The sequence below is a fragment of the Melozone crissalis genome, unplaced genomic scaffold (genome assembly GCF_028551555.1).
Source record: "Melozone crissalis strain CALT ecotype California unplaced genomic scaffold, PUWL_Pcris_2 ptg000027l_1, whole genome shotgun sequence".
Classification (NCBI taxonomy): domain Eukaryota; kingdom Metazoa; phylum Chordata; class Aves; order Passeriformes; family Passerellidae; genus Melozone; species Melozone crissalis.
Window position 1 is genome coordinate 72,649,449 of NW_026535805.1, and position 144,179 is coordinate 72,793,627.

Sequence of the window (144,179 nt, forward strand, 5' to 3'; positions counted from 1 at the left end):
CTCTTAGATATGTGCTCAGGCATTGTTTTAACGGTTTGCATGAGTACAGCTCCTTAGTTCTTTCACAAGCATTTTCTTACAAATTCTTAACATCCATCTTGACATTCCCTCATTCCTCTCTGATCAGCTTACATTTTTCAAAGAATTTGGGTTTTCCAGATCTTTCCTTTGCACATACAGCCAATTTACCAACTTCACTAAATACTTAAGGTGCATATCCAAAAACCTGTTTTTTTTCTCAGGTGAATGAAGATAAAATTTTTATGGAGTACAACTTTGCCAAATATCACTCTAAATCATAATTATAATTTATTTTAACAATTTTCCAGTGTCACCCGTATACATTTAGTTCTCCTCTTTTTTGTACATATTCCTACAGGCCTCTATTTCTTATTGTGTTGTAGTCAATTTCTACACCTTGCAACTTACTGCTCTATTTTCTTTTTTTTTAATGTCCCATAAATAGTAGTTTACCGCCAAACAAATTATTTTCATCTCTAATATCTAAATTCTCTCCAGTGTCTTGTCTGTGAGAGAATTTCTTCATAAAATTCCTTTCTATGTTAAACAAGTTGAAGAAAACAACTCTATACACCAGTCTGTCTCTGAATCTTTTTGCTTTCTCCTTGAGAGTTTCAAGTTCTTCAAGGCAAAACTGACTCTAGTACATTGCCTGTTTTTTGTTTTGGCTTTCTTTCTTCTTCCCAGTGGACCTTGTCCCAGTGAAATTCTAACACACTCAGTGCTCAGCACCCCCCTGGTATGCAGAGCATTGTTCCAGTCTCCTTGTCTTTCTTTTTTTTTGCACTGCAAGTCTTTATTCTGCCTGCTATTTTTAGTCCTAACACAGCTTAGTAAGTAATTTCAGGTTTTCTAACAGAACTGTATTTTACATTCTCTTTAAAAAAAAAAAGATTAATTTTTAATGGTATGTTATAATTGAAACTTCTTAGCCTTTCCCCTTAATTTCAATTGCTTTCTAAATCTGCTTCTAAACAAACAACACAACCTGTCTCTGTCATTCCCTGCAAGTGTGGAGACCAGTGATCTTTTACAAAATATTTCACACATCTTTTCTTAAACCATTTCTCCCTCCCACCTGCCATTTTGCTCCTTACTGCAGCAGGTGAATTCTCCCATTTGTCTAGAAGAAAACTTGTGAGAGATTTTATCCAGGAACCCAAAGTCCCTGTTGCTGTATTGAGCAGGTGCTTCTGGGCCCAGGTTATCACTTTCTCATCCAGTTTGCTTTAATCTGGTCATACTGAGGGTCAGCATGTGATCCAGGAAGCAAATACAAGACCCTACAACTACAGGCAGCACACATTTCCATGCAGCTGGCAAGCCTGGGTCAGTGTGGATATTGGATATGACTTCCAAATGCCATAAATCTAGACTATGAACAGTTTGTTAACTCATTAACAGACAAATGAATATAACTGTATTTATAACAATAAAGCTAATTTTGTTTTTCAAAGTGCTGGTAATTATTCTACCGAAACCAGAAATGTGCAGCAAATGGTCAGCCATCACTTCCCTGGAGTTTCAGTGTTCTTTTAAAGCCCAGAAAGTAGTGCTAAAGGGCAGTTTTCACCTTACATTTGTGGCATACTCCTGGATCATCTCAGGTGGAAACCAGTAACTGTTGGTGGATGTTCTTTAAGTTTTGAATCTGAAAAAGTCAAGTACAAAGAGCCTACTAATGCTTGTCTTTCTTGGAATCTGATGGGCCAACTTCAGATTCACTTCTTTACTTAAGCTTAGCTATTTGCTGAATATTAAAAATAAGTGTTCTCTAGAGTTTTCTGCTAAATGTTTGTAGTTAAAGGTTAATATGAAGCCTTCTTTTTAAGTTTCTTGGAAAGGGCCCACAAAATGAACAGGGATTTGTGAGGAATAATTATAACAATCATTACTTTTGAGTAAATATGAAGGATTAGATATTGTAAATTAGCCTTGACAACTGTATCCTTGAAAGAGAGAACTATGTAAGGCCTTGAAAAGAGCAAAAGCAGACTTGCAGAATAAATTAAATGCAATTAACTGGTGAGAATCTGTTTATTACAATTTGCTGTCTGGCTTATTTTAAAAAAGCATTTTTAAGGTAAAAAAAGAAGCACTTTGGTAAATACAATCTCAGCCTAATAACTGATGTTACTTAGCCAAGAATTGAAGTTTTATATTTCAGGTTGTTGAAAATCTGCTCTAATATACTTCTTAAATGCCAGAATAGGCAAGCTTCTCCTGCCATCAAAGAAAACACACCCTAAACCCCAAAACAGGGAGAACTGACTCCACAAGATGACTTTAGGATCAGTGAAATATCCTTTTACATTTTAAATACTAAAATAAAATCTATCCAGAATAACCCAATCCTGGCCACATTACTTCAGAGCCTTGATATTCAAATCTTTCTCTTTCCAGGGAATGGATAAAGTTCTTATTTCTCAAAGAATTTTGAAAACCTTGATGTTTTCAGCAGTTCCCTTTTGTTCTTCTATAGTTTTATTTTGTTGAAAAACAAACAAACATCTGCTTAGTCTGTCAGTGTACCAGAACAAGCTAGGGGTCTGTCTGTAGTGACAGAGGGTGATGGCAATGCCAACACTGCTGTCTCCAGCAGAGCAGGATGGGGTAAAGCAGTTTGTTGTGTCTGCCCAGCAGATGTAAAGTCTGTGAAGGAAATTGCACAGTTTCTAAGATAATGAGGTACAATTAGTGCCAGATGTGAATGTGGCAACTTTACAGTAAATAAACACAATTGTGAACAATGAAGCTATAAACTGAAGAAACTTTACCTGAAGGAGAGAATGCAAATGGAAGCAGAAGTTTGACTTAAGTTGGTTTGCTGTGCAAGTCACTTCCTGTGTCACAGATATGCTATGCTGTGGCATCCTCATGAAATATTGTAAGAATTAAAGATTTTTACAAGTTACTCCTTATTAAAAGCATTTCAAGATAAGTGACTAAAACTCACCAGCAGTAAAGCTGAGGATAAAGTAAGCTGATAACAAAGAAATGCATCTTAGGAAAATTGATTTCCTCTGAATAGGCCGTACGGAGATTTGCTGTATGAATGCACCTTGGTTTTTTCTTCTAGAAAACGTGGACTGACATGAAATAATACTGTGCAGAGACTCTTAAAGAAATTCAAGCTGACCCTGGACTTTTGCCAAGCACTCTGAGAAAGGTCAACATACTGAAGTTGAGCTGCAGCGTTTCACCTACTCGAGAGGTCAAGGGAAGTGTTGCATAAACTGACAAAGCATCCGAGCAAAGATTCTGAGAGCTGTTTTCGGATTTCGATTTCTAGATGCTGACTCACCCTCCAAATACCAGTATTTTCTTAACAGCGTAGTTGCAGAGGACCTCAGTGAAGATTTGTAAACATGGCTCATCTGAACAGATGTATTTCAGTATTTCATGTGCCCTCGCTTTTTCAGTGTGCTGAATGTGCCTGCGCGGGGCTCGTGCAAATGGACATACAAGGCAACAGCAACTTCTCAAAACAACTAAAAGCGGGCATCTCTTTCTGAGCAGGCTTCTTTCATACTTGCACTTAGAATCCCCTCTATGGATACGAGCTCCCAGAAGTTGTTTCATTTTGCCCATTGAACTGATACACCCACAAGCAGCCGTGTCTTATTAGCAGAGCCTTGAGTCTCGTAAGGCTGTGCAACTACAGAGCTGCTGAAAGCACTCCAGCGGTTTGAAAGCTTGTGGCTTACACTGTAACTGAAGGTGTTATTCGTGTGAAGTTGGCTTTAAATTCTTCTCGCTGGCAATAAACTACATTCTAGCATTCCTCTCTTTTCAATTTCTTACTCTTAGATACTTACTGATGTTAAGGTGGGATCTTATTACATTTCCTACCCTGTTCCTTTTCTTTACAGCCAATATACGAAGCTTTGAGTGGTGTTTATAGGATTTTAGTGTTCCAGTCACTGAATGGTTTAGTTCAGTCATCATCCAAATATAGAGCATTTAATCAGACGTAGCACTTTTTGGCCGCTTGGCGCTGGGAACCCCTCGTTGTCCAGAACCCAAGTATTTATAACGAGGTAAGCTTGCTGTCATCAGAGCCCTTCTATTTGCAGTGCTTAGCACGCTACGTGACACGGCGCAGCTCCAAATGCCACGGCGCTGCTGCACGCACGCCGCTCCCGGCTCCGCGGGCACCGCTCCGCCCCCGCCGCCGTCCCCGCCCCGGCGGCCCCTGAGGCGGGCCCGTCGCGGCCTCTCCGCCATCAGCGGGCGCCGGCAGCGGAAGCGGCCCCGCCTCCGGCCCGGCCGGCGCGGCAGCGGCCGCCATGGGGGGGGTGCGGGCGGCCGGGCGGCGGCTGCTGCGGCGGCTGCGGGGCGCCGAGGGGCTGCGGGAGACCTGCCGGCAGTACCCGCTCTCCTGCTGCCTCCTCCTGGGGCTGGGCGCCGCCACCCTCCTCCTGAACCGGTAACCGGGCGGGCGGGGAGCCGGGCGCGGGCGGCGCTGCGCCTTCTCACCAGCGGCTTTTCCTTCCTGTGTGTCTGTAAGGTATCTTCATGTTCTGATGGTCTTCTGGTCCTTCGTGGCTGGGGTCGTCACCTTCTACTGTTCCTTGGGACCGGACTCCCTCCTGCCCAATTTTCTGTTCACAATAAAATATAAACCCAAGGTAAATATGCCTGTAAAGAGTCTTGCGCTTTTTAAAAATACGATAAGAATCTATATGGAGTAGTAATTATTGTCTAAGCCTAGCTGCTTTCAGAAATATTGTGCGTCAGTACAGCTCACGCAGTCCTGCTGACAGGTGTTTTGTGGCAAGTAGATGATGGTTAGGACTTTGAATTCTTTGCGTATTTCTGCATAGTCCCATCAAATCCACGTATGGCTGCAAGGCCGGTTGTTGGGCTGTCCAAGGATGTTGCTTCTTGCTTCTCTCATTGCACATTTTGAGCATTTGAGTAGCAGGCAGTGGAGAAACTATGTTGTTGTTTGCCCCTTTAAGGGGGCTTTTTCTTTTCTGAAGATACCCTCCTTTTGGCAGGCCAGTGGTGACGCTTTGCTCACTGTAATCAAAATTCTGTAAGCAGTACTGCATTTCAAAAAGAAAAATATTCCCAAAGCAAATTGCTCTTTTCTAACTTAATTCAATGTAGAATTTCATAGGGCTAAAAGGGTATAGTTGCAATAGTTCAAGGCTATGAGTAAGGCAGAGAAACCATCTGGTCTGTTACTAGACTGATTAATATACAGGGAGGTGAGTGGAGGTGTGAAAGGATATCTGTGTCCTCTCACTTTGTTTCAGTGGAAGCGATTTTTCTTTTAAGATTCTGTTGTTTTTCATGCTATGCTTTGTTATCTTGTTTTCCTGCTGGAAGAATAAGTTTGTCTTTATTCAGTTCTCTGTAGTAGTATGCTCTGAAAGGAGATTTACAAATGTTTGGCTATGTTACTAGAGTCATCATTTTGGAGAATGTAAGCTTGTCCAAATCTTTTAGCAGTTGGAATTGCCGGAGCTGTTTCCCCATGGTCACAGTTGTGCTGTGTGTGGCAAGGTCAAATGCAAGAGGCACAGGTAAATTACATGTGTGGCACTCCTAAGCTTGGCACTGCTGCCCTTTGACACTTCACAGTAGGAACCTGTCAATTGTACATTGTTACATAAACTTCTCCATGCTCTCCTACAGACCTACTTTGCTTCTGGAAAACTATCAGCCATGGCTGGATCTGAAAGTGCCTTCCAAGGTTGATGCATCACTTTCAGAGGTAATTGGTGCATTGTTTCTTCAGTACATTAAAATTCTGTGGGTTTTTATTATGTGTCTTTGAAACCTTTTGCTTCTGGTTCACTAGATGGTTCAGATGTACCTTGCAGGTGTTTTAACTTGTTCAAATACAAGTCAAGTCAAAGGAGTGTTTGCTGGGAGCAGGGAGCCAAGATGGCCTGCTTTTAAACATGGACTGCTTGTGTAGCAGTGCACCTAAAACACAGAAAAAATGTCTGCGTAAATTGGGAAGAATAATGGAAAGATCAGTTAAAATTGAGCATGTCTGTGTCGTAGAAATAAAGGATTTCAGCCTGCTTAGTTTCTTGGAGTTGAGGGTAAAAGATGATTTGATCCAATTACAAAAGTTCTGAAGATGAGAATTTGATGGTAGGGACCCTACAAGAAAGATGGAGAAAATTACAAGAGCATAGGGGAATGGATTCAAACTGACAGAGTAGGTTTAGATTAGATATTAAGAAGAAATTCTTTACTGTGAGCATGGTGAGGTGCTGGAACAGGTTTCCTAGAGAACTTTTGGTTGCCCTGTCCCTGGAAGTGTTTGAGGCCAGGTGGGATGGAGCAACCTGGCCAAGTGGAAGGTGTCCCTGCCCGTGGCAGGGTCTGGGAACTGGAGGATCTTTCAGGTCCCTTACAACCCAAATCATTCCATGAATCTATTTAAAGTCATCAGATAAAGCTGTAACAAAACCTTTCTTTAAAAAGAAATTGCTGAATTTACTCAGAGAAGAACAGCATATTTACTTTTTGTAGCAAGACTGTAAATCAGAAATTTTAATTCGTTCTAATCTCTTTAAAAAAGAGCTGTTTGAAGAGCAGTTTTTTGTTGGGCTTGGTTTTTTATTTCCTTGATTAGTAATTGATGCAATGTATTGGGAGCTAAACAGATAAGCTTTGTGTTTTTTGAAGCTAGGAAGGTACACAAGCACATATGTAGATTAATATCCATTTATTTAGAATTCCAACTTTGGAGTTCTGGGGGAGGAGGATGAACAACTGGCATAGCAGAAGTGAGTCAGTTTTTGTGTGTCAGTTCTTGCAGTTAGCAGCATGGTGTGTGAAGTCAGAGCCATGTGTGTCTGTGGCATAAGCTGACACTTCAGTTCAGCTCTGACAGACATTGTCCCAAGCATGGCCCACTGAAGGAGTGGGAGGAGAATGAATACCTTGAGGAAGGCATGGACAGTTGAAAAATGTTTTTTAAAAAGAACAGGTAACAACTTGTTGACTTCCTCTAGTTGAATGAAATGACTTCTTCTGTGATTTCAGAAATAAACATTTATTCTTTTAAAGCTACTTAATTTATTTTTAAAATAAGTTTAACTGTATTAAGACGACAATATTGCTGAATAGAATTTCAATACACTCTTGCTTTAATAATAGAATGTAAAATAAATGCGTCCATGCATTTAATATTTTTAGGATTTGTGGTACCAAATAGCTGGGGCAGTCTAATGAAGGATGTTGTAGATGCTGAAGAATTGGAAATTTTCTTGTTTGGCTTAAATGGAAATTTGATGCTGAGAAGGTTCTTTGTAGTATCTCTTTGCAAGTGATATGAGTAGATAACATAGTTACCTTCTTGGCATTTTCCATGTGATTGCTGTAGTTCTGCTTTTACCAAAATAGTGACCTTTTCTTTGCTGTTACTTTTCACTTCAGTGGCATGTCCCAGGCCCTGCTTTATTTAGCACTGCAGGTGTGGGTCATGTGTATCCATGGCCATGCTTCTCATTCCTTTACCTCCTTTGTGTGCTTACCTGGAGGGAAGAACCAGCCCTGGGTTCTGGACCATTCCAGGGCATTGAGCCATGGTCACCCTCCTCAATGGACCCAAACAAGTAGTGTGAGTCACCTTTTTCACCTGTGTTGGACAGATACTGTTTGGGGTGAGAAATCTCATTGCATGGTTCCTCACTGCAGCTCTTCTCTACTGGTTAAAAGGGTAGCAAGGGGTTCTGCCTGCACCGTATTCCTCTTCACCACCTGTTCTGAGGATGCAGAATGTAATGCTGGTCTGGAATTGGATAGCCTGCTTCAGGTTGGAAGGAGAGACTGCTCTTATTTTCTTTTGTGGGTTAGTCATACATTAGAGAGAAGCTGATACAGTGTGAATTGAATTAAGGTTAATTAGATTCTAAAGGAGTGCAGAGTGCAGTCTGTTTCTAAAAAGCAGTTTCTTCAAATACTTGGAATAATTTAGGAATTTTTTTATTATGTTTTAATTTTTCTAGTTATTTTTTTGCAGCTTGAAGAATTTTGGCAATATCCTCATTTCCAAACGTTTCTAATTTGAGCCAGGTGCAGAACCTTCAAGCTTGTGTTTTTCAAGTGCTTTCAGAATAATTTAATACACACTCAAATCAGAAGAAATCCAAGTTTTCCTCACAAGTATGGATTTTTCTGTCTTGGATTGTGATGATAGTTTGTCTCACTTTGCAAATTCTTAATCGTTTGCAGTCTTGTTTTAGTCTATTCAGCTGCTGTGTGTGGTTTAGAAGAATAACCAAGCCTGTGCCTGAACATTCCTCCCTCCACGTTCATGTTTGTTTTTACAGATGAATGCTAAACTGTCTCAACCATGCATCCATCAGTATTTTATAATTTGGGCTGCATCTTGCACAAAAATAATGCAGTGACCTAATTTTAATTTTGTTTCCAGTTTCTAATCCATTTTGCATTATGCTTGTTTCTTCAATGTTTTCTTTCTTTTTGAATTAGGACATGATATCAGTTGGTTAGTTTTACATTGTGTATTATCAAGGTGCTACAGATTGTAGAGAAAAAGATGAATTCATTACCAGAACAACAGGATTCAATTCTCTTTTATGCAATCTCATTTTTGCTATGCGAGAGACGGTTGCAAGTCAAACCTGTGGAAAGCTGCTCAACTACTCTTTGTCAGCATGGTGAAAAAAAGTCTCACTGGATCAAGATGCTGCTGTCTTTTGATCTCATTTAATTCTTCTCAGGTTTTTGACTCCATTATGGGACTGAGTTTTGTTTTTTTCTGTTTTCTAAAAGCAAGAAATAGACAAATGCCTGACAAGAAATCAGTTGTTGCTTGAATGTGCTCTTTGCAAGTCCTGAACTCTTGCAGTAGCACGATAGACTGTATGCTTTCTTATTGGAGTGGCTTGTTCTACTCCCAGAAAGTGGCCTCAGCTGTCAGGTTGTGCTCTCTTTTAAGGCTTTAGAATTGTTATTGTGGTTTATGTATCAAATCCTTGCTCCTTTCTGTTGTGATTGAGCCTGGTAGTTCTGACCTGCCACTGATTCAGCATCATTCGTCTGCGCAGTTCCTCCTCCTGACAATTGGGGTCAGTTGTGTGGCAGTCCCCAAAAAGCTTGTCTCAGCAGCAAAGACTGACTAGCTTGCAGTGTTGCAGTGCATGCTAGAAAATAATTTCTCTTTTTTTTTTTCATTCAGCTGCTCCTTATATTGCTGCCTGCTGTATTTGGTTTTACACTTGTAATCTTTTTCCAATTCAAAGCTGCCCACGCATAGTAGAACCAGTCATTTTGCAAAATGCTTGAAAAATAGGTAGGCTTTGAATGAAATGACTCATCATTTGTATTTAAAACTGGAGGATAATACTTTACAGACAAGGAAGTGGCTTATCATTAGCTGTCATTTTTTGAGGTGTCCCATCTACTTCATTGGTGTGTGTGCAATGTGAGCAATTGAGCCTGAATAATATTTTTGTTGTTGATAGAATGGAAGTGGGTGCACATGTCCTGCTTCCCCAGTGCTTCATGAAAGTGTAGTGGATGATGTGGCCAATTTTTTTCTGTCAAGCACAATTGCACTTATACAGTCTGGAATGCTGATAGGGTTGAAGGAAAACCGGTATGGACTACATGCCTTGAAAAAGTTAGTGGCAGTAATAATGGCTTATTACTTCTTGAGCACTTCCATTTTTGCAGTAGGGATGATTTCACACAGTAGCTCTGCTTTAACTTCTGTTCAACACCTTGGTGGAATGGAGCATCATACTTAACTGCCTCTGCCATGTGTTTAATTAATTTGCAAGTAGGGGCTGCTTTCTGTGCCCACACATGTTTTATTAGGGCCATATAGGTAACCTGAGTCGTAGCAGGTTGTGTCTTGCCTTCTGATATCTTATCAGCAATAAGTGGACTCCAGTGAAAAGTGCATTTTGAGTTAGCTGTCTGTCTCTGTGCATGCTGTCTCTGTGTCTTTGTCTGGTGGGATTGTCTGCAGTGTTCTGTGGAAGCAGTACCATAAAGCTTGCACTTAGTGTGGCTGTGGAAGAGAAACACTGGCAAGTCTGTAAGATGGTTCAGCTTGGGCTCAGTTACTACAACATGGGATGAATCTGAAGGAGACTTTGTCTTCCACTTTTGAGTGGGAAGGATCATCAGGTTTTGCACCTTTTTTTACTTTCCTTGCTTATTTAATAACTATGGGAAGATGAATCTCAGAACTGTGTTTTGCTCAGGCAGCAATAAGTATCAGATCTCTCTCTGTTGGAAACAATTCTTCAAGTGCCTTCAGAGGCCTCCATAGGACTATAGAGGAAGAGAGGGCCAATAAGTTATGTTAGCATCTAATGAACTGAATTTGTAGTGGCACATTGATGGAAAACTTGATAGACAGGCTCTCAGTTCAAAAATAGTAGTCATAAATGAAGAAAGCTGTTTCAAGAGGAGTTCATTGTATACCTTTGAATGCACTGTTCTGTGCTTGAAGGCTCTGCAAGTGCACTTTCCACTCCAAACAGAAGTTGCTCTGCTGCTGTTGCTCCTGATGGGGAAGCACAGAGGAAAAGTGGAGGAAGAAGGAAAAGGGCTCCTTTAATAGACAGATTGATTTTTTTGCAAGTTTTCTGTAAGGCATTTCTTTTGAAGAGTGCACTTTGAGCCTTGAAAGAGGTTTATTTTGTTAGAAACTCTGCATGAAGAAAAATAGTGTCGCCATACCTGTGAGACTGAGATTTCTGTGGAGCAAATTGTGGCTCATGTAGTGGCAGTGCTATGGAAGGCATCAGGGAAATTGGTTTAAGTAGTTTAATATACTGCTTTTATGGCTAATGGCCTGTGATTGCTGACTGGAGCTGGATGAGGTCTCCTTTTTATTGTCCGAAGATTGATTTCCATAGAAGGTTCCCTGGGATTTCTTAATTTCTTCTAGACTGGGAATTGAAGCATCTGTTGTCATTTCCCTTACCCTTCCACCTGCTTTTAAATGGAAATACGAGATGGGGGATGGGGATGTCACACGACAACATGATAAAACATTTAGTTTACCCATCCATCATTAACATATGATGGTATTACAGTTTTGAGATCTATTACTGCTGTAGCACATAAGGGTAGGAGAAAAGACACTGATGACTTTGTGTGGTCCATAACACAGACATCTAATGTTATCCCAAGCTGCAAGACATCTCTTCAGAGAGAGGGGAAGAAAATCACTGAAATGGAACAGCTGGAAAAGAGAAAGTATCTTATCCAATCTGAGTAGGTGATATTCTTACTAGTGAAGACAGAAGAAGAGTGTTCTTGAGCTGCTCAGGTCTGAAGAGTTGAGAAGAATTAAAAAGGCCATGTGTGTTTTTTATTGAGTATGCTTTTATAATCATGAGAGGAGCAGAGGCATGTAGTACCCTAAAGATAATATAAATTTAGTAAGTCTTGAATTCTTGCAGTGTGAATGAGTGCAGCAGCACATCTTGTGAGAAGAGTAGCACTTATTCTCATGAATGACACTTGTGTATCAGCTGGTACATTCAGCTTTCCTTTCAAACAGACTTCACAGTTTTCTTTGTACACAGTGGCTTTGAAAAACCTTTCCTTCAGCAGAACATGGCTGAGGAGCCTCACGTAGCAACATGTATTCTCTCTTACTCCCCTCATCAGCATTGATGCTGTTGGGGATGAACTGATCTCTAAAACCCTGATTCAAATTGGGGGATAAGTTGCAGTGGGAGAAGGTAGTGTGGGTGATATCTTGGGGTTATACTGAAGGAAGAGGAATCTTAAGAATACTGCATCCTTCTGTCTCTTTCCTTGTTATGGATGGCTTTCATAGGAATTGCTATTTATGACTATTCTTTTGCTTTCTTTGAGAGTGGTGAGCATGCAGGAATGACTGTCCCATCTTGAAGGTGGAGGTTGGGTGAGAAAGGATGGAGGTGTGTGTAAGGGTAGTATGTAACTGTGCCTGTGGGACACTACATGCTACGCCAGAAAAGAACAGGGACTGATCTGAAAATTTAGGGATGGGCTGTTTAAGGTAAGATTACAGTTTCTGTAGCTTTTGCCTGACAGTGGCCATGACACTGTGCTTCATGTTACTGATAGTACTTGTGGCAGATGTTTTGTTGATATCTGATGAAAGCATCACTTTGATGTTAGTTGCCCAAAGTACTGATCACGATGCAAAATGGTTGATCTAGCAACAGGATCACAACTTACACATTTTTATGTTTTATCATGTATAAATTATGTCCTATGAGTTTTGGAAGGTGTTTGTGATGTTAACTCTTCTAACAAAGATTTGTAGTAAACTGTTTATTTTGTAACATGGTTGTCTTTGTTCTGCACAGGTGCTTGAGTTGGTGCTGGAAAACTTTATTTATCCATGGTACAGGTACGAGCTTTACCTAAAAGTTACTATTTTTAATATCATAAATATTTATCAACCTGTTTGAGAAGTTTACACCTGAAAATAAACATTTCTCTTTCCTTAGTGAAAGATAAAGGACCCTTTTGAGTGCTAGGAATCATTGTTTTATTGTCTCTTAGCAGAGTAGAACAGATCTTTTGATAGTTTAGTTATAATAGAGGTGGTTCTGAAATTCAGATTTCATCCTAAAACCACTTTTAGATTGTCTATTTTTTTATTTTGAGATAACTCTTACTTGGAGCTAAATACAGATTGATGAAAATCTGTGTGAAAATTCAACCTGTCACTACCTTTGAAGTTTACTTTCAGATTAGAAGCATACTGATCTATCACATTGCTTAAAAAAAAAAAAAAACAACCAAAAAACAAACTTTGCAGGGTTTTGGAGAAAAGATATTTAAACTACCTATGGCCAACTTCTTGGGCATCATCTCATTAATTTTTAACTTTTCCAGCTTTTAAGACTATCAGTGATTATGTTGTGCTGAATAGACTAGTGCTGTGTAAATAACTATTAAATAGCGAATAAAGAAAAGACTATGGCTGATTATTTTTTCTGTGTTGTTTTTTTTTTTCTTTCAGGTTTTCTTCCTTGTACTTTTATATATATATTATAGTGCTTTGCAATGCTTTGTAAGAAGATATTAAAATATTTGATATTAAAATATTATAACTGATAATGCTGGTATTAATGTGTTAAAACAACATCTTGCCTTAATTCTGAATTTGACTTTTTCATTAAATGGAAAGTTCAATTTGTCCTAAAAAAAGTACGCTTTCTTTTATTTTTACTCCGTGTCGTTTGGATTTTTTTCTGTCTCTGGGATCCAAAATTTACTGTTCAGACTTCTTTGCCTCTTGGGTTTTGATTGTGGCCAATACCTGCACATCTCACCTCTAACTTTGTGTGTTGAATATGCTGAAGTGTAAAACTTCACTGCTAATGCAAACAGCAGAGGGAGCTTTAGCACCATGTCTTGTGAATGCAAGTTGGAAACCTCGAGGTTTTAAATTTTCAAATACAGAAAACTAGAGCATGTTCTGTTGGGTTGTTGATAAAGTAACAAATGTAAGGCAACCATCTCCTGTATTTCATGACTGGAAAACAGTTTTTTCTTGGCTGGTGGAAAGTGTCTTTAATGTCTTTGTTATGGAGTGACAAGAAAACTTGGTTTCCACCAATTACTTACCCCTCTGACACTCAGGGCAGTGGAAGTCTGGAATACATCATCTGGTGGGGATAATAATTCACTATATCTGTAATGTACAGTTAGAAATGCAGTGTAAAGTGCACCTTGTCTGAAGCCAACCAGCCTACATTGTGCTCCATCTTGCCCTCTTCTGAGCAGTGTAGGTGTTCCTGCCCTGTCTTAAATTCTGCATGGTGGTACCTCTGGATTTTGAGCTAGTTCCATAAATTCACACGGTGCTGTTGAAATCTAACAGCCTGAAGGTTGTTAAATTTCAGGTTCATGTGAACCTGAAATACCAGGACTTGAGTGATCTACAGTGAGTGCTGTGATGTCCAAGCAATTCTACAGGAAGCATCTTGGTCCTGAAAGGCTTACTGGTTTCAGTTTAACAGTAGTAATGTCAGATGTGACCCTGTTTAATCTTGACATTCAGGTGTTTCCAGCAGGGTTTGTGCAGGGAGACCTGAACTGTGTCTGTGTGCCATAGTTTGAGGGCTGGCTTGTAGAGCATGTCAGCTTTGATTTTTCCTACTCTAGTTGTACCTGCACTGTTGGCAAAGCTCACATCACTTGAGAAATAGAATTCATGCATCCAGGGCATGTTTGTTTTCTGAGCAAATAAACCTAACTCAGTTAATTCTTCCCAGAGCCTTTGCTCCACGCTCTCCTTATTTAGCAGCGTGGCTGGGTGAGCACTAGCAGGCAATTCATGCTTGACAGATAGGCTGCTAAAACACTTGGCTGTGTTCCTTTGCATAGAAAAGTTTGGGCATAATTCCTTGGGCTAGCTGCTCTGCCTTTCATGTGAATGGATTTTGCATAGAAGCTACCTTTTTTTTTAAATTTTTATTTATTTATTTTTCCAACGACCTTCGTTTTTGTTTTATGTGCTGTGCCAACTGATGCTGTCTTGGACATTAGTGTTACCAGGATGTATCTCAGTCAGAAGCCAGGGAGGTGTTGTGTTTCCAGGGTGTGTTGCAAGATAAAATCATAGATTTTTTGCTTAGGAATAAAAGTGCTGTAAGCATATAAAAACTGGTTTATCTTTGTTTCATTAATAAATGGTGTAAGAATTTCTAATTTTTTATTAGCAGGTTAAAATTTAAGCGGGTCCTAAATTTGGACCACTTTAGGGGAATGAGGGTTAGTGCTTAAAATCCATTGAATTCTACTGAAATAGGTCATTATACCTATGTGCATTTTTGTTTTTTATTTTTCAAAGTATTTATACTGGTTATATTAAGATTTTTTTTCAACTGTAGGAGAAGAATCAAACATAGCTATAAGTAATGCCAAGTTTGTAGAGCTACAAAACACAGGTCTAAGTCTATTGCTTATGCTGTACAGCAAGACTATATAATATCTCACTTATACTGACCTTATTTTAAATAGAGTTTAAAGTCTGAATGGGTCACTCTTGCTTACTAAATATTTTTGGTCATTGATGGTACTGCAACTCCAGTTCTCTCAGATTAGGACAGAATTCAGTAATTACCACATTTTTGTGATACGTTACTATGAAAACATTTCTCTTTGATGGTGACTAAACACAGTGTTTTCACATATGGAGCTGCTTCTATTTTAAATGAAAGTTCTTTTTAAATGCAAGTAATGCAAGAAAAATTTAGAATTTTTGTTGAGTTACAAACCATAGCTGTACATTTTTATTAGCTTGTGACTTATTTTCTACATCTTTTTGAAAGGAGTTAGCCAAGTTTTGTGAGAATAATTGACACACAGAGGAAAAATATCACTTTGTTATTTGTATATGATTTTCATTTATCAGTGGATCCCATAAGGCTTTGCATGCAATAGCAGTTGGATGTATCTCTCTTGAGACATTAGACTCTGTAACTGTTTACAATTAATATTTCTAAAGTTCTGGGAAAACACAGCCAGCTTTTAAAATGTTTCCAAGAGGGTTATTTGGACTTTCCCCTGAGTCACTGGAGATTTGACATTTTACAGGTTCATGATGGTTTTTTTGCCAGTCTTCAGTCTGCTGGTGATTAAAACAATGTCTTTGCAAATCTGTTGTGAGAATATGTGGCATAAAGTTGTGTCCAAGTTGAGCTAGCCAAGATACCGGTTATCCAACTGTCAATAAAATAACAACTTCTTGGTCCAAATTACTTCATGTATCTTCCTGTCTGTCAAATGCTAGTAATACCATAATACAGTTGGTTTGCCAGCCCCTTGGCAATGCTAATCCCTTTGACAGTGTGGGTATTTTCTAACCATATTGCATATAAAATATCAGCTGCTGATCTTAAACCAAACTTTCCCCTACAGTGTTCTTATCTGCATGTGATTAGCAGTTGGAGGATAATTGTGTTTCTTGTGCCAGGCTGCTTTCTTTGAGGTGTTTTCTCATGCAATTAGTTACATACTTTGACTCTCAGGTCACTGGAATCTCTAGTATATTTACCTGGTTGCTCATCATCAACATGCCTTTGAAAGTTCTGTAACCCAGGCTAAAAGTGCTTTAAAAGTTGGATACTGAATAATATAAAATGTTTTATGCATAATTTTAAAAGTTATTTTTAAATGTCCTGTTCTTGCTTGCAGTGTTCTTTTATAACACAAGTAATATTTCTACTTACTACACTAATTTATCACCAAAAGTGTGATGGTTCTTGCATATGACCATTAGTTAAAACTGGATGCAACTTCCTTTGTTTTGTCATTATTCAGCTGTTATAGTTCAGTTTTACCAATATATTAGTCATGCTCTGAAGTTCATATTAATAATGGATAGATTTTTGGTTTTCCCTTGCATTTTGTGGAATGCTGGCATCGTGATCTTTTTCCACTCAGTTTAGATGCAGTTTCTTCATCTAAGACTTAGTATATTTCCTGTTTTCATTCAATTTTCAAAAAAAGTAATGGATTTAGGTACTTTTCTTCCTGAATCACATTTAATTCTTTTTACCGTGAGTTTTCACTGAACATATTTTATTGCAGTGGATGGAAACTGGCAAGCCAGATTAAAAGTTTGGATGATATTTTGGCATAGCGATTTGGAAATCTGTTTAAATTCTTCTTTGCTTCCAAGCAGAAGCCACTTTAAATAATTTCAATTTCCTTTATACTGTTGAGTTTGGATGTGTTTCCATATGTAGAAACTGGTTCGATTTTACTCAGTCAAAATTGTGCAGATACTATATGATAGCAGGAATTGGTATAACATTGCAATTTCCTGACATTTTACTTAAGCTGTTGTGTGCACAGACATTGTGGGAAAGCTGTGTATTTTCCTCAGACAGAAGACTGCTGACTCTCTGGTAGCATTCATTTCAGTTCATTCCAGCTGAAGTATCACTGTTGAATGTTCTTGTTCTTATGCTTTTAATAGTGCCAAATGTATTGTGGTTGGATTAATAGAAATTTATTTTATTCTGTTTTCTCATATGCCATGCTTTGAAACACTGCAGAAATATTACTGATGATGAGTCCTCAGTGGATGAACTGAGAGGGACACTACGGTTTTTTGCATCTGTCTTAGTTCGGAGAATTCACAAGGTAAGGTGACTTAAAGGTATTAGTCTTGGTTTTCCATCAGAATTAATTGATATCCCTCTCTTGTGAGTTCTTTATTTTTTTTAATTGTGATTCCAATGTCAGCCCTATGTTGTAGGTTGTTTCTAACCATCCAGGTTACTTCTTTGTGGTCTCTGCCCCATCTTTCTGGAACTTATCCCCTTCCTAGTTGTAAACCATCTCTGAAGATTCATCATTTGAAGTGTTCAGCATTGTGTTGAATATGAGCAATCTGTTCAGTGAAAGATGTCCCTGCCATGGCAGGGGATTGGAATAAGTGATCTGTGAAGGTCCCTTGTGACTCAAACCTTTCCCCAGTTCTTGCAAATGGATATATTTATTACACCAGTGCAAGGCATTATTAAAACCTTGTGATCTTTTAGCTGTCTTTTGGTGACTTAATCCAAGTGGAAACCATTTTGAGAATTACTGAAAAAAACCTACTGGGAAATGGTGAGCTGTGTTATAGCTTCTGCTTGCTTGTCTTCTTAAAATGCAAACAAGGCCCTTACATTGTCTATAAAGAATAGACTGTCATTATGTGACCAGGTTACTGTAAGAATTAAAACAGATGTGGTTCTTACATTAATGCAGTTCTTCAGGAGCATTTTGAGTGCTAAAGATTACAAGTTTTTATTTGATGTGTTTAATCTATTAGCATATACTTTTTTTCTGTGTGCTCTCTTTTTAACAGCACAGCTATTTCCTGGTAAAGCGCTCCAAGCCTTTTTCACAGGAATTGCTTCTAACTATTTGGCTGTTCTAAGCAGAAAGGGTTGCTAACTCAATTTCCAGAATTAGTCAGTGCTGGTCTCTCTGTTGGAGCCATGACCATAAATATGTGTCTTTTCCCCCCCTCCTTACTAACAGCATTTTTTTTCTGAGCTACAAGTTGTGCATGTACCTTGTCATGACTTATTAACAGTATGATTCTCTCCTTCTTACATATCAAATCCAGATGACGTTCTTGTTTACTCTAAATCAGGCATGTTACTTTTTAAAATGGACATGGGAGAAGATTAGGAAATGTCTGTGTAGCACAGATATTGTATGGACGTGTGAAAGTGGAGTAAAGCTTCAAAGTGAAAATCTAGACCAAGGTCTTAAAATTTAATTTGGAGTTGTAATACTTGCTGGTGTTAGTTGCATTGTGCATGGATCCATTGTTGACTCAGAGAGTGACCATGTCTCCTGTATTGATCATGTAATGAGCCATTGATTGGGATATCTCAAGTGAGTTACAGCACCTTGAAGCAGAGTGCTAATTTACCATCTCTGCCTTTGACAGTAAGCATTTAAATGTAGTGTCTTCAGTTCTCTGGGTAGGCAGTGTGTGCAACAAACAATCAAGCCAGTATTAGGCACTGTCAGGGGACCTACAAAATAGAGTTAATCACAGAAATGCATATGTTGAGGAGAAATTAGTCATCATCAGTTGAAAAATAAAATAGTTGTATATCTTGCCAAACAGCTGTACTCTGTTTTGGATTTATTATTAAATGCTTGAAAGCAATAGTTCTAACTAATAGAGATAAAATGTTTAAATTAAGGAAGAATTGTGTGAGAAAACACAGGCTTTTTTTCATTTTTTACATTATATCTTTATATTTTTTTTGCCAAAGAATATTCTACTTTTGAATTGAGACTTAAAATTACAAACTGCTTTAATGGAAGGAATGCTTTTGTTTTCTGTTTAAAGCTGCCAAGGTCAAAGCATGGTTGTTGAATTAAATTAGAAGCACTTCAGGCCAGTCAACTCTAATATGCTGAAATACTTCAGATCTGGATTTTCCTTTCTGTGGCCGTTGCTGGATTGGTTATGGATTTTGAAAGGAAAGGGAAGTGTTATACCACACCTTTGTATGGTGTAGTATAGATAACCCTGCATCTGATGGAAGTTTTTGACAAAAGTTCACAGTGTCTACTGCAGAGTTGATGACAATTTCCTTGACTGTGCTCTTTGAGTTACCTCTGCAGGAATAAACACTGCCCTATCCTTATAAGCCGTAGGAAACTCTTAATTTCTAGAAATTACTGTTGGAATGTGAGGCACAAAAGACAGGATTTTCCATTGATAAGCAGAAGCTTGTCCTTTTGTGCTTGTAAACAGGAGCTGACCTTACTTTTAGGCAGCTCCAGTCAATTGTACTGGCTTGTCGGGGCTGGCCAGGTCAGGTCATAGCTGTGCACCTCAAATATTATAGGCGAGTGTGCAGGAATATGCAATATTCTCCTTGTACAATTGAATAAAAAACAACCAACTTTTCTCTTGGCTCTGGTGGCCTTTGCAATTGCATTGTCTCTTCCTTGTCTGGCAAGATGCTGTATCAAGGAGGGATTCCTCCATTAGGAAAGAAACTTGTGTGGAATTGTTAGATTTTGAACACTGAGGTGCATGTTTTTGCATCTCTAAGGTGTCTTGTTTAAAATAAAGAGTATGCAAAGTGTAAATCACCTTCTAGATGAGTTTCTGTAAAAACTTGCAGGTGATAAAGAATTCCTTGAAACTGTGCAGGCTGGGGACTGACTGGGTTCAGGGAGAAGCTGTGCTTGCTGCAAAGGACCTGGGCCCATAGTAAGCTGTGAATTGAATATGAGCCATCAGTGGCAGCTTAAAACACCAACAGCATCTTGGGCTGTAGTGACAGGAGCAGATAAAATGTGATTATCTGCCTTCACTGGATGCTCTTTGGATAGCATCTAGGATACTAATCCAGTTTTGGGCTCTTCTTTACAAGAAAGTGGAGCAGGTTCAATGAGTGGGCCACCCAGATGATTGGGGCTGGAGGAGGTGGCTGTGTTCAACTCAGGAGGTTTTCAGCACCAGCTTGGATACAACCATGAGCACCATGATCAGAGCCTGTTTGGAGCAGGGCTAAGACAACACAAAGTCATTTGTGCTTGAATTGTTCTCCTTCCATTTTTGTAGCCACCAAAGAAAATAGAAATGCAGAACCCTAATACAATCCTTTATTAAATCATATATATATTTTTTTTTTTGGCTTACGATCACATGGTTTTGGTTTTGGCACTAACGGTCTTTTGACTGTGTAACTCAAATTCTCTTTTGATCACATGACAGGTGACATTTTTTCTGCCTGTACGTAGGAAGGTTTCTCTTTGGTTTTAGTCCTTGTGGACACAACTGTAGAGTGTTAAGGCATGCAAGTGTTAGAAGCAGAGCATAGTTAACTTGATTCCTTTTGTTGGTGGTCAAATTGTCCCATGGAGCTGGGTTTCATCTACTGTGACTCAAAAGTCACACTGCCTTGTTTTATTTATTGCAATGAAAAAATCATAATGGGAATGAGTTGGCAGTAAATGTGTTAACTGTGTTGTTTATGGCATTTTGTTCTGTGTGTTTTTATATACCTTGGACACTGTCAGCTCACCTAGAGAATTTTTGATTATTTCTTAATGGTTCATTTTATGGTTCAGACCAGAACATATAAGCAAATTACTGTTTGATGGTAATCTGTAATAAATTTCTTTGGGGGGGAGGGGATAGAACAGTTTTGGTTTGATTTTGAAATTATTCTTTAGGTGGACATTCCAACGGTTGTAACGAAGAAGATGCTCAAGGCAGCAATGAAACACATTGAAGTAATAGCCAAGGCCAGGCAAAAAGGTAATGTCAAGACTTAATATGTTGCCAGTTTCAAAGGCCAGGTATGAATATTCTTTTATGCATGTTTGAGATTATATTACTTTGTCTTTTTATCCTTATGGTCTCTTTTTTTAAAAATGAGATCCTTTTGCGTTTTTCTTCTGGTGGTTGGGAAGGCAAATAGGGAAAAAGTACATAATTGTATTCTCTGTTTTGATTTTTATTGCCTCAATAAAAATACAAAATTTCTCTCTCTGTACAGGGGTGAACAGGAATATGGGTTTTGTCTATTTAGAGCAATCAAGATCATTTAGGAATGCTTCTTGAAGTTTTTCCTTTATGTTCCAGATGAGCAGTTGTAGATGAAGGGATTTGTACATCTGTGCACTGTACCTCATAGCTCTTATAGATAGAATGATTTGAAATCTGCATTAGTGAAGTTGTAATATGTTGAAAAGCCATGGAGAGACTTTGAGCAAAAAGTCTCATAAAAGCATATTTGTTATCCAAGATAAGAGTATCTTCACAAGCCTAATGTAAAAATTGTATTTAAACTGCACATAGAAGAAATAGTTGGAAGCACTTGCTGTTGTTATTATTTTTTCACTGGCTGTGTTCCACAGTGCTGTATCTACTAAATGTGGTTTCATTCAGTTTTTAAGTGTTGATGTTTACTTTAACTGGAGTCATGAACTTTTCTTCTTTCCCTCCAAATGTCTGCTTGATATCCATAAATACATGTCATTGGTCCTGTGAGTAGTGTTAATGATTAAGATGAGTAATGAGACATAGTTTAATCATGTTGGATGTCTTTCATGGCACAACAGCAATTTCAAGATAGATAATCTTGAAGTGCTGTTTATGCCAAATTTCATGTTTCCTTTGATTTCTACCAAGGAGTTGGAAACACTTTCTTTAGCAGTAAAGAACTGTATTTTAAATGTACAACATTGTAAATATAGCCAATTTTTCTCAGTATTTAAAAAAAAAAGACTTGTTTCCTAAGGGTAGATATGTGAAGCAGCAACTGAAAATTACTTTTAGTAGCACTTTCTAGTAAACATTGCTAAAGCAGCCATCACAGTACATGGTTCAGAGGCAGCTTTCAGACCCTGCTTTGGTTGCTAGTTGAGCCTAGCCTTTTCTCCTTATTGTCTAAATCCTTTTCAAGTGGATTGCTTTTAGGAGGTATTTCCTTTTCTCCTGCTCTTGTTACCCTTACCTCCCTTAATAATTCCTATTTGCACAGACACCTCCACAATTCATTACCTGCCCTTGCTAGAGGCTGCATTCCTTCTCTCTGCTTTTAGTGACACCAGCTAGGCAGATTTACCAGGTGATGTATATTCCTGCATCGCCTCTGTTAGCTGATACCACTCATGGGTTTTGGCTGTGAAGGCCTAGCCAGCAGGCTTCTCTCATATGCTGGGAATAAGCTTTAACTTTGAGGGTAGCTGAGGAATATATTATATACCTCACTATGCCTGGTGGTGGTGTTGGCATGAGGCTGTGCCACATTGCTAGTTCAGCTAGGTGTGATTTATAGCAGCTCAGTTCTTGCCAACAATGTAACATTGTTGCTTCTAATTAATATCTATAGTTTTTAATCTGATAAAAAGGTATTCTTTCAATTCCACCGTAATTTAAGAGGCAGCACTCTAGCATATCCTCCTGCACGTTTTGGCTTGATTCACCCTGTGTTTAAAATGTATGCTCCTTCACATTTGTTTTTAAGTGTTCTAAGGAGGAAACAGATACTACAGGATTGAGTAAAAGTTTGTGTTGATTTCAAATTGTGTCATAGGCCAAAAAAATGGAGATCATGGAGAAGGTCAGGAAAAAGGCAATTAGAGGCAGACTTTGCACAATGCAGTTTTTTTGAGAATCCAGATGCTGTTTTTATATTTAGTCTATATGTGTATATAAACTGAATGTATAAATAAAAGTTTATATTATATATATTTATATATAATGATAAATGAGAAAGCATTCTGGATACTATGCAAACTGCAATTGTTTGGTGAAGGAATTCTTATTTCAGTGTGAGGTTTTGTTTTTACATAGCATGGCTTCAAAGTCTAAGCCAAGGTTCTTTCATAAAATTTCAACATTTTATCCCTTTGGCAGTTGTGTGTGTACTACAAATACTAACTTTTTAGCTCAAACAACCAATTATCTTTTGTTTACCAGTAAGAAAAAGCTGAAGCAACTCTGTGATGCTGTTTTTTACTTTCAGTAAAAAATGCGGAATTTTTGCAGCAAGCTGCTTTAGAAGAATATGGACCAGAACTGCATGTTGCTTTGAGAAGCCGAAGAGATGAACTTCACTACTTGAGAAAACTTACTGAACTTCTTTTTCCTTATATTTTGCCCCCAAAGTCAACAGAGTGCAGGTATATAAATTACTTAGAATTGTGTTTAAAGTGTTTCCATATTATGTAGTACAATCATTTTGGAAAATGAAAGAATGAACTTCACAGTCATCTTCCTTCTTACCCCTTTTTTATGATTTTTTTTTTTGGATTTGTCTTTAAAATCGCTTGCTTATGGTATTATTAAATCCTAAAATATTTTCCAGTAGTTTATGACAGAATTGGAAACTTCACTTAGAAATTTAGGTAATCTAATATTGCTTTGGAGTTTTATTTTCTTTCTTTTCTTTCTTCTATTTTCTTTTCAGATCCTTGGCCCTTCTGATTAGAGAGATTCTCCCTGGTTCGGTTTTCCTTCCCTCAATGGATTTCTTAGCTGACCCTGTAAGACTTTGGAGCACAAGAATAATTTAATTTATTCAAAATTACTGTTTACCTGCTAAGTATGTTGTGGTAAAGCAAATTATGTGCAATGACTTACTTGCAGTGCATTTTGACTAGATAAAAGAAAAAGAAATATTGTGGCCAATTTTTTTGTTTGTTCATGTGAATTAACTCACTGAACTGACTGTAATAACAGTATTGGTGTGGTCTCTTAAGAATGCATTTTTCAGTAAAGGATTACAGCTGCTGTCAAATGGGAGGATGCTGTGCTAAATGTAAACATCTACAAGTTGCTATCGCTACATTTAAAAAGGGCTTGATTACTTGGACTCTAGCTCTGTGGATCTTTATAGCAGTCTTAGTAACCAGCATTTTTTGCAACTGTATTGAAATCAATTATTTTCCCTAAATTCTGCAAATCAGAGGGCATTTATTTCTGAAGCTGCAGCACTGCCATCCTTGTTTTCATATATGCATGTATTTTAATAGGCAGAGTGACAGTGCTTATGCAGGTGTCACCTGGCTGCAAACAGAAAGTACTGTAGGGTGGAAGTATTTCTAGTTTGTTAGATCTGCACTTAGAGTAAAAACACTTTGGAGGCCTTTCTTCCACTGGGTAAAGAATATTTCTGTGCAGGTCTTTTCAGAAATTCCCTGACTTGTAAAAACTTGAGACCACTGAAGGTCAGTTCTCAAACGTGTATTGCCAACTTTGCTTTTTTAAAAGTATTAATATACTCATGTTTAAATTTGGGTAAAACATAGCATTGAAATTATTTTAATCTATTTTGTTGAGTTTTTAACAATATTCTTATTTATTGTGCTGTGTTTCTTGCAGGATACTGTCAACCATTTACTGCTGATCTTCATTGATGATAGTCCAGTGAGTACTGACAGAGTTAAAACAGTGGCATTTTGATCACTTGATGAAAGAAGCTTTCTTACCCAGTTGTCATTTTTTTCTGCAGCCTGAGATAGCAACTGAGCCTACTTCTTCATTGGTTCCATTCCTTCAGAAATTTGCTGAGCCAAGAAATAAAAAACCATCTGTAAGCAAAGGCAGCAATTATTTCCTTTCCTGTTTTGAACAAGTGTTTTACTTTACCTGCTGATTTTGTTCTACAGCTCTTTGTGTTATTTATGTGCTGACTGCAAGTTTGAAAGTTGGCTGACTGCATTTTTAACCTACTCAGGTACTGAAACTGGAGCTAAAGGAGATCAGAGATCAGCAGGACCTTTTATTTCGGTTTATGAACTTCCTGAAACAGGAAGGGGCTGTCCATGTGCTGCAGTTCTGCCTGGCTGTGGGTAAGATTACAGTGTGCTGATGTTACTTGATGATATGGAAATCATTCAATCATTCTAATGGAACACTGCAATTTGCATCTGGGTAATTTAGGAAGAAAAAATCATTCACATTCCAGGAACAAGCTCATGAATGTATCCTTTCTGTGATAAGGAATAATTTCTTCTAATTGCAATATATTTTTAGTAATAACTTTATGAACACATCTGAATTATAGTTAATAAGAAGGCAGCTGCCTTATTACCTCAGATTTTGAGATGCCTTATGTTTCTTTTAATTTTGAAGTTTTGCAAATTACTTACCTACTGGAAAATTAGTTGATGTTATAGGGTGCTTCAGGATGTTATTTGTTTGCCAAGTTGATCAAGAAATGGTTTTTCTTTGCTTTATTCCTCAGAGGAATTCAATGACCGAATTTTGAGACCAGAACTATCAGATACTGAAAAGATGTCTCTTCATGATGAAGTACAGAAAATTTATAAAACCTACTGTTTGGATGAAAGCATCGACAAGATCAGATTTAAACCTTTCATTGTGGAAGAGATTCAAAAAAGTAAGTTGGAATTCGAAAGGAATCATGTACATTGAAATTTAAACAACATTCTGTAATAAAGTGAAAAGAAATTTTGCTGAATATCATCAAACCTTTTTTTGCCAGTTTTAAAAATTATTGCTTTGCTATATTGTGCTTAATCTTTGTTTTGTCAATTTATTTATATTTTTATTTATAAAACTTGGAGTAGCTTGCAAAATAACCACAAACTCTGACCAGGAGAAAACATAAACTTTATATGCCTTATGTATATCTCTCTCTATTCATACTTACATTTTTTTTGATAGTTGCTGAAGGTCCATATAAGGATGTTGTGAAACTTCAGACTATGCGGTGTCTGTTTGAAGCTTATGAGCATGTCCTGTCTCTGCTCGAGAATGTTTTTACTCCCATGTTCTGTCACAGTGATGAGGTAAGCATGAAAGATTGGAAGAGTAGTCTTAAAAGTGAGATTGTATTTTTTTAGGATATGCTATTTGCAAGAGTCACGTGTATGTGGAACTGAAAAGTATGGCTTCATTTTCCACTTCAGTTGACGTTCTAGAGGTGGACCATTCTCAGTAGGAAAATAAAATTCATTCTAGTCCAACCCATAATCACAGAATAAAAGGAAAACTTCATGTTTTTGATGTAACAATTTGTGTATATCACAGCTATTCCAAAATCCTCTCCACCCTGTCTTTATGATTGCAAATTTCATGTAAAAATAATCTGCCTGATAGATGTAAACTCAATCTCTTTGTTTTCTTTTAATAATGTAACGATATTTAAAGATACAAAAGTTGTATTTAGGTTTTTTCAGCATTATGCATTCCTGCAGCTAAAAGTCTGGTGTTTGTTTTCAAGAAGATCACTCAATGCAATTTACAAGGTATTTAAGATTGTTGTGAGATTGGGTTCTAAATGCCACCTTAAGAATTCCTGCCCTGTGTTGACTTTATCTGCCTAAGCTCTTCTCGTAGGACACACTTTAATCACAGGGGTGAGTCTGAATTCGTGTTCCTTTCAGACGTTTATGTGTAACTCAGGTGGTGTGTTAAGCTTCTTGCATTTATTTGAGGCAGAATATATTGATTTGTCCAGGGTACTTACCTTATTTGGCATTAATAAAAAGAACATTTCTCAAAAATGGTTTTGATGGTCATCTCTCACATGGTAGATGTAATGCTTCAAAGGCTTGATTTTTTTTTTAACAAGGAGGAGACATGGATTTTGGTGCTTAATTTAATTTTTATTTCTGCTTTGTGGTTTTAATCTCATGATTATGTAAGGTTAAGTAAGTAGTCATAGTCTCATGTATTGATTATTGTATGGTCTGTCCTTTTCCAGATTAAAATTCCAATTGCTAGATTGTGGTCAGTTTGGATTTTCCTTCAGTTCTTATTTCCTGAATTTTGCAATATTGTTGCACAGTAGCCTTTACCTCAATTAATCCAGTGTTTCCTTTGGTACCTTATCTGTCTGCTACAGTACTTCAGACACCTTTTGAGAGGAGCAGAGTCCCCAACCCGCAATTCAAAGTTTAACAGGTAGGTATGGTAGAAATTTTAAGTGGTTTTCTTTGATTTTTAATTTAAGACATCGAAATGTTAAACTGTAAGAATTTTGTTATTGCCTGATAGTAATTTGACTAAATTTTTAGCTCTACTTTTTTGTTTTTAAATGAACAAATTACGTACTAAAGATGCAAGCATATTATACAAGACGTCTCTTCTCTTGAAGTATTTTACATTCAGGAATTTAGAATGTGATTTAGACCTCAACATTTGAGAAGAGGGAGGGGGAAAAAAAAAGCAGTGAGAATGAGATTATGTGAAAATCAAGTGGTAATTTAATTGGCTGTGTATATGTAGTAGCATTTTAGTGGTGCCAAGCTGTATCTTCTTCACATGTTATAGAGATAGGTACAGTATACCCATGCCAAACCAGCCTGGTTATTTGATGGGCATCTCCTCTTACTGTGACAAGGAGGGTTTGCCACTTCTCCTAGATGGAATGTGTTTTCTGTTTCCCCACTCCATGACAGAAATGCAGCATCAGAAGCCTTGTTTCTGGGCTTGGGCCTCCTCACTTAAGGTCCAGACCCCCTTCAGGCTCCTTACAGCCTGTGGAGGAGAAGAGCCTCTCCTGCGGTGGGGATGGGTGATCTTCCACTGTAGATTGTGCTAGGTTGATAAACCTTGAGGTCTCAGAATTTCTTGTGTTTCACTTTACCTTGGATGGCTCTGACAGTCGTGGACTAGCCTGACTGAATTTCTCTTACAGCCTGGCCAAAGGAAGGGAAAACATCAGTGAGACAATCTTTAATTTGGATAGGCTTTCTTTCTTGATATGAAGTAAGATCCATGGTACTCTGAAAAATGCTAATTCTTGTCCTCTTCTAGGGGAGTAACACTCATTCACTCAACATTTTCTGCTTTCATTAGAGTTACACCTGACAGTAAACTCCTGTTTCACAGCCCACTGTGAGATTTGTATTATTGGCACATACCTTTCTTCCCTGCTTCTGTTCTTCAAAAATGGGATGATTGTTGTCTTTATTATGTCTCCATGGGTGGCATCTTTTATGTAGTCTTTATAGTTTTTGTAGGTCCAGGGCTGTCTCATAGTGGTGCTGGCAAACTTCTGTGTCTTAACAAAGAGGCATGGGATGAAGGCAGCTCGCCCAAACTGCATCCTTCCCTGCACAGTACTCCTTGTAGGGTGACCTTAAAGACACTTCAGCTTCTGTTGAGGATGGCTCTGGGGTTTCACCTAGACCTTTAAATCTGCCTTCTGCTTTCTTCCCCCAAATGATTCACGTCAGAGATTAGAAGTATTCTGTCATACTTTTCTTAAATCTAGTTAAAATATGCAAACATGTAGGTAACCTCTGGTGCTTGGCTTTTAAAAACAGAAAGGAGGCAGTTACAGGCCATTGCTGCCTGGAGTTATTGAAATGCATCTCTGGCTACAAAATAAACAAGTTTTGGCAGCTGTTGCAGCATATGCTCAAACAGCATCCATAGCTTTACTGAAAATGTATCTGGTTTATATTTTAGAACAATTTGAATGCTCTCAGTTTATATGCTGATTTACAGTACAAGATACTGTGTGTTCCAGAAGTGGTGCCTCAGTGATTATTTCCATGAAACTATCTTGCAAGTAGTTTGCCTGTTGCTTTGGAATTTCCCTCTGCAGAATTGTGTACAGTCACTTCCCAGAGGGTGGAGAAAAATCAAGGTTTCTCACAGAATTTTTCCAGATGTTACTCCAATTATTTTGTCCTGCTTTATCTTTCTTATTCTATCATTAGTTCCACTTGAAAGTAATTACATGCAAAGAGATGAGTTTTGTTTCCCATATTTTTGATGTGCTTTGCTATGGGTACTGTGTGTATATTGCTTAGATACTGCTGGTTAAAAAACCAGATCAAGTAAGTATGAAACCCCAGTGGAATGTGCATGAGGGTAGTGTGTTGAAGCATTTCCCTTATTGCAAGACAAGAAAATTAGAGTTTCTAAAAAATATAGGTGGAAAAGTAGGAAGAAGTGACATCTGTGTGATTTTTGGTTTGAATAACTTCTTTGAACTGTACAGAACAATGATAGCTTTTTGCAGACAGGACAAATAATGTGCTATGAAAGCTGCAAAGGCAGTAAATAGGTGGGCAGTGCCAAGGGTTTCTGGAGTGTAAAGAAGTCACATTGAGGTTGTTCTGACAACTTGATGACTAACTGTGGTTGTCATGAGTTTTAACTCTGTAACTGATGTTTTTTACCTAATATGTAATATGTGTGGCCTGTGATAGCTGATGTTTCGAGTTCTAGTTCTCCAACTTCATTTGGGTAGCATGGAAGAGACAAGAATAATTCCCTCTCCTTCTCTCACATTTATGTATTTATAACACATTACTACATTACTTAAATGTAGTCTGCGTTGAAAGGCTTACAAAGAAAGAGAAGCTGTTGTGTAGTGTGAATTCACAGATTTCTGGATTTCTGCATATCTGTCTTGATTTTCTACATACAAAAACCACTAATAGAAATAGACACACCCTGGTCTCTCATATTAAATAGCAATGAAATGAAATAATTTTTTTAGTTAAAGGACCATGCAGAAAAGATACTAACAATTTCAGGGAGTGGTTAGGAGAAAAACCCATGGAATTAAGTCTGTGAAAAGTTCTATGCAATGTAATAGTCATCATTGTTTCTAATCTGCTAGGTTATATTTCCAGTTTCACAGTTTACACAGCCAAAGGTAGTATGTCTTCCAATCAGATCCTTCTGTAAAACAAAATCTAAAATTTTAATGTTTTTATCTCATGCTAGTTTGTCCACAATTCACTAGCTCCAATAAATTAAAATCCTGTGTGTGGTGACAGTGTTTATAGTTAATTCATTTAAACATCTTGATTGGTTTGATGTCTGAGGCATTGATTCTATGTACCAGGTTATGCAGAATGTCAAAAATGCGTGACAGCTCTTAAAACCTGTGAACTACAAATATTAAAAACCTTAACTTTTAATAGTGGCTCTTACTATACCTAATACATATATTATACTGTATTATGTATGTATATACTGTACTAATACAGAGAGGGAGAGAGCATATGTTATTACACAAGGTGTACACAGCCTTTTCATTGTATTGGCCAAATTAACTTGATTCCTACATGACTTCTGAATATAGGCTACAGGAAAAGTTAGCTGGCTATTTGGCACAACAGATAACTCTAACAATGAAAGTTGTTCTCCGTTAATTTGTGGTTGCTTGTGCTGAATCTCATGAAGGTTTCAATATCTGATGGTTCAAATCCAAAGGCCAGGCTTGTGATGATGAGATGATGCTGTTCACATTTCACTTCCTTGGGATTCTAGGTCAGGAACTCCTAATTGTACTACCTCTTTTCTTAACCTGTGGTGATGGTCAAAGCCTTTTCAATTTTTTTGGGATAGGTCAGTCAGATTTGGTTTGGTTTGGGTTCTTTTGTTGTTTTGGTTTTGTTTTATTTTGATTTCCTGCTGGGCTCTGAGGTAATTTATTTGCCTGTTGTTACAGAAGTAGCCTGAGTTTGGATGACTTACGGTAAGTCTATCTAACACTCAGTAAATGTTGTGTGTTAGCTATGCTGCATCTCTCATGACTTCATCATACAACCTTTGTAACAGTAATTAACTGTTCATTTTATTTGTAAAAGACATGAATGTCTTCTCTGGTCTGAGGTGCATTGCTTCTCACAAAAAGCTTTACTCCCCATGTCCTTTTCACAAGTGTTTAGAAATTGCTTAATCACTAATTTCACATGTTTGCATTACATTATTATTGTTTGTTGTACATTAACACTTTGCTTTTAACAGTCTATTGTTATTTGTTTTGAAATATATTTCCAGAGCTTGAAACATTTTTTTTCTTGTGACTGGTAACTGCTCCAAAATTTCCTTTACTCCATGTCATATTGTTATCCACTTAGGTGCTTGTTTTATCTTGCAAGCTGTGTGATCTGGAGTGATCATTGTCTAACATCACTTGCAAATATAACCAGTTTATGATTTTTAAGCACTCAAACCCAACAGTTGTGACTGTTACAGGTTTGATGACAGCATATGCTAGTTTTTATAATTTGCTGTAGGTAGTATATGACCACTCATTAATGCCTTAGTAGCTGTCCAGTGGTTTGTTTTCTCATTATTCATGCCTCTTTAAATACATGGTATCCAAACTCAGAAAACAATCTTTTCCTTAGAATTTAACAGAGGGATAAGTATGACATAGTTTGCTCATATTAGTCTTGAGGAGAAATTTTTCAATTTTTCAAGCTAAGAATCAAGGTAATTAGATGCTTTTATCTTTTATGTGCCAGTTCAGCATGTTGAGCTATAACTTGCTTGATTGTTGAGCAATAAGGAGTTCTTGAGTTATAAATGCAGCTCATTGATTTTCAAGTGCAGCATTTGTCCTGACTGTGTGTAGGGAGTTTAGTCAGCCAGAGGAAATGGTAATATGACTTCACATGCATGTTGATATCTGCCTTGTCTGATATATACAACTGGTCTGGTCCTTCTTGACCCAGAGAGGCTCACAGCATCATTCTTCAGTTGCACAGCCCTAGCTCATCACCTGCCAGGGTCTGTTCATTGCACTGAATGAGGCAGGCATCCTGTGGGAAAGTTATTTTGGAACCATCCAGGATTGAAGAATGGCACAATGGACTTCTTCAGTCTGCAGTTCCCCGTTACAGAGTAAACTACAGATAATTGTAATTTTTTTAATGTTAGGTATGTGTTACTTTTGGAATGTCTGAAAAAAATAAGTGTTCCAAGCTCTTGCTGTCACATCATTCTTCAGGAATGTTGGAGCATGTAGACTCTGCACAGAGGGCCCTCCTGAGAAAGCAACTATAGAATGATGGTCTAATAATGCTATAATAGGGATTAGCACTAGAGGGAATGAATTATTTTTCCATCAAGTTTTGGATGTATATACATTTGTTGACAGGTCTTAAAAAAAGTCTTGTCTCTGTTCTAAACTGGCCACCTCCTGTCGTCTTTGGTCCTTCTTGTCTTGAACCTGCCCCTGTCCTAGTCCCATCTTTCCATCTACCTAGTCTCAAGGTCTTTTTCTATTTCTGCTTAGCCAGTGAATCTGTTAGATTTTCATCATGATACCTTTTGTATATATATTTTTTATAGTTCCATTTCTTTGAAGTGTCAAGTCATCCTGTTGTTGGTCCATCCATCTTTGGTAACATCCACACATTTCCATGCTCATCTAATGTGATTTGTGATCAATGATTTTTGCCAAACCAGTCCTGTGTTCTCTCCATATATAATGGAGAGTGTCTGTGTACCCTCTCATTCACTGGTGTTTGTTCTGAATTTGTCATTTCCTGTGAAGAGATTCCCATCCTAGTTTGTTACTTGATACTTGTCCAGTTCAGTGATTGCTTTTTATCCACATGCTGTAGTCCTTAGGCTCTGTGTTGGGGCTGGAAGGGTTGGTTCCTGGCTGCCAGGTTGAGTTCTGGCTGCATACAGCTCACAGGGGAATGCTGCTTTCACCTGCAGCATGCTCAGTGTGGGGAAGAACTGGTTTGAGACTGGAGTTCTCCTGTCAAATCACTGACCTTGTGCAATCAATGTTTTTTGCTCAAACTCTTGAGAACCGCACTAGTTTTCAGAGGAACTAGGAAAATTCCCTTCAAGGTTAAGCCAGAGGTCTGAAATACCGGCCTTCCAGAAAAGCTAGTTTTGTCTGATGAAGGTTTGTGTTTTCTAGCCCAGTGTTGAAGCACTTGAACAAGATTCAGGCAGGGTCCCCTATGTGAAACAGCTCAGTTCAGCACAGTAACATGTAGTAGGAGTTGTTCAAGAATGGAGTAAGATTGTTCAAATATGGATTTAGATTGCAAGCAGCCAAGCAACCTTGTCATTGCATAGACAAGATAATTAAGATAGATGGTGCCAGTATGCTTTGGAGCTGATGATTAGATGAGATAGAAAAAGCAAAAAAATTGGGAAAACAGTGGGTTATTTATGCAATTTCAGTCATGTACACAGTCTGTGTAAGATTGTAAACAGGAAGGTAGTTAGGAACATGCATGTGCATGCTTGGAGTCAGCAGCTGGTGTTGTCTGCGTGGTTTTATGAATGATGAATGTGCTTTACCTGCTGATTGTTGCAGTTCTCTTTGTAATCCCTTCCAGAAGTCAATAGTTTCTTGTTTTAAAGGAAAAAGAAACAGGATTGTTTGTCCTCCAGAGTACTAGTTGTGCATCTAATAGCAATCTATAAATTTGTTTTGAATGTTTGATTCTGAAGTTCCTGTATTGATTTTTAACTTGTCTCTCAACTGTATGTATTGAATCACCATAAGGAACATCAGGCTGATTCTATATTCAACAGAAACATTTTTCTTTCCAAAATTGCTAGCGTTTCCATGCAAGAAGTAATCTTCAGTGTCAGGACTTGTGTAAGGGCATAAGAATGATAAAAAATCTGTTCTGTCAGTGAGGAGTGTGCTTGCTGCCCAAGTATTTGTATATTTTTTAGTCCCATACCTGGTTTGTTGGCTTTTGGACGCTTTTTCATAAGTGGCGAGACTTTAAAAACTCTTCATCTTTCGGTCAGACTGGCTCTTCAAGTCAGGATTCCTCAGTTGCATCTGTTTTCTCTCATGCTTAGTCTTGCTCCTTGCATGTTCCTTTTATCTGTCTCTACTGCTTAAAAACTGAGGTCTATCTTGAATGATATGTGCTAGTAAAATTCCATTTAAAAAATGCATCTACACTTGGTAGAAGGATAAATATTTAAATACAAGTACAAGGAAAAGGACAAAGTTAATGACCTACTTGATGTGCATGCCTTTAGCAATACCCCAGTTTCTGCTGTCAAAACAAAGTTGTTTTACCTAGCTAATTGTTTATTCTGTGTCATCAATTATTAGGATACTATTTGAAGAGTTTACTCATAGTTAAGTATATGGGAATCCTGTGTCTCTTAAAAAGTGTAATCAAGAAAATTTGGTGGTTGATCAGAGAACAGATATACCATAAATGAATTTTAAATAAGTGGAACTGTAAATATGTTGGATACCTGTTTATAGAGTTGTTTCTCTTGTCTGCAAATGGTGGGCAGTGGCCTAATGAGCAGCTGTAATAATATACCTTGTGTTGTGAACTGTGGCTTCTGTAATCCTAGGACCACGCAAAAGAGAGGAGAATCATTTGGAATCAGCAAAATAGGGAACAAAATAAAAGGTGTATTCAAGAGTTCCGCAATGGAAGGAGCTATGTTGCCTAACTATAACTTAAATGAAGGAGAAGATGATTTTGTGAGTAGAGCCAATAAATTTTACTTGAAGTCTTTGCTGGGCTTTGTTTTTTTTTTTCCTTCCTTTGCTCATTTGAAAATGTTGAATTTCTGCTTTCTTCACTGCACAGTTTTCATGTCCTGGTTTCTGATGAGGTTGCCTTATCTTCCCTTTATTCATTCACAAGCCAAGGTCACATGCCCAGTTTCTGTGCTTCTGAGCTTATTGTTTTCGTAATACCAAAAGAGAAATACCAAAAGTAGCAGTGTCAGATATTTTTGTGAGCAATGACTTTTTCTCCAGTTCTGGGTAGTAAGGCATGCACAAGACTGTGTGCATGGCTCTTCATCTGCAGCATGCCCCAAGACCTTAAAACCATAAATAACATAGCGTAGAAATCACTGTCATGTTGGTCTGTGATGCAGCATTCTCTCTATAGATCAGGAACCAATAGTCCTTTCTCCTTTGTCTCAGATATCTCCGAGTTAATGTTTTTCTTCCATGCTAAATAGTCATGAATAGAGCCAATGGTAGAATTTACTGCACGGGATATTGTTACCTAAACCACAGTTGGAGGACAAATGGAAAATTTGAAAAAGGGAAGAGGAGGTAGTTGGTTTGAAGCAGAGGTAGACTGTACCAATTAAAATAAACTGGAGATCTCTGTTTGAATCCTTACAGATTGAAGAAGGTGTTATGGTGATGGAAGATGATTCTCCAGAGGAGGCTGTTACCACCCCAAATACACCCCGCAACCTCGCTGCTTGGAAAATCAGCATCCCATACGTTGATTTTTTTGATGATCCCTCCTTGGAAAGAAAAGACAGAAAGGAGAGAATTCCTGTTTTCTGCATTGATGTAGAGAGAAATGACAGAAGGGCAGGTACGCAATGCTGCAGATCAATAAAGTGTCATTTGAAAGTGAACTCAGAATATTCTAGTGTGCTGTGTTCTGTTGACTCTTGCAAGTGTGTTTTTTATATGTGTTCTTCTGATTTCAAAATAATGGCTTGAATGTTCTGAGGAAATGAGTTTGGGAGATAAATGATCGCATTTAGCATTTGCAAGTTGAGAACTGACTCCTCAGCATGAATCAGTTCTGTTTAGACTTCATGCCAAAGTTTGAAATATTCTCTTTCCAAAAATACTTATCTTAAAATTCATATTAATAAACACCTGTCATATTTTTTTCACCCACTCTGAACTTTGGAATAATGAACAACAAATAATTTTTTATATAACCTTAAAGTTAGTTCTTAGGAAATGAAAATGTTGTGCTTATTAGGAACCATTGTGGCATGCAGTTAGTTTACCAGTATCTGGATAGCAATGCATCCATATGGAGAGGGTGGAAACAGCATCATCCTAAGGCTACTGGGATTTATCTTAGTGAGACTAATACTTCTACAATAAGTAGAAAGTATTTAAGAGGCATTTAGTGATATCTTTTGTGATAGGATTAAGAATCATCAGCATTCAAGTTGGTGGTGCAGAGGACTGTATTCAGCAAGTACTATTTCTGTAAGTCATTTGGTTCAACATTGGAAAATGGATCTAATGTAGTCAGCCATCATTAATGTTGAAGTTATGCAGGACTCCATTGTTTAGATTGTAGTGATCCCACTACAATGATAATTTCCTTGCTAGTACTGTATCTGTCTACCAGTTATGCATTTTACTGTAACATTAAAAGTACCTTGAGGTTTATGTTACTACAACAGGCAGCTAATGTCATTGAGGTTTTTCTTGTGATAATCAGCATATGTTTGCTGTTCCTAATTTGTCTCCCAGGTGCCATAAAACCTGGTTTATTTTTAACTTTTTTTTTCACCAGTTGGACATGAACCTGAACACTGGTCTGTCTACAGGAGGTATCTTGAATTCTACGTGCTTGAATCAAAACTTACAGAATTTCATGGTATGTTCTCTGTCATTTGCAAAGTCATTTTCCCCCTGCTGTGATTATCATTCATTACTTATATTAAATTTAAAATAATAAAATCAGTTTTTACTACACTAGAAGGATAATTTAAACTCCTTGTTATGTTTACTAGGTACATTTCCTGATGCTCAGCTTCCCTCCAAGAGAATCATTGGCCCCAAGAACTATGAGTTCTTAAAATCCAAAAGAGAGGAGTTTCAGGAATATCTGCAGGTATCAAACAAACATTTGGAGCAAAGAATATTCTAAAACTAATGGTATAAAACTAATAAAAGAATATATGGGGGAGGGTTTGTTTCTTTCCAAGTAACTTTACAGTTACAGAAGGGATTCAAGTGGGCAATGTTAAAGTTTCACATGACTGAAAATAGAAATATCGCAAATGACAATATCTGTGACAGTATAATACTCTTTGAATATCTTCCTGCTATACAGAAATGGATTTTTAAGGTTCGTTTTAAAGTACTTATACCTTCTTTGTTCCTTTTGTTTCAAAGAAACTTCTGCAACATCCAGAACTAAGTAACAGCCAGCTTTTGGCTGACTTCCTATCCCCTAATGGAGGAGAGACTCAGTTTCTTGATAAAATGTTACCTGATGTGAATCTTGGTATGTAATATGCTATTTGTTTATGCTGACAAATAGGAATGCTGTGGATGCTGTGATTGAATTCTGTGATTGACTGTATAGATAACTCTTGTGGATGTATGAAATAAGAACTCTGCTCCTTCACAGCCCCTAAAATTATAGCTCAGCAAGGAAGATAGGCTGATAATTTCTTCCTTGAAGAATAAAAAAACATTTTGAAGTTATGGCAAAAATTGGCTAAGTGGCTTTTGAATTTTTGTGTCAACAAGCAAGACAAGGTTTCTATTAATAAATTGCGTAGTTCAAGAAAATTTACAGTGTTGTCACAGATCAAATCTGCATGTGTCTGTCATTGTTTGCAGATGGGATGGCATGAACACTTACAAAACTACCTTTGGATTTTAATTGATCAAACTCCACTTATTTTTTTATTCTGAAAATTCCAGTATTTGATATTTCTAGTATTAGCTGGTGTTAAGATATTTCCTAACATGAGCTAGTTAATAGAATCTCTGTGTGTGATACAGGCAGGTCAAGTGGAAATTGAGAAGTTCTAATGCCTATTGACAGTAGTTCATAATAAATCAAAAAAGTTGACTGTAGTGTGACTTGGCTGCAATGTAGCTGTCTCAGAATAGTGGGCCTGAGCTGGTCAGGTCAGCCTCGTGGCCATTCTGTCTCCATGTCTTGTGCCCCTTGTGGCTGTGGTCCCAGAGGGCCGTGTCTGAGCTGCACTGCTGCATTTCTGCAGCTCCTGGTCACGGTGTGCTCCTGCTGGGGCAGCCCTTCTCTTGGTCTGCTTCATGAGTTGTGGAGTGGGATTGCTGTTCTCAGCCTTCAGTCAAGAGGTTTTGGTTTTGTTTCAGGTCTCCCTTCTAGACCCAACTGTGCATCCTTATAAAAGTTTATCATGATGGTGTTACTGTAATGCATTTCCTGTCTGAGACCACGCTTCACTTCCATAAAGAGCATTATAACAAGTCTTGGCATTTTGGTAGGGCTTTTTGTGAGGATGAGAGTTTTTATGGTTATCGTTTGATCATTGTACATACTTTTCAGTGTAAATTCCAAATTTAATAACATGTAGATAAGAAAAACATTACTGTAACTGTAGTGCTTAAAATAAAACTAGTCCTAGACACTTTCATTTTTCAGCATTCAAAGTTCCTGTGCCATATCCTGATATCAGGACCTAAGAGCTGATCTTTCAGGCCATGGCTGTAACCTGTCCAGTTCAGAAAATTCTACTCACCAGGGTTTTTGAGGCTGATTTACCACAGAATCTTTCCAGATTTGCTGATTTTTCCACAGGAAGAGGAGAATCTGAGTTATCTTGATTTCTTCTGTGATAAGTGTTTATGATTCTAGGAGTAACTTAAATCCAAGGAATTTTGCCCATACTGGTGTTGGAGCAGTACTATTGTTACAGTGTTAGAGCTATTTATAATTAAACTCTGGAAGAGTTAAGAGGTAGAGCTACAGTACTTTATTGTGGGGTTTTTAAAAAGTATTCAGATTAATAATCTGTATATTTCTAAGTATATTTTCTTGAAGAGTAATAATCACTAGGTTACAAGCTGGTTATGTGCAAGGCTGTTTTCATAGGGTTTTGTGCCAAATCAAAAAAAAGCACGTTTTAAAATTATTGTATTTTTAAATGACTGATAGAGAATGAATACATAACATCTAGCAGAGCAAAATGTCTTTCAAATCAGACAGTGATAACAGAAAATATTGTTTCTTTCTTTCTTTCTAATTGTAGGTAAAATCATAAAATCTGTTCCAGGAAAGCTGATGAAAGAGGTGAGTGAGTCTTTCAGGTTGCCAATATCTTAACTTCCATTAGCTAATTTTATGAGATTACTGAATTACAGTAATTCAGTAATAGCCTGATTACTGAATAACAGGCTAATCAAAACTTTGTTTAAAATTTCTTGGTTTTTTGTTATTTTTGTTTTCACTTTCCTATAATTATGCATGTGACAAGTCACTCATATCTTTTTTCAGAAAGGTCAGCATTTGGAGCCTTTCATCATGAATTTTATCAACTCTTGTGAATCTCCCAAGCCTAAACCAAGCAGGCCTGAACTTACCATTCTGAGTCCCACTTCTGAAAATAACAAGAAGGTACAGTTAAGTCAAGTTCCTTTCCCATTTTACAGAAGTGGGGAAAACTGGCCATACATTTTCTCTCATACTAGGGAGCTGTCTTAGAGCTCATTAACTAAAATGATTTCAGATGAAGCCGAACTGGAGAATGCTGTCTAGGAATGCAGACACTGAGGGTGTTCAGTCCAAAGGCCAGACCAAAAGTAGACTCTGGAGTGACACACTTTCCTGCTCCCCAGATATGTGTGGCAGAGACTTGAGCTGTTCAGTTCTGCACTTTCACTTCTGTTGTGAGACGTGACATCTTTGTGCAGATGTGTAGCCTACCAGTTCCTGAGGGAAGCCTACAAGAAAGATGGAGTGAGACTTTCAGAGCATTTAGTGACAGGACAAGGGGAAATGGAACTGAGAGTAGGTTTAGATTAGATATTAGGAAAAAACGTGTAACTGTGAGGGTGGTGAGGTGCTGGAGCAGATTGCTCATAAAGGTTGTGGATTCCTCATTCCTGGAAGTATTTTGTGCCAGACTGGATGGAGCTCTGGGCAGCCTGGTCTAGTGGAAGGTGTCCCTGCCCATGGCAGAGGGTTGGGACTAGGAGATCTCTGAGGTCCTTTCCAAGCCAGTCCATTCTGTGATTCTGTGCAGTAACTGCTGTGCAGCAGCAAGGCACCTCACTCCTGGTGAAGGAGGTGAATGCCAAATGTCTGTTCCAGGACAGTGGGAGCTCCTGCATGGAGTTTGTGTGGGGATCTGGCAGGCGGCCAGAGAGATGAAAGGTTAGCACTTCCCGAGTGCCCATTTGGGAAAAAAGCATGTTATCTTAGAGCAAGAGAGTTCCTCAGGTTTTTGGTAAATGGTGGTTGATTTCCAGCTTATGCTTGTATTGCCACAGTGCTCTCATGTGTCTTTTCTGACACGGGTCTGTTTATTTCAGTTTCAGCACGTTGGACTGTGCTGAGGTTACAATGCACCTTCCCCAGTGCTGCCATGAGTGGGTACCTGCAGGCTCCCTCTTCCTCAGCAGGCTGAATAGGAAATGCCTGAAGGTCTGTCTGGGCAGGCCCAGTCAGAAATGTGCCTAATGCTCTGACAGATCTTCTGCATGCTCCTTCCTTTTGAGTGTTCCTGGGGTGTGTGTATGTTTGTGTAGTCTAAATATTGGTGGAAAGATTTGTATTTAAAAATGCACAATGAAAGGGTAGTCAACCCCAATATAACCAGGAGCAATTGGATTTCATTCTGTATCAGATCCACTAGAAATAAGAGTTACCAACTTGCCTAGTTTAAAAAAAGAAGGAACAAAAGACTCTGCTTCCCCCTCCTAGGGGCACTAACAGGATTTCTGGTCATGTTTTGGTTCTGAAGGTCTGTAAGCAGCTTGATCATCTTCTGAACATACTTTTGTCAGACTTGCTATAATAGGTCAGGACTTCTCAGCTGATGCAGACTTTGCAAAGATGCCAATAAATGCGTTGTTCTGCTGGTTTGTGATGGCCTGCCAACAGCAATAAAAGCTGGTTTTGGAATACCAGCAGTATAATAAATGTTTTTGAGTAGCTACTTGGAGGAAGACGTGGACACTTTGACTGATATGATTCAGAGACTACATAAAAACTTTCTTATTATTCTTTTGGTATCCTCTGTACTTTTTAAATGAGCAGGAAGAACAGGAGAGAGGTTTATGCCTCTGGCTGTAGATATTGTTCATAGTCATGGTATTGTTTTTGTACAGTTCACACCTGTGCTGGAATGTATGGGTGTATGTTTGCATATGCACTCACCATTGAGTAACTTTTTCTGTGAGGCACTTTCTATGAGCATTCATGCTTCCTTTGCTTGCTTTTCTCAGTAAGGCATGGTAGCCTATTGTGCAAGGGATTACTTTGGTCTTTTGTCTTTCACTGACTTCAAGAGCTCAACTACCATTATTAATCAATACAAATTCATGGAATTTCCTCATTGTAAACCTTTTAAGAATATTTCATAGTTATAATTAGTGTTTAATCTTAAAGATACAAATAATGACAGCATTGAGGTTTGTGGTGTTAGTCTCAAATATTAACATGCACAGAAACATCTAAAGCAAAATCCTGTGCTTATCTGAGTTGTGAGTATAATCTCAACTTCTGTGTTAGATAACCAGTTGTGTGCTTTTCACTTGAATTTCTTCTCTGCCAAGATACTGGAAAGTGTAAAACATGGAAGTAGAGGTCTAATGCCTCTTGGTATTATGGCTGCTGCAATGCATTGTAGATTGCATTCTGAAATGCTTTCAGAGTGTGCCTCTGCTCAAGGAACCATTGCTGTTTAAGGTGCAGCACAGATCATCCATGTATGGAGGTACAGTCAGCATTCAGAAGATGCTGCTTCTGGTTTGGGGTGAAAGAGGAAATAGCACTTGAAATCAAGAAGCTTTGCCCTAAGCTGGCTTTAATGTTTGATTTTTTAATAGGTTACCTACCAGATTGCTATGAATGATTTAGTTTGGCCTCCAGACACTGAACCTGTGTCTGCATTGCACAATGGGCTGCTTTGAGTTGGCTCAGTATGTATCACCTTTGTCAGGTCGTGAGGTGTGTCTAAAAAATAAAGGAGGCTCTTGTTAAGTTACAATACTACAGTTAAGGCTGCTGTGCTGTTCTGGTTTCAGTATTATGGAGGATGTAGACTTCAGTTTATATGGAGTTTTTTAAGCAACCTACCAGGGATGCTTCCATAAAGTAGGTGTGAATAATTATGTGTTATGTTTAGGTTTGTTACATTCCTGGATTCCAGTCATCCACCAGTGCATTAGCCATATTTGCCCTTCTGTGTAATTTATGTAAGAAGTTGGTGTTGTTTAGTTTGAGTGAACCTTGTGAAGGTAATACCAGCAGCTCAGCACTTAACTAAAGAGACGGCCTGAAGGAGTGCAGGTCAAAAACCTGACTCTTCCCAGATGTCCTGATGTAATTTTTCCTAAGAGTGCAAAGCATTCTGTTTAGAGACTTGTGTGATGTTGCGATTTGCACGTTTTTGGCTTTGCTTATTTTGGGGAGAATTGCAGTACAGAAGGTGAACCATATATAAGCAAATTACTTCCTGTTCCTTGGAACTAATGCTATTTTGGGAGTGGTAAAAAAAACCTCTCTGAGTGGCAATCACCTCAGCTTAGGCAATTCTATGATTATGTAGCTTCTAGTTCCAGGATTTTTTTTAAACCCTGGCATAAACTTTTGAACTTTCTTTTCATAATACAGAGTATCTTGTATAAATCCTATTTTATATCTAGATTAACTATTTTGGGGGTAAGTTAATTTAAAATAAACTGCTGGTAGGGATTGTAGATATTAAACATGGAAAGCATCAGGATTTAGATCCTGATTTTTCCTTTCCTTCTCTTAGGATTCCCAGACTTGGGGGCAGGGGAGGCAAGGACTGCTGCCTAGGTGATTTGGGACCCCTTTTGCTGTGCAGGGAAGAGCCTCTTGGAGTTTTGCAGGAATTACAGTATATTTTCAGAAGGAACCAAAGGCAAGGAAATAAAGAGATCAGGGAGGAAGGTGATGACATAGGAGAATAGAAGGCTAAAGGAATATAATTGAGAAATTAGATAAATGGAAAGAAAACTAAATGTTAGTTCATGAAGATTTCACCATAAATAATTAAACTGGCAGGGGAAAAAGGTATTTCTCTCTGTAAAAAGCTTGTATATTTTTTCTAGAAACCATTGCATTTATTTCAAGTGGAAGCCAACAGGAACTTTTAGGAGTACTTTGTTGTTGTAGGCTTCCCTTGTGATTTAAGGCAGACAAACTCTGTATTGTCTTAGCCCCTCATTTTCAGAGCAGGGTGCATCAAGGAAATCAGAGCCTATGACAAAAATCTAGATGCATACAATCATGCAATTGTTTAGGTTGGAAGAAGGTAGTGGGAGCAGAAAAGCTCATGAATTATTGTCTCAGTGCTGATTTGTTGTGAACCCAGGTATTTTGGTTGTTGTGTATCTTGGCAGCATGTGATGTGCTCTTTATTGGAAAGTGAAGCATTTTAAAAAACAAAACCAGAAACAATGAAACAAATCGACATCCCTGATCAGTTCTTTGAAAGCTCTGGAAAGAAGCTGCTTTTATAAAAATAAACCAAAGAACTGGTGGCTATCCTTTTGCCTTTGGATGCAGTGTTTCAGTCTTATGTTTCTGTTTTTAGCTTTTTAATGATCTGTTCAAGAACAATGCAAACCGATCTGAGAATACAGAAAGGCGACAAAATCAGAACTACTTCCTGGAAATGATGACTGTAGAAGGAGTCTATGACTACTTAATGTATGTTGGTAAGAAGTGATTTCTCTTAATTATTCATATACTTCATGACAAATACAAAGTTCACAGTCTCTGGTAAGAAATGAAATCCTATTGTAGCAGTCATATATAACTCAACACTTTCAAGTTAATATACAACTTAGTGACATGGTCATTCCTTAGAAGACTTTATTAGAAGACTTTATTTATTTACTCTGGTGCTAAAATGTCGTTTATAATTCATCATTGCTTAGTTGCTTTGTTATGTCTCCATCTTTCAGCATCTCAGTAGTATGAGTTTATGAGAGTAGGTCTCATCCCTTTTCTCAGGCCTACCTAGGCTGCTGGTAGACTCTGGGAATTGGAATTGTTAAATTAATAGAAATAGCTAAAGGAAGTATTTGATAAGCACTGTGGAGAATACTGATATTTTCAGTGCTGCACTAACAAAACTGAAATTTTTTTTCATGCTTGCAGTGGTTTTTTTTCTTTTCTTTTGAACAAATGATTCTTTTATCATGAATAGCAGGAGACCCTCATGTGTTACTACTCATAGATGTTGCTGTGACTTTGCAGGTAGGGTAGTTTTCCGCATTCCTGACTGGCTGCATCATCTCTTGATGGGAGGAAGAATTCTCTTCAAAAACACGTTGGAACTGTACACAGACTATTACTTGCATAACAAGTTAGAACAGCTATTTGAGGAGCACCGGTTGGTTTCTCTGATAACACTGCTGAGAGGTCAGTAATAGTTACATCTTTGATGACAAAATATTGCTTTAGTCTAGTGTTTGAAATCCCTTCAGTGAAGTTTCCGAGTGCTAAACTTTGCAATGCTGACTAATACTGGTGGATTATTAAAAATCAAGTGGGCCTGGACTAACTTCAGAGCTTGTTGTGGAAAGATGATGAGCCACCTATGTTGTCAGTGATGGTTACAGAAAGTATTATGAATAGTAATTTGCTTGGGTGTGCAAAGAACAAGAAAAACAGAATAAAGTGGTTTTTTGCATCAAGGCAAATGTTTCATGAAGTTGTCAAGTTACTTCACTTGTGTACTAAATCAGTCTTGTTAATTTTTTGGTTCCCTTTGTTGTGGTCGGCTCTTGAGTGTTCCTGACCTTCAAATAAGGGAAGAGGAGAGTGACTGAAAAAAATTTTAAATTGCCTCACAACTGTAGAGTATTACGTGACTGCATTCTGATCCAAACAATGCATCTGGCCAAAACTCTGGATTCAGGACATCTCTGTCCTTACCAAACCAAAAATGAAGCTTGTGAAAGGCAGAAAAGGAGTGCAGTAGACTTTTTTAGACTTTCAAAGCCTAAAACCAAAACTGAGCCCCTGTTACTTCAGATTAATAGCAATACTTGCTTCCTCATTCATAGCTAAATTTGAAGTTTTTGACAATTCCAGACAGTGTTTTAGCACAGCTGTAAATACTGCTTATAGTTTTGAAAGCATAGGGGAAATTGTGATTAAGGAGATCATAACTAACCTAAAATGGAATTGATCCAAACTTTAAAGAGAATTCCTTAAACTTTGAAAAGAATGGAAGCAAACTGTGAAAAGATGATTGTCCTTCAGATGGGATTGTCCTTCAGATGATGTCCTTCATTCTGGGTTTGATCGGGCTAATGTAAGCAAAAAGTATGATCTGACAAGATTAGAATTCCCTTCTAATCAACACAATACAGAGAAGAAGTTCTGTTTTGAAGCCACAATCCAGAACACATTTCTGTGTCAGTGATGTGTAGCTGCCTAAAGATACGTTTTTTTCCATGTGTCTTCTCTGCAGATGCTGTGTTCTGTGAGAACACTGAGCCTCGCTCTCTCCAGGACAAACAGAAACGAGCAAAGCAGACTTTTGAAGAGATGATGAGATACATTCCAGGTTCTGTATTCCATGACTGCCTGTATGAGTGTGGTTAATTGTTCAAGCAGATACTTAACCCAAACACAGTCAGACTGTCTTTCCAAATCAAATAATACTTGGACTGCTGAGATTTGAGTTTATTGGAATACCAGGTGTAAAAACCCAGCAGTTCAGTTTTGTCATTTAACTATTGCTGACTAAGGCTGTAGCATAGTGATTATTTAATAAAGACATGGTGATGGAAATCAAGAGCTTTACATATGTACTTAGTACTGTAATTTTTCATCTTTAGAATGTTCCTATGGTTTGTATTTTATACAGATGAAAACTGCGTTAAAAAAAGGGCACATCATTAAGCTGGAAGGTACAGCTGAATCCTTGCACTGTATAAACTAGGAAAGAGGGGCCCATTTAATTGAAAGTAATGTTTAAAAATCCACTTGTGGTTTATTAAACAGTGCATTAGAACAAAACTGTATTACAAATACTACAGAAAGTGTAGTAATTATTTAGGTGTGGAGCCCTGAAGGGAAGGGAAGAGAAGATGAACCCAGAAGTGTGGGGTTTTTTTTCCATTTACCATTTGAGACAGAAAAGAAATTGAACTCTAATTTAAACAGTTTTTTTCTTATTGATTAATCAAGTTTTATAACTGCATCATAAAGCTGCTTTGCAGTACTTCCTCATGACTTGTGTATTTGTTTTTGGAATTTGGTCTAGATTTAATAGGCAAGTGCATTGGGGAAGAGGCTAAATATGAAGGCATCAGGCTTCTGTTTGATGGACTGCAGCAACCAGTGCTCAACAAACAGGTAACTCATAACGTGTGACAAACTGGCCTTCTGGCACAGGATTTCCTAAAGTGAATGATTGATATAGCAGAGGAGTGGGCTCTTACTCAGAACCAAGAATAAAAAGCAGTAGTTTTGCCTTGGAGTGTCCTTAATTTTCTGTATTTTCTTTTAGTTAACTTATGTTCTGCTGGACATTGGGATTCAAGAGCTCTTCCCAGAGCTGTGTAAGGTATGTGCTAACTCCATTCAAGAACTGCAGAATTCTTCAAGCTGCTACTGAGTCTGATCACTGGTGCACTTTTGCTGTTGTTATTACTAATATTAATTCTTAATTTTGGGGGAAATTATGTGTTTTCCAGTATGTTGAAATAATTGAAATCCAGATTACTTACATTTTGGCTAATTAGCTCTTTCTAAATCACCTCGAGCTCAAATTGTTCAGCATACAGCAAGTCTGAGTTGCCTTTCAGGAGAGTTGGACAGATCAACCAGGAGTTGGGATCTCTTGTGCCTTTCTCTTTGATTGATTTGTCTCCACTCTATTTTATTCATTTTTCAATTTAGGAATGGAATTCTGCATGCAAAGTTCAGGTCAAGCTGCAGTATTTTTCTCAAGAATATCTGGCAGGAGGATTTCTTACCTCTAATTTGGTCACTGCAATGTTAACTTCAGCTATCCAGATAAAGGAGAAAGAATTTGCACAAGAGAAATGACTGCATAAATGCATATCATTAGTTTTGGGATCTGTTTGGTATTTGTTCTTGTGTATATGAAACCTTGACAGATTTTTACATAGCAGTTTTACAGTTTGGTCTTCATGGCAAGCAGGAAGTACCTGCTAGTTAGCTAGTAAAAAACAAAACCCCAAACAAATTTTAAAAGCCCCCTCACTAACAATAAATGTTCGTTGCATGAACCCTGTGCCTGACAACTGCAGAGTGCCAGCAGTGATTTGTTTTGCATGACAAACAGAAACAAATACAAGGTCTTGGAACAAGCCAGGACACCTGCATTGTTTTCAGTGAAATGAGGCTGGCTCAGCAAGTCTGACCTACTTTGTGTCAGCTCTGTAGCTGCCCTCCTCCAGCCAATGCTCAGACAGCTGACCAAGGGAACAAGGAAGTAGCCTGGGAACTTGAGTGCAGAAAAAGGACCTGACTTAGCCCTGCTGTTTTACTCAGCTGAACTGGTTTTGTATCTCAGCAGCTAATTATATATATTTATTGGAACACTGGTCTTTCTTCAGTTGGTTGTGGAAAAAATGAGTGGCATTTAAATAGTCTTTAAAGCACCAGTCAGGCCCAGAGGGTGGTGATCAATGGAATGAAGTCTGGTTGGAGGCAGGCCAGTAACATGGAGATATCCAAGGGGTCAGTTGTGGCTCCAGTCCTGTTTAACAGCTTCATTAATGATCTGGATGATGGGACAGAGCAAAGCCTGATGATGACACAAAACTGGGGCACCAGGGGGCCATGCTGCCTTTCAAAGGGACCTAAACAGGCTGGAGAAATAAACTGGCAGGAACCTCATGAACTTCAAGAAAGGGAAGTGCAGAGTCCTGTTCCTGGGCAAGAACAGCCCCAGGTGCTAGGAGGGGGCCAGCCAACTGGAAGGACACAAAGTGGAACAAAGGGCTGGTGGTATCCTGGGCTGCACTAGGAGCAGTGTTGCCAGCAGGTCAGGGGAGGTGATGGTGCCCCTCTGCTCAGCAGTGGTGAGGCCACACCTGGAGTTCTGCGCTTCCCAGTACAAGATAGGCATGGACATACTGGAATGAATCTGGTGGAGAGCCATGAGGATGATGAAGGAACTGGAGCATATTTCCTGTGAGAAGAGGCTAGAGAGCAGGGACCGTTCAGCCTAGAGAAGAGAAAGCTCAGAGGGTCTTACTGGTGTCTGTAAATACTGAAGGGATGGTACAAAGACAGAACCAGTGGTGGCCACCAACAGGACCAGTGGCACCAGGCACAAACTGAAACACCAGAGGTTCCCTCTGAACATCAAGAAACACTCCTTCACTGTGAGGGTGACCAAGCACTGTCACAGGTTGCCCAGGGATGCTGTGGGATGGTCATCCTTGGAGATACTTAAAAACTGTCTTGACATGGTCCTGAGCATCTCTAGGAGGCCCTGCTTGAGGTCTAGACCAGGTGACTTCCAGAGGCACCTTCCAACCCCAGCCATGCTGTGGTTTCATAGGTATGTTGGATATTTAATGGGGGAAAAATACCTTTTTCTTTGAAAACAAACCAAGAGAAAGATTATTCAAGGTAAATCAAGATCATGTTTTCTACTTCTTTCTATTCTTTTTTCCTGCTTAACCATGACACTGCCCAGCTGCTTTGCAGTGTTCCATAACCACCTGCTGAGGAGGGACCTCTAGTGCCACCTTCGCTCCTGGTGAAATGGCAGGGGTTGAGGGATGGGCTCCCCCTGTCCCCTGTGACTGAAGCTGATGGGGACAGAGCAAGGGAATCTCTGGCCCTGATTTCAGTAGGGGAAAGGAAGAAAAATACTTCAGCTGGGAACTGGAGCTATTTACTGAGAGCAATACAGAACATCTGCATCTGTGATGTTTGGCAGTGGGACTTGGTTGTCAGTGTATCAGGACTGAGAGGGGAAATGCAAGGTAGAGAGGATATGGGTGGAGAGATGGCAGTGGTTTTCATCCAGAGCCCTAAAAACATTTTCCAAAATCACTGCAAACACTTGTCACTGTGAAGCCACTTGGAAAGAGAATTGTTTCTTCCTAACAACTGCAGTTGTTAGGAAGTTTAAAAGTAATGACTGGTTCTTACTTAGCCATCCGTGCATGTATGTATTGGGGGAATCAATCCAATGCCTGTTCTCTCTTTTCAGCATTGACTGAAATGAGTCCTTTTTGAGTTGCTTCACACTAAAATGTTTTTGTAGTTACACTGAAGAATGGAAAAATGTTTCCGACCAGTCAGCTTGTAAAGGGGAAACTGAGCATCCCAGGAGTTTTGTTTTGAGCACTGCTCCTTTGGCAGGGAAAACATTGAGGGGAGGAATGGGAAGATTTTCCTTAGTGGGGATGTCAGTCTGCTTCCACTCTAGAGATTGGTATCTTGAAGGCGTTTCCTGCCACACATACCCGTGCGGATGTTCCTGCATCGCTCGGTGTGTGCTGTGCCTGATGGCAGCGTGTGTAAGTCAGCCAGCCCCAGGAGCTGAAAACTCCTGAGATAGTGTACAGCCTGTCCCCTGGGGGTCTGTCAGACAGGATACAAGGAAAAGGGACAGCTGAAAGGGAAAAAGCATTCTGGGCAGAGTAAGGAAAGAAATCCAATTGAAAAAATACCTCTCCGGTACAATTTCCAGAGCAGAAAATTGCTGTATTAAGAAAACTATATTTAGCAGTTAAAGAAGAAAACACCTATTTTGAGAAATCATATTAAAAACTCAGTAGCCTTCCATTCTCTTAACTCTGGTTTCAAGTGGATGTTTTCAGATACCATTAATTGTTGCAGCTCAGTTCAGTATTTCTATGTAAATACACATTTTCAAACTTAATAAGTAAAGTAAATTAATAAGTAAATTTCCCCCCTTTCCTGTTTAGCAGGGTCCAAAGGAAGCAAGCTCTGTGTCAAGCTGGATGTGAGTGGACACCCAGTAGGATCTGCTGTGCACTGTTGTAATGGACATGTGACATTTTAACATTGCCTTGTATATTTTGTTGTAAATAACATAAAATTTAAGTTCAAAAAATACCTTTGTGCAATAAAGATATTAAAATTTAATACTGATTGCAAGTAAATAAAATATTTGTACTTTTAATTTAAAATTTGTTTTAGCTATTACCAGTAAAAGTCTAATTATTTCACCAAAATCTGTCAGTGAATGAAATTACAGGATGACATCAAAAGAGACAGCTGGGCAATCAGCCAACTTATGCTTTGCTGAAAGAGCAATTACGACATGTCTTCCTGAAAGTACATGTAGAAAAATTGGTTGGAAGAAGTTGTAGAATGCTCCCATTAAGTTATTTTAAAGTGTCTTATCAAATCCTTTTTTTTTTTCCAAACAAAGGTATATGATTGAATCTATTAGATATAATCAACTAATCTCAGAACTGTCTTTAGCCTTCATCTTTCTGTGAGCATGGAAAATCACATTTGTAATTGAGTCTTTTCAACACCTGACCTTCAAATCTAAAGCCCTCTTAAAATAATAACGGATGTGAAAAGAATTTTTTTTGCAGTTTCTTATCTGGCTTTGTGGGTTTTTTCTGACATCCTCTTTACAGGCTTAGAAAAGAGGATGTGAGTCTGTTCACAGCATTTTATAAAAGTTCATTCATACAAAAATGTGTGGAAGATTTTTCTCTGTAAGTCTTAATTTGTTGGCCCAGCCTTTATAAAAGACATTTTGAAAAGGACTTTTATGTGTGGCTTTATAACAAGTTTTACTCGCAGAAGAATACAGAGATGTTTTAATAGGCTTTCCTTAAATTTTCTTTTCAAACACATATTTTCTCCTTTTTTACAAACTCATCAATCTAATGCAGCATTGGTGTTCTTTGTCAATATAACTCATCTGTATTACTGTTGCAGACCTTTTCCTTCTGTTTGTCAAAGGAAGGTGAGAGTGTTATTTCTCTCCTTTCTGGCTGTGCCAGAGCAGTTGTTGCCACTCTCAAAATCAGTGTGCAGGCACAGCTCTGTCTGTCAGTGCCCTCTCTGTTACTAATTTGATGTTGATGAGGGAAGGCCATTCTGTGAATTCACAGCCTAGGGAGTCGAAGTGACAGTCATCAATGCCAGGGCACAACTGGCAGTGTGACAAGGTCAGCTGTCATTTGTCTCCATCTCTACACCCCTTATACACCTAATACAGCTCTGGGGGCCAGAGCCTTTCAGGCACAGCCCTTGAATGGATGTGGAAGTGAATGGGGTCTTTAAATATCAGCATCCTGAATGTTTATCTTAATGCACCTTCTTGAAATCTACAGCTGCAATGGATGGAAGAGGCAAGTAGCTTCAGTGTTGAAAAAAAGCCTGTTGAGCTTTGCAGGAAAACATAGCAGGTTTATTCAAAACAATCAGTTTAACATAGCATTTAACAACCCAAACATGTTGATGTCAAAATTCCCAGTAATCTTAGAAAAATAATGATATTTTCACCCTTGTTTATAAGCAATCATTTCTTGATAAAGCATCAGCAATGTACGTTTAGCATTTAATATGATTTCATACTTACTAGCCTGTCTCTTACAGCTATTTTTTTAAACACAGCCTTCCCATAGAAGAGATATAATCACAGTTATCATAAAGCCAGGTTATGCTGTAAAAAGCCCCATTACCTGACTATTTCCAAAGGATGCCAAAAGTGCTGCAGGAGTCAGTGCCTGTATCTGACGTTTTCTTGGAATGTTGCTAATACAGAGTAACAGGCAGCAGTCCTGTGCTTTGTTCTTTGGAAGAGGTTTAAAAGTGAGCATATTTATATGAAATACAGTCACAGATTGTGTTCTCACTCTCGATACAGTCCCCAAACTGGTCATATTTAAGAGTGAAGAATACTCAATTTGTTAAAATTGGTCAAAATCAAGTCAAGCATCCTTTATTAATGGAAAATAAAAGTGTGATAATTCTTTTTCAGTAGTAAAAGAAAAACTTCTTAAAATTGCATATTAAATAGACTTCATGATTTTAATGGCACCAAGTTTAATCCAGCTCTTTCAGGTATTCATGTAGGTATGATAAATATGACTGGAAGCAAAATAGAGATATTAGATTGAATACCTTAACCCTGAGTGGAGACCAAAGAAAGGAATATATATCTATAATAAATCCATTTCTAGAATCTTGTTTATGTCTGGGTTCAGGTTCTTAACTCGCTGTCTAAAGCAGTTAAAAGAATTTGACAATTTATAATAACCCATTTCAGTTTGTCACTGTTTTATGATTGAGCAGTAAGTATTCACTGGAACTTTGCTTTTGAGACCTCAGTTTCAGGTACCTGCTGATTCTGACCAAGAGAAGTTGTGGATTGTGCCCCTTGCCCTGCACACAGTGCTCCAGTGGCACCACCAGGTTAAAGACAAGGCAGGGGGCTGCTGATTGCTGACATGCAGCAACCTCACTGCTCATTCATTGTAAGGTGTAACAGAAGAGAACAGGTCTCTTACAGCTTCCTCAGCATCACCTCTCCTCCCGTATTCCTCCAAACAAAAAATCAAGTGTGCAGGAATGTTACAGTCAACAATACAGAGATCAAGGTTAGACTAGCTTCAGTAAGACTTCCAGAAGAAAATTTTATTCGACCTTCAACCGCTGGGTAAACTCTCTTCATTCTCTGGAGGTAGCGGGAAACAACCTCAACGTCAGGTTCACCTAAAGAAACAAACAAAAAAACTGTTCTGTGCATCTGCCAAGCTCTTAAGCAAAATGTAAGAACTTGCCTACATTCCAGTTTTAGCTCAAGAATCAAATTGTTTTCTATGCTTTGCCATTCTGAATCAGCACACATCACCTGTGGTGGTTTGTAACCAGAATTTGTGGTAGCAAAAATTTGGCTACAAACCAGATTTTACAAACAAACACACAAATTATTTTTGCTTTGTTTGGCTTGTTTTGTTTTGAATTTATTACAATTACAAAAAAATTACAAAAATTACAATTTTTCAATTCAGGTAGATTGAGATAGTCTCTCACCTGTTTGGGGTATAGGGCTGTAGACCTGGCAAAGCTATTGGTTATACTTTTTCATATTTACTTTATTTAGGAGAAGTTTTTAGTCTTGGCACTGCTAGTGCGAGACCCTTTTCAGTCACTGCTGCCAACCATGCAATGAGCCCCTTCTGATACAAGCTCTTAACCTTCCAACTTAAGAATAATTACAGTTTTACCCTTCTGTTGTACTGAAAGACTTTACCAGAACCTTACAGGTTGTTGCCTTTCACTGTTCCTAATGATCTTTCTCAGTCTCATGAGTAGGGCTGATGTTTAAATCAAATTTTGCTGAACTTGATTTAAAACACCAGTTGTACCTGTGAGAATCACCTTTAAATTTAAACACCTGTAGAAACAAAAAATTACCTGTAACAAAGATCCAAAAGGAAAATTTTTGAGGTAAAAGCATGCTTTCATCATGCATAAGCAGAACATAAAAAATTAAAGTTCTGCAAAAATGTAGATGGGCTCCTACAAGACATTTTTTTTTAAATACAGCCCCACAGCCCTTTTGTTTTCAGAAATAATGGATTTTAATCTCAATTTTTTTCAAATTTCCTTTCATCTTTAAGGATGGACGATACCAATTGTACAAACAGAGGCATTCTAACACTTTGCATGCAGCTTTAGAGGACCTTAAGCCAGTGTTATAAAACACCTCTGTTCCACCTCTGTGGTGTGGTGTCTGTGGCACCCTGCCTTCTGCTGCCTGCAGAGCTCCCAGGGCTCCCTGGTTTTGGCTGGGCCAAAATTCCCTTCGAGCAGGTTGGCATCTTTCCCCTCACCCTATGTTGTTCACCTGAGCTGCATGTTGTTTAACACTAGAGGTGATGATTCTGTCTTTCTAAATAATTCTATACAGTGGAAATTTAAGGTCTGTAGAAAATAGCATCTTTCAGTAATGAGTACAAGTGCAAGGCAGTGTAAGATGTACTCTACGTGTTCTTTGCTGCTTTTCTGGTTTACCACAACCTTAGGACTGCTCTCTGAGCACTGCTGAATTGATAATGTTTCTCTTTGAAACTTCTGTGGTTTTAACTGAAAAAGAATAGAGTTGCTGCCTACAACCAAATCTAGCAAGCCAGAGCTGTCAGGGTAGAAGAAAGTTTAATCATGGAGTATAGGCAAAAAGTCTGAGGTTTATACTGTAGAAAGATCTTTTAATTTTTGTGAGTTGTTTGCCTGCTACCCTGTTAGAGCCCATACTTACCTGGACTGTATCCCCCTTACCTTTACTGTATCCCAGATTTTTGTCTTTCAGCATGCTGTAGCCATCTCCTCCAAATAACATATAGGATGGCAGAGTCACGTTGTATATTTCATCCATCTGGAGCGGGACATAGGCTGGGACTCGGCACGCTGTGCAAAGCACTTCCAAGCTAACAACTCTGCTTCCTGGGGCTCTGGAGAGATCATAGACCACATGGATGCCTACAAAAATACACATTGGAATGCCACTTAGTGCAGGGCATGTTGAACACACAGGGCCACAAGCAGCATTCTCCCTCATCTTCAGCTGGATCTTTGCATTACTTTCTGTGACGAAGAGTTGTATTGTTCTGAATTGCACCAGTTAATGCCCTGTGTCCTTTGCACACTTACTCAACTTCTATGCAAAAACATTCCAGAGAAATAAGAATTGCTGGAGCACTGTCCCACCTCGTTTACTTATCTGATGTCTGTTCTCATCTCTACTCCACAAAAGGAAATTACTGGTCATGGGATTGGAGTACTGCAAGATAAAAATACCTTCCCTTATTTCTATAGTCACATGTTTTCTTGTTTCCCTGGCCTGTTGGCTGAAATTACTTTTTTCAAGGCCAGCCAGCCTAACTTGGTAGCTATTCTGGATAATAGGCAGTGTCCTGAAAAAGGAATGCTAGACCAGGGCTGTACATGAGGCAGTGTCTCCTCACTGTAGGAAAGGCAACATTTCTCACTGTGAGCCTGCCTTGATCAGGGCCAGGGGAGAGCCAGGCCCCCAGAGCAGCCCTGCCAAGAACCTGCAGATGAGGAAGCCACTAAAGGTCCTTCAAAGCACTGAGGCTCTTCCAATCCCAGCACTCTTCCTGCTCTGCATGTTCCATCCTGAACCCTTTCCAGAGCTACTGGTTTTCTTCTTTTTCTGTGGAGAGGCAGCAAGCAGAGCTTGTTCCTGTTCCACCTTAGAGGTACCTAAGAACTGGTGAAAGTGTGAGACACTGTGTCTGTGGCATGTGAGGGATCACATTGCCAGGGGGTATGGGATGAGAGGCTTGGAGGGAGGGAATGCATCAACCCCTGCCCTTGAAGTTCAGCTCTTCTGCTAACTAAACAATAAAATCTGCACTAAATCACAGAGACACCAGGAATAAACATGACTGTAGCCTAATACACATCTGGATAAACATATAGATAGCTGCAATTGAAGATTTGAGTAGCTTTTTTATATTAACAGTTCATCCATAAAATGTTTAGAAATTCACTGGAGCAATTCCATAGCCCAGTTGGACAAACTCTAAAACTGTCATCAGTCATTAGAGAATTGCACAAAGTGATTTTGATAAACTGAAATTCAGCACAGCTATCCAGTTTGGCACGTCAGGTAGGCTGCCAGTTAGGAACTAAAAACTGGAGTTGTAGCTATTTCTGTGCTACAGCTACACTAAATTCTATTTTCCCCTGGCTAATTGCAGTGTTAAACTGATGCCATTATGGGTTTGGGAGCTCAGGAGCACTGTCTCTGCTGAAGGGAGCAGCGATGGGCCCTGTGCTGCTGTGGCTCAATTAAACACACATGGCATAAAGAGTGGCTGCTGGCTGGCATGTGGGAGGCACAGGATGAGGATGTATGGCCAGCTTGACATTCCATTCTTAAAAAAAGCCTTCCAGATGTAAAAAGACCAACAGGAGGGATGGCTGTTTTGGAAAACTGAGAAGAAGAAAGAAGAAAATATACCTCCAACCTGCAGCAGCTCTCCACTTCCTTTTCCATATCTCCTCACACTGTGCTCAAAAGCTTCTTTCAGTGTGGAACCTTTTAATGTCACCATATCAAAACGACCTCCAAATGGCAGAACAGACAGCAAATCTTCCACAGTAATGCTACCTGGGGGAAAGACACTTTGTTCACTTCTTTGTTTGGATTTTTTTTGTTATTGTTGGGGTGTGTGTGTGTTTCTTTTTCCTGTTTACAGAATTATTTTAGGATTGTTTAACATCAAGTTTTTGACAAGGAACATGGCAAATACAGTTTAAGAAAATGAGGGAATGAGGGCTTGTAGGAGTGAGATTCACATATTTTTTGCAGGTTCCCAAAGAACCTATATCTTTTATTGTCCAGCAAGTATCAAGACCAATAAATCAGAGTTTGGTGTAACTGCATGTATTGCTATTAGAACAGAGCTACTAAAATACATGACAAAGCACCAATCTAGGATAAAACACAGCTATTCATACTACATCAGGCACTTTTTCCAGTTAAGATTTATTCACATAGTCCCACAGAAAGATTTAGCTGAACTGAGAAAGCTGTTTATTTTCACATTTCATTTATGTGGTATCAGGAAAATAAAAACTAAAACCTTAGCATTCAGAACCCCCAGAATTTACTTACTCTACAGCAGACTACAGAAGGCTCACAGCGACCATACCCGATGACCCTGTACAGCAGGAGACCTTCCTTTGTTCCAAGGCAGCAAGGAGAGAGGGAAATTGTAAAAAGCATTGTGTACAAACAATGCTAGAGACTTCTGTCAATGTCAGCCTGAGTGCAGTTGTGCTCAAATGATGGACAACCATTTGAGAAATCACACCTAACACTGTGCAAAGCCCATCAGAACAAGCCCATACCTATTACTGTGTTCAGGCTGACATAACTTGATTCCTTCCTCCTCTGATGAAGCTGCCATTCAGCTGGTAATTTAACCTACCATTAGTGCTCTGCTCATCAATGGGTGACCGAATCCCACCTCCATTCAGGATGCACATTGAAACGTGGTTCCAGGTCTTCTGATCCGGACGCCTGACATTCTCATAAAGCTACCAAAGGAAAATGTTTAAACAGGTTTTATCTTCACTTACTATAGCCTCTGGAAATTTACACCAAGTACAATCTGAGATTGAAAAAACACAGAAAGGTTTTGACTTTTTTCTCATTATCTTCAGCCCTGTTGTAAAATACTTAGTTGCTAAAAAACCCAAGTAATTATTTTGCTTTTTAAAACTCTTAACATGAAAAATATTTGCCCTTTACTGTAATTAACTCTCAAGCTCTGCCCTAGTCTGTGTGTCTATGACATGGTCAAGGCAGGCCAGCTGAACAAAGGAAAAGTGATTTTTTTATTTTAGTGACTGTGATAAAGACAAAAGATTCAAGCATATTTGGGGAACTGAGAAGTGAAGAGGACCTTAAATACTGTTGTTCATTAAAATCTCTTAGGGAAAGTATTAATTAATCATTTTGCCAGAAATTAAGTTTTTTCAGCTCCTCTGTGGTTGGTTTTTAGTATTTGGAATGGTCTTGGGTAACTAGAAAGGTGTAGAACAGTGGAAGAACAGGAATAGTAGATTAGAAAGTCTACTCTGCACAGCAATGGGTCCCCAGCAGCTCAGTGGCGAGGCCCCGACAAAATGCAAGGACAAGGTAATATTTGCTTGTAACATCCTTAATAGTAAAGGAAATGAAGACCAGATATTTGCCCAGTTGCATCAGAATGATAAGTCTCCAGTGTTAATGCTCAGAAATAACTGAGTAGAATGGGAAAGGCTGAAATGACCTAGGATAATAGGATGGACTACTTTCCATACAGGAGTGACTATGGCCATAACTCTTTGGTTTTACAGAGAGAAGTACAGGAAGCACATGACAGAAGCCTATGAAATGAAGAAGGGCATGTGGAGGCTGGGTAGGAATTTGTGTCTTTTCTCATTTCAAGAATGATAAAAAACCTAAAAGATTCAGAGAGGGGTGACGAGGATGGCCAAAGACACACAAAACTTCTGAATGTAGAATGATGATGTAGACTTGGATTATCTGACCAGGTAGAGATCATGGAAGGAAGTATTCAAGAAGGCTATAAAATCTTCTTGAGTGGTGTGATGGTGGATAGGAAGCAAGTTCCAGAGCAAGGACCTCTTGACCCCCAGCAGTTATGCAGGCAGTGGGCAGCAGCAAGCTAGGCACTGACAAGAGCAAGGTCTCTGCAGGATGTGCAGGTCCATAGTGGAACACCCTGGCACCAGCTGCTGGGAAGGCTGGAGGCAGGCCAAGGGCAGGGGAGCCACTCTGCAGGAGCTAATCCCCACTGTCTCCCTCCCCTTTTCCCTCCCTCTCTCCCTGTTGCTGTTTCTTGCTCTCCTCACACGTTCCAGTTGAGCCAGGAAGTGTCAAGAGACTTCTTCTGCCTTGGGAATGCCTGAGCTGTGAGCTGGTGGGGGACACAGCAGATCTGAGCACAGCAGCTCCACAGGCTTGTCCAGGAGTATGCTCATCCCCTATCAACCCCACTCTGTCATTCTTGGAGACAAAACTTAGGGATGAATGGTCCTGTCATGTGCTCCAGGTGGGTCACTTCTCTGCTGCATCCCTTGTGAAGTGTTTGTGACCTCTGACTTGCAGCTGTGTAAATGCTTTGTGCCTCCAGCTTACTCATCAAAGTCATGCCCTGAGGCCAGAGCCATGCTTAGGTTTGTAACTCTTAATCAAAGGATTGCAACTTCCCAGCCCTGAGCTGAGGCAGCTTAAAAGAGGAGCTCACACAGTGCTGTTACCAATTTCACAGTCTTTTCACCTCTGAGTCGCTTTAAAGTCCTTTGTAAAATGCCATCTAGGCCTGTCAACCTTTCTATTCTGAGATTTTGGGTTACTGGTTGAGATGCATCACTGAACTAAATGGATCTCTGTTTTGACCCAGCACAAACCTTCAATCTTCTGCAATTCTCAGTCTCTCCATTTCTCAGGACAGCTCTAAATATTAAAGCTTATGGAACAGGCAGATCTATTTTTTACCTTTATACCTCTGACCACATGTTAGCAGACAGGAAAGCAAGTACAGAACTGGCAAGGCAACATGAAGAGAAATCTATGTATCTGCTGATGACTGCAGGTGATTGTCTAGGGACATTGATTGAACTAAAATAGAATTTGATCTCCTAAGAAAAAATGTATTGCAAGAAAATCTACAAACTTCTGAAAGATTGCAGGGTTACTTTCTTTAAGCTTGAAAAGTGCCAAAGCATTTGTTCACATTTTTGCAAATAAAGATATTAAAAAATCTAGCAGAATTAAAAAAGCAAGATGCTCCAGTTCTAGGAGAACTGTATGCAGAATTCCCAAACATTAGTCTGATTTGAAAACCAGCTCTTGAACTAGAGAATTATTTTGAGGACTATAATAAGAGCAATACCATGGACTAGATAAATAGCTTTGGACTAGATAAATAGCATATCTAAGTCATGATTATTAACTGTCCCTTAACTTTCCCTTTATGGGAAAGTTAATTTTCTGGAAAGAGTTACATTAGTGAATGTTTTTCCCTGAAACACTTAAATGAAATGATGTTGCTGCAGGGCAGTAAAGCAGTCAAACTCAGGAAGTTTAAAAACTGGAAGTGACCTCTTGTAAAAAGACTTTTCTGGAGTTATGTGACTGTTAAAGCCCAGTAGTGCCTGTCAGAACACAGCAGGGGCTGGTGGCTCCTTCTGGGCTGGGGTGTTCTGTGCCCAGCTGGGTTCATGGCCTCTCCCACCCCCTCCTTGCTTCAGCTGGCACCTTTTGGGCTCTTCAGGGGGACAATTCTTGTCAGCAGTTTGACAGAAGATTACCCAGATTTATTTTCTGTGCCGGTGCACTGAAGTGACAGCAAAGCCCAGCGAGTAATGAGAGGACAGAGGGTGAGTGCTGTGAGCAGGGGCCAGTAGCAGGAGAGGGGCAGGGGAGCTGAGCTCTCCTCCTTGCTGGGCCCTTAGATCAGACTGCCACATCCCTTGAAAGTGCAGCCTCAAAGGCATCTGTGAATAAGCTGTTCTCTCTGTGAGGCTGTGCACAAAGAATAAACTGCTGCTGACTCTCTGCAGCAGCATTCCTTCCAGCCTCGCTTCTGCCAGGTCTTTCTAGGGACACGCTGGATATTGCACTGTAGGAAAGCAGGCACAGAGCCCATGTGCTGATAGTTTGGAACTGGACAGCTCTGCAGTAACCCTTAGATGTAATTGCCACCAGTAGTGGTGAAAACATCTTACCACAGCATCACAAAGCAAATTGCCCATGTTACATTCTTGGAAATGGCATGCTTGGCTTGTACCATTCAGGTAAACACTAGTTTTTCCAATCTCTTCAGAATAATTCCCCAGGTTTTCTCTCCATTTTTCCACTTCTTCCTTAATGTGCTCATCTGTAAAGTAATATAAAAGCGTAAAATAAGCATCATACATATCTCATATTAATGACACTTCAGTGAATACAAACTTAGGAAAAGAAAACGTTCAAGATTCTAAAAGGTTGCACTTTCCCTAAAAACTTCTCAAGCAACATGGCAACTACATTCACTTCAAAAAAAGCCTGTAAGGGGAGAAGGCAGGACAGGACAATCAAGGGAATAATCTAGTCCTGTGCCACAGCAAGGTTACCTCCTCTGTACTTTTTCCCAGTCCTGTTCTAACCTCTGACTGATGGGTTTTCTAGTACCTACCTTGACAGGTGAGAGAATTTTAAAAATACAAGTGAGATTGGTCTTTGATGCAAATTTTTTTTTGCTGTTTGTAATTTCCTCCCTTTAATGTTGTACTAAAAGGAAAAATGGCTCAAATATCAATATCAGGGAATAAACACTTTGAAGAAATTAATTCTTTATGCACATCTGTCTCTTAGGTGAAAATTTAATTCTTTCAGAAAGAAACCAAAGATACTTATATATGCAGACAGATGTTACAACTATTTTATATCAGCTACTAGTTTTTAATCAATTTGCTCACAGCTGTCAGCAAGAACAACATCTATGAAATTTTACCATCAGTGTATCTGAATTTTAAGTTTTACTGACTTCAAGGGGAGAATGTACAGTTTCATTACATCATCTCACTACATTATTAGGTAGTGAGAATAATACAGTCAATATCTATGAACAAATAATTTTTAAACTATTTGTTTTACAAATACTCAGGTAGAACCCAGAAAGTCTGATAAAAGCTCAGAACTTCATACAAAAAAACACAGGAGAAGAAACAGATTAGAAAACCAGCCCTGGGTAATTGCAGAGCTGACAAAAAAAAACAGTTAACAGAGCTCAGATAGAGTTACAAACAAAAAGTGACAGAGAGATTCTCCTCCTCCCACTTCTTTAAATGTTTCAGAGTTAAAACTGCATACAAGAACTCATGGGTTTGTATGCAGTTTTGTATTGCATTTGCACTTTGGCAGAGCACTTGGCAGGATAGTTCAAGTTTTTCCTGGAACATTTCCACTTTCCATATTGCTCTAAACTCTGCTCTGAAGAACCCAGCCTGTGGCAAAACTGTAAATTAGTCCTCATAATCTTTTAAATCACAATTACAGGACTAGCTAAAACAGGTCCTACAAAGTGGTAGGGTATTGTATCACCTGAACTCTTACAAAAGGACTTTCAGGGATTTTAAATAGATAAAAACACACTCTGAATGCATGCATATTCAACTGTTACACAGGCTGAACCCTTCACAGAAGAGAATGGGCAAGCTCAGAAAGAAAGCTGAATTCTTATTCAGACATTGTATTTAACATGACAGGACTTGAATTGTAGCAGAGTGCTGTAGGCAAACTCAAATGCCTAGTCCACATACCTTCAGGAAAGCTGCTGTCCAGCAGAATGGGGTTTCCAACTGCTTCAACTACATTTCCTTTCTTGTCAAATGTAACATTCAAGTAACCAAGATATTTTCCATAAGCGTAAGCTTGTACAACTGGCACCTTCCTCCCATCATCTGAGTCAACCATGAATGGATAGGGGCCAGCTGGCAGTTCAGTGGAGGGTGGGGTGCCTGCACAGAACAAGCATGAAAAGCGGCTCTTCAGCTCATGTGACCTTCAAGGAGTTACTACAGTGACATTTCAAATGTTTCTCAGCCTTAACAAACCCAGCCAGGATGGAAACAGCCATGGCTAACAAGCAGACATTTGATCGTTCAGTTATCTCATAAGAGACAGTGTTGTTTTCAGGACATGAACTCAAATAACTACCACAGTGTTTTCTGAAGTTTTGACTGCACACTCCGCCATGACATCACATCACAACAGCAACAAAGCAACTTTTCATTCCAATTATTGCAATCCAAACCCCTCAGTAATGCAAACATACCAGCCACTGGGCAAAAAGTTTACTATTGAGCCTTTGCACCACATTATTCTGCATCAGGCAGAAAGTAAGAATCAGAGTAAAACATACATCAGACTTCATGGTCTGAAAAAGTCTAATGAATTTTACTGCTAATAAGCAGACAGAATACCTATAAACACTTCTGTAAATTCGTACATAGAGCCAGCTGATTTTTTTTTCACTATACCAAACAGCCTCCAAAATTTCAGACAGCCTGTAAACCCTCTGCAAAACCAACCTTCATTAGCATTAAAGTTGTGTGGTCATGGATTCAAAATTCCTATCAACCTGCAAAGAAAGATGACTAGAGGTAGGACTTGGAAACAGATTAAGGGAAGGCACTGGCAGAAAAAAAGAGAGAGTTCAATTGGCCACAGGATTTAGAAGCCACACAGGGCAGAAAGTGGCAAAGAAAACTGGACCTGCACAGCACAGGTCTTGCCTCAAGGGTACCAGGCTTCTCCGTGTCTCCTTGACATTATCTGAGTATTGACAACATTATCTGAGTAGTATCTCTCCCTGCTGTTATTCCTGCATTATTTCTGCCCCACTGTCAGACCAAGGCTGGGTAGCTCCAAGAGCCATCACGTGCTGTGTGGCAGAGCTCCCTCAGAGGCTGCTGCTGCCTCCTGTCCCAAAGGTGGTGGCATTTCCCATCCGTGTGTTGAGGAGCTCAGGGCTGCTGGCAAGGCAGGGGCGGGGGGAGCAGGTGCAGAGGAGGTGGATCCAGAGGAAAGCAGCCTCTTCACTTCCACTGCTCACAGAACAACTTGCTTCCTTCCATTTACATTTGTTTACTTCATATCAAATCATAGGATAAGCAGCACGATAAATATTCCTGCTAGAACTCCAATACAATTCATATTCCTCTCTAATACCTCCTATTTCTCCAGGGAGGGGAGCTGCAACAAACTGAACCAAACTTACCACAGAACTAGATTTTCTACTTTCAGCCAGGCCAACAGAGTTGGTTCCTTGGAGTGCCACTTAACTATTTGTTTATTTAGGGAAAAATTTAAGAAATCCTGTAACTAATGAGGACTCTCCAGGATTTATGCACGCAAAAGTGGCTTTGGGGTTTTCTGAACTGAAAAAGGAATAAGTTTTGATTTCTTGTCCTTCTTTAGTCCTCAAATGAACAGAGCATTAGAAAGATATTCTTTCTAGGCATTATTATAGTTTATATCAGCTGTGTGTATTTAATGGCTTGTCCAGAGTCTTACTCATTTCTTGTTTTCTAACAAAATACTTTCTGATTCTGATGCTTCTTTTCAGGATTAATTAGCACTATGACATCTTTCCCTTGTAAGATAGATATGTTCCTTCTGAAATGCAAAGACTATTCAGTGCATCTTACCCCAGCAGCACTAGAATTCATGCTCAGTGAAGGCATGAGACACTGCTTCATTACAAATGCACAAATTCATACTGGGTGACTGAAGAACATGCAACACTTATCTATTTCTAACCCTGTTTTAGCCAACACACTACATTTTCATAACATCAGTTCTGATGAAAACCAGAAATTCAACTGCTCTAACCCAAAACTACCACTGCTGGTTGAATCAGTTCTACAAACCAAATGCACACCTGAACAAGTCAGGACAATATTTGCCTTATAACCTGTGGATAAACTGGAGATTGGCAAATATCTTAGAGACAGGTTGGACTAGTCCAAGATGAAACCCTTACATTAAGATTTCTCTGTGGAAATGCCTCCATGGGCAGTATGTCTCTAAACTTCCATGACAGAACAGGCTGAACAGCTCATACATCCCCACTTAGACTGAGTTGGAACATTCACCCAGATTCTGCTGACACTTATTGATTACACCTCTTGATTTAAATGAGAGCTTATAAGCTTAATATAAGCAGCTTGAGACATGCAGAAAGACGTTTCGAATCAGATGTTTTACTCTGCAGTGCAATCACCTCCACAGATGTGGCTGTTTCTCTGGGAATGCTGACTGGTGGCTGTGACTCAGTTCACAAATGCACTCAGGATGCTCCTGAACGGGTGAGCATGTGTTTCACAGCACTTGGGATAAAAATTATATGCTCAGACCACATCCTGTCAAAAATCGTGTTTAGACTAAATAGATACTTTTGGTGTATCTCCCCCAGACATTATTTTTCTCACCTTGCCAGTATTAATAAAAGTATTTAGAGAGTTTTGTTTCATCAAAAGAGTAGAGCCCTTGGAAAAGGGACCAGAACTCATTCCTAGCTGAGATTTTTAACCTGAAGGCTGCAGAGTCTCCTGCAGTGTGCTCTCTCTGGCACTGTGAATCTTGGACAGCCACAGAGGGGGAGGGCTGGAATGGCTTGACATAATCCAGTCTGATCAGAGCAGGCCACTCTCTGGGATGACTAGAGGTGTGCTTGCAAACTCCTGCAGATCTAGACAAGATATGAGCTCAGATAGCTCCTGCAGCACTTCATATCATGGTTCCAAATTGTGACATGTGGCACCTCTTTGGATCACACCCACAAAGGTATTTTGACTACTGTGGCTACCACGATGAGGCACAAAATCTCTACAGGCATTGGCCAACACAGCACACTCTCTACAGACATTGTGCACAACACAGTGGAAAAGAATATGGATTCCACTGTGTAAATCCACAAGGAATGCACACTTTGTATATGGAATCCATCCTTGTTTTTCCCATCTCAAAAATAATTCAGTAAAATTGCATGCTGCACCCCAAGACAAGACCAAGGTCTCTGTGGCTTGTGCAGGTCAGTGTTGGAAGCCCTGCTACAGGCAGCTGTGGAACTTGAAGGTAGTCAGGAGGAGATGGAGCCAGCAAATATCAAAATATAATTTTTATCTTGGGGAGTCCCTGAGCTGCAAACTGGTGGGAAACATGGGCAGATCTGAGTAAAGTGTCTCCACAGGCTCATCCAGTACCCTCAACCATCCCCCTTGGTCACTCTTAGACAGATGGTATTGGGATGTTCCATCCTGCTTTTTGTTCCACTTTGGCTACTTCTCTGCTGCACCGCCATGCAAAGTATTTGTGAGCTCTGACTTGTAGGTAGGTGTGTAAATGCTTTGTGCCTCCAGATTGGTCATCAAAGTTATTCCCTGAGGCCAAATTCAAGAGATATTCTGATCTGCTCAGTGTGTAACAGTGGCATGCAGTTGTTTCTTTTTAACAAGTGAGATAACAAAAGGTGAGAGTGCAGATAAGAAAAAAAAGGCATGAGAAACAGAGAGGAGATGAATTGGGAGAGGAGAGGATGATAGTGCAAACCTTTTAAGTGGTCAAGTTCCTAGGGTAGGGTACATAATGTTATCCCTGTGACTCGGGCACATAGGAAACTTTTCTAAAAATTACAGAAAATCCCCATTATAGTCTCATCCAGTTATTAAAGCTTCTGTTAAATTTAAAGGATTTTAAAAATTCAATCAAACAGAACAACAAAACAGCCTCTCTTTGACTTGTGTCCTTACACTGTGGGGAAGGTAACAGCACTGGGGAAGGTGCTGATGGTAGGTGTCTCCTAAAGTAGCACTACTGCAGGAGAAAACAGATTAGCAATGTTTATCTCTAGAATGACATCTGCCTCTAGAGAAAAGAAGAATAAAGAAGAATAAAAGAGGTATTGAAAAAAACAGATGAAACTTGGGGAAAGTATTTTAATGTCAGACTAAATGAAGACCTATGAATATAGAATCAGATTGTAGAGAAAATCAACACCATAGCAGTTTTGAAGTCTTCTGTGATTGATTTTTCTGATTAAGTCACATGCATGTTTAAAAGTAGACAACCAATTTATTCTTTTATAGATGTGAGCTTAAATTATGGTATGTTTAGCAGTAATTTACAGGTATTACTACCTTTGTTCCTCTTCCCCACTTTGCATAGGTCACCTTGAACATCCACAGCATTATGGAAGCTCTCAGTGAGTTGTGGTACTTGGTGTGCACAGGCTGTTTTGAATTGGTTTCTTCCATGGAAATTATGGACATGTACCAGCTATGAACCTGGCTGAGTGCAGCCAGCAGTAAACTACATTAGTGAAAGTTCTCCAAGTTTAAAACAGTTTCAGCTCAGCTTCAGAAGCAACATTTTAGTAAGAAGTAAAATACCTGTATAGAGAAATGTGTTTGTATGTCCTCCAATCACAACATCCACTCCTTTTACTTTTTGAGCAATATTTTTGTCCACGGTAAAACCAGAATGTCCTAGTGCAATTATTTTGTTCACTCCCATAGCAGTGAGTTTATTCACTTGCAGTTGCAATGCTTCAATTTCATCTTCAAAGGTTACATCATCCCCTTAAAAAAAGAAAGTAAACAAAAAGAATTTACTTACAAAGTACCTTAATTGCTACTTTGAAATAAAGTAATTGACATCAGAGATTAGTTTGTATAATTAAAAGGATTTTGAATGGCAGTGCCTTTCAAATATCCTTATCTGGTTCAAGCTCTTGATCTGACCCATTATTTTTCAGCCTCTCAGGAGCACCTGTGTGCTTAGAGTAATACAACATTTCTGCAACAAGCTGTATGTACTTGCCTAGATTAAAAAAAGTTATAACTCCGTAAAAAAATTCAGTGGCATCAATGGTAGGATCAAAAATTGAATGACTTTTATTATTTATACTAGGGAAAGGAAACTGAAATGTTTGCATATAAACACTTGTATTCTATCACAAAGTTTTTTTTCTTCCCCAACTGTATTTGTTGGAGATCATCTATCTTCTCCCAAGTTAAATCTCCCTTTTTACTGCATGCTCATCTTGTTCTTTCCTTTATCCCCCCTCCTCAAGGCTTTAAAAAGCAGCTTCTTCAAATCCTCCCTTTTGATACAAATACTCTCACCTAATGTGAACCAGACTCAGTAATGCCAATACAGCACAGCACACATCTGAGCTACCATCCTAAAACAACAGCATAAGGAATGGAAAGTCTGGAAAGGGGAAACCTTTTCCGGACAAGAACGTTGGGAAACCAACAGTCCTTCTGCAAGTTTTCTGTGCCTGTTGAAATTACTCTAATGTGACAAACAGTTACATGAACACTAGAATGACAGGCGTTTTTATCCTGGGCACAGTGGTTTGGGTTGCACAAAAGGACTTCCTATGTAAGAGGATAATTTCCCTGACAAAGCTTTAAGAGTAAAGCTTAGGGACAGGTTCAACTTCGACTTTCTGGTGAAGACAACCAAGTGACTTTTCTACCAATTCCTCCTCTACCTAATTCCTCTCCTTCCTGCAGAATTTTTTTATCAAATCATTTTGAAAAATGCCTTTAAAGTAAAAAGATTTACATTATTTCATAACAAAGGGAGGAGTGAACCGAATCCACAATCCACTGCAAAATGTTTCAGGAAATGAAGAGGAAGCTGCTACAATGGAAGAGATAAAAGAGGGTTACATAAGTTGGTTCAGCACCACACCCATTCAATAGTTCTGTTAGTGCCCGAGGGAATCTTTGTACTGCACATTGCAGAGCGAATTGTGCAGTGCATCCCCACATTTTCTTCCTGTGGACCTCTTCTCAGAATCAAAGAGTCAGAAGTTAATTGAGGTTGGAAGAGACCTCCAGGAGCCATGTAGTCCAAAACCCATCAAAGCAGGAACTGAAAGCCAAATGAGGATGCTCAGGGTCTAGTCTGAGCTGGCTGAAATTCCAGTCACTCTAAGCAACATGTTTAATGGCTTAACTATGCTTACCATGACAAATTTTTTCCTTAAGTCCCACCATAATTCCCTCTGTTACTGCTTGAGCCCATTGTTTCTTGTCATTTCTTTTCCCCTCTGGGAAGTCTCTGTCCCTGTCTTCTCTAAAAAATCCCCTTACACCAGTGGAAGACTGTGTTTGGTTCCCTCTTAGCCTTCTTCTCCAGGCTGAAGGAAGCCACTGGCTTCAGCCCCTCTTTGCACATCCTTGCATCGACAGCAGCTGGACCTGATGCAGAGCAGCTGGCAGAAAGGGAAGTGCAAGAACTGATCCCTGAGCTCAGGCTCCTCACGTACTCCTCCCTCCACCATGGACCAGCTGCGCCCCACTGCTGTGGGGACCAGTTCTGCAAAGAGAGCTGAGCTCTTCAAACAGACAGCAGGAACGAGCCACTGACAAGCTGCACCAGCATGCAGGTGCCTGTGGGCTAACTTGTCCCATGGCCAGTAGCCAGGGGTCCATGACAAAAAACTGTCCCCATCAGCGCCAGCTCTGTTATGCCTCTATGCCATTGCAGCCTACAAATGAGTCTTCTGCATTGAAGACATGCTATCATTAGTCTTCAACCCACAGAATCATAGAATTCTTTAGGCTGGAAAATGCCTCTGAGATTATAGAGTCCAACCATTAATCCAGCACTGCCAATTCCACCACCAAACTGTGTTCCTAAGTGCCACATCCACACCTCCAGGGATGGTGACTCCAGCACTTCCCTGGGCAGTCTGTTCCAGTGCTTGACAACCCTTTCCAAGAAGAATTTTTTCCAAAAATCCAACGTAAATCTCCCCTGGAAAATCTTTGAGGGCATTTCCTCTGTCACTTGTTACTTAGGAGAAGGACACTGTTCCCCACCTTGCTACACCCTTCTTTCAGGCAGTTGTAGAGAAAAGGTATCAAAACAAACTGACCCAGTCGCATCATGAGGGGAAGGTCAAGGCCCATCCCATGCAGGTAAGCCCATCCCTCTCCCAGGACTGTCCTGTCAGGACAGACAGACACCAGAGCTCGGGTGTGTCATCCCACTGCCAACGCACCCACCCACTGATGTCCTTGTTGTCTGCCTTGCCCTCAGAAAGGGAATTCTGCCTGGGGCTGCAGGGGCTTCTTTCACCCCTTCTCCATGGCCTAGCCATGGCACTGCACACAGCTCTGCATCCTGGTCATCAGAGTATTTGATGTAGTTGAGATGAAATGGGCCAGCAGTTTGAAAGTTTTACAGTGGGGGACTGTAAGAGCAATTACACAGTGTTCAATTCTCTAAGAAACCAGGCAAAAAGCAGCATACTGCTTAGCACTCATCTGGGCATTTTTCAAAACAATCTGAATCAAAATTACTAACTTATTGCTCATGTCAATATTCCACTTCTCTTTCAAAGTTTTAAGCTGATTTGGCATCCTCTTTCTAGGTGAGGTAGAGTTTCAGAAAAAACAGCCAAACTGTTGCAACTGAACAAGGGAGAAGAACCGTCTGCCTGTTAAAAATATTATGCATGATAGCCAAAATAAAGTGGAATAAATGCAATTTAAAATTCCATTTTTAAAAACTCTGCCAAGTTGATAGTTTAAGTAAATATTTTGCTGCCTGTAAGGTTACTACAGAGTAAGTAGGTTTGCATTTACACCTTATACAAAAATACAGTGGACCAAACAACATTACAGAACTAAAGCAAGTAGGCTGGAACCATCAAATACTAGAAAGTAAATACACAGGTAACTGTGTCTGTGTGCCAAGTTATGAGCTACTCTTTCAGGACATAGAAAAACCTGCTGGACACTCAGCTGAGATAGCTGTACATGGCAAAACAGAGAACTCCAGAAAAACTGCCAGTTGACTGTAATCTATAAATGTGTTTCCCATCCCTAGGGTTTCCAAACAGTGGCGTTAACAGTACCTTCAGCAGAGATTAGTTGGTCCCTCCCGATGCAAACACTGAGATTTAAGGACTTTATATTCTGTTCAAGTCTTTTGATAACCTTTTTTTAAGCAGACTATGAAAAGTACAAGTGGTAATTTCATAGCTGGGTGGAAGTTATGGAGATTTAACAATAGAAGAAATCACACTCACAAAATACTTCCACAGAAGGCAGTAATGTAGGAATTCATGTTTCAGCATTCTCAAGCTTCCTGTTTGCCTTGAGAATGCCCTAAGAGTGTAGAGTATGCCAAAGCACACAGAGGCAGAGAAAACGGAATCATCTGGAAGAAATGTGTAGAGATAAGGAAGGTGCTGAATTTAAAATTAGCAAGGTCCCTTATCAGTTGAATATAAGGAATTAGATTGATAATTATTTAGCCTGATGTCTGCCACGATTTCACCAGTCTGAAGGATTGCTAGGTCACGGGCAAGATATAGTCACTGGGGTGTATTAATATGTCCTGAGTTCACATTTTCAAAGCTTCTAAATATTCCTCCACACACCAAAAAGGCAAAGCAGAAAACTAGAAAAACTCTGATCACTATAAATGTTGCTGTTAAAATTTCCTCTGCCTTTTGCTCAGTTACACTGTGGTTAGGGATGCTTCAGCTCCTTCAATGGAGCTAACAGGATTTCCCTTTTACCACTGCTTTTTTATCTAGCTGTGGTCTCTTACAGTATCTCAGCATACTGAGGCATTGGTTATGATGTCTGAATGTTATTGGAAATGTATTCAAATGCTTCATAGAATCATTCCAGCACTATCTGGATTTTCACCTAGTGTATTTATTTGCAAGATGGTTACTTTGATGATCTCGCTGCCCTGACACGGGTGTTTGGAAGAAAAGCAGCAGCAGATTTTATTACTCCCTAACAGAAGACAATATTGGCTGTCATTATTCAAACCTAGCATGACATCTGATAATATCCACCCTCATAACCTCAGGCACAGGTGAAATTCTATTGCCTTCACAAAAAACAGATTCGTTTTCTTTTTTTTTTGCGGGGAGACAAAAAGACAGGAAGCCAAAACCACATCACTAAAAAACAGAAGTGAGATCAATAAGTCTATTCAGACTTCAGATGTCCATTTCTTGACAGGTTAAACATACAACATTGGAATTAAAAATCACAGAAGGAAGAGTTTTATATTCTAATACTTGCTCAAAGTATTAGAATATATTAGAATATAATATTCCTTTTTTTCCAGGAAAACAATGCACTATTTCTATATTACTAAGCAATAGAAAGAGAAATAATAACATGAAATAATAATATGAAGACCCTTTTCAATGTGAAAGTGTTTCAAAGCAGCTCTAAGAGTATCCCTAACTGCAAAACCCAGGGAAGAAACTCTGTTTTTGTTACATGTAGACTGAACTCTATGCGGGCAGTGACTCATATCTCCAACAGCTGATTTAAATGTGTTTCTCATTCCAGTAGACCATTTTATTTTAGCAAAAAAACCAAACCCAAACAAAACCCTCATCAAACCAAACCCCCTAAAAAGCTGGAAAAAATAGTCAGAAATTGAAAAGTCTTCTTCCTGATAAATTCTAATTTTACACATGAATGAAGCAATTGTGGTAAAAGCTGGATGGGTGTTCCTTCTGTAGTCAAATTTCTGCAAATATTTTGAGAGGCTAAAAACATCTTGGGCAACTTTTGCTTCAAAAACAAGTAGGAACCTCTTGTTGCATTCATGTTTTAACTTTTGTTTAAACAGATGAATAACTGTAAATTATCATGGAATATAACTTTAAAAACCCAAGCAAGAATAAAAGCCCAACAACCCCTGAGCTCTCCTGCAATCTCAGTGACTTTCTGATATTCACAGATATGGTCCAGGTCTGTATAAAAGAGGGTTTTAATGTTATCAGGCCTTTTTAAGGTTAAAAATCAGGCAAAGTTGAGTAATACAAGTAGATACTGATAAAACAACAGACTTCCTACTTTTCTGCTGCAAACATTCATCTTTGGATTTTAAAAAGTAGGCAAATAGCAAAATAGTAACAAAGGACAAAAACTTTCATACTAAAGAAAACATACCTGGCTGGGAAAGAAAAGAAGTTTCCTTTGTAGTGTAGCCAACAATTCCAACTGACTCTGAGTCAAAATGAACTATTTTAAAAGGATGAACATATTTCATCATTTCGTTTGCTAACGGAGTTTTCCCTTTAATATTTGCACTCAGGACTGTAAAATTTGCATTTTTAAGAAGAGGATCCAATAATCCACTCACACCTTCATCAAACTCATGGTTACCCAAAGCCTGCAAAAAGCAAGAAGAAAATATGAGACCCTACCTCAAATATTCGGTGTAAATTGTCTCATAATTATTTACATGGTATGTTTGAGAAAACAAAGTCTATGTTCTATGAAAGAAAATCCTAACTTTTCTAAACCAACACATTCCTGTTTCTCGTGAACACAGAAGTGGTTGGGTTGTTTTTCTTTTTAGATGTAGGTTTTTGTTTTGCAGACTCTCTTACATGGATTCAGATGTGAAATACAGATGATGTGATACAGATACATGATACAGATTTCAAAATCCAAAACCTATCTGTTTGTGACAGTGTATCAGGTCAAAACCCCTTTCATTTTACATCCTGTAGCTCTAAAAAAGAGGATTAATAATAACCAGAAAGGAAAAACATATATTTTGTGTATGGAAAATATGTTGTTTAAATACTGAAGAAAACAAATATTGTCATTGATATATAGCATGTTCTTTAAATAAAAATTGCATTTTAAGAGCTTTTTGCTTGGACTACAGTTTTTAAAACATACTTACGTTGCACTTAGTAAAGGTTCTTCTGTGCTTTACCATGCAACAAGAAAATATCATTTCCTATCCTCCATCAATATCATTACTTGCCTATGGAAGATGTAATGTTTATCAGTCAGGGAGAGTCCCCAGACCCAACTCACAGTGGATGTGTGTGCACACACATGGGTGTGCACTTAACACGTGAAATGTTGAGACTGCCACACAAAATGAGCAGTCCTGTTTATTTATTAGCAAGGCAATACCACCCAGATGAGAATGTTTGGTTTGGAAAGGGACTTACCTCGAGGAAAATTTCCCCTACCTGCCCCTTTTTCATACTCAGCCTAATTTGCCTGCAAGTTTGGTGATATGCCAGCAAAACCTCCATAGATGGCATTTTGCAGAAGCACAATACACGCCAGGACTTTGTAGCACATTTAGGTGTTAGGCAAGGAAAAGATGCAGCCACAGAAACACTACAATTGTATAACCTGGTAAATAATAAATCTATACGAGGTTTCAGGTTGCAGCTGGACCAAAGCACGTAAGAGGTACCAAAGCCAATGGGCCAACTCTTCCAAGCAAAAGTGTTCTAAAATTTCATTCTGAAATTAAATGGGTAAATCTGCATTCATTATCTCAGGTGGCTTATGTACCATTCTGTTCTACTTAAACAGCCCACACACCCAGCTGTGCTTGCCCCAGTTTTTATTCTGGAATTGGCTGTATGAACCCTGATCATGTTCCAAACCAAGGAGCACCTTAAGCCACCACAGGTCTGGGAGCTCAATATTTCAGTCAATTGGTTGGCAGTGTTTTTCTCTTGGGCAGATAAACATTCCCGGCTCCTTTTATCTTCACAGGCAGTTAGTCAACGGCTCGGTGGAAATTTCAGGATATCAGCAGTAACTTGCATTGGAAATCAGCTGTTCCTGCTGACACTGGTGAGAACACTGCTCACACCCCTGGGAAGGAGCCAAATTGTTTGTGTGCTGCTGCAGCACTTTTCCAAAAGAACCAAGAACTATCTGTAAAAAAATCCTCACTTGGGAAAACACAGTGCGCTCCAACTATGTTCCATTTCTAACTGTATTCTAATTGCAATCTAATTTGCTGTAAAAAAATACTAATAGAGAGAAAAAAAAACATTAATCTTGATGCTGTCTGGATGTTCTGAAAAGATATCTATGGACTGGTAGAGTCTATTGGAATGGCAAAAAGCTCTTTCCTTTTGGCTAGTGCACATGCCCTTTGTTTCTCATAAATATGCAATTAAACCCCAACAAAAAAAAAAAAGGTTGCAAATGAATTAAGAAATTGAATGGGCTATAACTGCCACCAGCTTGTTGGAGGAAAAAATCTCAGAATTCTAACCCAACAAACCAGTTAGGAAAGATTGTTCTCTTGGCTTTGTTGTCTTGCATTTGGATTATTTCATGTCCATTAGGACACTGGCTTTAATCAAAACTTTTCCTTTAATCAAAACTTTTCCTGTGGTGAGGGTGGTTACTAAGTTGTTAATGAGAAATCACTGATGGCTAAAATATGGTTTTACTTTTGATGCTACTCCTTCTCTGAGGAGGAAGATGTGGACCGTTTTGGGTTGCTATACTCTAACTAACTGCCCTCACACTCAGAGCTCCTGGGACTCTGCACCTGTGCAATATCCCTTAACCAAATCTGAATCTTTTGGCCAGCATAAGTGCAAGTCACAAGGGGGAATAAACAGAAATATTCAGGCACACAACATGTGATTATATAATCCTGTTTTTCACAAGCAGCAAGTCTAAAAATATTTCAAAAATCAGGATACAAATTAACAGAAGGATGAAACTTAAAAGTAAAGCTAGAAGACTTGTATCACCTTTCCAATTACTGCCTTTGAGGAATTTATATTGGATTTTAGTCTTAATTACATCAGAAAAAAAAAGCTGGTGTCATGAAATTTTTTGGGAGGAAATTAAACAGGAGAAAACAGTTTGGAGGTGATAACAGGTATAAATGAGAAAAAGAAAGTTAAAAAAGGAAATTTCTCCTATTTATGGAGAAAACCTCTAATGCTTCCAGGCTGTCCTAAATCCTCCTATGCCTCCTGCCCGCATCCTGGAACAACTTTAATGACTCATGCTCCCTCCTTCACCCTGTTTGTAATCCTAGCCCTGTAGCCCACTTCTAAACTTTCAGTAATCCCCACCCCTACTGTCAGGGATGTGGTTTCCCAAATTCTGTTTGAAGAAGAAGCACTATCTCACCCTTCTCAGTGCGGCTCTTGCCCTGCTCCCTGTGCCCCCACCCAGCCACCATCCCCACTGCACGGCCTCCCACGGTCCACAGACAGACGAATAGAAACAGATTCTGCAGCACTGCCCGACACTGGGCATCTATTCCTCAGGGTCTTTGGCAGCAGAGAAGGACTGAAAATCTACACAACGTTTAGCACCTATCCTGTCACCTTCAATTTAAATTGTAATAGAATACTGGTCCTCCACAGAGCACAAGTGGTTGGCTACTTTGCCTAAGGCATTCACATCTGGCACAAGCATCTGGATATCTGGTATGGGGTGGGTTTATTTTTTAAAGCTTATTCTGATGAAAAAACTCATGGTATCTCCAAAACCAGATTGTTCCTACATAACTTTTCTAAAACTGAACAGTACTTCAACACCGCCTGAAAAAATTTCTTCTTGTGATAAAATCAGGAACTGTACAGGCTCGCAGGCTGCCCATGAACCAGTTATACCAGCAAGCACAAGACTGAAAATTGACAGACAGCAGAAAGCTTTATGAAGAAAGTAGGAAAAAACACCTCAAGCTATTTCTTGCACTGCAGAATCCCAAGGTGCTCTCCAGCTCTCAGTGAGATGAGTCCTGAATGTACACACTCTCCATCACCATTGGGAGGAAAGACCCTGTTAATGTTTCACAATTAAAAAACCGTTCACTAGGGCACGTGAACAGGGAGCAGTATCGCTCACAGACCTGTCTGTCTGGTGCTTAGCCTAAGAAAGTGCACTGGGGCATGACTTTCCCTTCCACAGCTGTCCTGAGACAGAGGGAATACACAGGTGAAGCCATTTTCTCCTGCAAATGAAAGCACCGTCCTTTCCAGGCAAAGCAAAAAAGACGAAGACAGAGAATGTGATATGCCCAGAAGATTTTCCCCTCAAGCTGACAGATGGGATGAAATAAAGTTCCAGTCACTCTCACAACAGCAGCCATGCTCAAACGTGACTTTAATCTCTCTCCTTTCCGGGATTGTACACAAGCAAAATAAGCCACTGCCCTGCGACAAAAGATTTAAGGACATGGAGTGACATCCCCCAACCACCTCAGCCACAAATTCTGCCTTCCTCTCAGCACTTGCATGACCAAAAGAGGCAGAGTAAAGGTGCGCGGTTAGCACAGCCTCAGAGACCTTCCTCACTAAGGCGCTGTTGCGATCCCTGGGCTGTTTGTACACAGCCCCTTATATACCCCTTATATACCACAGCTCTGAGGGCACTGGACACAACCAGGGTGGGATTGATGAAAATTAAAAACCTCCACCCTTTGAAATAGCACTGCCAACCTATGCCACCTGTGCCCTCCCGCACGACCGAAGCAGGACAGACTGCAAGCCTCAGGTAGGTGACACCCTTGTCTCAGACCAGACTCTTCACCTGGCTTTTTGCTGGGGTCATTCCATGGCTTGCCAACCCCTCTCCAACAGAGCCCGTCCAGCCCCTTGCCCGCATCTGCCAAGGAGAGTCCCATTGCATCTCTCTGGGTAGCCTTGCCATCATCTCCCGGTTTCTGGCTGCCCGCGGGGCTGCCAGCTCTCGACTTAATTCGGCCGGGAGTTCATTACCCGTTACCAAATCACTTCCCTTCTCCTCGTCTGCCTCCCACTTGCCTTTGGCCACGATTTTAGCATTACCTACAGCCTTTTCTGAGGCAACTTTACGCACCGGAGGAGGCGGCAATGCGAAAAACCGGCACGGGGCGAGGAAAGGCAGGAATAGACCCAGCAGCCAAGGGGAGAGAGGGAGGGGAAGACCCCACCGCGCCTCTCGCCGTCCCCCGGCCCGCTTTACCATGGCATCGTAGCGCAGGAGGTTCATGAAGTGGACCGCCTCCCGGCCCTTGAAGCGGGAGAACCACACGGTGCCCTGGTACTGGTCCCCGGCGTCCAGCAGCAGCACGTTGCGGTGCGCGGCCCGCTCCGCCGCCACCCGCGCCGCTCTCCGCGCCACGCCGCCGAAGCATCCCGGCGCTCCGGCCGCGCAGCGCCGCGGGCCCTCGCCCTGCGCCTCCACCCGCCCGTGCACGTCGTTGGTGTGCAGCAGGGTCAGCCGCAGCTCCGCCGCCGCCGCCGCCGCCGTGCACAGGCACAGCCAGAGACACAGCCCCGCCATCCCGCGGGGGCTCCGCCGCTCCGCGCTCGGGCTGGCTGCGCCGGGAGCGGGGCTGGGCAGCGGCGCGGCTTTGGGGCGGGGAGCGGGCGAGCGTGCCGAGACACCGCGCAGGCTGCGCGCCGCCCCGGGCAGCCTCCGGCGTGACCGCCCCGCCGCCAGGCACGGGCTGCCCGCCCGCCGCAGGTGCGCCGCGCCCGCGGGGCGTGAGCGGGGAGCGCTCGGCGCGGCCGCCCGCGCTGCCGCTGTGCCCCTCCTGCTCTCCCGCTGTCCGCGCTGCCCCTGTGCCCCTCGCTGCTCTCCCGCTGTCCGCGCTGCCCCTGTGCCCCTCCTGCTCTCCCGCTGTCCGCGCTGCCGCTGTGCCCCTCGCTGCTCTCTCGCTCTCCGCCCGTCCTCGGGGCTCTCCGAGCTCCGGGCAGTGTCCTGCGCCCGTCCCAGTCCCCGCTGTCCCACCGGTGTCCTTGACCCGAAGATAGCTGCTGTCGGGTTGGAGAAGGGCTTTCAGCCGGCTGCTGGAGGTCAAACGGGATGAAAATCCAGCCAGCAGGGAAAGGACAAACTCCAGTGCGCACAGGAAGCCTTGGTGAATGTTTAGTACGCTGAAAGGAGTTTCCAACCCTTCACATGGAAATGTTTGCCTCTCTCCTCCTCTTTCTCCAAAGATGCTTAAAATAAAGACTGCTATTTCAGCCATAAAAAGAGTTACACTACTTTAAGAGTTGACTTAATTATAGCTCTAGTGGTTTTAGTGTAGACTCATGAATTGCTTTCAAGATTTTCCTTCCGTGGCTAAATGGAAAGCTCTTAGTTGTGGTTTGGCAAATGCACAGCGAGGGGAAGATCTGCCAATGCCCTAAATAAACAGCTTGTTAGGGGTACAGCATGGGGTGACCATCTCTTGGGAAAATCAGACTGACTGGGGATTCCACCTGCTGCTTTGACTCATGCACTCACAGTGACAGTCCACATCTTCTTCCACTATTAAACAACAAAATTATCTGGAGAAAGAAATTTTTCAAGGTCAAAGGGCTGCCACCTCTGTACACTTCCTTGGAACTTCTAGACAATCATACATTGTAAGTAGTGACTGACAGGTCACTTTTTCCCTTAAAAACATGAGCTCCCCCACTGTGCAGAGAAGTGGTGGTTTCTTACAGCACTACAGAAGCTGAACGAGCTGCTGTCTCCTTTCTGCTGGATGATGTCATGCCCCAGTTTCCTGAGTACCCGAAGTCCACAGAATGGAATCTGGACTCATTTGGTTTGTTTGTTTCCTCAGATGGCTGGAAAGTGAATGAATCTGAGTTTTCTTCCATGATGGCCATGCTCTGCTGTCCCTGTGCTCCCAGACGTGACTTGAATTAAACCAGCTGTGTGGTATCTTGTTGTTGCTCTGGTGACTGCACTGTGCACTGCCCACCTCACCACAGGGCAATTCTTAACGGCATGAGTTGCATGCTAGCAAAATCTGGAGCTGTGCTTCCTGCCCTCCTTTTCACATCCTCTTTGGCTATGCTTTCTTCCTCAGCTGGCCCCTGCTGGCAGCCTGGCTGGGATTCAGTTCAAAGCCAGGACATATTCAGGTGTCCACAAGGAGGTGACCACATGTGCTTTAGTTTGCTTAAACTTTCACTGTGGCCAGAGGAAATCTGGTTGGGACAGTCATGGGCAGTCAGAGAGGGATCTGGTCACACTAAAGTAGACACACCAGCTGGGATTCATCACTCAAACAAAGGTGCTGGTTTTGCTTGGTGCTCTCCAGGCTTCCCTCAGTAAGGGGGATCTTGTGCCACACCTGCCAGCCTCATATGGCAGAGGCCTGGGTGTCTGGCTGGCTGTTTTTGGACAAGCGAGTGTCTCACGCCATGGCAGGCCTGATGGATTGCTCTTTGGGGTGCACTCCCTAGACTAGGTCTCTGCTGACCTGGTGAGTTTGGATGGCTCACAATATGTTGAAAGTAAACACTGAGCCTGAGTTTAGTCACATCCACTTCATCCTCATCCAGTGGCCTGGCTCTAATCTGCTCGACAAATAGCAACACCATCATTACTAAGTGTCTTAAATCTGCTAGGAAGTCAGCTGTGTGAGAAACACAGATAACTCTGGCCAGTCGCTCTGTTTCTGGATGTTTGTGTGCACCAACGCCATTTATCTCGTTGGCATCTCTCTGGCCTTGTTTCCTCTTCTCATCAATCCCCATTCACAGCCACACCATTTCTAAACAGATGCTGGTTCTGCCCACCACAGCTGTGTGCAAACAGAGAGACAGCAAAACCCCAAAGGAAGCAAAGAGGACTTGTATACACAATATTGTCTTTGGCCTGTACAGCCCAGCCCTACCTCAAATTCCACAGAGCTCTCCACGCCTGGAACGCTCGTGCTTTAGTCTGGTTGGGCAGAGTGCAGCAGAAACAGCCTGAGCTGTCCTGAATTGACCCTGCACCTCATGGAACAGGGTGGACAGTGAAGCACTCGTGGGGGGCCACCCTGCCACTTGTGTCTGCTGGCCTTGGCTGTCCATGATAACAGGAAGCTGTCTTAGAGGAAGCTGTCTTCCTCTCTTAGGAAGCTGCTGCTTCTGCTGCTGTGAAGGTCCCATCTTGAGTGACATCCATTTACAATGCGATCGATGCATAAATAGGCATCCTTTTGCTGTGGGAAGGGCTCTTTGATGCCGTTTTTATGCTGGAAAATAGCTTCTTGGATATTAATTCAGGCAATAAGAGGAAAATGTGTGGGACTAGCTTATTGCTAAAATGGTCTACTCCAGAATCATGCAGGGATGCCCCAAACAAGGGTATCTGAGCCAAGGGATGTGCTAGTAAAACAAGATGTCCCTGGATACCTAATCCATCTGCTCCTATCACTGCCTCTCCAGCCTATCATCGATGCTTTAAGGAAAAGAGTATCATCACGAAAATATACAGAAATAAACCTGAGACTGCTGAAATTGAAGTGAGAGAAGACAAGACAGCATCAGAGAGGGTCTGTCTAGAAAGTCTATGAGAAAGAGAGAGAACTAAAGGGAGAGAGGAAAGGGCTTAATGTGTAATGCAGTTGACTCCTTCCTTCCTTCCTTCCTTCCTTCCTTCCTTCCTTCCTTCCTTCCTTCCTTCCTTCCTTCCTTCCTTCCTTCCTTCCTTCTCTTCTGCTCCTCAGAAAGAAGTGATTAAGACTTGTTCCAGAATGTCAGTGGCACGTCCCAGGACAGTGGAGATCAGTCTTCATGCTCAGAACAGGCATATATCTCATAAATGCTCTTGTGAAGTTTCTTTAACCATCTCCAAGCCTCTCACACAGGACTAGTTCTGACATGGGCAAGTGTTGCAAACCTTGGTTGGTTACCTCCACGGCCAGCCAGCAGTACCTTGACAGACCATGGGTATTACCTCTCCTTTGCTGTTTCCCTCTATGGAGTGGGCTGCTCTGTATTGTCCTTCTAGGTAACTCAGCTGAACTGGATGGGAAACAAACTCTTGGTCTTACTCTGGACACCAGCGTGGAACAAAGGCTAATTTATATATTTTGACTTTAGGGTTCAAATGTTGCTAAGAAGAAATTTCTAGAATGGCCACAAAGGGTTTCTGGGTAAAAGCCTTGTTTAGTCACTGTATTCCTTCCTGACATCTCTGTTGCAATTCCTAGCAGCTCACATTAGATATTACAAAATACTTGGTTTCCAAATGTTCTGGAATGGGCCAAGACAGGGCCACTCAGCTGTACTGGATGAGGAACTCAGAGCAGTGAGGCCAGAAGAGTCCTCTCTTCAGGGACTGGCTCTGAGACAAGCAAGAGCTGTCACAGAGCCTGCCAGCCAGTTGGGTAAATGTCCCACATATGTGGAATTTCTCATGCTCTACTGCAAACATTCCAGGGTGCTGTGGCTCATCTACTAAACTGCAAGGAATGGTGATTCACAGCATTTCTTTCCTTGGAGGTATTACAGGAATAACCAGACTTCAGCCTTCAGCCTGCACATAGGCTATTCTTCTAGCTATGTGACAGAGGGGGTCTGAACTGAGCAATGAACTGTCTCAGCAACTTCAGAAGGCTATCAGGGACATAAAAATGTCCTTGGCTTCTCATACAGCTCATCACCTCCAAGAATGGCTTCATTTTGCCCTGGTTTACATAATCTCTGAGAGATGCTGTCATTGCTTTTCCAGGGCTGAACAAGAGCATGCTCTCCTTGGGCACACTCTCACGCCTCTGGTAATGGGCTTGTAGGCATGTCTAAAAAACAAAACAATCCTCCACACTGTTCTTTCCCTCAGTAAATCCTTTGGACATCATTCTCATTTCCATCCTGGTGAAGTGGGGACCCTCATCTACTGTCTCTCCCTTCTGTGTCTTAGAAGTATGAATTTTCATTGCAATGTTTAGTCCAAACAGACTCAGTCCGTTTTGATGCAGCGGTATTTTTTACTTTTCTCTATATGACAGAATGGGGCATTTTGGAAGGAACCACAGTGGTTCATTTGGTCCAACTTCCCTCCTCAAGCACAGGATTGCATCCAGATGGTTCTCAAATACCAGTCAGGGGGATTCTACACCCATTCTGGGCAATCTGTTCCAGTGCTCAGTCACCTGCATGGTAAAGAAGTTCTTCCCTCATATTCATGTGAAATTTTCTGTGCATCAGTTTCTGCTGATAGCACTAATTGCTGTTAGCCTTGTGGCATTAACTGATGTAATATCTACTGCTTTATGTCCAGTATAGTGATTTTAATTTAGTAAAATGAGAAGACACTTTGCTTTCCTTGAGGATAATTCACTGCTCTGTGCATATGACTGGGGAGATAGGGAAAGGAGAGCATCTGTCACACCTAGTTTTTTGGGGGAGTTCTATAATGAAATTTCTAAGGCAGTTTAGCTAGTCAGAAATGTGCAAAAGAACTCTAGAAAAATGCCCCTTCCTTTCCACACTAGAGTAGATCTGAGTGGGAAGGTACCAGTGACTCATAGCATCCCTTCCAGCTGCTATGGGACAGTCACTACTTCTTCCCTGAGAATGGAACAGCAACCATGTGTGGTTGGTTGAACCCTGTGCTGCTACTGAAAGCAGATTTAACTTCCTCAGTCTCTGTTTCCATTCCTATGGCACCTGCATGTAATGGTTCACTGTAGAAATTTCAACAGTACTCTTTAGATCTCCTGGATGCAGTGCAAGATTCAGCCATGGATCTCTGACCTATGCTGCTTCACTTCTACCTGACTGAAATAATGATGATACTGGAATTATGAGTATTTATTACCTGTTCTATGGAAATGCTTAGTTTCAAACCCAAGAGGTGTCTCAGATGTTAGGTGTTACACAGACAGCACATAAAAAAGAGACTCTAGCCCAGAGTTTACAGTCCAGATTAAGAGTACATGGAACAGGCTGCTAAACAAAGAACTGTCTAGGGAAAAGTATCAAGTAGAAAAAAAAGGGTCTGGAAAAGATAATGTAGGAATCTGAAATAAAACAAGTTTAGAGATCAAAGTTGGATTTTACTTACACCTTTTTTGTTTGGTCAGAAAATAAAGTTTGGAAATCAAATTCACCAGATAGCTGTGTCTCTTCTTGACCGACTGGGTGTTGTGTATTTTGCACATGCCATTAATAAAACACATTGGTTTTCACAAACAATGTGAAATAGCACAGTAATTTTTAAGCCATGAAGCAAAATACCTAGTTCTTAAATAAATTTTCTCAGAGAAAGCAGCTAGCAAGTAGACATAGAGAGATAAGTGCCCTGCCTGTCACAGACACTGCTTTGGAATAAAATCCCTACTGACTGGAGCAAGTCTAGATGACTAAAACTAGGTCAGATGAATCCCACGTTGGCCACACAATATTAATTTCTCTTCACTCTGTGTGTGTGTGTTATGATCAGGTTTTAATGAGAAGATCATAAAATATGTTTTTCAATTGCACCTCTGATTCATGTACAAGATGGACTATGGAATCCCTCACTGCTGCACCCTCAGTGTTACCAAAATGCTATTTAATTTCCAGATTGCTTCTCTGGGGCAATGCAGTGACACCATCATGACAATTTTATAAATCAGGAATTTATGGTGCACAGAAATGAAGATTAGAATTGTCACTTTCCCCAGCGTCAGTCTCCCGATACCTGGCTTTCCAGAGTACTCAGGCAGGTGTAGTCCTTGTCTCAAGCACGATACTGCTGCAGTTGTAGCCTTTGGTAGTGCTACACACTGCACACCACAGATCCTCAAGCCAAGCACCCTATGACCTGATCACCACGTAGAAAACAAAAGTGAGCTGAAAAAAGCAGAAGAAAACAAAAACAACTAGCAAAGTTTCACTAACTGAATTCCCAGATATCACAAAGCTAGGAAGGTGCTAAGGCACTGAAGTAAAATTCAGGGTTTGTCCAGTGACTCTTACCATATCGTTGTCCTTCTCTATAAACTTCTCTCCACATGTCTTATGTCCTTTGTATTTCTGCAACAAAAGAGGTATAAAGGGAGGGAAGTCACCCTCCTTCACCGTACAAATCTGATCACCCCTAAAACAAGCTTTCTCCATACAAAAAATGAAACAGAATTCCAGTGGAAAAAGACCCAGGTGGCCATGTGCTTCAAGAACCCATCACAATGCTTTTTCACAGAGGATTGGGTAAAATCCTCTGACTGTCTCGTTGCCTGACTTTTTCAGATTTGACTCTGCAAACTTAAGAAGGTTTTAAAAAATAATTTTGTCTGCAATGTTCTAGTTTTTTAAAAAATAAAATGAGAACAAAAAATCATAAGTTCTATCACGTAGCAGCATTCTACTATCTCCATGATACCACAGTTGGTTTGAGACCTCTAAATCCTGGGGACTTTTTTCAAAAGGAGAGACAGCAACAATATGTTCTCATCCTTGATAGGACAATATTATATTATGGCAGACATGGGGTTTCACAGAGACTCGCAGGAAGCAGAATAGTTCCACATATGCATCCCAAGGCCTCTGTAGAGAGATGGGCTTTACTGGTTAACAGAATATCCTTTCTGCTTGTTCCTTCTCTCTTTGATCCCACCTGTCTCATCTCTTCCAGTATGCTTGTCTATTTCCTGTCTCTGGCTCCAGGTACTCATCCCCTTCTCTTTGCCTCTACTTCCTCTCATTTCATTCTCTGCTCTGTCAGTTCCATGAGTTCATTTATTTCCAATGTCCTGCCCTATCACCAGGCTACCGTCAACTCATTATTCCTTTGGCTGACCCTCCACTCCTACCCATGTGTCTGGCCTGGATCTTCCTGGCTCCCACTTCCAATTCCAGTCCCAGATTCTTTCTCCTACTTTTCATCCCCAACACATTTATCATACACAGTCAATCATTTAAGAGCATCTAAGTATCACTCAAAAGTCAAAAATTGAAAGGTGTAATCAGTTGTCTGAGAGATTTATTTGCAACAGACACCTACTATTTTATCTTTTATCAGTAGGCAAGTGGTTCTCAACCTTCATGCTCATGCACAGCTCATCCAGGGTGATGCTGCACTCTGCTGGAAGTGTCTAGTTCTGCTACTTGCACTTTTTAGTCGGGTCTCCCCTGTTTTCCTGCAATCAGTTTGCACTTTTCAATACATTTCTACTTTGCAGCATCAATTTTCATGAAAGCTGACTGACAGCTCTCTTTCTGATTTGATTTCCATAATTCTCAAATTCGAACTCAAATTCATAAGAAAATCAGAGTAAGATAAAAAGACATCTCACCATCCAGGTGTTTCCTTTGTGTTTGCCAGTCCCCAGTTCTGCAAGTGCCATCTCCTGTGAGAATTCTCCATAGTCCAAGCCCCCTTGACCAAACATCCCAACTATGATAGGCTCCAGGCATCTTTCTGCAGTTCCTCTTCTTTAGAAGCACCGCTAAGGAAAGGTCTGCATGAAATTTGCAAACAATCAAGGACTCAACTGGTCTAATTAAAACAGAATGTACTAAGAATGTATAGGAAAACCAGAGTGGACTGAAAGGACTTGTCTGAGTGAGCAACTAACTCAGTTTACTCAGTAAATGTCAGGCTACGGAGGTACATCTTGGATTCATTACAAAGGAAGCAATATCTTACTTGTCCTCCGCTCCTATCCTCGGGCAGCTGTCAGCAAGACAATCTCTTCCTTCCTCTCCTTTCTGATCCTCTTGACTGCAGCGTCTCAGAGACACAGCCTCCAGTGTCCGGCACTGCTTGCCCCTACTGCTCCCACAAACACCGTTCCTTTATAGCCTGTGACCACTTTTGATGTTCCAGTTGTGGCAGATTTCATTACCTTATAACATGCGCTGGTCACAGTTGTATTTCAACAATGAAATGTCTGCACCATCTGGGATAAGAGTCTCTCTTCTCTCTACAGTGGTTAACACCTTCTAACATGACCCTCATCCCTGCCCCCTCCAGCAAACTCTGGAGTTATATTTCCCAATTTCCTTTCTCAGAACTTGGCATTTCAAAAGCCTCTTTGATCTTGCCATCACCTCAGCATGCCTGAAGGGTAAAGATGTATAGACCATGGTTTTCATGTCAGTCTCCCCTCATTCAAGGTGTTGGACTGGCTAGGTCGATTTGTCCATAAAGCAACAAGACTGGTATTTTCATATCATTTTATTATTGATACTTCTCTATAACACTGATGAATTATTGACAAATTAAAGTCCATCCATCCCAGTGACTAGGGAATTCACTGCCTTTTTGTCCATAGAGTTCTGTTTCTGGACTGCTTTTAATTTTGCCTTTCTCATATCTATTGGATTTAAATCACAATTGCCCTGAATTGTCAGCAAATCAAAAGAAGATTTCAGATCAGAGGAATGACAAGTAAAATGAAAAGTAGAACACTGCACTTCTGACTCCTTATTTATGGCAGAGACAGGTATGCAGGATCTGAAAGGCCTCACCTATAAAGAGTAAGCCCAGTCAAACTTTGGAGAATAAATGTAAACCATGTGTTCACATAGGAATGGTGTCATACTACTTAACTGATAATACCCTGATCACTTAAGAGTACAAATGCAGTAATTTTGCTTCTCCAGTGCAATGCAGCAACAAAAGGCAGTATTTTATTCTAAAGAAACTCAGGACAATTTCAAACTATATTGTTTTCACTGAAGGACAACCTCAAAAACCTGTAACACTTTTTTCCTGCTCCAGCTCAGGTACTTTCCTTCTGACACTGTTCATAACATAAGCACTTCACCAAGGGCCCTGAACACAGGAAGGACCCAGTAGGCATCTTCTTTTACCATATTATTTTGCATACTCATAAGCCAGCTACTGTTTCTGAGCTACTCCCATACAGCTTAGTTCCTCTTAGAAAACTACAAGTATTTTTCCTTACCCAAATTTTTTTACCACCCATTTCACATTTTGAAAACAGATTATATTTTGTAGATGCTACTGCCACAGCTAAACAATAACAGCAGGTATTGTACACTGCTACATCTAGACACTGGAGACACTGGGATTTCAGAAGAGAACTGGGATCTCATGGTATTTGTGATGCTGAGTAGTGTTGGTGATATTGTAATGATGAATATTATGATGATTATTATCTCACTGGACAATGCAAATTACATTTGGAAAAAAATGTCCAAATTACAAATTACATTTGGAAAAAAATGTCAAGCTTATAGGGTTAGTTCCTATTAATCTGAATGGAAAAGTGTTTTGAAGAGATGCTAAGAGCATAACCCATTTCACCTTTTAAATTGAAATTTTTTTTAAATTTAGAAGGGCACATAATTTTGAATTTTAGCTATTTATTATTAAATTGATGGAAAATGTTAAGGCCAAAATAAAACTACTTTTCCATTTTTTAGTGGATCTATTTTATTTTGTATTCGGATTATTTGTTCATGAAAATATCTAAAGTGGTGCCCTGTGGCTAGTTTTAGAACAAGACTCAGTTTTCTGCTACAAATCTTTCCTGCAGAGCTTTAATGCCACTTGCCCGGGGTGTGTATATGCAAGTTACCCACCAAGCTCGCAGATCACAGCAGGCCTGTGGGTGACAGCAACAGAATCACAGAATCAATTGCATTGGAAAAGATCTTTGAGATCATCAAGTCCAACCTATAACTGAACACCACCTTGTCAACTACACTGTGGCACTAAGCAGCACATCTGGTCTTTCCTTTACTACCTCCAGGGATTGTGACTCCACCACCTCACTGGGCATCCCATACCAATGCCTAATCACCTTTTCTGTGGAGAATTCCTCCTAATGTCCAACATAAACCTCCCCCTGGTGCAGTTTTAGGCTATGTCCTCTTGTCCTGCAGCTGGCTGCCTGGGAGAAGAGGCTGACCTTCATCTGGCTATACCCTTCTTTTCGGGAGCTGTAGAGAGTGATAAGGTCACTTCTGGGCTTCCTCTTCTCCTGGTTAAACATCCCCAGCTTCCTCAGCCACTCCTCATAAGACTTGTGCTCCCCAACCTTCCCCAACCCTACATGGGAAAATGCAAGAAAATGCAAAATTAATGTGGAGGGGTATTTAGGCATGAAGGCTGGGTCTGGACTCAGATGGGCTTGGATCAAGCTCCGTGAGGCGCCAAGGTCGCGGCACGGCCCCGAGGCTCCGCACGGCACCTCAGCGCCTTCAAAAGGGCAGTGGGGGTGGCAGCGGTAATGTGCGGGAAAGGTCATAGCATGAAAAATGAAAATCCTGCTCTAAAACCAGCCAAAAGGCCCTGCTTTCGATATTTTCACGAATCTGAATATAACATTAAACGGCCCCACTGAAAAGTGGAAAGGGTGTTTCATTTCGACCTTAACACTCTTCCACCAAATCAGCTCAAATTAGCTAAAATTCCAAGCGATTTCCCAGGCCTTTTCTAAGGCGGCTCCGAGCGCTCCAGGACACCCTGGGCACCCGCGGCCCTGCGTTCCCGCGGCACCCGCGGTGGAGGCGCGGCGGTGCCGGGGATCGGGCCCTTCCTGCGCCGCCCTGCGCACCCATCGCCCTGGGAGTGCTGGCAGCGGCGGGGAGAGACCCTCCGGCTGGAAAGGGCCGTGGCTCTGCCGGCTCCCACCTGCAGGGCCCGGTCTGCGCCCCGCTGCCTCCTTCTCGCAGCCTGGGGTGATCGCGGCGGAGGCTGAAGCCTTGGGACGGGCTCAGCCCGTCGGGAGCGACTGCGTGAAGCTCTGTTAGACGGCATGTGGCAACTGGGGGCCGCGGGCAGCTAAGGGAACACTGCAGGAGGTTTCCCCTTCCTCATCGCTAGCGGAGAATTGCAGCGCCCTCCGTGAGGGGCCGGTGTCTTCAGGAGGGGCCGGGCAGAGCCCCTGGCCCGCCTCGCGTCCCGCACGGCCCGAGCAGGGCGCCTGCCTCCTCCCGCTCGCTCCAGAGCATCTCCGCCGAGGTGTGGAAACCCCTCAGGGACAAGGGCTTGGGCAGTCCTCCCTCAGACCGAGCGGCAGGAACGTCCTTTGCCGGCAAGGGAGAGCCTTCAGGGGCCCGGAGGCGCTGCCGGTAGCGGGCCCGCTCCCTGGGCCGGCCGGGCTGCTGGGCTCCACACGGGAGCTCTCCCAGACGGATGGGCTGAGGAGATGCCTCATACCCCACCCAGGGCAGTGTCTGGATAATCCCAGTCTGAGTCTCGGCTGGCTGCAATTCCATGTGAGAAAGGGACGCTACAGTCATAGTATCCAAGTGTTGGCTATTTCAGAATATTTATGTATGTAAATATTACATACATGAATATTCGAGTAAAATCTGTCACAGAAAACTTTCTGATGGTTTCTTTCATTCGAAGCTGTTATCTCCTCCTGCTTTGCTCATCAGAGGGAAAATCTAAAAGTGACATTTGGTTTAGATCTTAACAATAACAATAAAATAAAGTAACAATCAGAGAGCAGAGCTTGCGTGCGTCTCTGCCAACAGGGTACAAGAGACCTGGGGCGAGATGGCTGCACAAGTGCCTTTGTGCATCAGCAGCAGTGATGGAGACGTGGGGAAATGCACACAGCTCCCTGTTCCTCAGCCACATTCCTTGATGCCACCCATCCTCCTTTGCATGTCTAAGGAGATGGGTTTTGCTCTGAAACTTGTGGGTGTCTGCATTTGTAACTTACTAAACAATGTGCAGTTCTTAGTATTTTGCCTTTTTAAAGAGTCTTTGAGTGGTCAGTATTAGTATTAATTGCTGTTAACCTTAAGGTTCTATTTGGATAGTTCAAATTTGTATTTGTATTTTTTTTTTTTTGGTGTGAAATAGGGAAAGTGTGTGTTTGAGAACAGTTTGAGGGGATTTTGTTTCATCAAAGGAGTCAGCTCCAGTCCTGCTACTCTAGTGGAAGGGAGACACATTACCAGGTACTGGGCACAGTCCTCTTCCCAAAAAACTCCAAGTCTGTGACTCTTCTCCATCTTCTAAATCAGTTTGGAAAGGGCAGTTGATATCAGAGGTGATAAAATTTAAAATTTTAAGCAGCCTGAAGGTGCTGCTGACACACAGGTAAAGTAACAGATGAGAGAGGAAAAAAAATATTTCCTGTTTTCTCATAGCTCTTTTGTGATTGCCTAAGGATATAAAGGAGGCAAAGTTTGCAGAGAGAGGTAAAACATGTTTTATTAGGTTATAGACCTTATAGAGCTAGAAAAATACATACTAGCTCTTGGGCTCTTACATGCATATAAGCACTTAAGAGAGTTTACCTGTTTCCCCAGTTATATATTTTTTTATATTCAGCTGAATATTTGAATTTTCAGGTGTCTGAATTTGTCAGAGCCTTTCAAGACCTTTCTCAAAGTTTGTTACACAAATTTTGTAGCTTATGTCTTAAATTTCTTTCAGTTTATTTATTTATTTTACAACTTGATGTATGCATATGCAGTGCCCAGATTGCATTCCTAATACTAATACAAATGATGGAAATGGAAAGAGAAATATGCAAAAAGTTCTTTCCAAGAAAAAAAAGTTGGTTATTATAGTAGTTAAGCATAGAGAAGACTGTAAATGCAGGAAGTGAGAATATCTCGTATTACATACACAATTTAGGATGTGTCACTTTCCAGTCAACTCTTACTTCCCAGTAATAGCTGCTATCCATCAGAGGGCACTCCTGATCCTGCAAAGAAATAATGTGGTTTGCTAGAACAATAGTGAACAGCCAGACTTTCCTAATCTGGAAACATGCTTTACATGATTTATATCCCATTGGCATCTGGATTATGAGTCAACAGATGATAAAGTCAGATATTTATGACACCTCCATTTACCACCCTTTACAGCATAGCGCTAAATATCGTATAACTGATGCACTTGATTTAAAAGTCACTTGCAGCATAGTAGTTCTAGTGATTTCTTCACAATTTAATATGGTGCTTACCTCAGGCTGTGAGGGAAGTTTGCTAAAAGCAATGATTAACAATAGGGCCTGTGTTTCTTTAGCAATGTCCTTAGTGTCCATGTAAGAGTGTTAGTCTGGGTCAAGATGCTGAGCCTGCTGTAGTGGGGTCTGTTCTTACTGACATTCACCTGGGAGCAGCTTGTCTGGTCGTGTGTGAGAGGAGTCAGACAGGTTAGCTGTGTGATTACCAGAAAAGTTTGGTAAGCTTTAATGTTTCCTTTATTATGATCTTATACCCCTGTGAATTTTGCCATTTTGCCATATATGTCCTTTTGTATGAGTGTCCTTTTTTTTTTTCCTGTGAGAAACATTCATAAAGTATGCCTTTTTTTTTTTTTTTTTTTTTTTTTAATGTACTTGTATCCTCTCTTTGAAGGGGAGCACTTTTTTGTCCTTGCAAAGCAAAAACTTGAAAACTGTTTAACTGTTTCTGTTTCTTGAAAACAGTTTCAGGAGTTTAGAACAAAATGTTCACAAAAATAACAGATCAACTACCAGAACTTTTCTTTTTCCCTTTCCCTTGAGAAAGGGTTACCCAATGATACCTCTAATCCTAAGACAGGCATAAAAGGGGAGGAGGAACCTGTCAAACCTTGGTTTTTTTCCTCCAGCCTCAGCCTCCCAGGGTATTAGAAGGTTTATTCCTTGAGAATATGCAGCTTCATGCAATTGGTTATACATGGTCTCCTTTGTACTCATGTTCAGACTACACAGAGGGATCTGACAGAGCAGGAATTGCTCACATGGCTGATCCACTGGTTTCAGTGCTGTAATTGCTCCATGATGCTGTGAAGGCACATCTAGCTTGACTCAAAATCCTAAATCCCATCCCATCAGTGTGTCTTCAGGAGAGTTCTGGAGAGAATTTGCTGGCCTTTGCCACTGCTGTTCAGTGTCAGCTGATGGCTGGAGAGCAAGTGTATGTAGGCATCTTCAGAGGTGGTTTTCAAGTTTCCTGGTGTGCAAAAAGGAAAGATGTCTCCTTCATATTGTCATAATAGGCTCATTACTTCTCTAGAACTAATTTGCATCCTAAGACATTGAGAAAAAGCATGACAGAGTTCTGATTACTTATTACTGTGTCTCATATAGATGACAGAAATACCCAATATGAGATTAGAGTTTGCTTTTTATGACTAAAACTATCTTGTTTCCTGTACGTAACTTGCTGTTGAGTTTTGGGCTTTTAGGAAGTGTTGCTGTTGAGTCAGCTCTGTTTCTGTTTATGGTGTAGATTCAGAAATATTTTTAACTGAGCAAATTCATCCAGAGCTTTTTTTGTGGCATATTAAAATGTCTTTACTGATAGCAAAGAATATGAAAACAAAGTGTGGGTTGGAAGTACATGCCAAAAGTATATTTCTCTTCAACTGGTCAAATATTTCCAAGCTGGGAACAAGAAACATTTTTAATGGCCTGGCACACTCACAGGGAACTGCCTGAGGAGTGTGTGTGTGTATACACTAGGCTCCCAGAGATTGACTGGAAGCATGTAGGAATGGGTAGCCCCTGGGCTGGGTGGGATTTGGCCTGGATCAGGCATGCATGATAGCTGAGGTGAGGAGAGCCAAGCAATTGTCACCTGCTGGTGGGATACTTGGACTCTCTGCTTCAGGCCATGGTCAGATAACCTAAATCCCACCTCATCCCCTCTTCCTGGCATGTGGGGAGAGCCAGGCAGCTTTGATGGCTTCTGGAAAGCAGCCCAGAGAGCATAAACAAGGCACTGAGCAGGGAGATACCTAAAGGAATAGGGAAGTGGAATTAGCTCTGCTCTGTAGGAAACATGCACACAACGTCCTGACATGCTGAAAAATGAGATTTGGGTGGAATCACAGCTGTTAGAATGCAGTTCTTCTGTTCAGTAGTTGTTTGTCCCACCTTAAGGAGGGAAGTATGCAGCTGAACTGCTGAAGAAGAGGCCAAAGTCAGTTGCACTGCTCATGAGAGGGGTAGTATCCACCATAATCCATGCAATCAGGGGCCAAGAACTGATGTAGACTTCATGTTCTTGTGATTAGAAAAACAGAGACCTCCTATTTTGACATAAGTTCTAACCTTCCCTTAGAAGGACAGTATAACAGATTTTCTGTGGTTCAGACTAGCAAATTCATACCTATGTGTTTTTTAATTTTTTCCTCCATGGGAAATTATGACAGAGAACTCTTGTAATTACTTGGCTAGAAAAGTACTTTAAACTGTCTGTTGTCACTGTCTATTTTGAAAGTATTTCTCTTATCAGTGTTTCTTTTCCCCCATATTTATCTCACACTTTCACAAGATTTATTGAATGCTTTTCTGCTGGAAAGAGTTGTGTAGGGGATTTCTGCTCCTCTTAAATCAAGGGCAGCAGTCATAAGACTTAGGCTGCATCTGATCACAGAACTGTTTTTTATATTTCCTTGAAATGACCCATTCATGGAGAAAAATGACCCAGGAATAAAGATATTATTTGAAATTCAGAGGTGAAGCCCACTGGAAATGACCTCCGAGGGATTTGGGTGCTATGGGCAATCCAGAGCTGCTCGAAGGCAAGCTATGGAGATGATGAAGCTAAACCCTTCTTCATAGCTTCAAGTGGCCAAAAAGGGGTCACAACATCAAATTGTGTGTTAGAATGGAGGTTAGGAATAATGTTTTTGCTTTGGATGATTGGAGCAGGACACCCAGAGAAGAGCCAGAATATCTATCCCTAAAGGTTTTGAGGACTTGACTAAGGAAAACCATGGGTGGCTTGGTCTGGTGCTGGTGATAGTCCTGCAGACAGGCAGCTAAACTAGATAACTTCCAGAAGACCCCTCCAACATCAGCATTTTGGTGATTGTGTGAACAACATAAATTTTTTTCCAAAAAATTACAGAATCAATTAGGTTGGAAAAAACCTCTGATTAGGTTGGAAAAGACCTCTGAGATCAATGAGTCCAATACTTGGCCAAACACCCTCATGTCAATTAGACCATGGAACTAAGTGCCATGTCTAGTCTTTTCTTAGAAACTTCCAGGGATGGGGACTCCACCACCTCCCTGGGCAGCCTGTTGCAATGCTTGACAATCCTTTCTGTGAAGATATTCCTCCTAATGTCTATCCTGTCCAACCTTTTTCCCCAAGATTGACTTAAAAAACCCCATATTTGCAAGTTACAACATATTGCAACTCTGAAGAGGTGATTTTTAAATAAAATTGATACCCAGAAGTGTTCACAGAAAACTTACAACCCATCTCAGTGTTTTAAACAATGCCAATGTAGCTGTAGGCTTTGATTAAAATTATCTTCATTTTGAATAATCATAAAAAATGAAGTTCTGCCACTTAATTCACACCAAATAAAGAACTTTTCTTTTCTTTCATAGCACTGAATGAGCACTGCAGTTGATTAGGTATTTCTCCCTATCCAGTATGTATGAATAGCTGCTGCACATGCATATGTGTGCATATATAGGATAGCTCTAGAAAGGATAAATGCAAACATTTTTTCACTCAGCAGACTGCTAGCTCTCAGTTGTCACCTCATAACTATAAATAATAGCTTTGGAGTTAGGTATATTTCAGACAGAGGCACAGAAAGAGCAAGCAAATAGAGTTATTTTTTTTCTCTGTCATTGGCACACCATTGTTCCGCTGTGGTCAGTGGTAGGATGTACAAACAGTATTTCAGATTCCATAGGAACCTGTTTCCTATTTATGCTAGGCTAGCATCATGTGTTACTCGACCGACCGGAGGGATGGGAATGATAGCCAGCAGCTTTCTTGGGCAAGAAGGAAGAGGTGCTCTTCTCTAGTTATTAAAGAGGCAGAAACTTGAAACAAAATTGGACTAAGATATATGCTTTTGGAACCTGAATTTGCCTACATCAGCTAAGTTTTGTCGTAGCAGAAGTGCAAAGAGGAATGTGGGAATGCTTTCACCAGGTTGTCTTCGTCTGGAAAAACAAAGCAAGAAAGTAATCAAATGTTAACCAGAAATTGAACATTAGCCACTTCTGTGAGTCTTTAAACTTTAACATCTATGGAAGGAGTACTATATTGCTGTGGCTTTTCCTCAGTGCATTTGCAGGAAATGCCAAACTGTAATGCTCTCCAGTTAAAGACATGAGTCCTCTGACAGAAGGAAAACACACATGCAAATAATAGATTTTCTTACTAAATTTTATTGAAGTTATCTTTGTATGTTTGTTTGTCAGCTTTTTGCTATAATTGTTTCTGTGGCATCACTAGAGGAAAGCAACGCAATGCTTGCACACAGCAGTAGTCTGGCAGCGTCCTGATGCTCAAATGCACCCCAGTTTGCTCCTGTTGCATTAAGGGTGTTTTAAAATGGGCCATCATTTACAGAATCCATCTAAAGTAGTTCTCAACTGGCCCTGCAGTGCATCTTTATTACCATTTCCTCTGCCGCATATTTGTCCTTGGAGAGTTACAAAATGCAAAGACCAAGTGATTGTTCAGGTTCACTAAAATTCACAGGAAGGATTTCCATTGATAATTTTAAATTCTGAAGTAACTTCATGGAAAAAATATTTAATATCATTAGTAGCCTGACCATAGAATTCCCCGTGCCACTTTATGGTATATTTTCATTCAGTTTTCAAGAAGGGCAAGCCATACTTGAGTTTGACATAATTTACCTAAAATTTTTTCATAATGTTAACCTGCCATCTGAGATTCAGAGAATAATTGTTGTGGATTTCTAAATTTGTATCATGACAGGGTAATGCTTTGCAGTTTGCCTACATGAAGTTGGATTGCCAAAGTGACTATTCTGTTGTTGCAGTGATGTCCAGTCAGCTCTGTGGTTTATAAGTGGACTTATCTGTGACTAATCAGGCACAGAAGGTCATAAGGAAATACAGATCCATTGGTTGCACTAAAATTAAGAGCACCATGTGCTCTTTCAAAATAAATTACTCAAAGTCAGTTTCCTGTAAGATTCAGTTTTATCTTTAAATACATTTTTGCGGAAATCTTCTCACATCAGTATTGGAAAGACTAAATGACCTGCTCAAAAGTTGTCTTTCTGCTTATTTTATGCTTTCACTGTTATCATGAAGAGAATTCTTTGGACACATTGCAGTAGAAATTACTGGTGTTTTATAAATGTATCTGTACTTTCCTATTTATTTCGGTACCAAAGGGCCAATGGCAGTTATGTACAGTAATGCAAGTTCTTAACGCTTAAGTCTGGTCCTGTGTGTATAATAAATGAGATCTACTCCGAAGAATTTGGAAAGCCAGGAGGTTGCAGGGTTAGCCTGCTATGGAATACCAGGGGACTGAGGCCCTGATCCCCAGTCCGTTCTTATTTGTAAAAGCACTTCAGCACATATGTATCTCTAGGCATGTGTTTAAGACCCATTGACATCAATGAGACTTTAGCTGATGCTTAACCTCTGAGCATATGCTTAAGTTTCCTGCTGAATAAGGAGGGCCTTGAGCATGTGCTTAAAAATACCCTGCTGAATTGCTGATCTCTCTCAGGCCTCTAGCCTGCCCCAAATACAAACCTTTACTTGCTCCACTAGGTCACTTGTTTTGGCTTGGACTTCAGATTTTTTCCTTTTTAGCATTTCCTTTTCACTCAGCTGGCCAGATCTATTTTGTACAACCCCCATTATCACACACACATGGTGTTCATTATCACTCCACATTGCTCCACACTACGAAGTTGAGTATCCAGTTGGTTAATTTAATGCTTTCAGTGAAAGTGCTATCTATTTATAGTTTTCTGCAAATTGAAAATCATGTATGGAAAAAGCTGTTGTCAGTTAAACAAACATGTTGTTTATATTCAGGTGGTGCTGGGATACGAACCTTTCACTATAATCTTTTCATGCTCTCACTGTGCAACATTATTACTGCACTAGGTGGGATATTTAAAAGGTTCCAAAAATCCATTGTAGCTCTCTCAGGCTTTTGAATAAATTGTGATTACTCTTGGCCACAGTATTTAGTGCAGAAGATTTTCTTACCAAAAATACTGATTTGTTAATGTGGATTTTTTATGGCGTTACTTCATTTCCACTGGAAACTTTCAATTTCCCAGAGCAAATACCTCCAAAAGCTTTTTTTCATACTAAATCATGTTTTTCATACTAAATCACTGCAACTTTAAAGGAAAAAGTTCAAATAAAGATTCCTTTTTTCACTTCCCATGTGAAATAAAATGTGACACACTCCTTTTACTTGTAGTTAACAATGCAAAATTTACCTGGTGTCTTTTACTACTACCAAGAGAAGCTTGTGAAAGAATAAGCTAAACATGGGCTGACTATTTTGAATTTTTATGCAGTAGTTATGTTGGAGGACCAACTGTGCTGATCCAAGCCATGGATATGAAACCCCACAAAATTAATGGGTCTCAGCGTAAGTGTTTCTTAGGTCTAGTAAAGGCTCTGAATGTGCCTACAACTCATGGTTTTCTGTTAGAACATAGAAAAATCCTAGCACGCTCCTTGGTGCATGTGAAAAGATAAAACATATCCCAATTCTAACAGTTGTCTCTGGAAATGAAAATGATTATTTACTTAACTGATGTCCACTTTCAGATGTTTGCTATTGAACATTCATGACTACAACGGTTTCTGCTGCACATGCTGTTTGAATACGTTTCTTGGATGAATCCAGAAAACCACCAATCAACGAACTGAAACTCGAGCTCCTACTCCACTTGTCAAGAGATTCTGGATCCTCACATTACATCAAAAAATAACAAACTGCTAAGACCATTTTATGCTTTGTTGGCTTCAAATAAACCAGAAGTACCCTGAAAAAAGTTTCTTCCAACTTTCATTTGCATCTGAATTTGCCAATTATTTTTTTTTTTTTCACTGAGCAGCATGGTTCAGGCAAAAGGGGACATTTGTATCTTGCTTCCCACACAGGCCCACACCATTGCTTCGCAAGGTGTTGTCCCTGTCTGATGGAGTCCAAAGCCTCCATGCAGTGAGGGAATTTGCAGTATCACTGCAGGCACACGGGTCCCATGCAAGTGCCAGGAAATGTCATGATCAGAGTGGGTATCTTCCAAGGCAGATGGAATACAACACATATTTTATAAGATTTGAGGACAGAATGGATTCTTAATTAAATGAAAAATTCCTTCTGCTGCCTTTTTTTTCCTTCCCCCCCCCCCCCCCCTTTTTTTTCTTTTTTCTGACTCAGCATATTGTTTGCAGCTGGTCCAGAGTGGGAATGCTTGTGTAGAAGAGTTATATGACTTTTTGGAAAAACTAACTAGTATGGAACTAATTGCAGCCCACCCAAACCTAGCAGGAGGCCGGGTTTTCCTTTCAATTAAAAGCATTCTGCTAGAAGGCAGCACACAAGAACTGATGTGTGTGTTCTGATGAACGCTTAATAAGAGCTTTCATGGGCTTTGAAAAAAAAGAAAAAGAAGTCTTCAGGAATGAAGGCAAATAGGCTACGGAATTTAAAGAAAAATATTAGCTAGGGGGTCCAATACCAAACCAAACTAGGAATATCTTTCTTGAAAAGAATTTCTCATCTACTAAATAGAACTGAAAGAAAAATTAAAAAGGTCATTATTAATTGGACTGTTCTCATTTATTAGAACTTCTATAGCAAGCTGGCACTGCTGATCTTCTGAATCCCTCTTGTTAGCTAAATTTCTGGTTCCTCCATCTCTCTTGTTATTTGGAGTCAGGTAAAAGACACTGACTCCATTCTGGTTGTAAGGCAGATGGAGTTGGGAGAGCAATTATTTCTTAAAACACAGGGAGCTGTGATTTAGGACAGGAATTTTACTGAGGAAAGCTCAGAAACAGCTTGTCTCCATTAGCAATTTTGTTCGTGCTCTTATTACTCAAATTACTGACAAAACCAACTCATCCCCACAAGGCTAAAGGATTTGGATTAAATATGGTGGAGGGGAACTCTTCAAAGCATGCTGACTTGTCTTCCAGATGGCAAAAATGAGGTTTGAAGCTGTCTGCTGTACAAAAGAAATTGTGAGCAGGGAAGACAGAATGAAGCTGTGGAACAGCAGGGGGTGTTGATCTGATCTCTAGTAAAAGACAGGCTAGAAATGGTGATGACTTAATGATTTACTCTCATCAAGTGGCATAGGATCTTTCACAAAGGCTGGTAGACAGGGAAAGGTAAGCAAGGCTGAGGGAGTCTGTGTGGAGCTGGCTTCTGATGGGAAAGGGCCTGAGGAATGCCTATGGTGCTGTGAGGCACTGGTGAGGAAGAGCATGAGGTGCATGTGAAATGTGCTGGGCAGACTGAAAACTGAGGCATGAGAAGCCCCCCTGTCAGTGGGCTGCAGGAATCTGCTTACAGGGAAAGGACAGCTGGAGCCTGGTGGGTCAGAAGTGAGGACCACAGCATTATTGCTGCTCTGGCACAGCCAGGGACAGGGGGAACCAGGAGATCTACTGGAATTTTTATGATCCCACTGAAAGCTGGGCTACTCTGCCATCATACACAGCCATTCTCACCCTCCTATGTTGCTCATTATTTGGGGTATTTTATGGAGAAACTTTCCTCCTCCTCTTTTAGAAATGTAATCTGAATTTAAAAAATAATTTTTCATGTTTTTTTTAAGTGAAAGGGCCCCGTTATCTACCTAGGACCTCTGTCTGTCTTTGAAGAATAGTGTTTGAATAAGGATTATTTTTCATCCAGTAATAATGGAGAAAGATGTAATCTTAGTATTGTGGTGCAAGTTGCAAAAATAATTTCTGCTTGCTTGGTAACTTCATCCTTTGAAGTATCCAGATTCTCTCAGGGGTGTATGTGACCTCACCTTCTAGTTACCAAACTTTTCCAAATGTCGGATTACACTCAACACCAGATTAGGAATGTGCTTGACATTTCTTTATAGGGTGCAGGAAAATATCTGGGTGGAGATGAAAGCAGATACAAGTGTAACTGGGATACTGGAATAAATTATACATTGCTACTATTACACTTCTCTTCCTGTGTTTCAACCTACCTTTGTGCTGGATCTTTGGCTAACACTCAGTTGTCTGCATACTTGCTGAGGATTCATAAGAAGTTTGTTCATTATAAATCTGAATCACCTGAGAAAAGGGACTGCAACACTTTGCTCTTTAGCATTCATATTCAGGAAAGCTGACAGCCTATTTTTACACCCTTGGCTATTTACATATGCATCTTAAATTACAGGTGGTGTTGCTGGTGCCGTACAGCTGCCAGTTCGATGACTGTGGACTACTGGAAATGACAGCAGAGTGTTTGAATCTGCTGCTGTTTGTATCCAAAATTTATGTGTGGAAAACTGTAAAGCAACGCCTGAAAGTGCTTCAAAGAAATTTTATTTTAAAATCATAATTACGGTGAATATTTGTCAGAAGAGTCAATGACTGATCATGTACCTCACCAAGACCTGTCTTCTGTCCTTTACCTTTTTAAAATCTTGAGACAAAACTTCACCATTTGGAATAGAAAAGAAACAGGAGTTTGCTGGAAGCTATGCAGGGCTACTCTGTAGGAGTGCTGAGCTCTGGTTATGACATGAATAATAGAGGCATCATCAAGATAATAATCTCCAGGCATTCAATATTTCTTATTCATTCTTATTCAATAGCATTCCTATGGTGCATTCAGTATTCAGTTGGCATGGCTTATGTTAATACATTGTTGCTTTTCTTAGGCAGCATGGGTCTTAATATTTATCATAAATTTGTTCATAAACTTGTTTAAGTGAGTTCAATTCAATGAGCTGAAAAATAAACCAAGTGTGTCTGTTGAATGATATTTCCTGGTTTGTTTACTTTTCTTAGTAAGTTATGTACCTATTTACTGATTGCTCTTTTTTTCCTGAATAGTCTCCCTTTTCCAGCTGGGGGTGCAGCTAAAGGGACCTTTTAATCTCTTGCATCTTGACCTCATCCTTATTTGAGCCTTAGTTCTGGCACTTACTTACAGAAATGGCCACTTGACTGTACCTTCTCACCAAGTGATGCTCTGCTTTTCTCTCTTAGCAAGTTCTTTCTCTCTGGCCATTATCTGGTTACTTTAAGCAAACTATCTCTTGTGTCTCTCATTCTGGTTTTCACAGAGAGCAATGCATGTGCTCTCTCTGCCATTTTCAGTTTTTTTCCCCCTTATGACATAGTAGGATTGTCTGATTTCAACAGATAATGTGGTTTTACATTTTCATGATATCTAATTCAGATTCAATGTTCTTGTGTGAATGAGTTTGTAGCTGCTCATTCACTCTACTCCCTCCACAGTTCTTGAATAGCTGGGTTCCTCTGCCAAGCCTCAAGTCTCTCCGGCCAGCAACACTTCACCCCAGTGGTCTGCTTTGGCTTCATGCTGCTTAGTATCTCCTAAGGAAGAAGCCGTGACCTATGGGCCTTTTTGACAGTGCAAACATAACTTTTGCTTCCTTCCAAACCATTAGATTTGACATCAGGATGAGTTTCTTCATGGAAAGTGCTGTCACACCCAATGCATTGGCTGCTCAAGGAGGTGGTGGAGAAACAACTATCACCTGGAAGTGTTTCACCATCCCTGGAAGTGCTCAAGAAACAGCTGAGCGTGGCATTTAGTGCTGTGTTTAGTTGACAAGGGAGTGTTCAGCCAAAGGTTGGACTTGATGATCTTGGAGGTCTAATAATTCTGTGGTTCTGTTGTTACAGCCCCCAGCAGTTATCCACAGCCCTTCTTATCCTGCCGCTGGCTAGTGGGAATGTAAGGGTGAGTGAGGTGGGTTCATCGCTGAGGCTATGCTGCCTGTGCCATACTGGGCTGTGGCCTTGTCCTGTCACCTCATCTGCCGTGGCTCACCCAGGGACTCCCAGTATGGTAGCTTATAGGACAGAAACAAATGACAGAGAGGATCTGCAGCTGAATAATACTGGAGTTAGCAGACCATAATGTTAAGGGCTGAGCAGTTCTTGAGATTTAAGTGTTTACTCTTATAATAATTTTGAAACCTGCATGTGTCTGGATTACCCTGTACTATGCTTTATCTCCTGAGGCTTTAGATAGAATCTTGATTTCTGAACTGAGGGTTTGAACTAGGTGTCCCCAAGTGTTTCTTGGCAAGCAAAAGCAATTAATAAAATGCTTTTGGCCACAAAGGTTTTTTTTTTTTTTTGTTTGCCTTGCTCTTAGAGGAAGCACAGCACAGAGATTGTGTGTGTGCCTCTGAGATTGAAGTGGCTGTGGTCTCACCCTGAGTGATCAGTGTCCCTGGTCAGTCCTGCCCGTGCAATGCAGACTGAAGCATCTGCACAAGACAGCACTGGGTGGGGCACTCTGCAGCCAGCTTATCCTGAGGAAAGTGGGAGGCCCAAGGGCTTGTTCTGAGGGCACTGAACCTGCACATAACCTGCACAGTGGAAGTTGAACCCTATCCCTGGCAGAAACCTGAGAGTGACTGTGAGCCTGTTGTTGCTGTTGACCTCTGTCTGTCAGGGGTTATGTTTTTGTTTTCACAATTGGGCAATATGCCCCGCTAAACTATAGTTAATTTCTAAGGCTCTATGAAGTTTTCTTGGAAGGCAAAGAGGCCACCTTTTTTCTTGTGCGAGTATTTAAGAATGATTGCTGACTTGTGACTACTTTTCAAACCTGAGGGAATATTCCAGAAAGCACCAATATATGCCAATATATGCCAATAGTTAGAGTTGATTAAAAAAAATTTGAGATAAAGGACACTTGTGATATTGTAACTGCACTTCCTGAAAAACAGACCGGACTGTAACTCAGACCGAGGCATTTCTCATACACAGCCCTGTCACTCTGATCAGTTTTGTAAGAATTCTTGATAAATTATGCTTCTTCAAAACTGAGAAATAAGGAACAAGGGTAACCATGAGAAGGAATGGGAATCTTTTTGGGTTTCACAGGCTGAGGTCTGGTATTTGAAAAGATCAGGAAGAGAAGACTGTGAGTGGATTGAAAGGAGCACCAAAACTATTTGTGGCAGCAGTGGAGGGAGGGGACCAGGATGGGTGTACTTAGCTTTGGGGAAATATTGGAGCTATTCATGTTAGGCCAGTGGGGAGAGTTCTGTTCTCTATCTACATCTTTAGGAGCTGCTCTCGGCTAACTGCGGAGAGAGCCAAGAGGAATTCGCATCTCTAGGCTAAAATTAGCTTTACTGGAGTCTGCTTTAGGAAATGGCTGAGCTCATCTACTCCACCACTTTCTCCAAGGCAATTATCTACATTTATTGCAGGCCCTGATGAAAGTTGTTCATAAAACTCTAATGGAGTTTTGTTTATAGATTGGGACTGTTGAATTTCCACTGCAAAAACTCACTAGTCTTGCTAGAGAAAGAAATCTCTAATGTCAGCCTAAGCCTCTTTTGCTGTAAGTTCAGAGCATTTTTGACCAATTCAAAATCAGACATGTTCACGCTAACTGGTTAATCTCCTTCATGTTGCACTACTCTATCTTTAGAATATTATCACAATTTTGTAAATCAGTCTGGGTTTTTTTCCTAGACTTAAATATTCTGAGTTCCTTCAGCAATTCCTAATTTTCCTTGTATTTCTAGACATCTTCTTCAGACTCCCCACAAGAGGCTGGCATCTTTTGTGAAGTGATGTGCCACCATCTGACAATGAGACATTGGAAGAATTGGAAGAATTACTGCTTTTTGACAATGCCCTGAACTGGACTCTTTTTCTAACCTGTTAATATGGCATTTCTTGATAGCTGTTTTCCTAAATTCCATTCTAAATTTCATTATCTGTTTTGCTCTTTGCCACTTTGTCTTCTAAAAATCCACAGTCACAAACCCACTTCCATTTTCCATCCCATCCCTCTCTACTCCTTAGAGTGGAGTCCAGGCAAGTACTGTCCTTTTTGCTCCAGGACAGATATATTTCAAGAACTTGCTGGGAGGGAGTCAGCTCATGTATCCTACACATCTAGACATCGAATTTCTGGACCAGATGTCCAGGCTGTCTCTTCAGGCAGTAGATAGGAGCACTCCCAAGATGGTTTGACTCCATTTAGAATATCTGACTGGGACTAATAGCTCTTGTCACATTTTATCTCTGTTCCCTGACTATGAAAGTGTTTGAATATTTGGCCAACTTGAACAGGCCTTGTTATAATCCTTTTTTTCAGCTAAAGTTTGAGAAATTCAAAACACCAAATTATACACTTGAGGTAATTTTTGTTGCAACTGTCACAAGCCTTGCCGTGTGAATTTCCCAATGTGATATTATGCTGTGTTCTAATCCAAGACAGTCCCAATAGTCTTCTAGCCCTTTTAAAATTGTCCAAAGATCTTAAAGCAGCAAGTTTCTCTCTGTTTGGACTTCAAAGAAAGTGTATGCATGATTAGGATGTCAGATTTTTCCTTTCCACTGAAAAAACTGTAACCTTCTGTAAATATGCCAGTTCTATAGATCATCCACTGCTAATGAAATACTGCAACAAGACCTTGGGCTCAATTATCTTTTCCCCTTATTTGCTTCATGGAAAAGAGATGGTTCCTTGCTCACCCTTGTCCTTTACCCTCTATAACTGTAGTGCTAATTTACCTTTAATTATTTTAAGCCCTTCCTGTGGCTGCCCTCATTTAGCCATTCCCTGAGAACTTCAAGTGTCCAGCAGTTCTGGTTTAAAATGATGATGCTCATTATGTTAGCAAGTCAGTGTGCAAATGTATTGTTCTTTGTTAACAGAAAGCTTAGGTTCTGAGGAAAGATAGTGGAATTGTGGGTCACCGAGGAAAAACCTGCAGAAGAGGTCAAAACACAAGCCTAAATCCATTGACTTTGAAAGTATATAAACAGAAATTTGAAAAACAAAACTGAAAACCAAGTTTCTATCCAAAATTTTGCAGTTCTGGCAAACCTCTTCACTAAACTAAAGTAAAATGCTAGGTTTTAAATGCTAGTTAGTCATCTCACATGAAAAGAAAAATCAGGTTTATTTTAGCAAGACAGGTTTTCTTGTGGTTAGTTTCCAGTCTCTTTCACAGTGTGCTGATGCTAACAGAACTTGACAGTGGAGTAGAGAAGGACTTGAAGGGGTATGTGGAATATAAAAGAAGAGAGTAAAAGCTTGTCACTGGAACTTTTGTACTGCAGGGTAGTTTGAAGGAGAGTTTTTCTTTATTCTAAAATTAGTTTGAGTCTCAGAGATCTTATAAGAACAAATCTGCATGCCTGGCAGTGATCTGTGTGATTTCCATCCTGCTCCAGTGTGAAATGTTGTGTTCTAAGCAGGCAATGAAATGATCTAATGCTCTAACTTTTTCCGTTGGCCTTTAGAAAATGTAAAACCTGGTTGTGATTGTACTTCATTAAATAAAATAGCTGTTAAACAGCGTTTCAGAGAATCACAGAATGGCTTGGACTGGAAGAGACCATAGTTTCAATGAATTTCAGTTCATATCCACTTACTAGAGAACTGGCCCCACTGAATGCATCCCATCAGATTTAAACAGCTTAACAGTTTTAACATTCTGCATTGATTTTGGAATTTCAGATGATTGTTCGAACACCAGGTTTGCAAGCAAGATATGAGATTATATTGGCCCTTCCTTGTGGAGAACCAAAGCTGAGCTTGCAATTTCAGCCTGTGTCACATCTAGCTCTCTGGAACTTTTTCTGTTGCACCCAAATCTGGTCTAAGCTCATTTTTGAGTCCTGCTCAAGACTCCTGATGGATTAATGGCTGCTTATTTTTATGGCAGAGGAATTTGTTGTATCCTCTTTCTTTTGTACCAATGGTGGTCCTGGGAATCTAGACCTTCTGTGTTCTTGAAAAATTGCTGGATAAATGCTGACAGTAATTAATTAGACTGCCAAAACGATGCGTCTGTATGTTACTGATGGCAGTTATGCAAGCAATGGAGTGGCTTAACAAATGAGCTTATAAGAACCTGAATACAGGTATACAAATAACTGCTTCAGAAAGTATTGTAAAAGTTCATACATTGATTTACTTGCTTTAGGTGTTAATATTTCTTCTTTGTAATCTTAGGATATCAGATTCATCTGAAGCGTCATTGTAGACCTGGGAAAGAATTCTTGCTGTAGGATATCTCCTACAAAACTTGGTCCTTAATTTTGTCAAATAGGAGTTTAAGTATTTAGATACTTATAAACACATGTATCTGTAAGTCTATTCTCTAATCAGAAGCTAGAAAAAATCGAGCATTTTTGTGACTTGAGAAAGATTGAACTTAGGAAGAACAAGCTTTTATTTATCAATAGGACGCAGAATAAAGCTCATTATGGTAGTTTACTGTAAGATCATGAAGACCAGACCCTCAGGAAATCTGAATCCTCAGTAAATTACCATGGCTTTACTGAATTCAGAGAAGCTGCATCCATTTATACCAGTTGAGGATGACAAATTTTCAAGGCCTGGAAGTGGGTGGAGGCATGAAATTACTTCAGTATTATTACTTCAGCAAGGCCTTCTACACATGTTCCTACCATGGGACCACCATGGAGCATTTGTCTGAGGAGCAGTTTTGTCACATCAAACTAAATGAGTTTCTGTTGCGGCTCTCAGCACTCAGTCCCATCCAGGCCCCTCACATGGCTGCTCCAGCACACAAGAATGCATTCAGGAAGGAGCTGTGATCAAAGCCCTGCTGAAGCTGGGAGCCTGGACCGAGGACCAGAGCAGTTCCACGGAGCAGCACACCCGGGGTGTGTGCTCATGCGGGAAGGAGGAGGTGAACTGGCTGCAGCTGGTGGGCGTGGAGTTCAGTTCAGCTCCAAGTTACATGTCTTCACTTATGTTTCCTTCAATGTGAAATTATGTTTATATGTATTTAATTCACTTTAACAATTTGCTCTAATTTGTCTGTCTTTATTCAACTTCATAGAAAAAGTCCAAACTGCATCAAAGAAAAGCCAAGCCAACTGAACAAATTTGCCTGATGTAGGTTTTTTTCTAGAGTCAGTGATTCACAGTAGCTGTAGTCTTGGCCTTACTTGGTTATGCAGATTTTGCTGAGGGTAGGGGTAGATCTGGGGTAGTTTCCTGCTTGCAAGTTGCAGCAGATGACTTAGAGCTCCTCTCTCCCCAGAAATGGACCTTCTGAACATGAACTGACAATTGAGCAACCAGTTTCATGAGCCAAAAGTGCTGTCAGAGTGGTCTCTTTCACACTTCCTGTCTGCATGTGCAACCACATAGGGCTTTCTGTGGGACTGAGACCCTCTGGGGGCTGATCCAACTCACTGTTGTAGCAGGAAACAAGCCCTGCAAAGAAGTGGATGATTTTCTGCCGTGCAGTGAGTTAGACTGCCACAGCAAGGGTCCCATGAGCATCACAGTTAGCACAACAGAAGGGATGGCTTGGTGTGGCTGCGAGTAAGAGTGGGAGCAGGAGTGAGATACCCTCCCTAACTCATTTTGGGAGTGTGCTCAGTTGGCCTTGCTGAGCATGGAGCTGTGAATTAGTTGCCCGTGGAGTTTTCAGGTAGAGGAGGAGAGTGCCTGATTTATTTGAGTGCCTAAAATGTAAGAGAGTTCTCAAAAGAAGGCAGAATGGATCACTTTTGGTTTACGTGGATTTTAGAGGCTGAAGTTTCATCTTTGGCAGGATTTGAGCAAGCCAGATCCCACCCTGGAAGATCTGCTTATAAAACAAACAAACAAAAGAGTTGTTCTGTGTTTTTCACTGGAACGCCACTAACTGTGTTAATGACAATGGGGACCACCAATAGTGTGAACTCCCTGTTCTAATGCAATACTTCCAGGCTTCTTTATAAAAGGCATCAAAGGCGAAAAAATTCTGCATTAGCTCTATGGGAGCTGTGTGCATACATCAGAGGGCAAATTTGGCCCCCAGCATTCTCCCTGCAGTGAATTTGAGTCTCTGATAGCATCAGTGCAAGAAGAATAGAGCAGTAGCTTAGGAGGCATGTGGCATTTCCTGGCTGGGTGCAATGGATTCCCCAGCTGAAACCAATAAAAATCAGTTCAGGAAGAATTTTTCAGAAAATCGGTGGTGAAAATGACAGTCTTGAAATGCTCACACAATTCTTGCAGCTGTGGAGTCCTTAAAGTCAATGAGTTCCAGGAAAAATGACAATAGTTCTGGAAACTTTCCCATGACTGCCTCTGGGCAGGCATTCAGAATAGCTCGTTTACTTCAACGATGCTAATTCATTAATCATTAGAATACTTTTGTTCAGTTCCCTTTGAAGTTGGCCACAACTTTTCTTTTCTCCTAAGATGAAATGTGGTCAATTATATCCATACATGGATATAACACGGGGCAGGTTCTTCTCTTTGACAAATTATTTACTTGCTTTGTCAACCCAGACTTCTTGCTCTCTGATGTTGCTCAATTGTATATACTAACCAGAAAATGTTGCATGTGGTCCAGTTTTGCTGTGTTAGATCGGCTTTTATTTCAGCTCAGGCCTTTATGTCCTCAGTCACTGTGGTAAACTTTGTTGTGATTGGTCCTTAATTTTCTTATTGAAGGACACATCATTTTTTGTGCCCACAGCCAAATGTGGCACTACCCTTTCAAAGGCACAACCAGTCCAGCAGTAGCCCTGCTCCAGGGGCTGACAGGCTTTGACAGCCTCCCTTGCCTCTCCTTCCATTCCTTCCTGCCTCTCCTTCCATTTGGAGCTGGTGGGTGATCAAACTTCAAGCCAGAGGGTGTCACAACTCTCCTCTGAGAAGACTTACCTGGCCCTGATTTTCTAGCAGCTTGGGCCCTCCAACACTGCAGCTGAACTAGAAAGGTCTCATTCTATCTCTCCCAGTCCTCCTCAGAGTATCTGGCCTCTCCAACAGGCTTTATCCTCTCCTGTGGGTGAGGCTTCATGAGGCAGCTGATTCAGCCCACGAATTTGCTGCTGGTGAAAAGGCCAGGCCTGTTCCTGGACACACACTCCATTTGTCTCCCTTCTGTCATCCCTGGGATGTGTCTGATCCATTAGCTCACTAAAGTGGTGAAAAGTATTCACTTTTTCTTGATTTGTTTTGTTTTGTTGGGTTAGATTTCTGCCAGTTTAGTGAGCTAAATTCACTTTCCAAGGGGTCAAATTAATGCAAGAGCTGGTGAAAGGGAAGGGTAGGTCTCCATAGCTGGCAGCAAGAGAGGGAGCAAATCCAGTGTTGGTTAAACTGAGCTGTTTTGGAAAACTATGGCAGCCTCCACTGCCTTTTGCATGTTCCTTCAAGCACTTGCTGGATTCAGTGTCTCAGGAGAGATTAACAGGTTGCCTGGTTTGTGGATCTGAAGAAGGTTCAGGTGTTAGGTAGGTGTTGAGCTGGTCAGGTAGTTCATCCTGTGGTGTTTCCCAGTGGTTGCCGGAAATGAATTTTGAAGGGCTTCAGGGGAGATGTAATTTGGGGACATCAAGAAGAAGAACATCCTGCAGTTTCAGAGATTAGTCCTAGATTTTCTTGTGTCCTGTTTCTTTGTGGGTACTTTTTCCTTCTGTTTAGCCAAGAAAGTTGTGGTGATGAGGATGACTGTTATAGTAGGATATAATAGTGGTGCTCATAGGCTCTATTTGGACTTGCAGTTTTGGCATGTAGCTCTGAAAATTATCTACAAGAGAGGCTCAACAAATTCTGAAGTAGGCAAGAGACCTCTCCAATACCTCTTCTGAGATATGACAGAGCAGGAGAACTTCTGTAACAAACACTATAATGTTAGAGACCTCGGCTACTCAATGTTTTGGGGACAGCAGGATTGACACTAAAAAATAGCTGTGACCTGCAAAGAAATCTGCTGCTGGCTCGAATCCTAAGCCCTGAAGGTGTTTACATCTTATTTTGAAGTTGTTCTGGATTTCTGCATCTCAACTAGTCGCTCAAAATCAAGACAAGTAGAGAACTAAGGATACACAAATCTTTCCCTATTTTAGTTGTTCATCCTACAAGATCTGTGTTTCTAAACTGCAGAAACATGATGTTATGGATGAACCACTCAGTGGATAAAGAATTGGCTAGATGGTCATGCTCAAAGAGTGGGACATCCCTCAAGCACTGGTGTTGGGAGGGAGGCTGTTTAACATCTTTGTCAGTGACAGGGACAGTGGTACTGAGCGCACCCTCAGCAGGTTTGTGGATGACACCAAGCTGCAAGGAGCAGTCAGCACACTGGAGGGAAGGGATGTTATCCAGAGGGACCTGGACAGGCTGGAGAGGTGAGTCTGAGTGAACATCATGACGTTCAACAGAGCCAAGTGCAAGGTCCTGGCCCTGGGTCAGGGCAATCCCAAGCACAAACACAGACTGGGTGGAGAATGGATTGAGAGCAGCCCTGAGGAGAAGGCTTTGGGGGTGATAATCTTAGTGATAAGATGCTCAACATGATCCACAATGTGCCCTCACAGCCCAGCCAGCCAGCCATGTCCTGGGCTGAGACAAAGGGAGTGTGACCAGCAGATTGAGGGAGGTGATTCTGCCCCTCTGCTCTGCTCTTGTCAGACCCCACCCAGAGGGCTGCATCCATCTCTGGGACCCCAGCATCAGAAGGATGTGGACCTGCTGGAGAAAGTCCAGGGGAGGACCATAAAGATGATCAGAGGGCTCAAGCATCTCTCCTGTGAAAAACAGGCTGAGAGAATGGAGGTTGTTGAGCATGGAGAAGAGAAGCTCAGGGGAGACCTTCTAGCACCTTCCAGTACATAAAAGGACTGACGAGAAAGCTGGAGAGGGACTTTCTACAAGGGCTTGTAGTGACAAGGGACAATGGCTTTAAGCTGAAAGAGGGTAGGTTTAGATTAGGTATTAGGAAGAAATTCTTTAACCATGAGAGCGGTGAGGCACTGGAACAGATTGCACAGAGAAGCTGTGGATGCCCCATCCCTGGCAGTGTGCAAGGCCAGGTTGGATGAGGATTTGAGCAAATTGTCTAGAGGAAGGTGTTCCTGCACAAAGCAGGGACTAGATGAATTTTTATCATCCCTTCTTACCCAAATTATTCTATGACCCTATGATTTGATCATCATCTTCAGGGACAGTATTGCCATCAGTTTCTGTGTGACTCATTCTGGAGGAGAAAAAGATAAACTCACCAACGCTGTTATATATTGGAGCTATTTGTGTTCCTGGTGGCCATGTTCAGCTACTTCTGGGTGGATTTGTGCTGTAGAAAGGTTCTCTATGTCTCTTCTTGAGTGGAAGGGCTGAGCGTCTGGGCAGACCTACAGGTGACTGAATCCATGCCAGAAATGGGACACTTTCCTGGGAAGGAAGCACAGAGGTCTGAAATCCCCATTGTTGATACAAACAAATCAAACAAACAAAGAAAGTGACAGATCCTAGTTTCAGTAATCTCTCCCAGAAAATTTCAGACAAATTAATTGAGGTTAAATGATTTTGCTGAGAGGTGGAAATGCTGAACCGTAGTATCCTAAAATTACACCTTCAGGACGAAATAGTTAATTTGGATTTTTTTGTGATGTGTTGAGGCCAAATAATTTTTGCAGGGCATTAACATACTCAGGAATTAGCTATACAAAAAGAGAAGTACAGTAAGTTCTTAGATCTATTTTCTCTCTTGATTGTACTTTGCCAATTAAATTGAGCTCCTGGCTTGCATCTGTGGAATATTTGACATTTCTTATATACTTTCATCAGGTACACTTCTCTGTTTGCATTCTTTTTATTGCATGGGAAGAAGGGAGATTAATTCCCATTATAAACTGAGGTGAATTGATTATACCTTAAGTGGACTTGCATTCCTTTGTCTCTCTGGTGTCCTAGACTGTTCTTTTCCAGCACATGGAAGATTTTTTTGCTTCTCTTTTTTCCTTAGTGTCTTAATACAGTAAGAACTGCTGAATAAGCTGAATTGTGACTGTTTTTTCTTCTGGACATACAATTATTAAGTACCAGAATACAGAGGTCTCTCAGAATTACATACATACAAAAATAATTGTGGTAAATATTTTCCCCTCCTTCATATAGTGCAGACACTTAACACCATCTCATTTGTCCCAGTGTTAAATGACCTCTGTCAAAATAGTGGCTAAATACAGTGTGGGCAAATGCAGATTTGCTGAATATGTATCATGTTTTTGGTATGGCACATCAATAGGTTAAGCTTGTCTTGAAAGGAGAAGCAACCCTGTTGGACATTTTGGCATGAAAAGTGACTTACACATTTGCTGGAGGGTAGAGAGGAAGAAGAAGTAAGCAAGAAGTACCACTTGGGGAGTGAAAGAGAAAACAAATCTCCCATTTATCTAATTTGGTGTTGAGGGATATTTTGGCCTCTCAGGAGCCATATTCATGCACCTGATGCAATCAGCCACTCCTATCAATGACTTCAAGCCTGAGAGTTACACCCATCTACATTAGGGAATGGAAATATTCCTCAAAGAATACTTAACTCTTTGGGACTTTGACCTTTAAGCTACTCTATTTTATAATTTGTTTTCTGACCAATCCCATTACTGTGATATAATTCCAACTGCTGCAAAACTTGGCTTACAGTGTACTGAACCACGCAGGCAAAGCAGAGCTAACTTTGTGAATCTAATTATTCAAGGGAGCAACTATTTTAGTTACAAACTAGAGCTGGTTTTGCTCTAAATCTTAATTCTGACCCTTCTCTGTTATTGTTTTTACTAGACTAACTGATAAAATAACACAGACAAGATTTCAGTCATACAAGCCCTCTTTCCGATATGAAGCAGAAGCAGCAAATGTCAAGGGTGTAATTCATTGCATGTGTCCGTGCCCCATTCCATGAACACTCATTCTTCATGCCAGTCTCTGTCTGCTGACTCCTGTGTTATGCTGACAGAACCATTTGCAACAGCTCCTACTGAATTTGATCAGAAAACTGATGCAGGTGAGGAATGGCTGTGTTTTCCTTCTTACTTCTCATCCAGGTGAGCTCTTTGGTGCATTGCTGCCTCAGTGCTTGTGCTTGCACAGAAGAGAAAAGAGCTGAGAGTAAAACAAAACAGGGTGACAGCAACCCAAGGGCAGCGTCTGGGGGCTGCCAGCATCTCCAGCCCTACCTGTGTTCAACACAAGGCTAGAATTTAGCAGTGTGATGTAGTAGTTGCACCTAGGAGGACTGATCTCAGCTTAAATTGCAAAGAAACACATCCTTTGAAATTATTATTTATCTCACCTTTCTTTTCAGCTCAAGTTAGTTGTCCTGGCAATTTCAGGTTTCCGTTATGACCCATCCCATGTTTTCCTGCTCTCTGTTCCTTGCCTGTCTAGTCTGTCATGCAAGTTTTTATGTGATATTGCCATACTGAAAACTAGGAAATGTAGATATCTCACCATTCTTTCCTTTCTCTTGCTCTTAAATGTTTCTTGTTTCTTTTGCATATTATCCTCTTTTCCACTTGCACGTCATTTCCATTCCCTGCACAAGTTTCTCCTTGAGTTATTCTTCTGCAGATTTGTTTTGTGATATCTGCCTGTGTCTCTCATTGATTCCAGGAGGATCTGAGGTTATTCTGAAAATGCCGTGACATGGTACTTGCAAATGCTCTTGTGAACTGAAGGTAAGAAAAACATACTGGAATTTATTTAGTGTCCAGCTCATCCTAAATGGTCCAGCAGGGAACAGTTGTCACCCTCTCCCCTTTGACATCTTGTCACAAACGCCATTGCATTGTCATGCTGTTGCATAAAGGGTGAGAGCTGTGCTGCAATGGATTTTATCTGTTTGCAGTATTTCTCTGTTTAATTGTGTCCTTACTTCTGAAACTAGGAACAGTACATTCCTGGGAATTATGTTTCTGAGAAACAACGGCGGCACAAAATGGCATGCTGCACTGCTGGGAGTGACCCTTTGAAATAAAATGGATGTTCTCTGACATTCTTTCTCTCTTCATTGTAGCATAACTGGCATCAATACAAAGGTTTACATCTGTATTAAAGATGTTGGTGATTGCTGAATGCATGATACATGAATGGCCATTATCATCTGCAGAGAGTTAGTGTACTATGCATATAATCAATCAGATTCTGTTCATGTCAGGAGCTGGCCAGTTCATTACAGCCCGTATCATATTAACCCTTGCAGTGGAGTGATAAAAGGCAGAAATATTCTGGAACAGGCCAAGTGGTCATCCAATCTACCTACTTTTTTATGTGGCAGCCCTATAGGAAAGCAGATTTATTGGACACTAACACAGACAGCCTGAAGAATTTCATTTAGTCACTCGTGTCTAGTCTTGAATCTATTTCTCACTCATTCAAGAGAGGAGTTTATTTCCCACTTAATACTATCCTAATATTCAAATTCTAGGCATTCTGGTACAGTATCTGGCCAGGGAAGCAACTTTCCTCATCTGACATGCTGCCATCTGCCTCTTGCATGATGGGGTAGTGCTAAAGACACTCAGCTGAGAAGTAGGAGGGGGAGATCAGGAGGTAGAAGGGAGCCTGACTAGTTCTCTATTCTGCTTGGGCCAAGGGCAGAATTGGGATTTCAGATCATGCTCCCAGGGCTCTTTTGTTTTATCCAGTGACAAATCATTGAAGGAAAATAAAAACAAAATTGAGAGCATGGCCTGGAAGGCCAGCTTCCTAATGTGCACACACTCCAGCAATCAGCAAAGTAAATAATACTTTGCCAGTAAAATAATACAGGGAATTATGCGTTTTCTGGAAAACTTTAACAGCACTGATAAAGCTACTTCATCTGCAACATATTTAGATTGAGGAATTTTATCAGTTACAAAGGATAATCTATCTGGCATCATGATCTGTGAAAGGCCTTGATTCCTGGGCTTGTTGATCTACTAATGCTTCACAGCAACAGTGCTGGCTTGACTGGCCACATCCAGCATGGGAGGAGACACAGCTTCAGCAACAGCTGGAGAAAGATTATGTGATCTGTAAATCTGTCATTTTGCCATGACCTTTTCAAGGAATATGAAAAAGCAAAGAACCTCATGTTTCAGCCAGAGTTGGTTTAGCATGATTGTGGCTTTTGGTGCTCAACTCATTGCTAATTTCCATGATAAGTCTCAGGCTCTACAGGATACTGAACATGCACTGGGAAAAGTCCAGTGCACGTCTGAGAAGCCCAGAGATGTCCTCAAATATGTGCCCCCACCTCTTGAGCTGACTGTGCTGAGAGCTGAATCCCTATAAACAGCTGAGGAACCTCTTAAAATAGCCTTATTTTTTACAGCAAGATGATGACATCTTTGAAACTGTAGTCAGGCTTTGAAGCTGACAGTAGCAAAGCTGAAGCTTCTGGAACTGCAGTCCCAGACCAGCACAGATGCCTGCTCTTCACCCTGCCTTTGGTTTATAATTGTTGGTATAATTTTTGAGTTATTAGAATTTCAAGAATAAGAAATTCTTCTAATCTAAACAAGTGAAATAGCACTATAAATAACATTTAATCTTCATTGTGACTAAATTAAGTGAAGCAAGACATTATTAAACACATTTCAATTCATTGCCATAGCTTCTCTTAAATTTTATGTGAAGCAGGAAGCTGCAGTTGAAAGCAGGGAAAGACAAAAGTTTCTGACTGAGCCAAGGATGTGGCACAGCTGGGAAAAAAGTAAATATAAATCTCAAGTGGAATATTGCTAGCAGAAGCATTAAACAAAGAGGAATTTTTTTGTGTGGCGCCAATATGACCTTAGCTGAATTCTCACACAATTTTATCTACTTGTGTTAAAAAACAAAAAAAATATTCAAATTGAAACAGGTGCGGAGAAGGGTGGAGGAGGAAGCTTGCTTCAGGAAATCAGGAAAAAAAATATTTGTATTTAACCTGATTGATGAAGATTGATAAGGGATGTAAATAGTTCATAGATGTATTTTGTGGGTTAGGGCAATAAGAATAAACAAAAAAGTTGGGATCTACTCAGTCTTACCTAACTCTGGAAGAAAGGCACGGGGCACGGGAAAATTATATAGATACATTCAGACTGAAAGGTAGGAGAGCATCTGTAACCACTAGATTGTGGTTATTTTGTCCTTTTCCTTTTAGGACAAATGTTCAGTCCTAACCAAGTCTTCACCAATTGGGAGGGTCCAAGAAGAAGGAAACAGAGGAATTAAACCAGGAAGAGGACTGATGAAAGATGAAATGACTTGGCATAAATGTTGGGAAAGGGATTGCTAAGGGATGGGGTGGGGGACACTGAGTGCCCAGGGAAATTGTGGGAGCTTCCTGGTGTGCCAGGTTCTACTCAAAAAGGGGAGTGAAAGAGGGGATGCACATCACCCCGAATTTGCTGTGAGCCTTGCTGTCATTTGTCCTCCTCCTGCAGACCTGGGGTGCCCTCTTTGCCAGGGCCAGGAGGGGACAGTGAGGGAGACTTGATGACATTGCCTTGCAGTGGGGCTCTCAAAGGAAAATAATGTTACCTATAAGTTGTGACCTCTCTGCATGGGAAGGAACTTATGTTTTACTTCCACGTACAGGAAGGTGAAGCCAATCCATAGGAAGAGTCCATATGGTTTTCTACTCTTACAGTCTTAGAAAAATCCCTCAAAACCTGACTCTTTCCATGGTCAACAGTGTAACTGATGTTTACAGATTTGTTTTGTCCCAGAAGAAACTGATTAATTACCCATGTAGCTCATTAGAAACCTGCTAACTAGCATCACTTTGCATTTACAGCTTTGGGAAACATAAGTCAATTTTTTGGCTGTTTTGCCTTTTTTCTTTTCTTTTCTCAAGAAGTATGGTAAAAGGCTTCAGGTTTCATATCAAGCTCTGATCACAGTAAAGAAAGCTGGACAGAGCCAGTTGTAATGACAACTGCCTGTGTGATATTGACATACAGCAGAGTTTTGTTGTGAGGCTCTTTTAACCTAGAAGTGAAAAAATGCTTCTTGGATTAATATCTTTATATGTCAGTATTTCATTCACTGCATGGGAATGGGTGAGAGCCTGGACAATGCTATGTGCTGGAAACTCTCTTGTGAAGACATCTTTCAAGCACTTAGCATGGTTAGATTTTCAATATCTCTAAGAATTAGATAAGAATGGAGAGAAAACTCATTACATTTCAGCTAGAGTTAAGTGCAAATTACTGGAGCTATTTTGATACAAGTGGCAAAGAAAAGAAATTTCCACTTGTCTGGAGGAAATCTCATAAGAGTTCATACCAGACTCAAATTGGAAGCATAATTCCATCAATGCTGCTCACAGATTCTTTTAAATTACCCTTTTATCTTTCCTTCCCTGCTCTGCAGCTAGTTCTAGTCTCCATGAATTTGTTGGAAGAATGGACACCACTAGAGCATGTAAGCATCAGCTGACATGTCCTAAGAATCTCTTTAGTTTCCTTGCCAAAATTATTCCTTTTGGTATGAAATAGGTTCTTGCTGTGATATGACAAGATGCTTATATGATACATAACATATAACATCATTGCTGTTGTTGGATGACCTTCTGGAATCAGTCTGAGACACCAGAGAGAGGTTAATCCCTATATTATTATATACCTAGACATATATATATATATATATATATATATATATATATATATGTATGTATGTCTAGGTACATAATATATACATGAATTCATTTTTCAAACCCTAACTGTTAAACAACCTTAGAAAGGTTGTTTAACAAAGTTGTATCCTTGGGAAAATATGGATTCACATATAATAACCCTAAGTGGAAGTAATATTTTCTATTGGATGTTTTTATGTTAAGCAAAGCAAAAAAAGATCCCCTCAAAACTCTCAAAATCACTGTTTAAACACTTTTATTTTAATTGCCCTGTGATAAAAGCTTATCAATGCTATGAAAATAAAATAATGCCCAAAATCTATAATGATATCCACTGGAAGAGCAAGTTTCATGGAACCATCTCGAGTCTGCAACATCTAATGGGTTTTTCTTTTACATTAGCCAGAAGAGCAATAATCTGAACCTATCAGAGATCATATTAATGATGGAATGGTGCTTCTTCTGTGTCTGAATTTTAATGTTTTCCCTTCCCTGTTTTATGCATTATCTCTTTCAACACTGCTCTTTTTACAGTAGAACCATTGAACACATGTTGAAGCATATTGTTTCTCTATTTACATAAATATATGTATATTAATCTGAATATAAATTTAAAAAATCCAAAAAAAAATAGTTTTAAGATGCTTCAAAGGTCTTCCTCCCAAACAGGAATGACCAAGCATTACACATAAAAGAAATAGAGACCTAGAAGTATTTTGCTATCTAACAGACTTATTGACATTGGTTAATTTTACAATCTTTGCCTGGCATCATTAAGAAGACTGTCCCACATTTGGCTGGCATTTTTCTCACCTGAATTTAGGTGTTCAACCTGATAACTCAACTAGGAATTTTGTCTAGACTGTCTCTACACTGAGACAGGTGACTTTAATCAACTGGTCGAGGGTGAGATGTCCCACCCTCAGAAGCATTTCCCTTTCTCTCTTAAATACATCTAGAATTTAGGATGATTAAGGATGATTAAGTCGTTTGAATAAGGACTTAACCTTTGAATGATCACCTTAGGATAGCGTGTAATGAACCTACACTGATTAGGTAAATGTGGTTGTGACTCCAAAGCATTGAAACCTTTTACTGTGATGTATTTAGTGTTAATTATGGCTAGGCCTATTTTAAGTAATCAGCTCTGCTAATGATACTCTCTGCAACTAGTATTTTACTAAGTGGTACTACAGACTCCATAATTTGATCACGAGAAGATAGTGGTTTTTTTGTCTAGCTCAACAGTTTGTGTGATAGCAAGAAAAAGTATTTTCTAGCTTGTATTAGTTATGCTATCTCTTGGACAGCATACACTAGAGATAAGCAAGAAATGGGCAGTTCGTGCAGATTAAAAACATGTGATTTGAAACAAACATGCATTTAAGAAAAGGAAACATTTGGAACTTGTTAGCTTTGTGAGCCCTTCTTGCAAATAGATGTAATTCTAATGGTCTTAAGGATCTAAGCAAGGAAGAGAAGGATTTTATCTTCCTTGACCTCTGAAGCAGAGTGATTGGCAAGTATTGGGACTTAATTTGTTGGAAAACAAGTGATCTCATGGTTTAAGTGGCTTTGTCAGTGAGTGCAGTAAGAATTATGAGGATGCAAATCACAGGGAATGAAAGAAATTTGGTTCCACATCGTTTTATTGTCATGAATGTTTTCAGTAATGTGTTTACTCTAGTATTCTCTATGCTGATGTACAGAAACATCTGTTAGTCAGAGAAGTCCAAGTTTTAATAATTGTCTTGTCAAGGCACAAAAAGATCAAGTAGCTTGCTCAAGGTCACACAGAGAGTGAGATTTAGTTTGTGTTTGCAGAGAAGTATTGCTGGAACCCAGCCTTTTATTTAGCTGGTGGAGCTCATATTCTCCTTAATATTTAGAACTTGTTCCATATAGCACATGATTAAAGCCCTTGCGGCTACAGCTTCAAAACCTACTGTTATTTGAGTTGGAACCTAAAGCACTTCCATTCAGAGTGCAAATTAAAGGTATTAGATAGAAAAGTAAACAAACCATGATTTTGTAATATGTACCTCTAATCATTTGGAAAAGCTAAGCTTGCAGAGGATAGTACAGCTGCTAGCAGCATAATAAGTAATGTGCAGTATTTTAATCCTACTGTTTAGAAAGATTTTTGACATTGCTTCTAGACAATTGGGAACAGAAAAAGATCTATTCTTGTATTATGTGTTTTTTAATTTACACACCAAACTGGTAGGCTTTAAAACACATTATAGTTCTAATCTCCTTAAAATTTGTTATTTATTTAAAGAAGAATCTCCACTTTGAGGGTTGTTTTTTTAATTTAAAATATCTCTAAAAGGAATATTTTGGATAAAAGCCTCTTTTTAAAGATGGAATTTATGACTATTGGAATAACAATTTTAATAAAAATTTAGGTGTGTGATGCTCAGAATGTAAAATTCGAGGAGCTGCATGAGTTTGTAGGCTGCTGCCATATCCTGCTTATTTCAATTGTGGCACTTACTACCTGCATTTGATGGCCCTTTGATAGCCATTTGTGGCTCTTTGCAGTGGAAGCTGCCATGTGTATTTGAACCCTTCTTCATATTATCCAGAACTGTAGACCCACCCAAATTTACAGTATAAACCAGCCTAAGTTAGCTTTTAAATTTCTTCAGTGATTCCCAGATCTCCTCAGGTTGCATTTTCAAGTATATTTTACAGACTTGTCCAAGAGGCCTTTTTGTGCTTTCATGTTTGCACTACTTTCAATGTTTAACAACTCAGCTCCCAGCTTTCCTGTCAGGTCTGTCTAGGGTAGTTTTTATTTGGAAAACCTTGAGTTTGTTGCCTATGCAGTAATCTTTAGGCCATGATAGATGGAAGATTCACTTTGAATTATGTTTAACTGTTTTTCACTATTCTTGTTTCCTTGTTTTTAATGCCCATAATTTAGTTTCCTTAATTAAAAACTAGAATGCTATGAATATATAATCTCAGGTTCTCAAATATTACAATGAGAGAATTGGAAAAAGAGTCGATATTTTTAGTATATTTAGTACATAGTAGATATTTTTAGTACATTAATATTACAAATGTTGAACAGCCCTGGTACCTTGCTTAAGTTCTGTGCACCGTTTCAGGTCCTGTTCCCTTTATTTTTTCAGACAGATGGATCTGAAAAAATAAGGTACAGTGAAATTGCCAATTAAAAAAATCTATTTCAGTCGTAAAGCTTATCCTGAATAAATAGCTTACTTTTCTCAGAGTCATAAAATGAAATACAATATTTCATACTTTTTTTTAATTTTAAGGGTAATGTTGACAGCTGTTCACAATATTCTCCAAAACATTCAGTTCCATCAAATCTCAGGCTGTGGTGAGGTATTTGGCACAAGCACCAAACAGTCTGGCAAAACCAAACCTGACAGTCCTTGAGCATTCATTTATGCTCTTGTGTCTGATCACCCAGTCTTGTGACGTGTCTCTGTGTATATAAGCTGCAGAGATGCATGTGTAAATGTGACTGGTATTGGAAAATATGTCTTTAAAATAAATGTTGCCTGCCTCACTGTATCCATTCCAACACTTAGATGGTGAAAAAATTGATGTAAAAGGACTTGGAACATTGGTAAGAGTCTTTTCCATTGGAAAGGAAGGTGAAGTATGGTATTAAGCAACTGCTGGGGAAAATGGCTTAAGTGGTGAGACATAGAGTGACTCTTGTCCAGAACTGTCCTGAGGTATTCAGCTGGCCAAAAATAAAATTTGCTCTGCTTTTGGGAAAAAATATCACTGCCAGTCTCAGGCATTTGAAAATCATGAATCAGGCCTCAAAAATCACAAGATTAAGAAGAAAATAAGAACTTTTAGAGACAGTATGCATTTGAAGATATTTGTACCCTGTTTTTTCAGTATTACCCATACATTACAACATGTTTTCCAAGTAATCTTTCACACCTTTGAGGGTTAACAGATACTCTCAAAATTTGAGATTTTCATGAGCTAACATGACTTGAAGAGCTTGGGTTTTGTGAAAACAATTGGCTATCAGAAACTTGGATAATATATTCAAAAGAGTTGGCAATAAAGAGTAAAAGAATGGGGAAAAGAAGTACAAAGGCTTTAGAAAGCTTAAACTGCCTCTCTGAGTGAGTTGACAGCACTGTTACTGAAATTAAAGTGAGGCTGGCCAGATGAGAAGAGACTGTAAAGATTTTATCGATTAACCTTGTGCAGGGAACGCACATCTCATTTTTCCTGGTAAAACAGAACAGGCTCCGAAGAGTAAAATGTGGTGATTTAGGAAACAGCTCAAAGGAGAAGCAACGACAGGATTTATGGCATTCCTAAAAACACAGAAAATAACTAAAATGTGGGAATGCTGTCTCTGTCACTTATACAATCCTTGCATTTTGATAGTCTTATGTAAAGATCTTAAAGGGCAGAAACACAAAAGCCCTCAAGATATGTTGGTTTTTGTTTCCAGAATTATCAAACTCAGCTATAATTTTTTTCAGGCAGCTGGGAAGAACAATGAAGAGCTGTATAAGAACAGAATTATCTATTTCGATGACAATTGCTACCCTGAAGTTCAGAAAATTTGGAGACGTATTGGAACTAAGCAAAACCATCTTAGGAAAAGTAATAAGGTCCTTCGTTTCATAATCATCTCCACTAAGATGAATATTATTATATAAGAACAAAAGATCCTAGAGAAACATTGCCAGTACTTGACAGTTCATGCATTGTGATTTTTCAGAGAGAAGCAGCAGAAGGATTAAACATCCAGGCTGCAGCAATTAGACCAACATCTAACTTTATGGCAAAATCACCTAGATTTTTAGACATGAGGCCTGATGTACACTGGCATTCCAGAAAGGGAAGCAGAGAGAAAGAAGTGAAATATGAAGTCCGGATGCTCTATTATGTCCAAAGAGCAAAAAGGGCACCCAGGGGAGGAAGTATAAAGCTGCCTTTTTCTGAGTTGCAGTACTCCTGCATCCAGACCCTTCAGGAACTTCCAGCAAACTTAAGGCGGTTTGGGGTTATGTATTATCTGGCAATGGACTCAAGGGTCCAATAAAGCAGCTGGGGATCAGCTTAGAGAAATACTATCTCCTGTGGAGGCAGCAAGAAGAAGGGGAAACTCTGAACCTAAATTTCTCATTTTCTAGCAGGCATAAGAACATCTCTACAGCTGTATGAATCCCTTGCAGACTGGATATGTCAGGCTTAAAAGCAAAATCTTTGGGCTGTGAAGCCACACCGTCAAAATAACCAACAAGCTTTATAAACTCCATGTTTTACATGGAGTTTATACCTACCATTGTGCTATAATGGTAGATTTAATAGCCAGATGTCAAAGATGGGTATTATGGATACCAAGAAGGGAAATAAATGGGATGGGATAAAGATATTAAAAAGAAAAGGCTGTATGCTGGGTAAAATGTGTGAGGAAATACTGATAGAAGAAGGGGTAAGGAAGCAGAGGGATATACAGACTGCTTGAGTCAACTCCATCTATTTCAGACTTGCCTTGTTCCTTGTCTTCTAATTCTGAAAAGTAAAAGAGCAAAAATTAGCAAAGAAAGGTAAAACATACTGCAGTTTTCTGAATTGTTTCTCTTTCCTTTTTGTTCTTTTAATAGGAAGCAAAAGTTGTCTGGGGAACCTTCTGGGAAGGCAATTCTTTGTCTACTTCCACTTTTAAAAACAGCCTTGAAACCACACAGCTTTTCTGCCCAAATGAATTTGAGTTCAGGGACAACTAGTTTAAGTTATTTGCTGACGCTAACCAAGTATTAGGATCAACCTGTTTTCACCAGTCAGAATGACCTTATACCCAGAAAAAATTTAATTATAACTGCATTTCTTATTGCACTGTGCTAGATACATTTATATTGCTGTATCAGGAACCCAAATTTGGAACAAAAGACTTGCCTTTTCTTTGGCGGGTGGGGGGGTTGTCTGCTTTTTTCTTTCTTTAGTGCCTTTGCTTACAGAAGTAGGTCCATATCTACACATTAAAAAACCACAGCCCTTCTGTCTTTTATGTGGGACAACAGTGGTGGTGTTTTTCTTCTTTGCATTAGTTTATTTTTCAGGATTACTAAGGTGAATATATAGACTTTTGTACAAGATTTTGTGGCTCCATTATGGAGCATGAATACTGAGAATTTAATAAGTGACATTTAATATTTGAAGGTTTTGGTGAAAGAAATTTTGGACATTATTCGCATAGAAAGAACTTTAAGAACTGAATGTCACAGAACATCTACAGTATTAATTGTCAATTAACCTTTCTGATCATGGCATCCTAAAACTCAGATGCCAGCAAGGGGAGAAACACATGAAATAAAGTCAGCAGGTTGTGGGCTAAAACTTCTAGACCTCCTCAGCTGTGCTGTGATTACTTACAGTGGTATGAACACCAAATTAGCTATGCACTAAGCTCAAAACACAGCCAACCAGCCATAGGGACTTTAGGGCTGAATAGATTCTGCTTTGTTCAAATACAGCTAATACAAGCAACACATCTGCTGGTGGTTAAAGAGACCTCAGTGTGGCTGGGAGACAATGTATTGTAAATTGTATAAGCAAATTATTGCTGGCTCTGTCTGTTTCTATGACAGTAATAGTGTGTAAAATATGGAGCTACAGCCAAGGTCAGGATGGACAGTATCTCAGTGAGTAAGATACTAAGGTATGGCTTTCTGTTATTTTGGCCAAACATAAATTTATGCTTTCTATGTTTTTTTAATGTGGCACAGCTTGGGTCTCTGAAGACAGAACAGAAAACCATGCTGGCCTTAACTCTCAGTTGATTTATTTAAAGATAATAATAGATACAAGTAACCCTGTATAGATAGCTATTTCATATGGAATATTTACCCCTGTTCTCTACAGCCTTGTCATAACAGTGCAAAATCTACATAAGCATTCTGCATTCTGCTTATGTGAATTTAACAGATGACATAACTTATTGGTGCTAAGATTTGCTTGTATCTGAGCTGTCAGAAATATGAGATCATCCTTCTTTCTTGCTTAGGCTGACCTTTTCCTCTAGAAAATACTTTAACCATAATTTCCATTACAATCCTGCTTTAGGCATTATGTACATGAACAAAAAGGACAGAATACTTTAAAGAAACAACACTTTCATCCTCCTCTCCAAACTTGAAAAGAGTACCTGTCCTGATATTCCACATCAAATGGAAAAAGTAAATAAAGAAGAGAAAACAAGGTAAGCCATTCACAGTTGTGAACTGTGTAATAAATTAATAACTGTCTTAGCACCTCAGCTGAGAATCTTCAAGCATACTTGTCCTAACTTGCTTAATATATCATTCACCTTTTCTTGCAAGACCTACTCAGTTACCTATAATTTTACTCCCACAGTCTACCAATCATTTTACTTTATTTTCAGCTGTTATATGTTTAGTTTCACATCCAGGGGTAGCAGAGTAGAAGGGTTGAAAGCTCAAGCAACTTGATGGCAAATTGCTGAATCTTGTATTGGAATTCAAGAACTAGGATTTAAAACAGTCCAGAGCTAACCTGCTCCTAGGCTAACTGGAATAACTAAGCTAGGCCCCGAAAACTGCAGATTTGGAGTATGATGGTGGAAAACACTATCTGGTTCCTGCAGGTAACAATTAATAACAATTCATTTTGAAGGTAGAGGAGAATAGCGACTTTGTGGAGACTTTGTCCACTTTTGGTTTAACAGAGCATATTTTTAGAAATGCAGCAGTGCCAACTGCAATTGTTCTCTACCTGAATTCTTGAATTAGTCATATTTTCTGATACCAGATTCCAGAGGATGAGAAGTGTTGGAATGCTGGAAAGCTGACTGGCCCAACAAAATGTGATGTTACTGCTTTCTTTATTGCATGGGTGAAGTTGAGCTCTTTCCTCACCTCATTGTCTAGCTTGTTGACTTATCTCAATCTGGAGTTCTGCTTAGTAATGGTCCTTCCAGTGGTTTTGCTCTCTTGTGCATCTCTGTGAAGTGTTTCAGTCACTGGATGTCTGAGCTGCCAGGCTCAAATCTCTGAATGGTGGGCTAGTAACCCTACACAATTCCTTGGTATATGTTGTCCTCCATTCTTTTTTTTAGCCTCTGAGCTCCTTCTTGGGTAGAGTCACCCTGCTCCATTCCTGATTAAATTCTGAAGGCTGCCCAAGTCTAGCCTTGCCTCTCGTATATTAAATTGCTTGTCCAGACTCTGTCTTCCTTAATGGTCTCAAAGGGAGATTCAGATTTCTTTTTTTCTAATTTGGAGCTTCTAATTTCTTCTTTTCTCATTTGTGACTTCAAGCTTGTGTGGAAATTTGCCATGATCCTTTTGTCATCTGTTCACTTTTCCCCTTTACTTTGTACTGCCTTTCTCTGCTTGCTCTTTCTCTTTTGTCCCTTGCCCCCATACTTCTATTGATCTCATCCTGTGGATGAACACCTGCTTTTCTGGCATGCCAAGGTCAGATGTTGCAAAAGACTTTTCTTTCCTTCCTATTCCTTCGATTTAGTCCCTCTGGGCTAAGGTTGTGAGCAGCAGGCAATGCTGCAGAAAACACCTTCGCATACAACTGCAATATATTTAAAAGCAGTTCATAAGACAGCACATCAGCAGAGTACATACAGTTGCAATGGTCAAAATTAGCAACCTCGCTGCCTTTCTTATCAGGGTACACCACCTCCATCCTCAGATTTGGTGGTGCTCCTCTGATGGACACCTCCAGCACAAACTAGTGTGGTCAGGACAAATATCCCAGGACAAATAACTCTGCTAAGGAGTGGGAAACCAAGGTCAGTTCTTCTCTCAGAAGAACTCTGAAGGAGAAGGATATTGACCAAATTAACATTGTAAGAGGCGGTTTCCAATCTTCCTTTTGTGGCTGGGCTGCTCTGTAGAAATAAATGTGAATTTCATATAACTTGATAGGTGTCTTTGGGTCCAAGTAAGTGAGTGCTACTTGGGGGAGACCGGAACTGAGCGCTAATCAAGTCTTTCAAAGCTCTGCACTATTTTACCTGAAATTAAAATCCCAAATGTCCAGGCTACTTCTCTGCAGCATTTTCTGTTGGTTTTCCAGTATGGTCCTCATTCTCAATCCAGTCTTCTTGCCTGATAGCCATGTGCAGAATGTAGAGAGCACCAGTGGCTGTTCAGTGCTGAGGAATTGACACTAATGGCCGTGCACTACATAAGATTGTCACCATTTATCTGAGTGCCTTTGTGGGTGAAGGCAAGTGTGTCTTATTAAAATAATTAGAAAAGACTTGGAGAGGGAGGCAATCCATATGCAGTCCTCAGAAGTTTGCTCCTAACAGTGCTCCCAGCTTCTCTCCTGGAGTGGATGATGCCCTTCTCTTCACCTTTGTAGCTCTGCCCGCTCTGAAGCTTCTGCTCTTTGCTTTTATTTCACTCAAATGTTCTCAGTGGCCAGCTGGTTCTCCCATCCCAGTCACTGGATCACAAGGCAGACTAGGGCTGAGTGACATACTGGGTAGTATTTCAAAAGGTAGTAAACAAAGGCTTATTTATTCAAAAGAAATGAAATACATAATAATGAACAAATTCATTGATTTTAGCTTAAGAAAATAAGTCTAGTGAGATTTATTTGAAGTGTAGATCTTTTTTTGTATGTGTTTATTTTTTAAAAAAGTGCATGGATGCCAAAGTTCCAGATATTTTTTTAGAATTAGTTCATGAAGTTGTCAGATGCGACTTTGAAGCTTTTCCCAACCTTTTGAAAGTAATAAAACTGGGTGGGTTCAGTGCCTCAGATGGAATCTCCTAGACGTAAAATCCATCTACTAAGGTGTTTCATATTTTCTAAAAGCCAAAATCGTGCAAACTGCAGCCCGAACTACGAGGTGCTTGTTAAGCGTAGGCAGAAAACAGTGTCGAATGTTCTTTAGGCTGCCTTTCATAATCACTTGTTGGCTCCACTCCTGCAGGACCTCCTAGAAGGAGGTCTTGGCCATGTTCTAAAATAATACATTTATCCATAAGCAGCAAAGGCTACAGCTGCAGCCTGGTGTTTGTGTGAGATTTAAACACCAATGGAAAGGTCTTTTAACTTCTCTGAATTCCTCATTAAAATGCTGGTGTGATTTTCTGCAGCCACCTCAGCTAAGAGTAGCAGTCCAACAAAGAAGCACTGGAAGAGATTGGCATTGTACAATTCCCTTTGAAATGTGGCAAACCGAGGAATAAATTTAGATCCCCCATCAAGAAAAATTGGAGCAGGAAAAGTATTTTCACCACTAGCTGCTGTGGGGAGGGATTCTGTGGAGACAGCTCTCCAGCAAGGAGCTGGTGGTGAGAAGTTCAACAAAAGACTGTGGTCTCAAAATGCTGCATGTCTTTGTGGGTGCTGTTGTCTTCTTAAAAAAAAACCAAACAACAAAACAACTTTCTTAAGTGCAGTATTTTCCCTAGCTGGGCTTTCCCCCTTTTAACACATGAGCCAATCTGCCTTTGCCATCTGTTCACATCTCTGGGAGCTGCAGAGAAAGCAGGATAGGAGCTGTATATCTACGTGCATGATCATGAACAGGTTTATTTGCCCAAGGAATAATGAAAACCAATAGCCTGAAACTGAGGCCAGACAAAATCATATTGGAAATAAGACACAAGTTTTAACAGGGAAAAGACTAACCTTTGGAAAATACCGCTGTGGGGAATGTTGGTGTCTCCATGTCTGGAGATCTGCAAATCAAACCAGAGCCCTGGTGCCTGATGGGTGTGCTGCACTCACAGGAGTCAGCCAAGCTCAACCTGCTGAGCCCAGCACAGGAGTAACTGGGTGTGAGTTAAAGATCTGTAAAGGCAGGCCATGGGATGCAGGTCTAGCACATTATCCTCACTTTTTGAGCATAAGAAGCTTTTTAAGGAAAATAAGAACGTTGAGATACAACCCAGCTTGAGATTCACAGGCTTGACTTTTACATGTGCTTGATTTTATTAGATGTGTAATGGCATAGTTTTGAGGTACAATAGTTTTATTTCAGTTCTTCTGATGTGTATGAGCTTCTGAAAGCAGTTTCCCAAGGCTAGCATGCACCTGATTTGTAGACATTTCCTGGGGCAAATGTAGTCAATTTTGTCATATTTTTATCACCTCTTCTAGACTGGTACAGATTTCCTACCTGATCCTTGTGAAGTGATAGTACATATACCATATGAAGAAGGCCTGAGTCTGTTCTTGGATGCACAATGTAGGACTGTGTGACACACTCAGGTGAACTGAAAGGGGCGGGACCATCTGCTCAGTATTAGGATGAAATTTTCAGTCAATGACAGTTAATATTTCTTTCTCACACATGACCAGAAATATTTTACCTTTGGAAAATACCATCTGTTTTCAAAAGCTAAAAATAAAAAAAAAAAATCAGAGTTTGACATTCTTACAAAGATTATCCTGACATGAGTCCATGGTGGCACTGGATGGGCCAAATTTAGATGCAGTGTGAGTGACAGGTGTAAAAATTCCTGTTACCAGAGAAAATACTTAATGAGAGAAGAAAAAGAAAGTTGAAAACAAATAGAATTAGAAATATTTTTCCCTAACAACTCTTGAAGAGAAATATGTGTTTATATTCCTGTATTGGAGGTGAAGTTTAAAAGTGTGCTGGATTTTATTTTGTTTAGAGTATCTGTGATTCTGTTGTTGTGTCTGAAAATCTGCATTACATATTTTGTCACATTTCAAAATCCATCAAACTTTCTAGATGTTGTACAAATCTGCTTGGCTATACAAAGCTTTTTTAACAGGATTAAATAATTTGACCTTCTCTTGGCTTTGGAAAGCCACAAGATTTACGTGCTTAATAGAGATCTTAGAGTAAAAATGATCATTTTGTTATAGAATTAGGGGAAGAAATCAAATTGTGGCTAAGATTATTGTTCATGTTGACAGGTAGACATTGGGCCTAACAAACTTTGTACTGCTTGTGAAATGGTGGTTTGGGTTGATTTTTTGTTTGTTTGTTTTGTTTGTTTGTTTTTCTTTTTTTGGAGGAGAGAGTTAAAATACATCAGAGTTCAAATACATTACATTATGAAATGAAAGAAAGCATCACATATGTCAAATTACCTCTGCGCAGTAAATAAGCAAAGGGGAAGAGATCTACAAGACTTCACCCAGAATTTTATTGGCCTTTATATATTTCTGTCCCAGAAGAAGTTGACTCTGGCTGGGAACTGTACTGGGACACATGTGTGGAGGGGTAACCACTGGTGTGAGCCCAGAATATGCACAGTCAGAATACAAGGAGAATCCAATGTGTAGCTGAGGACATTACCCAAAGAGACTTTGGAAAAGAAAGGTCATCAAACTGAAAGGCACTGTAGTAAGAGTTTAAGAGCAGGTGTAGAGCAGAAGGAGTGTGAGTGCAACTGAATATCTGCTCACATAATTATATTCCTCCTTCCCATTCAGATTCAGTAGCACAAAGCATTCACCATATCCTGGCCTTAAATACTGTGGAGAGTTCTGTGCTTTGCTAAGCATTTGTGACAGGTTGTCTTAGAGGCTGAGCACATTTCAGTGGGGGATGAAGAGGTCCCTGTATACGTTGGCCATGTATCAGCTGAAGTTTGTAAAACACTTTGGAATCCATTGGGCCATAAGTCCATGTAATGCAAGGCCATTATCATGTTTGCTATGAAAGCTGGATTTGTTGCCAAAAATGACTCCTTTAAACTTTGCAAGACCGTAGCTAGACTCTCCATTAAAGTAGGGCAAGAACAAAGTAAAATCGGACAAACCAGTAATTTTTGTGTTGCCTTGGCATTGCCTCTTCTCCCTGTAGGCAGTGTTGATCCTATTCCTTTTCACCTTCTTCCTCTGGGTTCTCCAAAATCCGTGGCTATAATCATGGGGTGGACTTGGCAGCGGCGTGTAGGACCTGGAATGTGTTTTTCCAGCAGCCGTGTCTGGCTTTGTGGCTGAGTTCTTTGGCTGACGCCGCGGCTGGCTCTGCTGGCAGACACATCTTCTTTGGGGGCTGTTTTGGGTTCACAGGCCTGTCAGCTTACTTTCTGTTCTGCCCTGGATGCTTTTTTTCCTTGAGTCACACTTCCTTTATTTTTCCTTTTTTTTTTTTTGGAGGTCTATGTTTACAGACAAACTTTCTGTTATGAAAACACCTGATACAGCAAAACTCTTTCCATATTTCAGTGCTCTTGTAACTGTTTCCCTGGGAACAGTAAATGTGCACATTTGCTCAGAAAAGTAGCTGCTGCTGTACACATGGTCATTTCCAAAGAAAGCTGCTCAGCTTGGGACCTTCTTTAGAAATTTCTGTCACTGGTAATGTGGTGAATCTCAATTTCCATGACAAATAGTGCCCTATTGTGCCCTTTGCTGAAATAAGACCTGGATCTGCAAAGATATTTAGGTGACTAACCATTATGTAGGTGCTTCATTTCCACTGACCCCTATTAAATGCACTGACTGCTTTTAAGGATGTGGGCATTAAACCTTGCAGAGAGCTGGAGCCAGCAGGTCATGGCTGTGATGCCAGCTTGGCAGATGGATTCGCTTTCTCAGTCGTGGATTTCCACCCGTATGCTCCTTCGTTTACTAATTGCTCTGCCAAAGTTTTTGGTAGAATTCCATGAGTAGTTTCACCAGGAGATGAGATAGTAACCTGAAAGCCCCTCATTGGATCCTGATGAGACTTCTCCACTTTTGTTTTTAGCTTTTTCTGGTATTTTGAAATACATTTTCCATGGTCAATTTTCGTTTTCTCTGTCACATCTTTCTTCCTCCTTTTCATCTCACTTTTTCTGCTTTTAGCTTCTAGATTCATTCCTTCTGGGATGGCCTGGAAAGTAAGAAAAAAACAACTTAAAAATAAGAGTACTGTGAATTACGCAAAATACTTCAATTTGAAAAAGCAATCTCTGCTTTTTAGAAATTATTTGAATGTATAATGTTGATAGCTGTAATCTTAATAAGCATACTGAAGCAACAATTCTCCACCTATGTTCAAATTGCTTTTTAGAAAAATGGGTTTTCCTTTCCATATTAGATACTCTTACAAGCATTTTGCATTTTGGTGTCTGTCCCCCATAGGTGAAGCTGTGAGTGTGTACTCTAGGCTGTACCAGCATGACAGCAAAGCTCCTTTGGCTTGTTCCCTCCTTTGGCTGTGGACCCTGGTTCCCAGCTGTAGAGGCACTTGTTTACTACTGGAATTAAATTTTCTCAAATGAGACAGCTCTTGGTTTAATCTCTTTTCCTGCATTGTTGAGTAGTGGATTGATGCCAGATTAAGCTCTTCTTTGACCCAGAGATGGGGCAACTGAAAGGCATTTTAAAAACTTTTATTCTATTTTCAGTCTCATGTGAAGGGCGAGACAATACAGATGTTATAATTCATGCTATTACAATCAGAAGCATGGAAGCATGGAAGTCAATCTCCCAAAGGACTTCTGTAAGACCTTTGATCTCCCCTCTCTTTGGGAAGACCTTTTAGCCCCTTCCAGTACCTAAAGGGGGCTTACAAGAGAGCTGGAGAGGGACTTTTTACAAGGGCCTGTGGTAATAGCACAAGGGGCAAAATTGAACGAGGGTCAATTTAGACTAGATGTAAGGAAGATATTTTTGACAGTGAGACTAGTGGTGCACTGGAAGAAATTGCCCAGAGTACTGGTACTTGCCCTAACCCTGAAAATTTTCAAGGCCAGGCAGAATGGGGCTCTGAGCAACCTGGTTCTAGTAAAAGATGTCTCAGTTTATTGCAGGGGAGTTTGGAGCTCGATGACCTTCAAACGTCCCTTCCAACCCAACTGTTTCTGCCAACACATTCTGTTTCTCGTGACCTTTATTTGGCTGAGCTTGAATTTAATTATTTCCAAAGCAGAATTTTTTTTGAGGTTAATTTTCCCAGGAGTTCACCTAGAGTTACATTTTTATCTTTTGCACCTTCTAATCCATCTTTAAAACACAGAAGCAGGACTAAGAGGGAATTAGTAAATAACGATATGGCTTTGTGTAAGAGGAGTGGGAATATCAAGTTCCTCTTTTGCAAATAAATGGGAATTACAGCCTTTTGACAAGGAACAAACTTTTCTTCTTACAACAGCCTGGCTGAGTAGCAAAGGAGAAGTACAAGAGAACATTTCTGAAGCTGCAGAAGAAAAGAAAGACTCCCTGAATTCTGGATTACAAATGCAGAAGATGCTGGTTTTCTGTTAATGGTTCCAACTTTGTGTCCTAAACAATTGTGTAGGAACAATTTTGTTTGTTGGTTTGTTTTAAATGTGCAGTGTTATTGGTTTTATTATTTTGAAAAATATCTGACAGAAAATACCTCTGGGAAGTGTTCATGAGTATAGTTTGCATAAAGATGTTATTTTGTATTGCTCTAACATTTTAGAAAAGTAGGGTTAATTGAGGTAAATGGCTATTTCAATTAATTGAGTGACCACTTGTGTTTTGCATTTTGATTTATAAATACCACAAAAGAAGATTTTATCAAACAATAATAGCTGTGAAGCTCTCTTGCCAACGAGCCCCAAATAGATATTTAAATTTTTTTCATGATTTGTCCAGTTCACTCTCTAAATTACAAGGAAAAATGAGACTCCTGCTGCTTTTCTTCAGATACTTATCTGTAATTAACAAAGCTCATTGTTAAGAATTTCCCCTAATATATTTCTTTTCTGTATTTTTAGTTACACCTTCTTGTTTTAGCCTAGCTAATTATTCCTTTGCTTACTGTTTACACTCTTCAGATACTTGAAGTGTTTAACATATGGCTTTTGGACATTGTGCAGACAATCAAACATCATTCCTTTAATGTCTCTTCATAAATCAAACCCCTCAGCTGTTCAATTATTTTTATGTTGTTTTTTTTCCCCATATGCCCATCTTTCCACTGCCTTTTTCTGGTATTAAAATATCCAGAATTGTGCAGTGATTCCTGCATGTAATCCCCCAGAGGGAGGCTGAATCATTCACCATTCACTGGTGCAGTATCTGTGACCACATACACTGCTAGCTATGAACATCAATTTGGGTTGCTCTCTGACATCTGATAATTTGGTGCTTTGTAACATGTCTTTAATTTTGGTTAAATGAGAGCAACATTTTGGCCAGTTTGAAAGGAATTATAAAATAAATAAATTAACAAATTAATAATTTTATGGTATTTAGAAATTTTAGAAGAGAGTCTGTAAACTAATGATCACAGATTTGCATAATAAACAACTGAAAATAAGGACTAAATGTGATACTGCAATGTCAGAGAAGGAGATCTAAATGGAACAAGTGTTTTGACATGGCACACAGGAAAGACATGTGGTATTCACATACACTGAAGGATAATTGGTAGTATTAATGAATCAGGAAAATAAGTCTGGAAGGATCTAAGACATCACCTGTCTATTATCCTGTCTAGAGGCAGGATGCAGTATCGCTCTGTTGCTCCTGAGGAGCTTATCTTTCCTGTTATTATGCACATCCACTAAAGAGGCTGTAAGTCCTACAGGAAATCTATTCCTGTATTTACAAAGTAATCCTACTAGAAGGTTTTTCTATTTCCCAACCTGCATAATCCTGATGTTTGATTAAAAATTGCCTTTTTTCCCTTTGGAATGACAGAGTTGATGAAATATGGGGCTGGGACCTGGGTCCACCTGTTCCTTGCAACAAAAAAAAGGAAAGAAATGAAAGAAATATCATTACTGTGTGGCCTATCATTATTAATCTACTTCTCTAGTCATAAAATATTTGAGCAGCCATAACCAGTGCTCTTGAGAATGACTGTCTGTGAGGGAGATGCTGACAAGGAGAAGTGCTATTAATTCAACAAGAAAGGCTTTACCTGTGGGATCTCAGCCTCTCAGGACTGGGGTGCAGGGTGACCAAGACCACCCCTGGGGGTCTCGGGAGTCCTGGAAAGTTGCCAGAAATGTCTGGTGGCTGGACTTTGATCCCACATGGGAGATGACATCAGTATGAGGACGGGAGGATTTCACTGGGGTGAATGGTGAAGGGATAAGTTAATTGGAGTGTGAGATACAGGGTTTAAGATTTCTGTACAGGGGGGTCTAAAGAAGTAAGATGGAGGAATTGGGGCGTGCCCTTCTCCTTCTTCTTCTTCCTCTTGGCCTCCATCTTCTGTGGTGATGTTGGCACTTTGGGATTGGTCCTTACCAAAAGTGCACTGGTTAATAAGGGTAGAGGGTATTGGAGAAAAATGATAAATATTGTATACGTAACTCCGAGTATAAAGATAAATGACCGCCCTGGGGGCTCTCAGTGTGTGCCCATGGCTGACCTCTGAGCAGAACTCTGTCAGGCCAAGAGAAAATCTTTTAGATAAGCAATTAATAAACACCGAGACTGAGAAAAGATCTGAAGTCCCTTCTCGTCCTTTGGAGCGCGGGCTGCCCAAGGCCATCCCAGGCCTTTCCAGACCATCTAAACAGCCGGGAATCCGACATTTACCCATGCCAGAGACCCAGCTGCAGATAAAGCTGATTGCAGTAGTGCTGTGCTGATTTGCTGCATCCAAAGGTCTGTGATTTATGTAGACCGAGTTTGTTTGAAAAATATAAACTGTGACATAATTTTTGTGCCAGTTCCCTACATATGTACCCCAAGTTTCCTCTGAACTAACTAAACTTCTCTTGCAAAATAGCATAAATTAAAAACAGTTCTAACAAATAAATATAGCAGTGCAAGATGCAAAGCCTGCAGAACTACCCTGGAAGTACTGTAAGAATCTCTTTCTATTTAAGTTATATTTGGAATACTAAATTATTTGGGAGGGATGGGGGTTAAGTACATTGCAAGTGATTCGTAGCTTTATTGATAATTCAATTCCACCTTCTAGCTAGTGTCAGGAAATGCAGGGAGACATCATGGAGAAAATGGTACCCAAGTCTAGAAAGCATTTAGTGGTCTGGGAAATGGGGCAAATTAGATATTCAAAGCACAAAATACAGCATAACTTTTGAAAGTCTCAGAAATATTCCAGTTTTCATGTAAGTATTACCATTTACAGGAAATGTAGTACAGACATACACATGGGTCATTCTTATCCAAAACCAGACCCCCCATGTGATGAATAAATAAACACACTTTTAAAGTAGGTGCTCAATTTCTCAGTTTTGAGGTGTGGTTATTGTAGAAATCAGATGTTCAGATAACCACATGCCATACTCTGTTGCCCTTTGCTGCTCACAAATGAACTAGTATTAATATCCTCTCTGTGGATGAGCCTGGAAACTTTTTTCCAGATTTTGTTCCCAGAAAACATAGAAAATGCTTCATGCTTCAGAGAAGGGTGCAATAGGTAAGAGTAATTCTTTGGAATTTGCCCCTTCAAGTAGGAATAAGGTCATCAAATATGTCAAGAGTGTGAGCCAACATCCTCTCTGATGTTCCTTTTAAAAATAATAACAAAGGAAATACAATAAAATGGCTTCATTGCACAGCTCCATAACTGAAAATCACAATACACACCACATTTACTTGTAGGGCTTGGTTTACACTCCCTCACCTTAAGCACTCAGCTGAAATGCTCGAATAATGAGAAAAGTTCTTCAGGAAGTTATCTACAGTCAGCGGACAGTAATGGGCACCAGTAGAAGGCAATAGGTCTTCAAGTCTAAACTGTAGTGTTGGTAGACAAAACTTCTGCTTCCTTCCCCAGATCAAACCTGAATAGATATTTAAATTGAAAAAAGTAATTCAATTTACCAAGTAAACTAAAATGCACACCTTAGCAATCTACTTTAATCATGCAGACTGAAACTTCCCCACAGCCCTTTCCCAGTCAGCCTCACTGTGGGATACTTTGGAGAAAGGGACGCTGATGTACAACAGATATAAAAAGCAGCAAAATTAGACTTTGGGGGAAAAGTGAGGAAAGAAAACTTCAGAATCAAGATTTTCTTACTCAAAGTGTCCTGTATTTAATATGATCTTTTCTTATTTAAATTGGGATCTAGTCCTGTTACATGGAATTCCAGATTTTTAAGGATGACATTTAGAACTGTATAGAAAACTGTTTTATACAACTCAAATTGTTTGAAACCCACAACTGAGGATGTATGTTTCTCTATATTGTAGATTTTATATGTACTTATAAAGTATGTCATAATCTATTATATGTTTCATACAGATTTCTGGGATTGTAAGCTCATGCCACCATTGAATTCTCCTATCTTGAGTATAACTAAGAGTTAAAGCCTGGAAACCTTCAATTAGGAACTTTTTCGAGGATGAAGGTATCTACCAGTATAATGCTCTACAGTGTCTCAATTTCAGTGATATTTTCTGTTCTAAAAGTGATATTTCTCTCTTGCAACTGACCCTATCTAAATGTGAAAAGTGAACACCTAACCTCGTCAGCTTCATCTCCATTTATATTCAATGAAAAAAAATGGGCATTCCCAGGGAGTAAATGCATCTGCGCCTGTCTTTTCCTAAAATAGAGCAACAGAGTGGTGCAGGCTGGAAGCAAACTCTAGAGTTCATCTAATCCAGTTCTTGGCTCAAAACCAGGCCAATTTCTCAGGGCTTGTCCAGCCTGGTTTTTGAAAATCTTCTGGGAAACCAGTGTTTGATCAGCCTGTGGTAAAAATTTTTCTCCTTTTATGTGATCAGAATTTCTGATTCAACTGAGCTCCAAGTGGCTTCTCTTACTTCTTATTTTGTACCTGTGCACCTCTGAGGTGAGGCTCCCTCTGTCTTTCTTATTCCCTTGAGCTAGTTACAGGCAACAGGAAGATCCACCCAAGCCTCTGTTCTGAAAACTGAACAAACCCAGTTCAGGCAGCCTCTTCTTGTGCATCCTGGGCATTGGTGTCCTGCTCATCCTTCTGGGCCTCACTGCTCACTGCAACATGTCCATGTCTCTGTGGCACTGAGCAGCCTAAAACTAGGTGTCCTACTCCAGGTGCAGTCTCACAAGGGCAAATAGAGGCAAATATTTTGACTTGCAGAAACTGTTAATTCTTGCCAACAGAGTCCAGTTGGCCTTCTTTCCTGCAAAGGCCTTCTTCTTTAGACTGCCAATCTGCATTCAGCATATTGTCCATCAGGGTGCCCCAGTCCTTCTCTGCCAAGATTTCCACATGCTTGAGCCCCAGCCCTTATTGCTGCTTGGAGCCGTTCTCTCACAGGTACAGGACTTTGCCTTAGTCCTTGTAAGGTTTCTATCAGCACAATTCCTTCAGCTTGTCCAGGTCCCTCTGAACTGCAACCTGTGCCCCTGTATATTGTCTGGTATTACCTGCAAAGAGGCTGAGTGCCTTCATTTCTTAGTAAAGACTGAACAGTATCAGCCTTGCTGAAGTCAAGATGCAAAACGTCTTTTGTTCTTCCATTGTCCATTCTTCCATTGTGATTTGCCCTTGCTAGATCCCCTTTTCCCTCTTGCTTTTCATGTGATCAGCAATGGCTTACCAGAGGATTTGCTCCATGATGTGGCCAGGAATTGAAGTGAGGCTATTTGACTTGAGTCACCCTGCTTGCTCCTTCTGAAGATGGGTGTGATGTTGACCTTCTTTTCTGTCATCAGGAACTTCCCCTGAGTGCAGTGACCTTTCAAAGATAACATCTCATTCTAGAATGATGTCAGACAGTTCCCTCAGCACCCCTCAGTGCAGCTGATCTGCTCCCCTGGGCTGCATGTGCTCAGTTTGCAGAAGCTGTCCCTGACCCTGCCTTCCTCTACTGCAGATTCCACGTCATTCCCATAGACTCTGCTGGCAGCCTTGGGGGCTGCAATGCCTGGGACACATCTGCCCAGTGAAAAATGAGGAGAAAAAAAGAGATGGAGAACCTCTGCCTTTTTCATGCCTGTTGTCACTCAGTCCCTTACCCCATTGAGCAACATGCCCACATTCACATGAATCTTTTCCCAACTGGACATATTGCTCTTCAATAAATACAAAACCAGAGCAGACTGATTAGCTTATTCTTCATTAATTTTCAAAAGCCTAGAAAACAATGACATCAATTGTATTTCAGCTCCAAATAACCCTTTGTTTTGTGAATGATTGTTGCCATTACCAACCTGCACTGGGCTGTTGGCATATTTGCAGTGGTTGATAGCTGCCTTCAGCAGCCCGGCAGGCTAGTGCCACCACATTGCACAAGAAGCATGGGCTTTGATCAAGCATCAAAACCAGGGGTTCCAGGCTTTTATTCTTTGTTGTGTACTGACTTGAATAATGGTTTTAATTATTTGAAGAGTGATTCATGGCAGGGGAACACAGCTCCATCATTAGTGCAGTCTCCAGCAGTTGCTGAGCCTGTGATGATGTGGATCACCAGAAGTCTTGCAGCTCTTTGGAGGTTCCTGATGGTGTGCAGGGGTTCATGTGCTTGGCTTACTTGTCACATACAGGAGTTTTGGAAGTCTAACTTTGACATGAAGTGGTATTATTATGTCAAATAAAGGTGTCAGACATCAAATTTCTCATGAACTAGCGCTAAGGGAAGGTGGTACAGAAGGTGCCTCTAACATATTCAGAAACACTTAAGGAAAGAAATTCTTCTGCTGCTATTCTGCAATGGTGCTCTTTTTGGGGCAGTTTTACTCACAGGAGTAAAGGTAGGTGTCATCTTTATTGGTTCTTCCAATGCTCAGTGCCTCTTAAATGCTGGGTGTGCTTTTGGATGCCTTATTTAGTTCATGTTTTAGACATAAACTTAATGGTAAAAATCAAAACATTTGACTTAATCTGAACAGAGCAAAAGACAGTTTCTACCTTCAAACTCCTGAAGAGAATGTTCTAAATAATATTTGGGGAGAGGCATAGTGAGGGGTGTCATGACAGTAGTGAGTGGGAAAAGAAGTACTATTTCTGAGAACATAAAAATAAATTGGTGAAAAAGAAGAAAGAGGTTATCTCCTTAACCTCTCTGCTAGTGGAGTCCTTCCATAATGTCTGTTATAATAACTATTCCAGGAGATCCTTGCCTGCCAAAAGAGCGATGTTTCCATGGAGCATGCAACACGCTGAGGGTCTGTGCTGCTTCCAGTGAGGAGAGGAACGGATTCCAGGTGACCATAATGCCTTTTCAACCCAGGTCTGAAGCCTACAGCTAGCCCAAGACAACAGTTAATTAAGACCTTACTGTGCTTAAAGGCCCAGATCCTCCATAGCAGTCAGTGCCAGATCAGTGAGGCAAAAATGACTGTATAGATCTTTAGGCTGCTGTAAAGCTATTATAAATTAATCTTGGCTACTTGTGACCCTGAAGAGTACATCTGGCAGCAAGAGAGGAATGTGGTGTTGATACTGCACCCTCCAGCTGAAGAAGAGGAGGTGGCATGCAGCCACTATTCCTGCTTTGAATTACCCAGTATTTCCCCTGAGGAAAGACCATCAGGAGAGAAAGACTGCTGGGTCTCTGGCTCTTTTGCACTGCTGAAGTAGCAAAAAGCAGCTGAGACAGACCTGAGACTTGAAACTGCACAGCTTATTTCGTTTAACACGCTAATATATTTTCTTCCTGTTTCTGAGCTATATGGAAAATTGCAAAACTTTTGATTGCCTTTAATTGCACAATATGTGAAATTATAACTAAGCACTCTTCTTACATTAATTGCCCACAGCTTTCTGAAGACACTTAATGACATAGAATAATTACACAGGAGATGTGCATCTCTCATAAAATGGTTAATCTTCAATACGTTAATTTCTTGCAATCATTCTATAATTATTTTACATTAACTATATTTAAATTTAGTAGCATAAATCAAAAAATACTAAATTATTATTTAAAACAATATTTTAAAAGTCTAAACTGTGTAAATTAATCCTACAGAAATATGTCTTCAATAATCAACTGGTATTTTTGAAAAAATGCAATTAGAATCTTATTAAATCTAAATTAAAAGCTTACATGCAAAACAATTTAAAAATAGATATTGAAACTTAAGAATTCACACTCTTTCGTGTTTGCTCTGATTACAATGCAGACTTAAGAATTTAATAATTTTTTCCAGGTGGACAAAAACAAAAAAGGTTTCAATTTATAGCTAGTCTCAGATTTTAAAGTAAACAGGCTATTTAAATGGAAGGACGTGGTTTGCTGTGTTGTACCCATATGGGAACATTTAATATTAAACACATCATAAAAATAAGGGAGATTAACATTTTTAAGCAGCTTTGTGCCATTTGAAAGGAGGTTTTATTTTTATTTTTATTTCAGGCACTGAGCTTGGTTTTTCCAACATGTGAATTCTGAGTCAAGGATAGACACAGCAAAGCAAAAGCGAGGATGCAGTGGGCAGGCGTTCATTTTCACAAGGTGAACCAAAGTTAAATATCTGCAGAGAGCACAGGCTACGAGGGCATAAAGCATAACAAATGTGCTCAGTCACTGGAGTGGTGCTAAGCTCGACACAACTGGTTAAGCCTGAAGCCATGTTTTGCTCTCCTTGTCTCTGTACAGGGGTCAAAGTCCCAGCTCCTCATTATTAGGAAGCAAATTTTTGGTAAATACTTCCAAACCGGGCTATTATGAGGTACTTCTCTTACCACGCCACATAATATGTTTGTGCATTGAAATCTGTGCTTGGCATCTTGTGTCATATCCACAGGGCAAAAGCAGAATTAGACATAGAAGCAGAGGGATCCCTGCAGAGACAGCAGCAATGGCAGAGTGCGAATTCTTTTTGGTGTTGCATAGAGATGTGTCATATATAATCTGTAGTTGGAGCCTGTACTTTTGAGCTCAGATGTTTGATAGCTGATAGCTTCACAGACTGAGAGCTGTCAGGATAACATAATAGCTGTATGACAGTCATGGTTTTACTGACTTTCAGTCACTGCTAAATATTTTTCAGGCTTTATGGGAATTTTTTCCATCTTTACTATATAGTTAATGAGCACAGAAGCCTATCAAATGTCCATTGTTCTCAAAGGATTGCCACTGGGAACTCAAGGGATGCTTGCCTGCTTTTTTTTTTTTTTTTTTTTTTTTTTTTTTTTTTTGGTGGAAGGAAGATAATTAACTTATTGGAAGAAAATCAGGCACATTGGAGCTGGGTATACTCACAGTGTTTCCAACAGTTTGTGATGGGTTTTCTGAAACATAAATTTTCTTCTCAGCTGCAGGATTGGGTCAGTGACTCCTGATGAAAACAGTGAAGAGACTAGAACATGGTTTTCTTTCTCTAGAAGGTTGTAATAACAAGGCAGTATCATCATCTCTATGGCTTGTCTGTCTCACTTGATGTCTGAGGAAAGGGATGGTCTTGGGGCAATAAAAGCAAGGCACTATGAACAAACACAGTGTGTGTTGTTTGATCTTTCACATCCGTTATGTAACACCATATCCTCTGCACCTCTCTATGTTACCCTATGTCTAAAGACCTGTAAATGTATGTAAATAGATATCGATCATCTTGGGGAGTTGTTTTTTGGTTTAGTGGCAGAGGAAATGCGGTGCTACCAAGGCATATGGGAAGCAGCAAGTAGGAATGCCTAGGAAGAGCAGGGTCTCCATGATGTGGGAATTCACAGTCCTGATGGGAAAGGGTGTAGGCCAGCCAAGAGTGGATGTCTGGCAGATGTATAAACTGTGTTCTGTGAGAGAGACTTCTCAGTATTTTTAAATACTGCTACACCCACATGAGTTTCTATGCAGAGCTGCACTGGAAAGACATTCTGAAGGTCTGAACCAAAGAGCTTCCCCTTTGCTGGGGGAACACTTGCTTTCCATTCTGGTCACATAGAAGAATTCTGTAGAAGCTGCTGATGTGAGTTAAGTATTTATTAGCTTAGAAAAGACTTGTGTAACATAGTCCCTTGTGCTTTCATTGCCTTTTTGAGCCGTTACAATGGATAGCCTTGATACTCAAATCCTTCTTTTGTCTAGAGGAACACTTTAATTCTGCATTACAGAGGACTTACTTTCTAAGAAAGGCTTTGTAAAACGTGGTTTTCAGTCTTCTTTCTGGCTTCAGAAGGCTGTTACCATTACTAATACAGATGTCCCAAGTGAAATATCTGCCTGCCTAGCAGCAGCTGATTAAGTTCAAGGACCTATTTGATCCTCCTTTCTACCTTTCTGAGCCCTTGATATATGCTCCAGATAAAGACTTAAACTCCTACTATTGAGCTCCTGCAGAGGTCAGGAAGGAGTCGTGCCATCTAAAGTTTTTGTGAGATGACATGAATGTTCAGCTCCTACTCATCAGTCTGTGGAAACTGAAAGCCCCAAATGTTGGATTGAGTCATCCTTATGGCAGTGCCATTGGGCAACCTTTGAAGAGTCTGCTTAAGGACCTCCAAATGAAGTTTACTTTCCCTCTTTTCCAGATGTTCATAGTCTCAAGTGACTACAAAAGAGTCTGGACAATCAGCTTAGTCAGAGATATCTTCTCTGTTTAATGCTGGGTAAGCAAAGTCCTGCTGCAGAACCTCCTCAAAATCTCAACCTGAGTATGCATGGTGGTGCTTAGCTCTATTAAATCCCTTTGCCCCTCAGCCCACTCTCCTGAGTGGTGGCAGATATCTTAAACTTCATGACAGAGTGTTTAGGAAGTTTCCAGCTTCCTAGTTGGAAATAACTCTTTTCTGAAAGCATCCTCTGGTTTTCTCTTCAAAGGATTAGCCACAAAATATGTGTTTATAAGTGACTGGTGCCCAAATACTACAGCCAGGCAAGTGGTGGATGACTCCCATTCTGGAATATTTTATGCCAGGAATCCTAGCAGAAATCTCAATTATTTATTCTTAAGAAGACAAAGTTTCTTAAGTTCATTAACTTACATTTTCCTGTGGTATCCATCTATATGAGCTGTGACCCAAAATATTGACCAGAACTGAAAAGAGGTGAAAGAGTCGAAGGTATATATAGTTCATTATCATTATAATACTGAAAGATTTTAATTTTAGTTAGATTGATGAGGCAAATGTATATTACTTGCAGGAAACATAAAAATTCCAAGTGCTGCTTTTCAGAAAGAAATATATGTTTATATTTTTCTCAGGTTCACTCTCAGTTTGGCAAACCTTGATTTGTTTTTAAACCTTGATTGGTTTTTGTATGATGAATATTTTCTGAATTTCTTAAACCTTTCACATACCTTATGATTACAGCCCGGGTAGGTCACAGGAGTGAGTTTTCTTGGGCTGCAGGCCAGATGTTATAGTTTGAACACTGTGTTTCTAATGCTCCTGTTTACCCTTTCTCATCATCTTGCTGGTACAGACCCTGGTGAACATGAGCTGGTTTTTATGTTTTTGTGACTTTCTGATTTGCAGAGTTTTGTTGTTCCTAAACCATAATATGAGAGGGTTGTGAGAGAATTGAATAGTCACTTCATTCTCTCTTCAGAGTCTTACTCAGGTTGGATGGATCAGTATGACAAAGGCTATATAATGTCAGAAGTTCTGAATTATTCAGGGATTTTCAAAGGCTTTCCTTTACTGTCTGAATTATTAATCTTGTTCATTTATGTCTTTAAAGAATGATGAAATTAAAAGTTGAGTATGAAAGCAGTGACATTATTTTAATATTTTTCCAACTGCAGGTTTGATTCTGCTTCCAGATAGCTCCAAGTGTATATTTGTACCTCATCCTCAGAATTTCCTGTGGTTTGAAATTCTTTTGCTGACATGAAAACAGTTGTGATTTGAAAAACAGATCAGCATTAAAACTGGTAATACATAAAGCAGTTGAACTTATTATTGTGACTCAGAAACAGGATAGAAGGAAAAGGTGTCATTTCCTATGTGTAAATGGAAAACCTATGAAAATGAGGTCTGGGAATCTCTTGTGATTGCATTGACAGACTGTGAAAATAGCAGGATCCACTTATAGAGACTGACTTGAAGGACCTGAAGACAAATCCAGTTTCATCCCAGCAGCAAATCTCTGTGAAGTTATTTTGTACAAGGAATTGTTATTGATGTAATGAAATAGCCAAATGCTCCTTCAGAAACTCTCTCTTTGGGAACCTCTTGTTACCTTTAAAGGGATGGACAGCAGGAGAAGGGATATTCCCTTGCTTTTTAGTGAAAGAGTCCTAGGTATAAGAAACCTGCATTGAGTGTGCATGGCAAGGTTTTGGTAGCAGGAGGCTGCCAGAACTTCCCCATGTCTGACACAGCCAATGCCAGCTGGCTCCAGGATGGACCCACAGCTGGTCAAGGCAGAGCCCATCAGTGGTGGTGGTGGTGCCTCTGGGATAATGGACTTAAGAAGGGGGAAAAAACCTGTTCAACAATCTGTGAGAGAGAAGTGAGCTGTGAGGAACAGCTCTGCAGACACCAAGGTCAGTGAAGAAGGAGGGGATGAGGTGTTTCAGGAGCTGCAGAGACTCTCCTGCAGCCTTTAGGGAAGCACACAGGGAGGTAGCCCTTAGACTGCAGCCCATGGAGGGCCATGGGAGAGCAGAAATCCACCTGCAGCCTGTGGAGGATCCCACACCAGAGCAGGTGGATGCCCAAAGGAGACTGTGACTCCATGGGAGGTCTACACTGGAGCAGGGTCCTGGCAGGACCTGTGGATAGAGGAACCCACCCTGGAGCAGGTTTGGTGGCAGGACTTGTGACCCCTTGGGGGACTCACACTGTAGCAGCCTGCTCCTGAACCTCTGCACCCTGTTCATGGAGTTCATGGAGAACTGTAGCCCATTGGAAGGACTCATGTTGGAGAAGACTGTGGAAGGATGTCTCCCAAGGGAAGGACTCCACACTGGAGCAGTGGAAGAACATGAGGGGTCTTCCCCCTGAGTAGGAAGGAACAGCAGATGTAGTGTGATAAAACTGACCACAACCCTCAGTCCTTGTTCTCCTGCACCACTATGGGGCAGTAGGTAGAAAAAAATGGGTGTGAAATTGAGCCCAGGAAGAAGGGAGAGGTAGGGATGTAGTTTAAATGTAGTTTTATTTCTCATTACCCTAGTCTGATTTGATTGGTAATAAATCAAACTAATTTCC

At 40.2% G+C, this 144,179-nt stretch overlaps 2 protein-coding genes across 7 annotated transcripts; one reads left to right on the top strand and one right to left on the bottom strand.

Annotated features, from left to right (window-relative positions):
* Positions 1-4,324: 4,324 nt before the first annotated feature.
* On the top strand, positions 4,325-49,970 carry SNX14 (sorting nexin 14). 6 transcript variants are annotated; one of them, XM_054279167.1, is made up of 29 exons: positions 4,325-4,450; positions 4,532-4,652; positions 5,479-5,555; positions 5,668-5,746; positions 12,339-12,382; positions 17,049-17,136; positions 20,698-20,782; positions 22,998-23,154; positions 23,442-23,517; positions 24,356-24,400; positions 24,486-24,566; positions 24,711-24,825; positions 25,221-25,376; positions 25,664-25,788; positions 26,847-26,905; positions 30,420-30,446; positions 34,058-34,190; positions 34,851-35,052; positions 36,004-36,087; positions 36,224-36,324; positions 36,609-36,720; positions 38,462-38,502; positions 38,707-38,826; positions 42,998-43,121; positions 43,666-43,830; positions 44,888-44,983; positions 45,686-45,777; positions 45,932-45,988; positions 49,344-49,970. In XM_054279167.1, the coding sequence occupies exons 2-29, from the start codon at positions 4,548-4,550 to the stop codon at positions 49,380-49,382; spliced, it is 2,685 nt and encodes an 894-aa protein (XP_054135142.1). In that variant the 5' UTR covers positions 4,325-4,450; positions 4,532-4,547; the 3' UTR covers positions 49,383-49,970. The 6 variants fall into 6 exon arrangements, with proteins under 6 accessions (XP_054135142.1, XP_054135143.1, XP_054135145.1 ...); XM_054279170.1 differs by having other exon boundaries at positions 4,331-4,450; positions 5,482-5,555; positions 49,341-49,970; XM_054279171.1 differs by having other exon boundaries at positions 4,331-4,450; positions 5,482-5,555.
* Positions 49,971-51,131: 1,161 nt separating this feature from the next.
* NT5E (5'-nucleotidase ecto) lies at positions 51,132-76,560 on the bottom strand. Its single transcript, XM_054279173.1, has 9 exons — positions 76,240-76,560; positions 71,446-71,668; positions 65,884-66,072; positions 61,252-61,449; positions 59,677-59,828; positions 56,363-56,475; positions 55,394-55,539; positions 53,686-53,886; positions 51,132-52,116 (listed from the first exon to the last, which is right to left on the bottom strand). The coding sequence occupies exons 1-9, from the start codon at positions 76,558-76,560 to the stop codon at positions 51,959-51,961; spliced, it is 1,701 nt and encodes a 566-aa protein (XP_054135148.1). The 3' UTR covers positions 51,132-51,958.
* Between the last annotated feature and the right edge of the window lie 67,619 nt (positions 76,561-144,179).

What these genes read in the sequence shown, in the direction of transcription:
- SNX14 (XM_054279169.1), top strand. Translation starts at nt 4,548, where the DNA reads ATGGTCTTCTGGTCCTTCGTGGCTGGGGTCGTCACCTTCTACTGTTCC. An exon ending in TTGATGCATCACTTTCAGAG is followed by an intron (nt 5,747 to 12,338) that starts GTAATTGGTGCA and finishes TGTTCTGCACAG; the next exon opens with GTGCTTGAGTTGGTGCTGGA. An exon ending in TGACTACTTAATGTATGTTG is followed by an intron (nt 43,122 to 43,665) that starts GTAAGAAGTGAT and finishes GTGACTTTGCAG; the next exon opens with GTAGGGTAGTTTTCCGCATT.
- NT5E (XM_054279173.1), bottom strand. Translation starts at nt 76,560, where the DNA reads ATGGCGGGGCTGTGTCTCTGGCTGTGCCTGTGCACGGCGGCGGCGGCG. An exon ending in TCCTGCGCTACGATGCCATG is followed by an intron (nt 71,669 to 76,239) that starts GTAAAGCGGGCC and finishes TGCTTTTTGCAG; the next exon opens with GCTTTGGGTAACCATGAGTT. An exon ending in AAACACATTTCTCTATACAG is followed by an intron (nt 61,450 to 65,883) that starts GTATTTTACTTC and finishes TGTTCTGTGCAG; the next exon opens with GCACCCCACCCTCCACTGAA.